The following is a 129,130-nucleotide window of genomic DNA, read 5'->3' on the forward strand; positions in this document are numbered from 1 at the left end:
TTTCTCTCTTAATCCTTCTCCACCCCTTCTTGTTCTCTCATTGCCTGTGTAGCGCTGGACGGGACAATTTGGAGATAGGGTCTTCAGTAAGTTAAAATAAAGTCATTAGGGTGGGCTCTGATCCCATATGTATAGTGTCCTTTATGAAAAAGGAGACAGACTGGCAGAGCAGGAGAATATCATGGAAACATGAAGATGACCACCTACCAGCCAAGGAGAAGCCCAGAAGAGATCCTTTTCTCACAGCGATCGGAAGGAACTGTCCCTGCCAGTACTTTAAGTTCTTTCCTCTAGAACTATCAGATAATCACTTTCTGTTGTTTAAGCCACTGGTTTGTGGTACTTTGTTATGGCAGCCCTAGGAAACTATATATAGACACCAGATGAAATACTGTGTATATCTCCGTGTGGGGGGACTGCAGAAACAAGTCATAAAGATGAGAAACACATAGGCTATGAAGTGAAAGCTTCCACTTGCTTCTCAGTTCTGCTTCTGGCATTTTCTCAGAGCCTGATTGTGATAATAGGTAACAGACACCTTTTCAATGGTGGTCCATGCAGAGAAAAACCATGTTTACAGGTTGACAGCTTGTTTTCAAAATCCAAGTGGAATGCATGAGGCCACACTGTCTCTTTGTATTCAGGATGGACTGGCTCATATAAGACACAATTTCAAGGGATGAATGTAAAGTCGTTTCTTAAGCAAACTGACTGCACAGGTAAAAGATGAAAGATCCGGTGCAAAATACTTCCTGTCAAACAAGGTAGCAAAGGGGTTTTAGTTGTCATGAATTTACTATGAGCCAAGAGGGATACTGCTGCCCGGGAGGCTAAGGAATACCATTCATGTGCAGGAAGCATTAGGCATTGCAGCTCATAGAAGTTAGCAATTCTGTTGTAGGCTGCATTTGCCAGATCATGTCTGACCTGGAATGCAAACATTCAACTTATATATATCCTTAAAGCTCACCAAAAAGGGTTGTGGGTGAGATGGTAAAAAGTCTGGAAAGTATGTTATATAAGTAACAGTTGACAAAAGTTGATTAGTTAGCCAAGAAAAGGAAGGATTTGGGAAGCAGAGAAGGATAAACTATGTATTGTCTATCTTCATATGCATGAAGGGTACCAGGTGAGGAAGGGATTGGCGTTGTTCTAGAGGTCCATGAGAGAAAGAACCAGGACCAATGAAGGTAAAGGTCGATAATTTCAGGCTCAGCTTAGGAAGCTATTTGTAATTATTAGTTTCCTTAAAATAGGCCAGCCTGCTTTGTGGGTTGGTGAGCTTGTTATACTGGAAGACACGAAAAAGGCTGAACACCATCTCTTACAGGAGTGGAAGACAGGTGTACGGTGGGACTTTGAGAGCTGCTATTCAAAGGTGTGGTAAGGATGGCTCATGCAGATTCCAGAAGCCATCCTGACACATGCTGCTAACTTTCGTGGCAGTCTTGGGCTATGTCACTGTCATGCAGGGTGTCATGTGGGGTCTCTGTTCCTGCTCCCCACATAAGAACGCAGGACATGGTGAGGCCAAAAAGGAACACCCACGGAGCCATAAGTAGGGGAGTCATATCACTATATTCTCGCTGGCGGCTGGGTTGGAGACACAGGAAGCAAGAGCCACATGATCCGCAATCTACCGTCCACTTCTCTGCCAACCAACCTAACTTGCTGACTGCAATCCGCCGTGCTCCTCTGGCAACCAATACACCAATCCCTAGCATAGCCATGGCAGTTATATCAGTGGCTAATGGCTAACCGGTAATAGCTGATGGCCAACTAATCACACTGACGGCCATCTACTACTCGAGGCAGCACCTTTCCGCGTGAGGCCGAGAGCCTGGAAACTGCTCTCTGGGACTCTGTCCCCACAGTCACCTTAGTGGTGACTTGTTTTCTCCATCTCAGCAAATAGCATATAGTCTCGTTATCTAATTTAAATGACCATCTGCTAAAATAGTGTTGCTTTGGTTGCTGAAAATGGTCCTGGGAAGCTGTGCTCCTCCATCTGACCTGATAGACACTTGCTCAAAGGCCAGAAAAGATGGGGCTCCCACACACCTGCCCAGTCTTAGACTTGCTCTTCCCAGCTGTGAGATGGAGACTGCATAGCATACTAGTTATAATCAAGGACTTTGAGCCCCATTGCCTCAGTTTAAATCCTAGCTCCATGCCTTACTATCTGAGCAAAACTGTTATTTAACCTCCAGTGCCCCTTTGTTTGTAAATTAGAGAGGATAGTAATCGAACCTATCTCGTAGGTTGTTGTGAGAATTAAATGAGCAGAGGGTTGCTAGTACATACTTTGAACAGAGTCCACTGCTACACATTTTCTATTCCATTTTTAACTTAACTGCCCACGGCTGACACCTGCATTAGCTGCCCACTGATATTTAAACAGGAGAATCCCTAAATGCACAGATTAACTTTCAAAATGTTCTTTTCTTCTAGAATCCACTGGTGTTGATGAGCAGAGGAATCTAGACCACAAGTGTGAGGATTTGGTCAAAATCGTTGATGCTCTTACAGCATGTTCCTGTGGTAAAATGCAATCGTGTGTATCAAGCTAAATCCATGAGGTTAGACCATTGGACCTCTGTGTTTATAATTATTTTATGTTTTACTGGGAGTCATAGATCATATTTAACTGGATATTTGGTAATGTGAAAGTAATATTATCCCACCCAATTCATTGTTTTATTTTAACAAACTGTTTTGAAACTTGGAAAAGAATGCCCTTAACTATGAATGCCGCAATGTATTAATTCTAATAAATTTTGAATTTTAAAAAATGTGAATGTATAGAAACTCAGCCAATTTTTGTATGTTGATTTTTATATCTTGCAACTTTCTTCAATTTCTTCACTAGTTCTAATATTTTTTGGGTGGAGCCTTTATGGTTTTCCATATATACAATCATGTCATCTGCTAACAGAGACAATTTTTCTTCTTCCTTTCCAATACGAATACTTTTCTTTCACTGATCTTTTCCCATTTTTCTGAATAATGTTTTATACTTCTCTACATAGAGGTCTTGTATCTTGCATACTTGTTCAATTCAATCCCATTTGTTTGATATTTTATGTTGCTACTGTAATTTTTATTTTTTACTCTATGGCATGCGCTTATAGATCAGCAGATTAACTTGAGGGACAAGCAATTATAGAATTGTGAATGGTTCTATTTTAGAAAAAGTATTTAATTAGATTTAGTTAAATTGCAAAAGTAAATTTAAATTTCTGTTTTGTTTACAAATATAACACAAAAATCTGCACAAGGATGTTTAGACCAAGAGGGGTTTCTGGTCAAGATGGATGAGTAAATGCTGTGCTCCCCTCCTCCCACAATCACATCAAAATTACAACTAAACTACAGAACAACCATCACTGAGAATTGCCCGAAGTCTAGCTGAACAGAAATCCTGTAATTAAGGATATATAGAAGAAGACACGTCAAGACTGGGAGTAGGGCCAGGACATGGTATAGGCTGGCCCCACACTCTTGTGTGTGTGGTTAAAAACTAGGAGAGATATCTTGGCTTTGGAGGTTCTCTTGAGGAATAATGGGCCCCAGTCACACACCAGGCTCCACAGTCCAGGGTTCAAGTGCTGGGAACGGAAGTCTCCATAACTTCTGGCTGTGAAAACCAGAGGAGATTGTGGCTGAGTGAGACAGAGTTATCTATCATCTGCATCAAGTGTCATCACTTGTACAGAATCCTGATTTTTGGTTCAGGAAAATGTGATCCTTTTACATGTTATTAGTGGAAATGACAAGATAGCAGTGGGTAAGGGGAACGGGAAGGAGCTGAACATAGGAAGCTTTGGGAAAATGGGGCATGAGTGAATTGAGCAGTAAAATAAATACTATGAAGGCCATTTGAGGACTGTACATGTGAATAATCACTTCTTAGCCTTATACCTCAGATCAAGTACCCTAGTGGTCCATAGATAAACTTGAAAACTGTACACAAAATTTGTATGAACATGCATATACACTATTCTAGAGAGTGCATGTTTTTAGATCCTCAGAAGAAATTGTGAGCTCCCATATGATTAAGAAATTCTGCCATACTAAATGAGCAAAGATTTTTGAAAAGATAGAAAGAAAACAAAACCCCAAACCCTGTACTTTAGAAAGATTCTGACAGCACTACACTAATTATGGCAGTGTCTCTCCAATTATATGTCACAACCACCTGCATCACAATCACCTGGGGCTCTTGTTTGAAATTCACATTCATGGGCCCCATCCAGATGCTGTGAATCAGAATCTCTGGGAATAGGGCCTATGACCCTGTATTTTGAGACTTGCAGGTTATTCTTATCAAGACTAAGGTTTGAAAACCATATAATTATTAGATGGGTTAAAGGAAGGAAAATCTGGAGTCCAGAAAACTAGAAGATGATTACAACAGGCCACATGAAACAATCTGAGCATTCTCATCATCTGAATGTGTTATTTATGTAACTATTGATAACTAGGCTACTTACAGGTTTCAAAGCAATTTTATTAGAAGTATTCAAGATTTTTTTTTCCCAACCACATATTAATTAAAGACTACGGAAAACACTGCTTGGGATTTTGAATGTCAAACTTCTCTAGCTGCAAGTTCCAGACAGACCTGTATCTGCCCTTGGGGAAGTTTTCCATTCTAAGAAAGAGAGTGGAGCAAGTTGGAGAATTTTGTTCTGCTCACATCTAGAGAAGCAACAAAAATTAAGTAGTTAAAGGTACCTAACATAAAGTTATAGTTCTTTAAATCTTGCTCTGTTGCATATATGAGTTTCAAAATGAACAAAGGGGTAAACGGTGAAAAGCAAGTCTCTCTTATCCCACTTTCTCTCAGGCACCAACTTTTTCCCTCCTCAGAGGCAAACATATCATTAGCTTCTTATGAATCCTTCCAAGAAGTGTATGTATCTCCTATGCATGTACACATATACAAGAATTCCTCACTTGGGTAGTGTGTAGAAAAGAGTTAATACAACAGTTTTGAGAGAGCCGCCCTTAGAAAGGCCTGCTTCCAAGTTTGGCTCTTGGTTGGCCTTTGGGAAGTTGGATTTTAGTTGGTTCCTATCCTTTCCAGAGTCTCTCACGAGTTTCCATGGTACAGGACACTGCACACGTATTGTCACAATTTGATGCTGGAGTAAGTATGTCCTATGTTACTCCACGGGGAGCGTGTGCTTGGTTTCCTCCAGATTTCACTCCATGTGTCTTTTCCTTTTGCTAATTTTGCTTTGTATCCTTCTGCTGTAATAAATCTTAGCTGTGAGTATAAGTATTTGCTGAGTCCTGTGAGTTCTAGTGAATTATTGAACTTGGAAGAGGTCTTGGAAACCCCCAACACAGGTAGAAATGTGTTTTCTTCTGTATTACAGAATATTCTGATTCTATGAGAATCAGAAAGCTCTTTCCTTGTTTGTTAAAAGATAATTAGATTCAGTGAAACCGTTCATATGAATATACTACTGTATTGGGCTTATCAGTCTTTGCCCTATATATTGTGTATCTCATCAATAAAATGATGTTTTCCCTGACTTTCATCCTGACTATCTGTTCACTCTGGAGAGAAGTTGACTATTGACTAGTAGCTTTGCACATTGTTTACGAATTCTCCGACGTGATCCAATCTGGACTTGATGTTCTCTGATACTCAGCAGTTATTATGGGACTCACAATCTTTCTGTGTGTGTGTGTGGCGGGGGGAGATTTCCATCTTCTCTCTCCTGTTTTAGATCTCATATTTCCTTATCCCTTTTATTCCTCTTTCATTCTTTGTCTTGGTAAAACACATTTTCTAGTAGTTTGAGAAAGAATATATGACACGTAAATACTTTGAAAGTTTGCATGACTTTCCTACTTGATAATTTGGTAGAACTTTAAGTGGAAATCATATTCTTTTAGAATTTCAAATGATTTCCTTCATTGTCTTTGAGCTTCAGGTGTTGCTGTTGAGAACTGTGATATTCTGATTCTCTAACCTCTGTGAATTTTTTTTTCTCTCTGGAAGCTTTTAGGATCTATTCTTTGCTCTTTTATTCTGAAAACTTATGTCCTTCAGTCCTGGAAGATTTTATTGAATTACTTGATTTCTTTCCCTCTGGACTGCTCTTTCAATTTTATCCTTCTTCTTTGAAGAGTATTTTTGCTCTATTTTCCTCAAATATTCTGTAAGTTCCCTTCATTTCTGCTATCTTTTTCTGTAATTTCTGAGAACACTATTTATCCACTCCCCACAAGCCCCCCTCTCCTATTTTATTGCATTTCTGTTGTGGTTTCATCTTCTCTCATCTTTCCGAGAATGTTACTGAGAGTTTTTTGAAGTCTTCACCCTTCACGGTCTGTTTCCCCTATATTCCTTTTTCTGTTGTTTAAGCTTCTTCCTTTTATATTATTGAATTTTCTTGTTTTCTATGATTAAGAAAGGTAAAAAGTAAAAAGGGAGAAAGCTCTGGGTGGGTGGGTCATGCTTTTGACTTTGAATTTCACTACAGAGTGATCTGGGTATATGGTGTGTTGAGAAGAATCCTATGTCCATATCTTTGGTTAGGCGCAAGGTCATGTACTTCCCATTTTAGGTATAGTACCCAAGCACCTATTAGAGCATTTACTTTCTCCAGAGAATTCAACCTCAAAACTTCAGCCTAGGTGGAAAGGGGCAGCTGCCAAGAGTCATAAGGCTAGAGAAAAAAAATCTAGAGCTCTAACTGCTTCGCAAGCAGTTTTCACCTAATCCCCCTTATTTTCAAAATACTCCTATCTCCCCTTCAATCCTAACTCCCGAAGCACCCCTTGCAGTTCCACAAACTTTCAAGGAGTCGATGGTTTAAATTGGGTTGTTTCTCAGCTTTCCCCATTGTTGGGGCTTGGGGCTCTTCCCTCTCATACTTGGTGGTTTCCAGCTTCCGAAATTTTGTTGCTGTCGTCTTCTTGTCCTTGTGGGCTTAGGGTTTTAGAGGTTTAAAGCATGAGAAAAGCGAAATTCGATGATCCTATTACTATCAATGTTAACTCAGAGCTAATATACGTATTTTAAAAATCTTTTGGCCATTCCAACCATGTTGCTCAGTGCCTCTTTCCAAGGCCCCCTACTTCTGCAGTTTGGCTTCACCTTCAGACTCAAGGATTGTACCAACTACCACAATAAATCAAAGACAGGGACAGAGTGTTAGGGAGAAAGCATACGAACGATACAGATTATATTTACTTGAAGCACTGGTCTGTAGGGGGCAGCACGCACAGCGGCCTTTCCACGTTCATCCGCCCACGCGCACGCCGCCCTGGCTACAGCCCAGACCCTCCCCGCCCCGCCCCTGAAGCACCGCCCCTCCCGCCCGTGGAGGGTCAGTCCCCGCCCGCTCTGGCCTGAGGAGCCTGCTCGCACAGCCAGGTGATCCCGCCGCATTTCCAGGCCGGCGCTCTGGCTCCGGCGCCTCCTCGCCGCCCGCGGAGCAGCGCCCCTGGGATGGCCTCGCTGCTGCTACTGCCGCTGCTGCTGATGCTGCCGCTCCCGGCTGGTGCCAACTGCCCGTGCCAGGATCCAGCGCTCTGCCAACCCATCCACCACCGCCACGACTTCGAGGTAAGCGCCTCTTGCCTGCCGCTCCAGCTCTGGTCCTCTAGGCCCCAGAGAAGTTAGAGTAGAACCCAGCCTTAAAAAGAGGTGGTGTGGGTGCTGAAACCAATTTTCACCACTCGTGCGGGCTGTTCTGTTTCCAGATTGCTTCATCTTATAGATGAGGGAACTTGGGCTCAGAGAGGTTGACTAACTCCTCCCACGTCTCACGGTGTCTGCCTGCAAGAGGCAGTCAAGGATTGAAACCTTGACTCCAGAAGTCTGACTCCAGATACAAACTGCTTTCATCACCTGCTGTGTCTTTGCAGTGCATTCTGGTCTTACAAGCAAAGAGCTAGGATAATGAGATAGTCCCTAAGTAGCAAGACCCATCGGTTTCCTTGACAAGGAGGATTCAGTTTGAAAGAATCTCAGCGCTCCAACAGAACACTGGAAGGCAGCATGTTTCGCCTCCCTGGACTTTGCTGTACCCACCAGCTCTTTCCTGTAGGCACCTCAAAACCACCCAAGAAGGTGGTAAAACGGGGTCCATCAGTCCATTTTACTTCTATTCACCTAATGATTTATAAGGCCTCTAGTAACCTCAATTAAACTGTTTTGGAGGCAACATGAAAACTACCTGACTGCCTAGTTTGATGACTGTCACAGGAATTGGACATCAGGGAGGTCAAAAGGCTTAGTTAGTCCAAAGAGCAATTCTTTTGTAGTGACAGGGACAATTGCCAGTTCTCAATCTAGCAGATTAAGTTTCAGGCTGGGGCATTTAAACGCCCAGTAAAAAAAAGTATATATGCATTGCTTAGAAGATGAAATAAAAGTGGTGAAAGTAGTTATGGAGAACCTGCTGTGTGGAAACATAACATCTGTAAGTCTTACTGTAGCACGAATACCTGTTAGTGGGTTAGGCAGTATCTGTAGGCATTTGGAAAACCAATTATGTAATCAAGCAAAATTGTGTTCATTTGTATGTTCCTGGTAAATGGTCTTTTTCTCTACTGACCTTTTCAATACTTTTCAAACACAAAGACGAGACTCCGTAGCTCTTCTCCCTTATATTTTCAATTGGATCATCCAGATATTTTCCAGGATTTCTATTATATGACAAGCTCTCAAAATGTTTTAAAACAAATTTAATTTTAATTATCAGAATTAAAACAGGAGATAAGGTTCATGATGGAAAAGTGAGTCCAAAGACAATGAACAGTTCAATTTCACATTTTGTACTTTTTATTGTGTCAGTGGGCTGTTGCTTAACAGAAATGAGTTATGCAGTAAATTGTGAAAAGAAAAACGAAACAAAAAACCCCCGAGATTGGAAAATTGAGAAGTGTCCAGTTTCACTTTTATAGTTAGCTCTCCCCAGGAACCTTCCCCATCTATTCTACTCAGAGTGGCCCAATGATCGCCCTCCCTGTCTCTCTCCCTCCCCGCCTTCCCTTTCCTATTTCTCAAGGCAAATCTTAGTTTAGGCTCCATTCCTGCTTAAAATACTCTAATGGCTTCCCATTGACCTCAGGGTAAAATATAAAATTCTTGGTTGTCTACAAAGCTTTATTTGACCTTGCACCACCTACCTTACTAGTTTTATCCAAGTCCATGTACTTACAGGATTTTGTGCTCCAGCCACATTGACTTTCTTTTGTTTCCAGAAATTCAGAATTCTCCTGAAGTAATTGAGACCTTTGCCGCTTTTCATTCCCTCTGCTGTGAATGCTCTTTTTTGTCCATAGGTACCCCTCCTCCATTCTGCCCAGGTCAATTCCCCAGATTTCATCCTTCATTCTGTGCAGGTCATTATCTAGATTTCAGTCCTATCCTAAAAGTACGTAGTCCTCAGGGAAGTTTTCCTGCCCAACCTTTATACACTGTCATGGGTCCCCTGCATTCTGATGGTGCCCGGAACACTATTGTAATTAAATAATGAACCTGGTCTCTCTTTTAAACCTCTTTGTCACTAATGCCTAGCAATATACGCTCCCTATACTTTGACAGAATTCAATAAGTATTTGCTGAAAAATTGACTTAACACCTTATTTGGAATAAATAAAAACGATCAGTTAGCCTTCTGTGCTTCGAGGATTTTCTGTGGGGAAAAATACTGAAGAAACAACATCAGCTTCGTTGGAGTTTAACTTGAGTACTATTCTAAGAAGTAAAGTTCACCAAAAATCATTCATAGAAATGTAGAATCTGTGGCTCCACCTGCAGCAGCCAGAATCCTGAGCGTTACCAGCCTCCTTCCTTTCTCTTGTCTCACTCATTCAAATAGTCACAAAGGCCTGTGAAATTTGCTCCCTTGGGTCTTCCAGACCTGTTCATTTATCTCACCTGTCTCCGCTTCGCCCCAGCTTTGGCAGGGTCACCAGCATCTCTTGCCTGGATTCTTCCAACAACATCCATAGTAGATATTCTGCCTCCAGTTTTAGCCTCTCCTGAATCCATTTCTACTTCAGCTGAAGGGATTTGTCTCAAATGTATGTACAAATGCATACCTAAACGCAAACATGCAACTTCTCCTTTAAAACCACTTGCTTCAGGATAAAATTCTTGGTTGTCTACAAAATACTATTTTCAAAAGAGGATTTTCAAGGCCTTTTATGATTTAGCCCTGCCTACCACTGTCTGCCTCATCCCTGCTGTCACAATCCACATTCTAGGCCTCAGCCATACTCAGTATTCAGTTACACAACCACCGTCCTCTCTGCCTCGGGCCTTGGCACTTGCCACTCTTTCCTCCTAGCCTACCTTTCCCTACTTTCCAGGCTGGCTAATGTCCCCTGCTACCAATTATATGGGCCCCCTTCCCAGATGTCCTACTCACTTTGTGCTCTCAGTGCCCACCAGTGCCTGGCATATGGTTGGTGTTTAATCGATGTTATTTTGGGTTTTCGGCATGATATTCTGCTTGGTTTAAGTGATGGTACTTACTCCTGTTGTTCTGGCAGGTCTTTGTGTTTCATGTTGGTGACAAAACTTGGAAATCTTATGACTGGTCACAGATTACTACTGTGGCAGTCTTTGGAAAATATGACCCAGAACTTATGTGCTATGCTCATTCAAAAGGGGCCAGAGTAGTGCTAAAAGGTGAGTGACAGTTTTTACCAGATGTGTCCAGACAATTGGTAAGTTTACTTGAATCATCTGCTATCCTGACGATCCAAAAAATTCCCTTTTCACATCGTCTGGTATATTTTTAACATTCGAAAATTAATGTTGAGGGCTATTTAATTCATTTCACAGATACAGATAGTGTTAAACACTTAAATAAACTAGTGCATAGTTTTGAGGAAAATATGACTCCTAATTACCATAATGACCTTCAGGTTATCCTAATCCACAATATCTGCTTCTAATTAAGAATGATTTTACTAATTATTCATAATGGTTATTTTGGAGATTATAATGACTTTTTATTATTTTGGTATATTACTTCTCCTTTTGAAAACTTCAATTGGCAGCTTACTATTCCAAAATAATGTGATGTTTTACGGACGTTTCGCTCTCCTGGAATGGGTTTGGGAAGTAAATGTTATTAAACTGTGAACATCCTGTATGTACAGAAGATGTCCGTTTCTTCCCCAGGAGATGTGTCGGTAAAGAAGATCGTCGATCCTACTTTCAGAGCATCCTGGATAGCTCAACAAGTGAGCTTGTGCAAAACACAATACATGGATGGAATCAATATAGACATAGAGCAAGAAGTTAATCGTTCATCACCTGAATATGATGCATTAACTGCTTTAGTCAAAGAAACTGCAGATGCTTTCCATCGTGAAATTGAGGGATCACAGGTAAAAATTCATTTGATATTTTTTGGAAAACCTGTAATATCCCTATCAAAATGTATTCATGAAGGTATGATTAATAGAATCTCAGTTTTATAGTAATTGAGTAGAAAAAAATTTCAGCACTTATGTCCTAGAAAAGATTTCTGGAATTTCAGAGGTTATATTAAAAAGTTTTACAGATTTTTAGTGTGATAAGTCTGTTCTCTATGGACATCAAGATACAACGTGGATAACCCCACCTTTTAGACTTACTTCAGGGTTAGGAATATTTGATAGGGAAAGGCATCCACAAGAATCAGGAAGGGCTCAGGTGTCCAGGCCCTGCTTTCATCAATGCAGAGCAGGGATGGCTCTTGCTAAGAGAAGGGGAAGTTCTGGGGAAGTGTCTCAGATGCTCCATAGACTCTGAATTACTTGTAAAGCCCCCAGCCCCTCTAAGGCGCAAAGGACTAACTCCATAGAACTAGTCAGAACTATGACAAGACAGGGTGCTTCCCCACTGCCAGTGGGAGAATGATGAGAGCAGATCACAGCACCAGGCACCATGCCAGGCAGTATATGGGTAACAGTGGATACACTGGCCCCAGGTAAGTGGATATATTATTATTCAGAAGGTTGGGGTAAGCCCAGAGTCCGTATTTTTTTTTTAATTTCATCGGTGATTATGGTTAAGAACTACTAGGCTAAGAGATCCTGGACCAAATGGAGACATAGGAGGCTCCTGAATTTCCCCCCTTCATGGACGCACAGAATGTGCAGCTCCAAATGGAGCAATTTCTTCAGAGTGAAATCCAGAATCCAGCTGACTGACTCCTACACATCAGATGACTAAGAAAATGACCACATCGAAATTAGTGGGAAATGCTTAGACATACTTGCCCAATAAACCCCACGCCTAACACAGCACTATATGATCGTGGCTGCAATTCGAACTCCCAGCTTCTCCTTGAGGGGCACTTTTAGTGCCCCAACTTTTAAGGCTCCCACAGAGGGATGGGCCACCAAAACACCCAGCTCTGAAAGCCAACAGGACTTGCCTTCATGAGTCTCATGGGACTGTGGCAAACAAAGAAGAGGCTCCCAGGGCACTTGAGCACCAGCACTGGATATCCACCCAGGGCTCTGCTCACAAGGTGCAGGCAGAGACACACAGCTCCAAGTCTTTTTCTGGAAGCGTTTGACCTCGTACTTCCCAAGCTGCTGCCTGAGCTGGCTTCTAATTAGCGCAGAGCTAGGTGGTGACTGTGGTCCTCCCCAGACCCCAGAAGAGTCAGCAGTGGGCTGGCTAAGAAAATGACCACATCGAAATCCAGGTAACCAGTATCTCCCTGAAAGGAACATGTCCAGACATATAGCATCCCAACCTTATGGCTGCCATTCAAGGGACAGGCCCCTAAATCACCCTGCTCTCATAGCCAGCAAGCTTTGCCTGCATGAGTCCCACAGGATTACAGCAAACAAAGAAGCAGTTTTTTAATGGGGGTAAGAACCCCCAAGGTTATACACTTAGGATGCACCCAGAGGGAGCAAGAAGAAACATCCATCTCTGGGAAGGGGTTTAACTGCATTCTTTCCCAGCAGCCTAAGGGTTTAGCTGCTAATCAGCTTGCATCTTGGTGCTCACTGTGATTCTCCCTGTGGGACACTGGTGGGTCTTGGAGCCCCCTCACCTACTGGGAGTGAGAAGAGCAAAGAGCAATTGGACCATCACAAAGGTTTGAGAGAGAACGAGGAGCTCACCGCAGGCTGATGACAAGTTTCATCTCTTACATAAGACTAGTTTTTCAAGATTGGAAGAGGTAGTTGTTTATCTAATGCGCAGAAGTAAACACAGAGAGTCAAAGAAAATGAAGAAACAAAGGGATGTGTTCCAAACAAAAGAATAAGATAAACCAGTAGGAAAAAACCTTAATGAAACACAAATAAGTGATTTGCTCAATAGTGATTTCAAAATAAAGACATAAAGTGCCTCACCGAGGTCAGAAGAGCAATGTGTGAACAAAATGAGAACTTCAACAAAGAGTTAGAAAATATTAAAAAGCACTCAACAGAAATCATAAAAATGAAGAATAACAATAACAAAACTGAAAAATTCAACAGAGGGATTCAACACCAGTCTAAATATAGGAGAAGGAAGGATCAGCAAATTCAAAGGCAGTGGATTTCATCTAATCATAGCGGTAAAAACAAAAGGGAATGAAAATGTGAAGGTACCTGAAGTGACATATGAGACACATCACATGGACAAATATGTTTTAAAGGATTCCCAAAAAAGAAGAGAGAGGGAAAGGGGCGGAAAGTTTATTCAAAGAAGTAGGGCTGGAAACTTCCCTAACCTGGGGACAAAAATAAATATCCAGATTCAGAAAGTCCTGAAAGACCCATACCAAAACGCATTATAATTAAATCGTCAAAAGCTAAAGACAAAGAAAGAATCTTAAAATCAGTAAGTGAAAAGCAACTTATGTACAAAGGAACTCCCTCATAAGACAAGCTGTGGATTTTTCAGCATAAACCTTGCAGGCCAGAAGGGAGTGGACTGAGATCTTCCAAGTTCTAAAAGAAAGACATGGCCAAGCAAGAACACTTCTACCTGGTAAAACTGTCTTTCAGTGTTGAAGGAGAATTTTCCAGACAAACAAAAGTGGAATGAGTTCATCACCACTAGACCAGCCTTACAAGTAATGTTAAAGGGACTTCTTCAAGCTGAAACAAAAGGATGCTAATTAGTAACAAAAACATATGAAAGTATACACATCATGGGTAAAGGTAAATATAAAATTAAATATATATTCAGAATATTATAATAGTTGTGGATAAATCACCTATAACTCTAGTATAAAGGTTAAAAGACAAAAGTATTAGAAATAACTAGAACTACAATAACTTGTTAACAGATACATTACTTAAAAAAGATGTATATTGTGACATCAAAACCATAAAATGTGGGAGGATAAATAAATGTAGAGCTTTTGTATGCATTTTAAGTTGTTATCAACTTAAAATAGACTGTATAAGATTTTTTCAAAATTTAAATTTTTTTTAAAGATGCACAATTGACATGTAACATTATATTAGTTATATGTATTAGTTATAATATTGTTTAAGTTATAACATGATTTGATATTTGTATATATTGTGAAATTATCACCAGGTAAGTCTAGTTAATATCCATCACCATATATAGTTACAAAAAAAATTTTTTTTTTTTATGTAAGCCTTATGATAACCACAAAACAAAACCTGTAACAGATACACAAAGGATAAAGGGAAGGAAGTCATGTATGTCATTACAGAAAATCATCAAATCACAAAGGAAGAGAGGAAGAGAACAAAGGAAAAAAGGAATTACAAAACAGCTAAAAAACAATTAGCAAAATGGCCATGGTAAATTGCTATCAAATACTACAATCAATAATTGCTTTATTAATAATTATTTAAATGTGAATCAATGAAATTCTGTAATCAGGAGACATAGAGTGGCTGAATGGATAAATAAAAATAAGATCCAACTATACGCTGCCTGTAAGATTCACTTCAGCTTTAAGGACACATAAAGACTCAAATAAAGGGATTGAAAAACATATTCCATGAAAGTGAAAACTAAAAGGAAGCAGGGGTGGCTGTATTTATATCAGGCAAAATAGACTTCAGGTCAAAAATTGTAACGAGACAAAAAAGTCATTATACAATTATTAAAGGGTCCAGTCATCAAGAGGATATGACAATTATAAACATTTATGCTGCCAACATCAAAGCACCCAAACATATTAAGTAAATGCTAACATAACTGAAGATAGAAATAGATAGAAATACAATAATAGCTGGGGACTTCAATACTCCACTTTCAACTATGGCTAGATCATGCAGACAGATAATAGGAGAGCACGAGTAAGGAAACTGTATGTAGATCAATAGGACCTAACAGACATTCATAAAACATTTCATTCAACAGTAGTAGAATTCAAGCATACATGGCTAATTTTCCAGGATAGAGCGTATGTTAGATTACAAAATAAGTCGTAGTTAATTTAAGAAGACTGAAATCACATCAAGCATCTTTTCTGATTATAGTGGTGTTTAATTAGAAATGAATTATAAGAACGAAATCCTGCCATTTATGACTAGATAGATAACTCGGAGGGCATGAGGCTCTGTGAAGTAATCCAGACAGGTAAAGGCAGATACTGCATGGCATCATCTATGTATGGATTTAAAAAAAAAAAAATTCCAGCTCAAAGAAACAGAGAGTAGGCGGTTACCAGAGGCTGGGGAAAATGGGGAGAGGCTGTTACAGGGTATAAACTTTCTGTTGTAAGATGACTAAGGTCTGAGAATTTATATAACATAGTGATTATAGTTTATAATACCATATTGTATAATTGAAATTTCTTAATAAAGTAAAAAGTGTTATAAAAAATGTAAATATGTGATAGATGTGTTAATTTACTCAATGATGGGAATTCTTTCACAATATGTATACATATCATCATTCACATTGTATACTTGAAATGTATAATAATTTTGTCATTATACCTCAATAAAACTAAATAAACCCTACTAGGCTAGACAGTGCTTTCTGTTTAAGAGAGGCACCAGCTCCTTGATGTCTATAAAGTGTTTAAAAATTGTTTGAAGTGAATGAATGCTACCTGCCTTTCAAATATTTAAAATCTAGTTAAGTAGGAAATACTTATATATGTATATATAAATACATTATATATGTAAAATATATAAATGTATTAACCAGGGAGTGCTTGTAAAAAATATCCCCAGTGATTGATTCAGTAAGTCTGGGATAGAGCCTAGGAACTGAACTTTTGTCAAGTTGTGCTGGCTGATTCTGGTACAGTAAACATGAATTTGAGAATCATTGGAAAAATAATAAATGATAGGATTAATATCTGTGGCTTTATGCAAGTAGGGAAGTTTGTCAGTGTGGAATTCAGCTTTTCAGATGAGTACAATTTAGATCAAGAAAAGCAAATACCTGGTACGCAGGCTACCAAACTCCTCTCCTCACATAGTTTGGTCTCAAAATCTTTTTCCTCATTCTCTAGATTGCTGTTATTAATGGATTAGAATTGGTGTGTGGGAAATAACCTACTCGGATTTGCTAGTACTGATTAAACTATAGTGAAAGGGTAAGGAGGAAGAGATTGAGCAAAGACTCTGCAGTAGGAGTATCTATTTCCATGTTTGAGGGGCAAGCAGACAAATTTGGGTTACTATGTCAAGTTCATGTTATGTAGGTAAATTAGTGGGAAGCACCGTTGCCAAGATAGGCCAGATTGTGGAAGAGCCAGAATACCAGAATGAAGGGTATGCATTTTATTCTGTAAGTAACAAGCTACATGTGTACAAAGTGGAAAGAATATTCTATAGTAGTATGTAAAATAATCTAGAGGAGAAAGGGAGACCAGTAAGAACTAAACTCGTAATATAATACCGGGTTTTGTGATTTGGATTGGGATGATGGCATAACCCTAACACTCAGCAAGTGTTCAGTAAATATTTATTGAATTAATTAGTAGAAAGGAAGGGCCAACCAATTGTGATAAGCCACCCAAAGAAAAATGTGAGATTAGTGATGGTGTGTAGGGAAAAGGATTCAGAAAATGGCCCAAAGGATCTTGAACTGCCTGCCAGAAAATAAATGACTGAAAAAGACTCTGGAAGGAGAAATGTATTTTGGAGAAAAGACAATTTAAGATTACAGAATTGTGGTCAGAGAATTAAAAAGCTAGAAATGCTCTTGAGTTATTTCTACATCCTCATTTTTATAGGTGGGAACACACATTCAGCTGTTTTATGTTACACAGATTTAGTTATAATAGCCAAGATTAGAAACAAAGTCTTGATTTCATGTCTGAAATATTAATATTGCCTTCTCAAAAATAGAGATAAACTATGAAATGAGGTGAAAATAACTCTTAATGCTCAGGAGATAGATAAGGACTAACAAAATGGATTTGAAACTTACCAGCTTGTTAGCTTCTCCTTTATGACAGTATATATGGCTCCATTTTGTAATAGGAGGTTGTGATAAAATGGGGTCCATATGTAAACATTTCATTTTATAACCTACTTTGCTGGAGAACTATTAAGAAAAGCTTATACTTATAAAGCAGAACTTTCTTTAATGCTAATACTCAGAGAATTATAGAGAGAACTTTGAAAAAGTCCTAAAAAGAATAGAATAAACTTGCCAAAGTGTAAAAATTTTAACTAAAGTGTCAATTGTTTGTAATAATTAATCAGCGGGTTTATTGAGAGCTGAATCATGAAAAAAAATTTTTAATGAAGTGTTAGAATATTTACACACATATAAAATAAGGCTGATTAATATTTGGTTAAGGCAATAAATATTTTAAAGGCAAAAAATATTGTGGCAGACTGGCTCACCATTCAAAATGAATTTATCACTCAAATTTTATTGGAATAGTTCCATAAAATAAGACCATGTAAGTGATTTGTTCAACATTTCGAGTTGACTATCTATATGTGTAGCTATAAAACACCACTGTAAGGTTGGACTGAAACTAACATATGATGTAGTTAAAAATCGGGCTCAATCTTCCCACACAGGCCAGTCAGCTTGTGCCAACAAATGTCCACTTTAGCCAGTATAATATTTTAAAAAACTGTTGTATTTGAAGTCTTCTAGTGTGCTTTTACTTCCCAGTTGCTTACACGTCTCATCCTACCCTACTATCATTACACCTGTTTCTTTCCATCAGCTGAGTTACCAGTCAAGCCTCTGAAGATATTTGAGTTTAAAAATCCTCTTCTACACAGCGCTCTGGCTCCTGGTCACTGTATATGTCCCAATATGTTGGGTCCAAATATAGGTCAATTGTCCAAATATATGTCTAAATCATTGTCCAAGTATATGTCTGGGTCAGTCCTGTTGGCAAAAAATATATTTCTTAGAACTGTTCTAGTTTTAGTTCTCTGTGTTCAAATTCTACATTTATATATGTAAGCAGTTCTGTTTTCTTGGGTTGTATGAGGCAAGAGCATATATATTCAATAAAATATCTGATATAATAATGCATATTTGACCATGTCACGTAAAACTGCATGTGTTTCTCCACAGGTAACATTTGATGTAGCTTGGTCTCCAAAGTGCATAGACAGAAGGTGTTATAATTATACTGGAATTGCAGATGCTTGTGACTTTCTCTTTGTCATGTCTTATGATGAACAAAGTCAGGTCTGGTCAGAATGTATTGCAGCAGCCAATGCTCCCTATAATCAGACATTAACTGGTAAGAATATACCAAATGATCATTAGTAATATTAATCCCATAACCTCAGACATTAATATATCTTTTAGTATTTCTAAGTCATTTGTATACCTCTTCCATTTGTAACGCTTTCTTGAAACATACGAAAAGCAATTAACTTAGAGACCTTTAAAGTTTACAAAAAGTTTTGAAGTTTTCACTTATCTTCTAAAAATCATGTGGGACAAGTATGTTATTACCAACCATCTATTTTTGATGAGATGAGTGTGTTAAGTTCTCCTGATTGCACAGCTATTAAATGTTATATAGTTGGGACTCAAGCAGGTGTTTACCCTCAAGTCAACTCTCTTCTCTCAAAATTACAGGAAGATATTTGTTTATCTAGAATTTGACAGGATATTTTTGTTGAAATAACCAATGATAAATAATTTAAAAGCAAAGATAGTTTGATGTATTTTTTATACATGATAGGATGGCTTTACCTTATTTGGCATTTATATTAGTACCCATGCTATATTAAAGTGATATCATGTGATTTGGACTTTGCACTATCCTTTCCACAGTTTGGACTGGTTTGTATCACATCAGCCAATTGAATATAAGGTTGCTTGCTGTCTTTTGCACTCAAGTGAAAGTTTCTGGGGGTAGCTGGCATTGATTTAAGTGTTGATTGGTTAATAAATAAAAAATTTTTTCTTTCTTATATAGAGGTAAAATCATAGGACCTGGACTCATTTTATCATGTCATAATTCTGTCATTTGGACAGAATAGTCTGATCACAGGCACATACTATTAAAAATTTGAAAAAACAATTTAATTCTGTAACAATTAAAAAGTAATTATTTAATATAGTGTTCCCAAATTGTGTTTCATCAAAGAGGTAATAATTGTGTTCTTTCAAGAGAAGGTTCATTATCAAATATATTTCGGAAATGATGCATACGTCACCCCTCTCTTGGATATTTAAGTACACAATGACTTTAAAGGCTCTGAAAAGTAGCATATTTACTTAATTCTAGATTGTCTTGGAACTTCTCTTGGTAGGAAAACATATTTTGTAGCATTGGGCAAGAAAGGAGATGATAGTTCTAGAAATCTGTTCATTTTTTTCTCTGTTTCCTGTAACTACAGATTATGTAGTACAGAGTATCTTATCCATAGGTGTAATTCTTACTTACAGGATATTTGTAAAACATGAAACACTTGTGCTTTCTATAAGAAATTCTGAGGTCATGCCAGACAGAAAGTTTCAAGACTTACAGAACTTTTTTGAAACTTTAAAATCCAGAATATCAAATATATCATGTCTTAGCAGTTAATAGACACAATTAGCATGCCTTTCTGAAATGTGCCATTCGTCCCAGAATTAAATTTTGTAACTTTTTGCATCAGGTTAATCTTAATTGTTTTGAATGCTTTTATTATTCCAAAGAAATGGTTTAGAAAGTGATTTAGAATTTAAAGTTTTTAGAGATGACTTTTATAATCGCATTAGAGAAACACTGTGTTAGTATTTTGCATAAACATACTATGTTTACATACTTAGATTCTCAGTGGTTGCATAGCTTGAATAAACACATTAGTACACATAAGAGAAAAAAAATACGCTTTTTCTGTCTGTCTTTGATTAGCATATGATGACTACATCAAGATGGGCATTAACCCTAAGAAACTTGTAATGGGTGTGCCCTGGTACGGTTATGATTATACCTGCCTGACTTTATCAGAGGTAAGAACAGCTCATTTCTTATGAATTTTTCTCTCTTTCTTTTGCATTTTTAGAACTTGTGTTTTTCATATATATAAACTTCTCTATATAGAATATGTAAACTTTAGAATTTCTGAAATATAGTTTGAGACTAAAACGTAGAGATGTTATTATTAATTGTTTAATCTCATGAAAGTTTCTGAATGTAATATATTTCATTTAATAATAAAATTTAATTTTTATGCTGTATGGTCAGGATATCTGTTTACAGTATATATTACATTTCTAATAAATAGTTTTGACTATATTTTCTGATTTATCTTTTAACATACTCTTAGCTGATAACCTATAACAAGAACATTTTTGCATTTCTAGGATCATGTTTGTACCATTGCAAAAGTCCCTTTCCGGGGGGCTCCTTGTAGTGATGCAGCAGGACGTCAGGTGCCCTATAAAATGATTATGAAGCAAGTAAACAGTTCTATTTCTGGAATCCAGTGGGATGAAGGTCAAAAGGCTCCTTATTATAACTATAAAGTAAGACTTTTCACAAGTTATGAACATTTATTTCTATAAGTTTTCATAATCGAATATTTTCATAATTACATATTAGATATGGAGAATTTCTACTAGTTTTCTTTTAGGGTACAGTATACAAACTTCTGTTTACATGAGTAAACCTGCCTTTCATCTGTGTAATCAGTAATCTTTCTTACTTCCCTGGTGGGCAACTCAAGTTATGCTTATAGTGCTCTGCATAGGCCACTTGTTACTATGACATAATAAAAATTTCACAAACAGGATTTCCTTAATACTTGACAAATACGTATGACTGGGGCTTCTCCTAAAAGAGCTCTAGGCTAAAACTGGTTGCCAGCTCTGACAGCCTCCATTTCAAAGCAGATAAAGACTCTGATGAGGCTCTTATTAGAGAGGAATGAGGCTGAGAACAAGAGATGTGCCATCGTGGATTGTACAATGGAAAATGGCATCATTTCAAAATTATTTCATAATTCGGTCAAACTACGTGACATTAAACAAATTATAAACAATGTTAAAATTGGAGACTGAAACATTACAGAGACTTGAGTAATTGGAGTGAATGAATGATTAGCATTTCTGTCAGTTACTGTTTGATAAATAGGAACTGCCATACCAAAGAGCCAAAGAAAAGTTATATTTTTCATAATTTACCTTTAGCATAATAAAAACTTTTCCACATCTCGAAAACCTAAATACAGACCATCTTTGTATTGACTTTCAATTATGTTACTGTATAAAGATCTCTAAAATAATATGCTGTAAGTTAATTCCAGTGGGAATTTGTATTTTTAACTAATGGTCTAGTACTCTTTTTTTAAAAATGACTCTAAATGTACACATTTAATAAATTATAATTGATATACATCTATATATGCCTGTATATAAATTATATAAGAAGCTTTACTGCAGAGTTTTCTTCTTCACTTTAGAATCTGAAGTATATACTTACTCATTAAGCTAGAGCATACTGTAACCTTATCTTTGCCCCAAAGTATTTATAGAACTCTGTCCTGGGAATTGTTAATATTACACACATACACACACAGAAATATACACACATATACCATGGCCAATATTTTGAAAACGATGCATAGATACTGTATGTCACTCTTAGAGATTTATAATGTACAAAATTATATTAAAGAATTTGAAAAGTGATGTACTACATAAACCATTTAATTATTTAACATAGAACCTTGTTTCCCAGCCCTCTTAGAAACATGAATGAGGAAGAGTGTTCCATGGATATCAGTTTGGTAAAGACTGTATGTAACCAGTTATACTTTAGAAATATTTAATGTTTCTTAATATTTTTTTCCTTAATGAATAAGAAGACACATTCTTTAAGATGTTAGAATTCAGGAAACATTTTGATGGGCCTTCAAGGCCATTCATTCAATGGCACTTTAGACAATAATCTAGTTATAACTCTTTTGTTCCTCTTTTATTCACTGTAAAATTCTTAGCCACTAACATCAAGTTTCTGCTGTGATTGAAGAGAATCATTCTGCCTTCTTATGCTGTCTCGGCAACAGCAACTTCATCCTGAACTTGATACTCTTGAAGGCATTTATGCCTTCCCCGTGTGTGTGTGTGTGTGTGTGTGTGTATCTATTACACTCAGTGATGCCTCCTTTGATCGTTCACTGTTTTGAGCATTTGAAATTTCTTACCAGTATCAAAAGGCTCAAAGTACTTTCTAATAAGATGGTAACATTGAAAAGTATATGTATTTGGGTTTGCTCCCAAATCCTCAAAAATAAATATTTCTATGTTTAGGTACAGGTTCTACCAGTTGCCTTGTAATAGTGAATTACAATTATTACTAGAGCATGCATGGCCTTTTCTAGTTCTAAGTATTATATTAAAGAACAGAATATAAGATACCATATAAGACACGCTTGTATGTAATGAGTCTACTAAAATATGCCACAGCTTATTCATTTACCCAGGGACTACTGTCCTTCAAAGTCATCATTTCAGGAGACTTCTAATTCCAGTGGTGCTACCATACAAACAATGTTACTGGTATTTGTGGAGAATAAAAAATTTCCCAGATGTTTACAAAACGCAGTAATTATTTTTAATTAATTACAGGTCATTCTATTTTTTGCATCCTATTTTTCCCCCCTTCTCTACCTATTTGCCTAGATTTGCTCCTTTCCTCCTTCCTTTCTTCCTTATCTCATAACTTCTATACCTTCTAAGAGAGGCTATGTTGTTACTACTGTGTGTTATTACGAGATGGAGGCAGGTGTTGTTGAGGAAAAGGACTTTATAGGTGGAAGGTGAGCTGAAGACCATTTTCTAGTTCATGGTTCTTCATCAGCTGTGAGCTTAAGGCACCATGGAGTCCATACCTGACAGGCTCTAGAATCAATACTGTAAGACCAAGAAAATGAGTTAATTTCCTTGTCTCTTGCCATTACCTTTTGATTTAACTGTTTAATCATAAACAAAAGCATCTGTTGAGCTCCTAACCAAGCATACTTCCAGGAACTGTCAGGACGACAAAAAAGTGTATAAGCTGGGATCACAGGACCAGAGCAGTGGTCCTCCTTAACCTTGGTGCGTATCAGAATTACCTACGAGAACATAAAACGCAAACCAAACTTGTTCTAGCACTGACACTGGAACGTTTCGTGTGGTATGGGTCCCGGGACTCTGTATTTGTTAAAAGCTCCACAAGTGACTCAGATGTACATCTTGGTTGATAACCATCAGATCAGAGAAGGAAGGAATCTTAGCACATGAGAAGGGCCTTAAATGAAATATATTAGGAGGTTCATTTGTGTAATCTCTGCTGTTGTAAAAGTGCCACAAGTGAAGATATCTAGCAAGCATCACATGTAGAACCATGGAATCCTAGAGCTGGAAAGTATTCTGCCCTAAAATTTTATGATTTCATTGTATCCTTTTTGAATCATTAGATTTAGGAAATGTGTTTCCGTCTTGTTGTACTAAATACTTAAAATTTCCAATTTCATTTATTCGTATAGGATGCTGCTGGCCGTATCCATCAAGTGTGGTATGATAACCCGCAGAGCATTTCTTTAAAGGCAGCATATATACAAACGCATGGCTTACGCGGCATTGGCATGTGGCATGCGAACTGTCTTGACTACTCTGGAGATGCTGTAGCCAAACAGCAATCTGAAGAAATGTGGAAAGCCTTAAAACCAATATAAACATGAACATCTTTTGTTAAATGATTAAGATTTAGAATATTATCTCTATAAACAGATCTAGTTTCAAAGAGATAAAAAAATATACACATTTTTATCATGTTGCTATATATTGTAGTTAGTAGTATACTCAAAAACAAATATATTCTTTGATTTTTTTAAATTTGAAATATATATGTATGTATATTATGTTCAGTGTCCAGAAACATGAAAGAAACACGTCAACTTATTACATTAAATATTCCTCTATGTATTTTCATAGTATATGTATTTTAATATGTATTTTAATAAGGTAGGAACAATTGCTTTGAGAATTTTATTATGCTAAGTTTTTCCTCATGATACTAAAATATATGCTTAAAAATCAATCCTAATTTTTAAAATATGCAAATTTGAAGTAGTATATGTTTGCTTAGAATAGATTTTTAAAAACCTAGTCATTGAGAATCAGTTGTTCTGCAATTTTTTTTGGGGGGGTGTGTAAATCTGAATTTAAAACGTGCCATTTAAGTGTATCCTTTTTAGGTTAATAGAACTCCTGGAATAATTTTATGCTGCTTGATTCTGTGTAGTACTCACATTCTCTTGAATTAAACTCACTTAACCCTGAAGAGAATTAAAAAAAAGAATGTAAGGATTAAAATATTCACAAAATACAAAAAGTGAAATTGGTAATACTTGGAATTAGTAGATTAGAGCTACCTAATATTTTCCAGCTATATTATTTTTCATCAGGTTATATCTGACAATTACTTAAAACAGGAAAAGCTTGCTGCTGTACCTGATTCTATCCATGATCATTTAGTCTTCCATTATTCATATTCCTTTATTTATGAACATCTATGCTTTATTTCTTGGCTAGTTTTTTTCCATAGTTAAATTTTTTTGTATATATCTGCATTTTACTTTTAACTATTTAAAGACATTGGTTTCTCAAGTAGTTGCTTTCTAAAAGAGACATTTTTGTGCAAAGAACTTTTCTAAATGTACAGAGGTCTCTATTTTCTTTCTCAAGGCAATTAAGACACACACTGTGTTGTACTTATATTTTTCCCTATAAATTCTTAGATTAAAAGATTGCATCCTTGAAGTCTGGAGTTGCATAAATCCTGCCTTCCCTGCACATTTTTTCCTATCCAAATTGAAAGAAATGATGATTCAGTCGTTTTTTATGAGAATATTTCATTTCATACTTACACAATTATTTATGGCATTGTAGAACCAACCATTTTCTATACATTTGCTAAATTTCTAATGTCTTTGTATTTCCAAAATAAATTACTAAAAAAATTTAAATTCTTAGACACTAAATTCTATCATAGCTCTAGGTGCAAGTTCAATATCCCTATTGTTTTATATTTCCAGAGTGTTTTAATTAAAGTACAATGAATAAATTAAACTGTCTCTATTTACATGCAATATGTGAATATTTACTAAATGATATGATTTTTAATAATTAAAATTTACAGTCATATTTACAGCTATTTTATAGTCAACTGTACAGTTATTAAATTTTAAGACTATTTCAAAATGAAAAGTATGAAATATAGTACTTTCAATATCTGTAACAGATTTGAAACCATTAAAAATACCAAATACCACTACCATTTTGCTTTTATATATCTAGTATTTCCTGAAACACTTTGTAATACATACATGGAAAGTGAAAAGATGTAAACCTAATGATTTACATAAAACATTGCCAAGGAGAACAAAGGTTAAACAAATCTGTTCAAATAAATATTTAATTTTCAGAGAAATAAAAATTTTAAATTAACATACCTAATTGAGGCTGTAAAGATAAATTCATTTTATTCTGTGCCAGTTCAGCTTTCAATGTGCGTACTTCTGAAATTGCTTGTTTTCTCATCTATAAAAAGAATTACCTTTCAAAAATGAATTTCATTTCACCCCTTTAAAATTAAATAATTGTCATGTAAACAAAGGTTGTGTTTTTTTTTAACTGCTTTTACTGTATTCTCTCATTTACCTTCGGTGCCTTCACTCCCACTGATTATGGTAAATATAAAGGTCTAAAGTCATGTTGCATAAGCATGCTTCTTTACTGCCAGATAAGCTATTAAATAATTTCATTTATTAGTATACAGTCATAATTAAATTGTTGTAAAAAGCCAGAGAGAAAAAAAGAAATCTTTGGCTCAAGCTTCAAAATCTGTTGTTTTCAAGTGTAAAGAAATAGTAAAAAAAAAAAAAAATCTCTTATCCCAAAAAATAAAATTGCAAAAATCCGTAAAAACCCTTAGAAACTGAACAGGTACTCAAGTAATATAACAGTGTTATTCTGAAGGGGAAAAAAATGTTATTTGGCGGCAAGCACTCTTCTAAGTGGATTAACCTCTGATTCTTTCAATATTTCTTTCAATATTTCAATATTTGATTCTTTCAATATATTTTTGAGACAGATACTATTACTTATCTCCATTTTACAGCTGAGGTAACTGAGATGCCTAGAAGTTCAGTAACTCGCTCCCGATATAAAACTAGTAAGTGGCATAACCAGAATTCAAATTCAAATCATCTGGTGCCAGACTCCTTATTATTCCATGTATCGTCTGTGGACCAGAAGCATTTGCAGCACCTGGGAGCTTCTTAGGAATTAAAAATCTCAGGCTTCACCCCAGACCTACTGACTCAGATCCTGCTAACTTCCAAAGAATCCCCACGTGATCTCACATTAAACTTACAGAAGCACTGAAGCACTGCTTATGCTATACTAACTTGAATATGGTTGCAAAAGACTCAGGCTAGGTTTTCTGCCCCCTAGTTCTGAATCTTATATGTAAGTTTTGGGTAAATTATTCAGGAAATCAGTAATACATACTACGTGCCAATTAGGCATTATGATTAAAAGTAGGATTCTTTTCCCCCAGTCTAAAAACTTTCCCCCAAGCTGAAAAGTTGGTTCTCTTTTTCTTACTAGTCTCTCCTGTTTTTGTACTAATTATTCTAATATGGGTCCAAACAATTCATAAGTGATATTTATAAGGTTAAAATGTACAAAGATGGTAAGATGTAATGTGCATGCTTTCCAGAAGAACAGAACATTGCAAGAGTCATAACTGAAGGCGTTGGGAGCATTTCTATTACTACCTTTTTCCCACCCACTATACTTAAGTGCACACATTTCCCATTGGCTTTCTGTTCATTTTTTGTATACACACTTTTCATTCATCAAATGAGTAATTTTTTGAGTGCATACTATATAACAATGCTAAATACTCACATTTTGTTAAAATTTGTTCTTTGCCCTTTTCCTTTTCTGTATTTTAAGCTTATCAGTGCGTAGAATTTAGCCAGGGCTCAGCCTTGAGAATGCTACTAGGGAAAAGAATCTAGAACTGTGCTGTGCAAGAGAGTAGCCAATTGCCACAGGGAGCTATTTAAATTTAAATTAACTACAATTTAAAATTCAGTTCCTTAGTCACCCAGCAAGCTACATTTCAGGTGCTCAATATCCTTATTTGGCTAGTGGTTGCTATATGGGACAGAGCAGGTATGAAACATTTCAGTCATCACTGAAAGTTCACTTGGACAGTGCTGATTCCAGAAAAGGGTCATTATTATGTGTCATAAGGCTATTTCTGATAAAGAGGTGAATTGAGAGCATTCAAATATATATATATGTATATATATACACACACGACATATGTATATATGTATGTATATACACATATATACATGTGTATATATGTATATATATGTATGTATATACATATGTATATACATATGTGTGTATATATATATATATATACATATATATATATGTATGAAAATAATCAGAGAGAATGAGACAATCACCCAAGAGAGGGCAAAAAATTCAGTGGGAGCTCAGAAAGCTCAGTGGTTGTCAGACATATTTACAAATGACTTCAATATGTGAAAACCACTTCTTTAAATACTTTATGGACACTTTATACTGATTCACAGGGTCCTTTTCTTTTAATTCTTACTGGAATTTTCCTAAATTTTATCTTGGACTTGTTGTAACATGCATCTTTTCATGATTTACTTGTTGCTATTGAATTTTTTTTCACTCGTGCTCTTTGTTGGTAAGGGAACAATTTTAAGACAGTCAATCCTTACTACCTTTATGCTATTGACACCCAGAGTTAAAACACCAAAATATTCTATTTCAGGATAAATGTTGTAATCTGATTAGGAGAAATGCAAATTACCTTAGCTTCTATGATGAGATTCATTTTGTCTATATCCAATTTTCTCTTAAGTCGCTCAACTGCATGCTGTACCTCGGTGATCTGGATTATAAGGTAATTCTGTGGGAGATTTATAAAGACATCCTTACTAAGGATAACATCTATACATTTTTATTTTTAACTGCCTTACTAATATAAACTGCAATGTGATAACAAATATCAAAAGAGCAAATCATGAAAATAACCTATTCCATAAAATAAACTTATTGCTTTGGAGTAAATGACTACTGACCAGTTGATTTCTTAAATTTTAGTGGCCACTTTCTCTTCTGTTCTACTCTCATTATTCATGTATTATAAAAATAAACAGATGTTTGTAAAAGTAACCATTAAATTAGGACCATAAAAGCCAATAACTATTACTATAAAAGGAATACGCTGGGTTTAAGATATTAGCAATGCTTTTGAAATTGGCACACTGCTTTATTAGAATAACTTTAAAATACATATTTAATAATGAAATAGTATATTTTATATAAGAAAACTTATTTAATACAAGAGAACCCATTTAACATAAGAAGCCTTTTTGGTTACTTTTGTTCAAAAAGTTTATGAGGTATAATGGTCACCACAGAAATTATTTAAAATTTTAAACTGTGTTTGTGAAAAAACATTGCATATTAAAACTAATAAAATAGTAGGACAAAAAGCATCAGCTATGCTAAAAAAAAAGTATCAGCTATATGGACAAATCATTACATGAGCCTATTAGGATTTTACATTAAATTTATGTAAAATGGTAAACTTTTACTCATAGAAACTGAGAACATTTTGGTGGTTGCCAGGGATGGTGGGTGGAGGAAATAGGTGGAAGAACCTAAAGGTACAATTTCTAGTTATTATATAAGTTTAGAATGTAATGTACAGCACAGAAACGAATTAAAAATACTGTGTTGTATATTTGAAAGTTAACAGACTAGATCTTAAAAGTTCTCTTTACACACACACACAAAGTAACCGTGAGGTGATAGATGGTAACTAGATATATTGTGGTAATCATTTCACAGTATATACTTACATCAAATCATTGTGTTATACACCTTAAATTAACACATTATGTCATTGATATCTCAATAAAACTGCAGAAATATAAAAGAATAAACTTTTAATGATTCAGTATGTCTTAGGTTAAAACCATACTTTTAATGGTAATTACCATAAAATCTTTTTTTTTGGATAAGTGGAATCAAACCAATCAAGTTAAACTGAAAAGTGGCCTCTGGAATTTGTTCTTTAAGTATGTGGTAGAATTATTTGACTAAAAAAATAAACTTAAGGTCTCTGAGTTTTCAACATTGAAGACTATCTCCAAAAATTAATTGATGAAAATTAAACATAATTTAATATTTAGAAAACCAATACCTGATTCCGTGGGTGTTATTAACCCCCACACACACAGAAAAGGAGGAGTGCAGTACCGTGTTCATGCCCCTCTGTATTGCGTCACGTGTTCATCTCCCCCATAAGTAAGAAAACTGACGCTGGCCTCAGGTACAGATTTGATCCTAATTGGTCTAAGTCAGCATATAGCACTCTCTGGTAACTACCAGCAGTCCATGGTGGGCCTGGTTAACGCCCCACCAGGCAAAAGGGAACATTTTATATATTCCATGCATCTGAAAGAGGTTCTCTCTGGGTATGGAGGGAGATAACCCTACTTACCATTGGCAACTCTGTTGCTACCATGAGGGAAAGCCCTCTTATAATGAACCCAACACCTGAAAATAATAGGGAGAAATATCAGAAGCACCTGGGCCCTTAAAGACATCAGTAAGCTGCTGAGTGTATCTCCTTAACATCCATTACATGAGATCATAAATTTTATTTCAACCAGGTTAAATCAAAGTTTTGCTACTTGTGCCCTAGCATCCGAAATATGATAATACTAACAATGGGAAAGCACTTATCTTGACTAGAACTTCTCTAATAGAATGTGAACACTTTTACAGCACCTTAGAGTCTGTGATGTTTGCCAGATTCTTTGGTCTCATTTTGATCTCCCTGGCTTCAAGTTGCATGAGCAATTTTTTATAGTGAAGTTCTAAATCTTCTCGAAGTTTTGTTAAAACCTCCTCCAATGATGCTGTGACTTTCTTTGTTTCAAAGTGCTTTTTCTTCCAACCATCATAAACTATAAAAAAAAAAAAAAAAGCAAAGGCTATAGTTTGAATCTGATTAAAGGATTAAACTTTTCAACCTGGAAAGGACCCGAGAGTTCATTTAAACCCGTCTACTCCCCTCTTCTTTCTTCTGTACATGCTGAGGAAATCAGAGCTAAGAACAAAATGTTTATTGGATAATTAAAGTACTTATCTACAAATACAATGAAATAGTGTAAATCCAGGAACCACAACCAAGTTCTTTAAGCTTGTAATCATTTCTGGAACACCTTTATTTAAAATACCACCAATAGCCAAATGCATATATTTTTATTTTGATTATATTCCATAATATGATTTGATTATGAAAAAGTTATTTATATACATAACTATAATTGTGAAAGAAAGAGGAATAATATACTTTTTTAGGCTTTCCCTTATTTTTTTCAGCTCCCCAAATGACTTATGTTTTATGATGTCGGCTGAATCTGATTAATCATTTATCAAAATTATTCCGAACATATCTGCAAAATTGTGTGGGGCAGAATTTCTCAAATGTGAGATCCTTAATTAGAAATTCATTACTGCCAGCTAGGAATCACTTAGGCACCAGTGAGAATCTTTTTATTACAAACTTAACAGCAACACAAACTACATGCTAGCATTCCAGATTTGTTTATTTTTTAAAGATAATAAAAAAAAATCAAACCCCACGTGAAATTCTATGTGGTGATTTGTTTAAAATTATACAACTACATGGAACTTAACTCAAAATTTGAACGTCTGCCCTGTATCTAATCCTCCTGCACTGTATAGTATGTACGCACTTTTCCTAACTGGTCTCTCTGCTTCCATCTGGCCTCTCTACAAGCTATTCCATATAGCAGTCATTTTGATTTTTCTAAAATATTTTAAGAATCATGTAAATCCTTAGCTTAAAAATCCTCCAGTGACTTACCACCTTACTGAGAATAAAATCCAAACTCCTTGAATTGGCCTCTGTTCCTTGCTGCAGTTTTAATTTTATCTCCCTCTACATTCCTGCTTATTTATCACACACTCCAACCCACTGGCCTTGTTTCAGGTCTAAGACTGCAAACTCATTCCTATCTTAGGACCGTGACATTCAGTGTTCCTTCTGTTCAGCCTGTTTTTCCCTATCTCTTTCCATGCCTACCTCCTTATTAATTAAATGGTAGTGATATCCCCACAGAAATGGTGTCCTTGGAACCAAAGCATCTCTCCTGCCTCATCACTCTGTATTACGCTCTTTTAAATTATGCTCTTCACAGTTCTAATCAGTAGCTGATATTGTCTTACTTTTTTATTGTCTGTCTGTTCCCCTACCCCCATTAGAAGCAAGCTCCCTAAGGGCATGGCCACATTTGTCTTATTTACTGCTGTATCCTAGGCTTTTAAAACAATGCTGGGAATTGAACACATAGTAGGCTCTATAAATACTCGTGTTTGATGGCTGATACATGCCTTTATCTGGAAATATTCCTGTTGAAGTAGAAAGTGACTGATAATTCTCATTTTATAGAAAGAAAGAATGAGGCACAAAGGAGAAATTTCTTGCCTAATAAAAGGCTGATATACTATTAGAATCCTGGTGCTGTGATTTCCAGTCCATTGCTCAAACTTGTTTGATAAAATTGCTTGTTTAACATTACAACAAGCTATCATTGCCACCACTTCCAGGACACTTTAATATTAGGAGGTAGAACCTTCAGAAATATCTCCTGACAGTGTCTGAAATCTATAACAGGCAGTTCTAGTACTGAAACAATAATTTTCTGTAAATTGTGAATCCTAAACCAGTTAATTCCATATAAACCTTTTACCCTTATAATTCTCAAGAACAACCCAAAACGCAGGCCTCTCAAATCATTGAGCACCTTGTAAACCATTATCCTATACTTTCTCTGCACTGGGTCATTTTTTCCATTTCCACCAGTTCCGGTAACAATGTTTCTGACTCTATTCTAAGAAAACTACCTACTTGTCCTACCTAATTCTCTCATTCATTTATTCATTCATTCAGGTCAGCAAAGCAGACAGACATCCCAAGAAATTCAGCACCTGGGGGAGACTAAGGGACTGCAAGAAGGCTTCTAGAGTAAGTGATATCTCACTGAAATAGAATGGTTAGTAGGAAATAGCCAGGTGAACTGGGAAGATGGGGACAGAAGGGGAAGAGAGGACAGGCAGATGCAGATGGCAGAGGGAAACGTGTGCCTGAAGGCCTGCAGCCAAGAGGAGGCACGCTTCAGATTCTAGCACATCTTTTCCTGGAAGCGTTTCTCGATCTCTCCATCTAACCTCGGTGTTCTTCTTCTGTGTTCCTATGCACAGAGTTCTGTGGTGCCTTTGTCATGGTGTCCATCAGGATGTGGCATTACTGCTTAACTGGATTATCATTTCCCCGGGGGGCTGTGAGCTCTTCAAGTACAGTGACCAGATCGTGTCTGTCTATTAGTATCTCCTCACCCCCTGGAACAGCGGTGAAATTCAGTTGGCACTTAAACTTACTCAGTAATGGATGGCACAACAAAGAAATAAATAAATGAATGTCACTTATGATAAATATGTGAAGTTTAGTAAAAAACACCCAATGTGAAACAGTTGAGCAACGATTTCATGTTTTCCGTGTTGAACTTAGTAGTGTACCACTGAAATCACAACAGTAAAATAGTAAACATTAAAAAGCATAAATACTGTCCACGTTAAGTTTTCTTTATAGTGATAAAAGATACGTAATAAACTGTACCATGATATGGCTTCAATTTGTTTTGTCCAGATAGCTTTTCAACTTTTCTCATTAATTCTTCTCTAATTCTTTCCAAATACCTTCTTTCTTCCTTTACTTGTTTTATTTGTTTGATAATCTTCTCTCCTAAAATATAACCCATATTTATCGATGTCTAAAAGCTAAAAGATGGTCATTTCCTAAAAAATGTAGTGTGTAAAACTTCAAAGTGCTTAAAACAGCAAAATTAAATTTTACCTAAATTCTGTTTCTCTTCCCATAATAAATATAGCATTTGCGCCTATGGAAAACACTGAGTAGTCATTTTAGATTCTAAGAGTGAAACATAATTTACATTATTTACATGTATGTAGATAACACAGTATGTCTCATCTGAATTTACATGTATTTGTAAAACTAGATAATGCTCAAGTAGTTATATTTCTTGTTTTAATTCTTTTGATAAATTTATCTTGGGCCTAAGATATTGTACTTAAATCTTACATGGAAAATAAAATTTTAGAATATATTTTTAAAAGAAATATTACTGACTAAACATATGCAGTAATCAACATACAATTCATATACTTTAAAACAACTTACCTTTTTTGTGGTAAAATATACTTAATAAAATTACCGTTTTAAGCATTTTTAAATGTACAGTTCAATGGATTATGTACATTTACAATATAGTGAAACCATCACCACTATCTATCTCTGGAACTTTTTTAACTTCCCAAACTGAAACTCTATTCTCATCAAACAATAATTCCTCATTAGCATCATTTAATTTTACTTCACAGAATCATCTGTTCTTACAGTTTTATCATACTTACTCTCAATCTGTAATAAAGAAATTTCAGTTATTCCTGGAGTTAAAGCAGATTTCCAAGGAACTGAAGGAAAATCAATAAGATCTGGCAGGGTGATGCTGTCTTTTTTCCCTATCTGTAAGAAAACATGAAATGCAATAAGGTTTGGTGGGACGACATATTAGTTCTCATCCACGTGTAAGCACTTGATATGGTACAACAGCGATGCATTTTTTTACTTATATGGTGATGAACTCCCAAATCTCTGTTTATACCTATGGATTCTTTTTTGTGCTCCAGCTTCTCCATTCCACTATTAGATGGACATTAATCACAGGGACTTCAAACTTAAAATAAATAAAAAAAAACATTATTGCTTTCTAAATGATTTTATTCTAGATTTCCGATTTTAGCTACTTCTTTTAGCAACGTTTAAATTCTTCTAAGATGGCTACTTATTTTTTTTTTTTCATCTTGAGCCAATTTTGATCATTTATATTAGCTTAGAAAATTGGGGCATCCTATCTTTCACATTTTCAAATTTTAGCATACGTATTATTTTCATATATTTCATATACTCTATATTTGTGTTTATATAACCTTCATTGGTCCAAATTTTTATATATCTGCTCTTTGTTGATAAACTGCCTCAAGCCTTACCAATATTGATGTTTCTCCCACTACCACTTTATAGATCTTGCATTGTTTCAGTTCTGCTAGGGCTTTTAAATTCGGTAAGTTACTAGTTTCTACATTTATCTTTATTAAGCCCTTACTACTACTTCGCTCTATTATTCCTTTTAAAGTCTATGTTATTTTTTTTAACTTATAAAAGTCAGGTTCTCAAGGATAATGGCAACCACCTAAATTAGAATCCTTCCACACATCATCCCAACTACTATAAAGGAAAGCAAATAAAATCACCCATAATTTATGCCTACAGCATAACTAGGACACAGAATCCTTTAATTGACACACGCTTTAATTTACATGACAGCAATTTACATGTAATTTACATGTAAGTGGGGAAATAAACCCCCTAGACCAGCAGAGTGTGTTCATGAGCTGATGACTGAGCTGTCAGAAGTGACGATACATTAGAGAACTGTGAACACGTAACACAAAAAACCACCACAGTTTAGTCTGGAAGAAGAAGCCCCTCCTATGCAGTGCAGACATACTGAGAGTAAGAATAAGATCTAGTACATCGGAGCACTTTCTATGAGGAATCCAAAGAAAGGGACTTGTGAAACGTAGGGGGCTAGAGACTTGTGAAGCTATGGGAAGACATAGCTTCTGAGAGACTAGAAAATGCTCTGGAAGTGAGAAGTATTCCTTTAGGGCTACGTGGTAAGGAAAAGGAAGAGAGTAGCCATGATAACAGCTCTGTTGAATTAAATTAGCAGAAAACAAACAAACAAAGAAAACAGAGCCCTTTCCCAAAAGGCCACACTTATTTAAAAATAAATAGATAACTGCATTTCACTGTAACAACAAAGAGGAAGAGGGCCCTCCTGATCTAAGAAGCAGAAAAGCCACCAAAACACCACTCCTTGTTCCTCTATAAGAACACCTGTTATTACAGATACAGAAAAATCCACACAAATGAACCTGTACAAACATTACCTACAAAGTAATCTAGCATCTACACAGTTACTTTTTAAAAACCCTCAAAATTGAGAACTAAAACAAAATTAAAAAACAGGAAGCCATAAAGCAGAGAAAAATTTAACAACATTCCTTACCTAGATTAAAAATAATTAAGCAGGCATTTGCAGATATTAACAAAAACCCATAAATCTAAAATCAAATAACTCAGAATGAAAATGGAAAACAGGAAGATGTGAAATGGAAGATGGCCAAACTGAAGAAATAAATTAAAGAAGAACCAAAATTGTCTTAGAAATGAATAAATTAGCAGGTATCCAAGAAGGAAAAGATATGACCAAATATACAATAAGGATAATGGAGAACCGAAATAAAAGGGGCAAAGAAAAGGAAATAAAGAAAATAACAAAATACATCAGAGAAGTAACAGATATAAAAGGTAAAGAAGATCTGAGATAAGACTAATTGTGGTCCCTGAAAAAGAAACCAATGGAATGGATCTGCTGTTTAAAGTGTTTTCTAAAATTATAATTGATTTCTTAAAACAAAAGAAGTCCTGATTTTCATACTTAAAGGGCCCACTGTTTTTCAGAAGAATTGGGCCTAGAATTCTCAACTGAGATACAGTCTGGTAAATTACTACACATTACAGAATCCTCTGGCTTTCCAGACCGAAATACTCAAGCCAGCTTACAGAAAAAAGAAAATCAGGGTGGCATCACACTTTTTAATAGTAACACATAAAACAAGATATCAGTAAAACAAAATTTTAAAGAAACTCTGAGAAAAATGGTATAAGCCAAGGATGTTATAGCCGATCAAACTGTTCAAGTATCCAGGCTCTAGAGCAGGGATTAGCAGGCTTGGTCAAAGGCCAGAGAGTAAATAATTAAGGCTTTGTAGGCCACATATAATCACTGTCCATATTCTTTCCTCAACTATTCAAAAATGTAAAAACATGAGTAGGTGGCAGCCTCACAAAACAGCCCGCAGGCCATAGTTTCCCCACCCCTACTCTACACAAAGTTTATAATGTGGGAGAAGTAAGGGAATATTGTATATAGGAGATCTTTCTATTATAAACTGAGCTTAATCCAAGCAAGAGAATGAAAAATCTTCTGCAAAAGAACTGGCAGTAAGTGTTGGATATGTTTAGTTATAGATCTGAGACTAAAACAGAGGTGACGCGGATAAAACTAGGAGCACAATATATAAATTTTATATTCTTTGACAAAGTAGAAATAACACAACTAAAAATACATGAGAAGAAAGTGGGGAAAGGGGTGATTTTTTGATTGCTCTGAATGTAACAGGTAGGAGTCAGAGAATAATTTTAGAGGTAACAAATCAAAAGGAGAAGCATCAATTAAAAAAAACAAGAGAGAGAGAGAGAGAGAGAGAGAGAGAGAGAGAGAGAGAGAGAGAGAGAGAGAGGACTAAGAATACTAGCACGAATGTATTAGTATAAAGGTAAAAAAAAGAACAAAAATACAATATTATTAAATATCAGAAGGGGGAAAAGTCCAAATAACCCACATAGTAGCATGTACTAACTATAATATTAAAAAAACTGACAAATTTGACATCAAACATATTAGTTCCATCAATAACATAAATGGATATAACTCATCTACTAAATGAAAAAGATTTACAAAGCTCACAAAGCAAAAACCAACTCTAAGCTGTATGTAAATGACATACCTAAAACAAAATAATCAGAAAGGCTGGCAAAAAGTGGGAAAGAAAGACGATGGGCATAACAAAAATGTAAACAAAAAGAAAGCAGAAAGTGATATACAATAAGGAAGAATTTAGGCCAAAAAACAAATAAGTCCAAGAAGGATACTTCATAAAGCAAAAGTGGTATTAATATTCACTTAAGAACAACTTTGTGCCAAATCAAAATTGAATCAGAAACCACAGAAGATGTAAGGATAAAAAGTAACACGCTAACAACAAGAGATTCTACTGTACCATTTTCAGTCTAAGACATAGCAGAATGTGGAAAAAAATAAGGATATGGAATAATTAAACAATGTAGTCAGCAAGATACACTATAGACGTGGCACACAAGAGGGGAAGATATTTGCAACATACATAAGCGCCAAAGGACTCTCATCTTTCAGAGTATATTAAAAATTCACATTAATCTGAAATCTATGATAGACAACCTATAGAAATACTTGAAAAGGTACTTCCAGACAAAGTTATCAAAACGGAGTCCATAAAACAAAATCATGATCCTACTTTATGGGTAATCCAGGAAATCAAAATCCAAACCTCAGTGAAACAGCATTAAGCATCCACCAGACTGAAAATTTTTAAAGCCTGAAGACAGCATGTTTTATTAATCTCCAGCAACAGCAGAGCAATTATTTGCTGAAGACGGCATGCCTTTGCTCCAAAACATATGTACTGACAGCTCTGTGGGGGCTCAGAGCAGTGACCCACCTCCCTGGGTTTGTCTCAGACCCCATGCAGCATTGCAGCCCACCACACATCAAGCATCACTGGATTAGCTGGACATTAAAACCCAAGTGGCAGCACTATTGCAAGGCTGCTTGAATCACCTGGTGAGCCTTCTCTTGCTTTGGGCCCACTCAGTTGGCAGTCTTTTAGATTACTCGATTGAAAAACAAAAAGATTGGAGCAGCACATCCAAATGTGTTAAATCTCTCTCCAAATCCCAGAGGTCCATCAAGTGACACGTTGTCAATGGTAGCTGGGGCAAGATACGAAAACATTGGCTTTCTCCTCAAAGGGCATACATATCTCAGCAGATCCCAGACCATGGAACGCTCAGAAATTTCACCGAATTGGCAGGCTCCTGAACTTTCTTTAGGCTTTTCTCCCACTCTCTAACCAATAATGTTTAAAAATTTAGACATTTTAATCTGCAGTTTCATTTTGAATTTCAGTATAAATATTAGGCTTCAATACCACATTTTAAGAAACATGTTAAAATCATACCTGACTGTCATCTCTTCTAATGATATTAGCTCTATCATCTTCATTTTTCCAAAGAAACTGACTTAAAGGGAACGAGAGATTTTAAAATATTAAAAAATGATCCCATAAATATTAGCTTTTCGTATTTTATATATTTTATTTCATCTTCTGTAAACATAGATATAACATTAATATTTTTTAAAGTCAGCCTGAGGCAATTATATTATCTTTCAATCTCATTAAACATCAACATAAAGTACATTTAATATCAGTAATAAAATCATATTATATTATAGCTAAGTTAATATCATAGTCCAATGTCTATTGCAAGGTAAATAAGTGGAAATTTTGTAAACATTTTATTTGTGGATGTTCTGTGAATAATTATTTATAAAATTCCTTATATTAATTTCAAAAGATGACTATATGTAGAACTGTTGCTTAAGTACTATAATTTTGAATGAAATGATATCAATGTGAAACTCAAGCATACTAATTATTTACCCATAACCAAGAATCTAATGAGAGGTTGAAAAATTAGTTCTAAGAAATGCAAATGAATGCAGAAATTTTTCTGTCATCAGGTTGCCCCTAATAGTAAGTTTTACAACAAAAATAAATTTAATTGATAAACTATCCATCATTTTTTTGGAGAGGAATGCTGGAATATAACAGCAAAGATCAGAATCAAGGTAATTTTAATTTAAAATATCACTGATTTCACTCATATCTTTGTTCTAGTTAGACATCCCTATAACAGTACCCTAGGATATCTTACTCTTCGTATAGTTTAGATTATGACATGTGGGATCAATATTTATACTAATTACCTGTTTTTGTTGCTAACACAATCATTTGAATCTTCCAGTGATCCTGGCAATTCAGAATTTCCGAACTGGTTTTTTCCAGGCTGGTTTTCTTTTGGAATGTCTTTTCCCTCAGCTGATGTTGACGTTTATCGATGGCAAATAGAGTTCATAACGTTAATAAAATACTAAAAAAAAAGTTTGTTTTTATATGTACATGCTATTATCTTGTCCTGTGGTTCAGAATATCCAAGAAGTTTGCCCTACATAGTACAAGGCAACTATTTCCAAAGTGAATTTCATGAGGTATTTCATGAAAGTGAAAGGAGAATTCTTTGGTCAATTCAGTTTGGGAAAAATTGGGTAAGCAACTCTAACAGGAACACAACCCTACACACACACACACACACACACACACACACACACACACACACACTCACCCGTACTTATTGCAAGATTTCTCTGTTTTTATGTATAATATGAATCTGCAAGAGTGGGGGTAAGCTGGGTGTTATTCAAACTTAATTGTCTTCAGGAAGCTTTTGGCTTTTCAAGTAGTATTCTGAGGAACCTTTTCCAGAAATTGCTGATGTAAACACAGAGCATATAATGTCATTTGTATTTCACACACCTTTCCATTTATAACATCTCTTTTCATTTTAACAGAATTTTTCCATATAGGAAAAAACCTCAACCTGTCTTTAAAACACTAATGTTCTGTATGATCTATACGAACAAAAGATCCATGAACCTGGCAGCGATAATGTAGATTTTTTTCCCCGCTTGGGGAAATCAATTTTTTTAATTGAGAAAAAATTAATGAGTCATATTAATACTTGAATAATCATTTTACAAGGATTGCCACAATATTTTACAACCTGAAGGCCATATTGGTTTAATTTTAGTCTGGCCGCTACTATTTATTTCTCAGCTGGCAATGGAATAATCATTTAAGGACAACAAACAGAAATTTTCTAAAAGGTATATTCAATGTAAAATGAACACAAAAAAATGGATGTCAGCTGTTTAAAAGCTAATAATAAAATACCACTTCCCCAATCCACCCCAAAAAAGAAACACTGCAAAACTCAGTTGATTATGACTACATTTTGATAGGAACATAGGACATGTATCTCTTATTCCTAGTAACAGTTTGGAGCATAATGACCTGCAACTTTCAAAAAAAATGGGAGCGATAACTGTGAAACTGTTTTGAATTGTGAGATGTTTGCCTCCCAAAGAAGAAAGAATTTAAACAAAGAAAATGGCATTTGCAGGTCAGAGTGCTAAAGTATGTAGCATTTTTGGCAACAGTGAAAAGTTAAGTATGATTCTAACACAGTGTTATAAAGCATGGGCTTCAGTAAAACCACAGGGTTCAAGTCCTGGCATTGTCACAGCAGGTGTGACCTGAGGTAGGTTATTTCTCTAACTTCAGTTTCCTTATCTCTACAATGGTATAGTACATGTGAAGTACCCAGCACTGCACCCAATCCTTAGAAGTCTCTTCAAATTCTGATTTCTATTCTACTGCACTTTCTAGTTCAGCTCTTAATTACCTCGGTCTGTTCTCCATATAGTCACCTGAGTTGTTTTTCTGGAACTTAAATCCAATCATGCCACTAATGCTAAAAACTTCAGATGGCTTCCCATTGCCTCCACGATTCCTTAGCTTTGCAATCAAGGCTCTTATAGTCCAAGTCCCTACCTACCTCTCCAGCTGTACTTCAAGGTACTTTTTCCTCCTCTTCCAAACCCCAAATTATAATAGTACTACTACTACTGATAGCTAAAAATTATTGAACCAACTATGCTATTAAGCTAATCCTGAAAGCTCCATTCATATCATAATCTACATGAAAGAAGCCTTCTATAGTAGAGCATTGAATAATCTGCATAGCCAAACATTTACAACCCTGGGTTTGAAGTCAGAACATGAAGGGTTCGCTATATCATCTTAAGAAATGTGGGCTTTCAGTAGCAAACAATGAGTCTTTCAAAGGTTTTTAAGCAGGGAGATAAATAATCCAACTTGTAACAAGAATGATGAGGCTGACAGCACTCTAGAGGATCGACTGGAAAGGAGATTATAAGCAAGGAAGCTAGTCACGATGGTTTTTGAGATTCTTTTACCCTCAAAATCTATTATTCTACAATAAGAAAAATTTGAAAGCTTAAAGTCTGAACAAGTGGAAGAATGATGAAAGCAAAGAAAGAAATCAAGAAAGCATACTGATTTGGGGGCAATGATGGAGTTAAGCATTAAACAGGTTAAGATTGAGGCATGTAAAAAATATAGAGATGTGTAGCACAGACCCACGGGAAAGAACAGAAGATGACTAAAGAAAAGGAATACCCATTTTGAGACGTAAAAATGGGGAAAGCAATATTGTACTTCTTTTTTCCTTCATTAAAGGAATTGTGAAACATACTGTGCATACTCTTGGAATTATAACTGATAGTGTAAAGTAAAAATGGTAAATATGTATTATGGAGTTTATAATGTATGTACAAGTAAAATTCATGACAACAACAGCACAAAAGATTTGAGGGAGGAAATAGATGTATACTGCTGTAAGGTTCTTATACTATATATGAAGTTGTACATAATTTGAAAATAAACTTCAAATTAAAGGTGTATAATGTGTAGCCTAGTGCAGAAGTCAGAAAACATTTTCTTAAAGGGCAAAGCAGCAAATATTTCAGGCTCATGGACCATAATGTCTTTGTCACATTACTCAACTCTGTTATTGTAATGGGCATGACTGTGTTTCACTAAAAGTGAATGAGTGGAGAAAGACATACAATGGAAACACTAACCAAAAAAGAGCTAGAACTGTATTAATGTCAGATTAAGTAACCTTCAAAATAACGACTATTACCAGAGATAAAGAGAAACATTAAATAATAATATAGGGGTTAATTCATCAAGAAGACAATAATCCTAAATGTGCATGAATGTAGTAACAGCTTTAAAATACATAAAGCAAAACTGATCGTTGACGATGTCAATACTCTTCTCTCTGTAATTGTTAGAACATGTTTACAAATTTAAGAATTCCTTTTATTCAAAGAATCATAAAAGAATAAAAAGACAAGGCACAAACTAAAATATCTATAATTAATTATACCACACAGGTGTGTGTGTGTGAAGATATGGCAGAAAAATATATATGTATACATAATGAATCAATATTTAAAAGAAAGAGCAGAAAATGGGCAAAACATTTGAATGAAGGCAAATGCAAATGGCCACTAAAGGTAAGAAAAAATGTTCAACTAAAAAGAATTGCTAGAAAAGAAAAATAAAATATTTGGAATTAATAATTCAGTGTAAGCATTTACAGCAGATTAGACACAGCTAAAGAGAGAATCAGTTTAAGAAAGATTTGGAAAAAAGATCTGAAGAAATCATCCAGAATGTAAAGCAGAGAAACAAGGAGAAAGAAAATGTCTGACAGAATTAAAGGGATATGGTTCAATAGGAACTTTCAGATACTGCTGCTGGGCATAACCACTTTGGAAAACACATGAACTTTCTTGAAATGTAAAAGTGAAGCTGACCATGTGCATACAATGTCAATCCTAGCTATATGCCCTTAAAAGGCACATGTACATTTAGAAGTCATGTACAAGAATCTACATAATAGCATATTTATAATAGCCCCAAACCGAAAACAAACCAAATGTCCATGAGCAGAATAGGTAAATATTACAAATTATGACATAGACATATAATGGAATATTTTGCAACAATGAAAAGAAACTGAAGTACATATGACAACATAGTTGAGTCTTACAATTACAATATTGAGTAACAAAAGCAAGTCCAAAATAAAATACTTGCAATATGATGCCATCCAAATAAAGTTAAAAACAGGCAAAACTGAACTACTGTTAAGGAACATATATTCAGGTTGTAAAACTATAAAAAAAGCAAGAAAACAATTATTTCGAAGTAGTAGTTATCTCTACTGGGGAAGGAAGAAGATGTGTGTGATAAGAGAGAGAGACCCAAGATTGGAAAGTTCTTTTTAAAGAAGAAGAAGAAAAAAATTACCTTAGAAACAGCATTTTAACTTCTAAAAGAATTACAGGACAAATGCATGAAGCTATTTTCTGAAAAATCTTGCTTACAGCACTATGGAATTCTATAGTGATGTAGATCTATATTTATTGGTATGAAATATCTACAATACAGTCTAAAATTAACAGGCTTTAAAAGAGTTTGCATGTAGCCTCATTTTTAAAAGTTAAAAAATATTTTATATACAAGAACTTTAAAAACTACCTGAAAGAATACACCAAAATACTAGCAGAAACTATCTTGGATGGTGGAATTATACTGTTAATCTTTATTTTCTTCTTGCACAAGTTTTGTAGGGTTAATTACTCCCGCCACAGACTTTTTTGGGTTTTGTGCAAGTAGCAGTTCAGGAATCTGGCCAGCAGCCCAAAGTATGAAATATGATACTATTCACGACCTTATGTAGGGCAATTGCCCACTTCAGTAGCCACTTGACCTTGTACTTTTCAGAAATAATGGGATCCCACTATGAATTTTTTCCCCCAGGTGTTTTTTTCCCTTGAACCTTTAAGTGAAATCATGACAGGAAAGCAATATTTAAAACAATGCAGAGAAAGGCCTACGTAAAGGAGGTAAAGAACCATCTCATTGGCATCAAGTAATAAAATAGGTAGATATCATTCATATGTCTCATCAGAAGTAACAAATCGCATCAGAACAATAAATGTTAAATGTGCCTAAGATTAAAGATGGTGCTAACTTTAGAAGATCACTGGGAATAAAACAAACTTAGAATATAAGAATTGCTATAACTGAAGATGGAGAACAATGCAACTAGTTAAGAACAGGTATATTTTGTAGCTGTAATGGCTGTTGTCTTTAGTCTGGGATGGGCGATTCAGTTCATTTAAAAATATTTAGTATATTTGCTTTTCCATCACAAAAAGTTTATTTTCTATATGAAATAAGGGAAAATAATTCAAATAATTTTTTTCAGTTAATCCTTAGAGTGTAGTACTAGCTTTACTTATATATTTATAAGTTTGATTTTTAAATTGCCTACCACTTAAGAACTGAATCATCTGGTAAATTGATGGGTATAATCAGATAAAAATTTTTAAAATCTTTGAAATACAAATGTCTACCAACATTAAAGTTGTTTTGCTTTGATTCAATACTGTTGTCCTGGCTAAGATCTTCCTGGACTTAAAATACTAATACCAAGGTTTTATGCACTCATCATTTCCTTTCTTTTCACTTTCAGCCTTAACTTTCTCAGAAACTGTCATAAAAGAAGTAAAGGTGGCAGAGTTTAAGTGCTGTAAGTATTTTGATTTTGTTTTTATTTTAAAATAGTACTAAAATTGTTTTTTATCTCCCACCTAGTGAAACTATTTTTAAAAATACCCAAATTGAATTGTAGCTTTCCTTTTATACTGCCCATATTTGTAAGGCTAGATTTGCCCAGACTTTGCTTACAACCTGACTGCTAAAATACTATAAAAACCTCTTTGGTTTTCCCACTCCAGTAATCACCTTCTTCTTGATTCTTGTTAAGAAGCTCTTTCGAAGTGTTATCTAAAAACATGGCATCTGTTCCAGGTTCTTTTTTTGACAAAGTTACACTGGCTGGTCTGTGGATTATCCCATCAGCCTCAGCAACATTATTATGAGTCTGCTGTTCATCTAAAGAAACGGTTGATGCTGAATAAATATTTCCTAAATGATCCATTATAGGAAGCAAATACAATTCTGGTTGAAGAGCCTAAAATACATAGGAAATTTAAAATAGTTTGTAATTTAAAAAACAGCAAGTTAAAAAATTAGCCAGTAAGTTAAAAAATGAGCATACATTTTAAATATCACATTACATACATATGGAGGAGCAAATGATTTGAGTTTCAGTTCTGATTCTTGCTTTGACTTTACCTAGAAATAAATGAGAAAAAAAATTAAAGCTTTTGTAATGTTTTTCAATTAGTTTTTACCCTACTTTTTTTTTGCAGAAGTCACATATCTGCAACACAAATCAAATCTAAAAGCTGGTAGCTAAGGCTAGATTCTAGAAAATGTAGAATACAATCCTATTTCTATTTGCTGTACTAAGCATAATAGAAATTCTATGTCATTTAATAATAGTTAAGTATGGCTATCAGTTGCGGGAACTCACTATGTGCCAGGCACTATTCTAAGCGATATTTCGTGTGTGTGTGTGTGTGTGTGTGTGTGTGTGTGTGTGTGTGTGTGTGTGTAAAACAGAGGGTACCAAAAATATTTATACATATTTTAAGAAAGGAAAAAACTATTAAAATTGTAATACTCAAATACGAGGTTTGACAATTAGGTTCAAGAACTTGTTGCAACACTGTTGCTAACTTGTTTTTGATATCAGAGGTGTTATTTATTATGAATTTGTATCAACTGGACAAACAGTTAAGCAAGTTTACTATTTGGAAGTGCTGAAAAGCCTGCGTCAAAAAGTTAGGTGACCTGAACTTTTCGCCAACGATTCATGGCTCTTGCATCATGACAATGCACCAGCTCACACGGCACTGTCTATGAGGGAGTTTTTAGCCAGTAAACAAATAACTGTATTGGAACACACTTTTTACTCACCTGATCTGGCCCCCAAAGACTTCTTTCTTTACCCGAAGATAAAGGAAATATTAAAAGAAAGAAGTTTGGATGACATTCAGGACATCAAGGGTAACATAATGACAGTTCTGATGGCCATTCCAGAAAAAGAGTTCCAAAATTGCTTTGAAGGGTGGACTAGGCACTGGCGTGGATGCATAGCTTCCTTAGGGGAGAACTTCAAAGTGACCGTAGCACTTTTTGTAGGATGAGTTTGAGAACTTAATCATCAGACCTTGTATATCGGTAACAAAAGACGAATACAAGTCACGTTCGACTTCTGCAATTACAAAAGGTGCTCAAAGTGGTTACCATCAGTGTCCAGACACTTCTGATTACAGTGAACTATTGCTTGAGCAACACTGACCAAAGTGTCCACTTGTATATATTTTTTGGCACCCCTAGTATATTATCTGAGTTAATCCTCACAATTCCGTGTGATAGGCAATTCCATGTGATACATATTATCTGTAGTTCACAGACAAGATTGAGGCAAAGAGAAGTTAAGTAACTTCCCAAGATTTGATAGCTAGAAAATTTCCAAGTTGAGAATCAAAACCAGGTAATGTGGCTCCAGAGTTCAACCTTGTATACTTTATTTCCTAAACATTCAACACAGAGTTCATTTGTCATTCATTCATTCATTCAACAAATATTGAGGGTATATTATGTGTCATGCAGTGTTCTATATGGTGGGGATACAATGGCAAACAGGCAAAGTTCCAGCTCTCATGCAGCATACATTCTACTTGGGAGTGCAGATCTTAAATAAACATGATTTAGGATAGAGATATGTGATTTATGAAAATAAAACTGAATGATATAATAAAGAGTAACTTAGAGAAAGAATATCTAAAAAGTAGGTGGTCGGAGAAGTCCCCTTTGAAAGATAATACCTTGAGAAAGAAGAACAAAGCTGGAGGTATCACGCTACCTGAAATCAAATTATACTACAACGCTATAGTAATCAAAACAGCATGATACAGGCATAAAAACAGACACATAGATCAATGGGACAGAACAGAGAGTCCAGGAATAAATCCTTGCTTATGTGGTCGTTTATCTATCACAAAGGAAGCAAGAATTTACATTGGGGTAGACAGTCTATTTAATAAATGGTGCTGGGAAAACTGGACAGATACATGCAAAAAAATGAAACTGGATCCATTTTTCTTCAGAACACAAGTACTTGTTTAAAAAGCTTTTAAACACTATCATTTACATTTAAAAATTTACATTACTTATATGATAACATTTTATATTTGTCTTTCTTTTCTTCCCAAGGAAATTCACATGCAAAAATACCATCATTTTAGGGCCTGATAATATGCCAATAAGACCCATGTTTTCTTGATGATCTGTGTGTTTAGTGATATTTCCATTTCATTATGATTGAGATTACATATCTCATAGTATGTTAAGATGCTGAGTTGACAAGCATTTACAAATTATAATTTGTTAAGGTACATTTTTCTTTAATCAAAAGGGAAAAAAAGAAACTTACCACAGCTAGATTATTTCCAATGCATTTCAAAAATAAAAATTTTTCTGCAACAGCATCTTCACCAAGAAACTCACTGAGACGCTCCCTCAGGGCTTGTAAAGTAAGGTGAGGAGATACTCTGAAATATCATGACATTACCTCATAATGTAAAACGAAGGAAGTTTCAGCTATACTAAAGACTGGTAACTTTCCTCAGCTATCTCAGATATAAATACTAACTTAATGTATCACATATAGCTTAACACGTCTTGTTTCTACATTGCATGGCATTTTGTAGGCCTTTGTAACTATTTAAAAATAAATGATTAAAAGTCTGCCTTTTTTTAAATTATGCAAATGAACACTTTATAAAAGCCCTCTTTATACCGAAAAGGAAAACGTTTGTCTACTTTTCTTATCCACATCCAAATTTTATTGTTAAAGCAAAACTTTGCCATGGAATTTATATACTTTTATACATATATTAAAGAATAATTTAGCCACAGATATTTATTTTGGAAGCTTGAGAGGATTAGTTAGTGCTTAAAAATTTCTTTGATGATCAAATGTTGTCAGACTCCACATCTTTGCTTATGAGGGATATTTCATACCTCAACATCCAAAATTTAAAGCCATCACTTATGCTATTGCTCTGAGTTCTTGTTTTTCTAGGATCTCCTGGGAAACATTATATAACATTCATTCAAATGTTCATTCAAATATTTACTGAGCACCTTCTATGTATCAGGCACTGTTCTAATAAATGGGAATAAAACAGTCAACAAAACAGACAGAGGGTAGCTGGAATTTAAAATACAATGATCAGAGAAGATCTAAACAAAAAGTAATATTTGAGTAAACACCTGAAGAAGATGAGATAGTATATGTAAAGGCAGAAAGAGCATTCGAGACAAAAGGAACAAGCACAAGAGGCCTGAGGTAGGGGCACGTCTGATGTGGTCCAAAACAGAAAGGAGGCCACTGTGCTTGAAGAAAGTGATGGGGAAGACTGAGGTATACACAAGAGAAATAACAACAGGTAGGTCACACAGTGTCATGTTTCTGTGAATGTGAAAATACATATATACATACATACATATAAGTGTACATATACATATATTTCGTTTCTATCTTTAAACAGTTCAGTGAAAAAGTCTTCGTTGGTATACTGGCTTAACTACCATTCACATCTCTTCAATAGGTTTCTAATTTCAGATAAATTCTCTCTTAATGCTCTTTGTGTATAACCATACACAAAGATGTAATGTATAGAAGTACCCTGTTTTTTGGGTGGCAGTACTATGGCTAAGTGACACCTGTTCCTACAGCACTTTTTTATTTAACTGTTATATAGCACTATTTATTGATAGTATTCATTAAGCTCAGAACTGGATCCATCACATAACTAGGATATTTTTCACTTATAGTTTTTAAATTTCCAGAAAGCATTTTTCTCTGCAGAAAAAAAGATTGCTTTTTCAGACATGCTATAACATGACTCCAAAAATACTTGCCTTATAAATCCAGCTGAAATGAATTTGTTAACAACTTCTATTGAAATGGTATTTAACTTATAGTTCCACGATCCTTCGGGGACATAAAAAACATGAAGTTCCACCAACTGAATAAATTGAGAAGAACATCAGTGAAAATATTTTTAAAGTGAAATAAACTCAACTGATTTTCTCTAAAATTTTAAGTTTAATAAACATAATTGAAGTAAACATGCAATACATGCATCCTTCTGAACAAACACAAAAAACGAAATGAAGAGACAAAAATTTGTTAAGTTGGCTAGTTGGCACTTGGAGCAGTTTCCTAGACACGGTGTCATAGAGGTGGTCCTAGATTACCCTAACATCTCTGACATACAGTGCTTTTGCTGTGGCTTGCAGTAAGAATACTAGACTACCAAGAACAGTTTTCTCATTACCAACCTTTCCCCCTGCCCCACTCCCTACCTACTCAGTTCCATTTGGGTGACCTTGTGGATTCCTTACCCTTTATGCATTGTCTCCCTAACACAGTTGTGATGATCGCTAGTTCTCAGCACCTGCAAAAGTGTGCATACTGTGGTTTGGGGAATAGTTTTGTTTCTAAGAACCCTAGGAAGAACCTATTCCTGACCAGTGATGAAGAAACGAATGGTTCTTTTTAAATAGGGCATGTCTGTAAGCTTATTTTGTCTTTATATATTCTATCTTTTCTATTAATATTTTGTTATGACCTCAATTAGAATCCTTTTATTTAGAAGAATACTTAGATTACTACAACAGAAACAGAACAATTACAGAAATATAATCTTATTTTTAATCCAATTAAGTTTGATATCCATGGCAGATTACAAGTCAAAACATTTAAATGATTATACTCTAAAATGTTAAATATCTGAAAAAAACTTTCAAATTTTGAAGTAAACATGACCTACAATATTAGTAATTTTTATTGTAGATAAAAATGGCACTTGACCTGGATGCTTTCAAGTTGTTTTCATAGACAAAGTAAATTACTTCTATACTTTTGATGACAGAATATTAACCGATAATTTAAGATATTTGTATAGCTGATAGTGAAGCATGCCATATGCTATATGGTTATTTTGAATACCAGAGCATTTAAAAGAATATTCCCTAGCTATACCATATTACTAATAGCTAATATTATATTGTACTATTAATACCATATATTTAATAGCTACACTATTAACTACTTGTAAAACCATACAGAAATTGGGGGAAAAAAAGAAAAGCTCGGTTGGAGTTGGTTTAAATAGAAAATGGGGAGAAGATATGAAACAGATGCCTAGAATTGTGGAAGAGTGAATGAATGAGTGAAAGACAATCTTTAATACATATCAGCAGAAGGCTCCACTTGAGATTCGTGGTCATGAATTTAAAGTGAGAATAGTCCTTATGCTGGTATATTTTTTTCCAGCCATGTTCTGCTATAGGCATTAAGTGTAAAATAGGTGAAGAATTGGATTAACCAGGGTTTTTGTTTTGCCAAGGATACAATGAATTGAGAGAGGGGGAAAGAGTTGATAGTGTGAGAGAGTGATAAAGACTGTCCTATGGTATGTAAATCAGCTATGGAGGGCATCATGAAGTGAGGAACGAAAAAAAAGTGGTAAGATCAATGCATTAGAGGTCCCAGTTCGATCAGGGTACTTAGAGGAAGTGAGCTAGAGATATAAGAACAATAATCAGACAATGGAATACATGAAGTTGGGTGCAAAGAGAAGTTAACATCTAATATTTTATATAATCCATATTTTTTGCTTTATCAAATCTTTTCAAAAACAATAAGCATGTTTTTCTTATATTTTAGTATAAAAATATTTTCTTACCTCTGATGAGGAAGGTCGACTTGGATTGAGGGACATATTCACCAGTGTCTGAATGGGGTAATTATCAGTTGGAAATTATGTGGGTTTTTTTTTTTAATCTTTCTTCATTTAAATAGTATAACGGTTATAACAGATTTTTGACTTAAGATAGCATTCCACTAATTTCTGGTTCCTGATTCATTCATAAAGTAGAAAAAAAAAAGACACACACACACAAAAGGCTTTATAAGACTCAAAATGACAACATAGGAATATATACAATCTTATTATAATAATTCAAGTAGATATATTACTAGTAAATATGGACAGTAATTGCAATGAAATGAATATATATCCTGTACAAATAATAAACTGAGACCAGGACCTATTTTAAGCAATTTGTTTTCTCTTGGTCAAAAATTAAGATAAAATATATACAAGTAGAGTATTTTACATAAAGTAGAAATATACTTTTGGAAATAAGAAGACTAAATTTATACAAATGGCTGTAGAATGATTAAAAACTCTTTTACTATATTCATTTCTTTCTGGGCTTGGATACCTCAATAATAGTGTGAACGATCATTCCAGATGAAAATGCCAGTCTTTTAGTATATCAGGCTATGTTTGTGTATTATTTCCTGGCATTTTCTTCAGAGGATTTATGGCAGTTTTCAAGAACAGACAATAAAATGTAAGGTATATGTATAACAAAAATTGAAAAATAAGCTAAAAAGGAATTATCAAAGTTGGACAATCCTTAAAGATACACTATCATACCAAGAGCAGAGTAAAAGCTTTTTCAAGATTTCAAAGCATTGCTCCAACTTGATATTTATTAAAATGTGATTTAAATCCAACAAAGCTTAAAAATCCTGTGATTTGATACTATTTACAGCTCTATGAAGTCCTACCAGAGACCACTTATTGTTCTAATGGTATCAAAATTAAAAGATTGTATCCTGGGACATACAACCTTTTAAAGTAGTTTCACATATTGCTTCCTATATAAATTTCTTACAATAATTAAAACTTAAAAAATGTGCTTTCTAATTTTAACCATCTCATACACTATTTTAAATACATTAGTATATTAAGAAAACATTTAGATCTTTCCATTTCTATATCTACCCAAGGCTCTTTCTGCCATTGTACTAATATTAGTGTCAATTATGAACCTAAATGAAGTACAACTCAGATACAGCTATGGTAACTTCCTTATTAGATAAGAATTAGTGGTAATTATAATACAGTACAATCAGTGTTACCCAAATTGGTATGCTAGAATTTTTAATTTCTGTGAAAGTATTTTAAAAAAACTTGACATTTTAATTGAGAACAAATTTTTAATTAAGCAAACTTAACACAGATCAATGAAGACCTGCTTTACTATTGTCTACAGTAAACTGCCCCAGTATGTTATCCCTTCCAAGGAACAGCAAAGAAGCCATTTTGAACTATAACTCCCTTTGTCATTTCTGACTGGATCAAGACTGAAGACGAAACCTTGGCTGGCCAGAGACAAATAAAATAGCCTGGCATGAAAAGATGAGACTTGAGGAATTAGAATTGGGAGAAGAACTCAAGAATCAAGTATGTAGTTAGTAGATACTGAAGCAAAAAGAATGTAGTAAGGGAAGTCATAAAGTATTATCACAGCAATGAAGCAAGCCCATGTTATGAGAAAGCTATAATTATTTGTAAACAAAGATAGAAAAAGAGACAAAGAATAGAGAGAATGACTAACTGGTAGTGAGAAGGAGTCTTCAGAGATACATAGGTGATTCATGTTGATAGCTAAGCACTAGAGAGGAGTCAAAATACTTCCCTGTTGAGGTCCCTACATTGCCTTGCATTCACTCCAAGTCTGGCCTATCAGTGCAACAGTTATTTTCTGGATTTCAATGGGATAACTGTCTCCACTACTGCTCTTGCTGATCTTGACAATAATCTCTTCATTGTTTGAGGAAACTTGAGTAAGTCTTTGCAATGGAAACCAAAAGAGGCTTCATTTAGCATGTTTAAGCATGCTAGAATTTGTAGTTTATCCTAACCAAATCACATTTCATGTACTAACTGCTAACATACAATCTTTGGTAGTTTCAAATTCCTTACGTATTATTAATTACCTGGTGAACAAAGTAACGGCAATATAAACAAAAGAAGATTGATAGCCAAAGATAACAGGATTATAGAGTTCTAGTCTAATCTCTCATTTACTACACAATTTTGCTTCAAGGCCACATCAGGCATCAGTAGGAGAGATCAGAAATAGACTATCAAGTCCACCATGGGTTTGGGAGTAGTTAAGTGTTGGTAGATATATTACCTATCTGCCTTCTCTGATCTACTCTCTATTTTAAAGAGAATTAGCTATCATGATTTCTCTGCACTTTTCCAAAATGATTTTGGGAGTCAGTAGCAGAGCTGAAAATCAAGCTTAAGAATTTCTGTACACTGTTCAGTGCCTAGAAATAAGGACTCTGGTGGTTTTTATTTCCTGCTTGATTTGATAATAGGGCATACAAAGAGATGCTCAGTGGACTTAGAAAATTCTAAATAAAGACTAAAATTTGAAACCTTAAATGGGCTATATTTAAACATACCAACATAGTAGAATCTCACACAAAGTAATTATATGGATTGGGATTCAAAGAAACAGGTTTCTAGTCCTGTATAAGACCATTCATTCACTCTTCAGTTTCTTAGTCTGTAAATGAAGTGGTTTCGACCTTTACAGCTCTAAAATTCTTGACATAATTCCTGATTCTTAAGTCACCAAGGCACGAGGTCTATCTGATCAGGATAAATTCAGTTTACATACATATATGTCTTGAGAGTTCTATCTAGTTCACGGATTAACCTGTAAATAAATAAATCCATTTAAAGGATCACTCCAGAACTCCTAAGAATTTTATAGTCCTTAGACTTGTAGGACCAATATAGAAATGAAGTTTGTTTTTCCATATAGGTTCTAGTGCAGACAAAATGGCATATTTGTCTTGGTTTGGGATATTCTCAGGATATACAGGGGCATTTTAGAGTGGGGTCTGGTCTCCCAGAGAATAACAGAATAATACAGAATTAGACTCTGTTTGAAAAGGAATTATAGGCTATGTTTTTTATTCATATATACATACTTTCAAGGTCTTTTTAAAGGAAGTGTAGTTTTCATAATCATAAAACAACAATAGAACATTTTAAACAATTTTCTGTTCTGTTCAAAAATTACTTCTTAAGTTTTCAAAGAGATAGAGATACCTTCTCGCCCAGAACAAAACTTGATTTAAAATGCACATTACAATATTCCTCTTGGTAAATAGCATTTGAATGTCTGGTTAGGGAGAACTCAGTTTATATTTCAAAAACAAAAATAGAGTTCAAGATTGAAATGACTGGGCTTCAAATATATTTAGAATTGAACATAGAAAACAAAACCTTGTCTCATTCTTCCTGATTGTTAAGTACCAGTCAATATGGTATTAGTAACACAAAATTAAAGCACAGTATGGATTTATAAGAGGGAGAAAGAATACATGCCCCCCTTCTCCTTCTTTCCCTATGAAAGAATATAGCTTCTGAACTATGTACATGTCTAGTTATGAAACAAAGACTGCTCTTTCAGTTCTCCATGTTACTACTGGGAAATTTTCCAAAAGGGGACAAAGCACAGTAATAAAATTATTTGTCATTTTTTTGGACCGAATTATAACTACTGAGATGAAGGGTAACATAAGGTAACAGGAAAGGTAATAGAAAAAAATGTAAAATTGTAAATGAACTGGTATTTAATGGTACCTCCTCACATCCATAGCTGTTGAGTAAATAAAGTACAGTAAAGTCATGACAGTTTTACTGGATACCTTAAGTCTTTTTGTTGTTTCTTATAACCAAATTTCCTTATAGTTCTATACCCAACTAGGAAAACTAATTATTACTGCAATATATGGGCAGCTCCATGGAACACATATATTACCTACATATAATGGTATAAAAGTCAGGGGAGCTAAGTTCTAGTCTTGTCTCTGCCACAAAGTAACTGTATAATGGTGGGCAAGTCACCTATCTCCTGCAAATCTCAATTTGTTTAGAGACTACAAAAACAGAGTAATATAAACTCACTCTTTGAAAAATAAATCAGAATTATGAACCTCCCCTTAAAAATATTCAGCTTTTAAATTACAAAGCAAGGAACTTGAAACAAAGTATTTTATGTATTCAAATACTGAATATAAACCTAGTAAATTAAAGAACTTAGGGTACTAATCCATTAAGGTGAAGATCCCAGGTAAATTTAAATTCACTATATTCTGCTCACAAAACAAAAAAAAACGCGACAGATTTCTTGGTTGTGTTTTCTTATCATTCATTCTTAGCATAATGACTCTCTTGGTGTAAACAGTTTTTACAATAGGGCCTGTGTTTATCTGAAATGCGAATTCGATGTCTGCAAAGTTGGTAAAGTCTTTGTTTTAAATCATTGTGGAAGATGAAAGAACATGGCTTGTTTCCGAGATATTATTGATAGTTCACAAACTGTATTTACTGCTAATTCCGATGCAACCGAATTTCAAATGAACTCAATTTTTTTATCCTTCCTATCTTAAATTGAATCCTTTATTAGATGGACACTACAAAAACTAGGAACAGTATCTTAATTTGAGACAGCAATCCAAACTCTGTGGTTGGTCTCTGAAATAATTTTTAAAAAACCCAAAAAGCTGTTTCTGAGAATTTTTATGTGTATAACAATGAGCTTTACTTATTCCTTAACACTCTTCCTCACAGAAGAGGTGATTGAACTATGTACCCTGTTTCCCCGAAAATAAGACCTCACCAGACCATCAGCTCTAATGCGTCTTTTGGAGCAAAAATTAATATAAGACCTGGTATATTATATTGTATTATATTACATTATATGATAGACCTGGTATTATTTTATTATATTATAAGACCCGGTCTTATATTAAAATATGACCGGGTCTCATATTGATTTTTCCTCCAAAGGATGCATTAAAGCTTATGGTCTGGCTAGGTCTTATTTTTGGGGAAACGGTATTTCCTGAAATCCCTTCTAGCACTACCATTTCACAGTTCTTACCTTCGAATTTAGAGGCATATTCTACAACTACTGAAATTAAACATTCTTTCAGTAACGATATTTTCCAAACCTGCAATGTATGAATGAGATTAGTCAACAAGTCACCAAAGGTGAAATAATTTAAAATACTGCTGGGGAGGAGGGAGGAGTGACATTTACTGAGATACTTATCATATTCCTTACGTATATAATTTCATTTCATTCTCAAAAACAACTATGGGAATTAAGTTTTATTATTTCATTTTGAAATGAGTAAACGTAGGCTGAGCAAAGTTTAAGTGGCTGGCCCAGGGATACCAAGGGCAGATAGAGCCAGAATTCAAACCCTAGTTTGTGCTAGTCATTACATCCACTGTATGAGTTAAATACTGAAGGACACTGTACATTTTTGTGCAATGATTTAAATGGTTTAGTAAATAAATTACGTTGGGTTGCCAGAGCAAATTATACATGGAATTTTTTTTTACTATCCAAACATTTGTAATGTATTGATGACATTGTTCATATTTGTAGAAAATAGATTCGTTAATGGACCATCCTAACAGAATGGGAAACACCTGTCCTAAATGCTGTGACCTACCACAAACGTTTCCATGGGTGAAACATACACGGACGGAGCCTGTGTTGCTTTGTTAGACCTCACTGTCTGCTCCTCTAGAAAACCCCTTTGAAGATCACTTTCAAGCAGAGGTAGTAAGTTACAACTGAAATACAAAAGAGCCAACTTTCCCGAAACAAACACAAAAAGACGTTTTATTTTTTAAAACTGAAGTAAGCGTTCATCTCCCAAATGAAATGGACGAGACAGGTGTAATCTTCGGCCAGCACCTCAGCTTCTTCACAGCCTCTTCCAGAAAACCAAAAGGTACGGGCGACAGAAGCCAAACCTTGAGAAGGTCCTCTTTTCTCCAGCGAACCAGCGCCCCTGCTCCACGCCGCCGGGCTCTCTTGGGTCGGTGACAGCGACCCCCGCGCCCTTTTTCGGCTCCGCGGGTCTGACCGTGAGGAAACGGGCCGCGGAGGGGCCTCCCGTTGCACAAACTCGGGTCACTTAGAGACACGTCTCTATATGGGGATTGGGTGCCACAGACTCGCGCCGGAATCTCAGCCGCCAACCCCGTCAGGAAAACTGCAACCTCCGTGTCACCGCGCCACCAGGCCTGCCATAAACTCCGTCTAGCGGCTGCCTTTCCCTCACCGGTCCTCTACAGACTCCTTCCCGGGTCTCGGCGGGAAAGGACAAGCTCCTTCCTTACCTCTCCCAGATCAGCTTCTCGGGGGAGGGAGGGAGGAGAGGCTGGGCGTCCGGTCGCGCCCGAGTCCGCAGCGGCCGCGCCCACCGCGTGCCCCGCCCCGGCTCGCTCTCCTCCCCCTTCCCTCAGGCTGGTGCTCCCACCCGGGCGAGCGGCTAAAACAGCCGGCGGAGGAAGGCACGCATGCGCGTCGAGGGTGGAGCTACTGGGAAAAGAACCGGAAACTTAGAGACTAAGTTCCGAGCCCCGCCCCTCGCCTCGCTGTCCCGCCGCCCGGCCCCGCGGACCCAGGACCCACCGACCCACAACCGACTAACCTGCCAGGCTCTCGCGTGCGCCATGTCTGGTTCCTCCAGCGTCACCGCTATGAAGAAAGTGGTTCAACAGCTGCGGCTGGAAGCCGGGCTCAACCGCGTGAAGGTGAGCGGGGGCGGGCGGCCGAGGGGGAGGGGAAGGTACCGAGCCGTCGAGCTGGCTGGGGCGGGCGGGACTCGCTTCCCCTGGGCGGCCGCGCGCTGGGCGGCCGCGACCCGGGCGCGGGTCGGCGTTGTGGTTCGGGGGGCCGGTTGGTGCGCCCTCCCGCCGCAGAACTTGCGGAAGCGGGCTGGCCCCTGGCCCGGAGAGCGGCGTTCCGCATTCCGGCCCGCCTCCCTCGCTCTGTCCGCTCGCGGTGACCGCCGCCGGCCTAGCCACCAGCCGCGCGCCGCCCGCTCCCTTCCACCGGCCGCCGCTGTTTCTGGTCACTGGCTAGGGTTTTATCCGACGTTTGATTTACAACACGCGTATTTTCTCTTTTCGTGTCAGAACTTTTCGCACCCGCTCCGTTTAGTAGATTCTTATTTCCAGCTTCTCTCATCCACCGAACACAACATGAGAACGAATTCTTGCATGACTACGACTGTAGGTTAAAGAAGCACGTTTGTTTTGGGAACGGGTGCACAACCTCGAATGAATCGTTCATTTCCTACCTGTTTGGCAGTTTGCCAGGATCTCACCTTGGGGCTTTCCTCCTGGTCCGCATACCCGAGAAAGTGACCAGGGTGGACTAGGCTTATTTATTTTGGCGTCTGGTTGGTATTGACCTTGTCTTTGGTTATTTGGGGAAAAAGCTTTTGTGTGTGTTGATACCACCTGCCATTCAAGTGCTGTTCCAAGTTTCTTGATTTTTTTTTTTTTTAAATCTTAAGTGAATTAATGGACTTCTTTCTGGTGCAGGTCAGCTTACATGGTAAACACTTTTTATAATTAAAAGAAGAAACAGAGTGTAAATCATGTACTCTGTTGAAAGCAGCAGCCAATTTTCAAGATGATGGCAGGACTCATCAGGCCAGTAGTGTCCAGTTCTCTCTGAAATGTTTTGTGGAGATGGTCTCCCGCTTACCTACTTCCTTAAATAGAAATGGGACCTGACTTAGTTGTGTTCACCTCAGGAGGGCAGGAAAATTCCCATCAGTCTTGGTGTGGGTTTCCCCTGTCTTCTGACCTTTAAATGCTGTGGACTCCATTGCTGTTTGAATCCTTTTCTCTAATCTCCGGATTGCTAAGCTCATCTCAGTGGTTGATTGTCAGTCTTGGCTGGATTTAACTTTGAAATTTGAAATCATATATTGCTTTGCCAACCATTACATTATTATTCAAGTGTGCCTTTACCATAGATTGGAGTGTCCCAGGAAAGAGAAAAATGCTGGTTGAAAGCAGTAAGTGTTAAGTAGGGGTACGTAGCTCTAGTCTCCAAGGAAAATGAGATGAAATCCTCAGACTAAAGAACTCTGAGGGCTTTATGAAAACCTTAGACCCTCCAATAACTCCCCAGCATGATGCCTGCCTCTTATACTTAATTTTTCAGGCTTCTGGTCGGGATTATTAAAGCCACCACAAACGACTTGGATTTAGTTCTGAATTTGGCTGTAAGGGGCGGGGCAGAGGGGCACATCCCACCTTGGGACTTGAAATGAGCTTTTCTTTAGATGAGTTGCAAAACGTGGTTAATTCAGTTTCATTTTATGCATCTTTTTTTATCCATCTGTGGTAAATCATCTGTGGTAGATGCTTTTGTGGGGGTGATATTTTTAATCTTGCAGAAGTAAGTTTACTGTTTAAACAAATTTGAGTACAGTTGATAAAAATTATCACAGGTGCTTGACCAATTCTCCCATGTGTATGGTGACATAAACTTTATTGCCAACTCAGGACACTTTTGAGTGAAAGAGGACACTAATAATTATGCCAGGATTATAAGGTTTCAACCTCCTGGCTGGTGATTATTACAGTGCCTTACAGGCTAGCAGCTTAGTTTTAGAGCCTTTGTCTCGGTGTGTTTTCTCACTGCTTGGAATTCTCACTGATGGTTACTTGGCTGGATTTCGTGTCATTGAGATCTCTTTAAATGTCATCTCCTCAGAGACACCTTCCTGTAGGTCACAATGTAACAAACCACTCTTTTCTGCAGAGCACCTTGTCTGTCTTTTCCTCTGAACTGTCAGCTCCATAACAGCAGGGACCTGGCTGCTCTTAAGTATTCTGAGTGCCTAGAAGTGTATTTGGCATATAGTGGCACTTGAGAAGTTTGTGAAAGGGGGTTAAATTGGTGCTTACCTATTACCGTTGGACAGAAAATTAACAGATGCTTTATTCTTAACTGCTGGTTAATAAGAATGAAATCAAGTCATAAGCTTGTGAAAAATGATACCACCCATTCCCCTACTTGACCTCTATACTTTCTGTTTGGGGGGAGCAGAATGGACATTTGTCACAGTACTTGGTACCAGGTATGTTGAAACAACTTCTCTACACAGTTGCTAAATAAACTTATGGGGATCATTACCCTGGGCTGTTGTAAAATAGATTCTGAGAGCAGAATTTAGATTCCTGTCAGGATAATGGCTTCTGTTATTAGGTTAATGTCTGGGGTACAGCTGTAAATCTGCAGGGTTTTTTGGTATAGAGTTTGTGATGTTCTTACCTCCCTTTCAAAGGACAGATACCCACGTGGACTGCACAACTGCCCTCACCCTGCTTGGTGACAGTTAAAACTGAGAATACCTGATTATTTTCCCCATCTTCCTAAACCTCAATTCAAGACTTAGGATATTTTATTCATTTGGGGCATTTTTTAGCCATTCGTGTTCTACATCTGAACCATTCGGTTCATTGTTGTATCCTGCATCACCTTACCAGCATACATACAAATAGAAGATGTTTAAGTGTTTACGGTATATAAACCAAATAACTATAAAGCCATATAAATTCCTTATATCCTATTTGAGTGGCATTGCATACACATATGAAAATTACTGAATCACATTTAAGGCAAATAATACAATTCCTTAAGGCTGCTCAGTGGTTAAATTTAACTGGATTGCTGTCAGCCTTTCAGTCACATGACACTTAGCAGAAAGCTGTCACTGTCCAGCTTGTAACATTAAACAGCTGATGGTACATACCAAAACAATGACCTGAATGGTTCAGGCTTAGAACATTATGTTCATTAACAGTAGCATTTTTCCAATAGTACTGCTTTCAAGACAAATAGTTTACTAAAATTTTAACACTTTTTACTTGACCTCTAATATCCTGTTTACTTTTAGTAAACAAGATGTTGCCTACCCTCAAGGTTGCATTTGAACAGCCTATTAATAAACTAGCAAGATGTGCAGTACTTGACAGATAGAATTGTACTGTTTGCACAGAATCATCTGATGCTTTTAGTAAGAAAACAAATTAGTCTTATTTACATGTAGTTTTAAGAGCCGTGATATGACCGCTGACCCTCAATTAGTATGTATCTTCCTGAGTTAAGAGAAGTGTTGATTGCAGGTATTTTGAGAGATTTGAGAAAACCTTAAAATATTCTCACCAGGTCCTATCTCCCCCTCCCCTTTGTTATTTATAGGTTTCCCAGGCAGCTGCAGATTTGAAACAATTCTGTCTGCAGAATGCTCAACATGACCCCCTGCTGACTGGAGTATCTTCAAGTACAAATCCCTTCAGACCCCAGAAAGTCTGTTCCTTTTTGTAGTGAAACTAATCTTTGGAGGTAAGTTTCTTTAGATTAAAACAACAAACCCCACATAGCAGAAATAACTAGTCAAGTCTTTTACTTTGTAGCACTTAAAAGTTGACAACGATCAATCATCCCATGTACTTTTGTTTGGCACTTCAAGTGTCCAGTCTTTTTGTTTTGTGAAAGTGAGGATTGATGAAATTCACTGATTTGGTAGTCATGAAGGGTAATTGTTTCTGTTTTACCATAAAGAGGTTTAAATAGAGGATTTAATAACCATAAAGAAGATATAGAATTACTGGAAAATTCCACTGCTGTGACAAGCGTGGTATTTTTCTATAGCATTGGCCTAATGGTATATTTTCGGGTCCCTAAATACTAGTTTAATAATTGTGTGCCTGACACATATTTAGACAGTTTTTAAAAATCTGCAGTGTTTAAGAAGATGACTTTTAAAGTACTACCAATTGATTTAGATTAATTCTGATGTTATTGTTCTAATAGAACCCAGCTATAGGGCAGCATAGCAAAGATTTAGGAGTTGTGAATGGACGAGAAAATGAGATAGTTGAATAAACTGACCTGTATGTTTTAATCTGCACCCTCCAAATCAAATGTGTGTGCAAAAACATGTTAGTCCAAAAGAGATGTGACCAGAAACATGCTGTGTATATAATTTAAAATGCAATCCAATGGTGCTACCTTGTAAAATCCATCCTGCTGTAGTCAGAGTGCATACTCACTAGTTTTGACCTGAGAAGCAACCTTAAACAGTGCTTAAAAAAAACAAAACAAACAAAAAAGCCCTCTGTATAGCACACACCCTTTACAAACATTCTACCTCTTCAAAGTCCAGGAAGCTGCTTCCTAAAATACCATGTTACATAGTTGTGCCCTCCCTAATTAAGCCTTGTAGATTTGGGAGTGTCCAGGAAATCGGTATGTTTCCAGTAAATACAATGATTGGTTAAGACTTTGAAATACCAGGGGAAAACAAAAAGACCCTTTAAATAACAGGTTTTCCATAAAGAAGTAATTCTTTTTAACAGTCTATCTCATATTTAATAGTTCCTTGCTTCTGGCAATATTAATACTTCATGGCAGCTTTTGGCAACTTCATATTTTTATGGGTTATTAAAGATCTTTTTTAACCCATGTTCCAGTTGTAGTCACTTTACAAAATGGTTTTTCATTTGAAATAAAATACTGATAAGAAATTTGGCTTCTTAACTGGCTGTTAATAGGAGTCTACATTTCATAGGAGTCTACTGATAAGTGTTTAAATGATTTGCTCAGCGTAATGACTAATAACCTCCCAGATTTTGAAATAAAATAGTGGCTATTAATCCTGGCAGTATAATAAAACAGCTTTGTGGATATTAAGGTTTGAAGCTAGGAAAATATTTTGATGTAGAAGCATTTCTTCTCAAATTTCAGTGTATCTACAAATCACTTAAAAATCTCATTTAGAAGGTCTGGAGTAAGGCCTTATGATCTGCATTTCTTACAAGCTCTCAGGTTATACTGATGCTGGTGGTCCTCGGCCCACAATGAATGGCATGGATGCAGAGAACCTACATTTGAGTCTTTAAACTCATAGTTTTTAAAAACATACGGTTTATAACTTAAAAAAAAAGCATAGGTAATTTAGCAATAACTAGTACAACGAAAATAGAAATTACCATGATCGGCATACCTAAAAATAACTATTGTTGGCAGATGTTTCGTTTTAAGAGAGACATTTTTTTTTTTAAATGAGGATCGATCATAGTATGTAGTTTTTCACTCTGCACAATGAATTTTCTTATTTCATTAAGTATTTGTAAATGAGATGTTCACTGGTTGTACTGGAACTTACTTATACTTCATCGAATATGGAAGTCTCCAAATTTGAGACTACACTGAAGTGAATATCTTGGTACCTATATGTATACTTTATCTATTTAAGCTACATTTTCAGAAGTAAAATTACTCAAGAATGACATTTAAAATTTCATAACACTAGTCTTAAACTTTGCTATTTTACCTAGAGCTTGAAAGTGCTTTTTTGCTGAGCCCTGGTCAAACAGACGTCAGCTTATTTGCTATTTTCTGCCTATCTTGTTTTGTAATTTGCACTGATTCAAATTTGTTAAGTGAGATTAAATATTTTTTTCCCACCATTGATTTGTTTATGCCTCTTAAACATTTTTGTTCATTTTCAAATAAGTGTCAAGGTGAACCCTGTATCTGCTATCCCAAATTAAATGCTTTACCTTAATTTTTAAAAATAAAAGATACTTTTTCTACCTTTCCACATAGGTAACTTATTCTGAAGTTGGTATGCTTGTTTTTACTTTTTACAACATATATTTATTTTTTTGTAGTTTTAAAACAATTTTTATATTTATTTTTTAGTTTTTTTCGATTTCACTGGAGAATACTGTTTGTCCAGGGCCCATGAGCTCCAAGTCATTGTCCTTCACTCTAGTTGTGGAGGGCGCAGCTCAGCTCCAAGTCCAGTTGACGTTTTTAATCTTAGTTGCAGGGGGCACAGCCCACCATCCCATGTGTGAATTGAACCTGCAGCCATGTTGTTGAGAGCTTGTGATCTAACCTAACCAATTGAGCCATCCGGACGCCCCCAAAACAACTCATTTTTTTAAAGGCATAACTATTGCATTACTTTTGAGAGATTTATGTTGATTCGCGTAGATTTAATCATTTTAATAGCTGTATAGTATTCCATCATGTATAATAAACCTTACTTATCCATTCCCCTGTTGAGTTGCATTTAGGCTATTTCCAGTTCTTTGATGTTAACACTACTATAATCAATATCCTATACACATTTCTTTTTGTGCATAGGTTTGTATAGGTAAATAGAAGTAAATAGGTAAATAGTAGTGTATGTATAAGTTTGCATCTTCTACCTTAATAGATATTGCCAAACTATTCTCTTAAATACTCCTGCGCATTTTCTAGGGGTGTTCAGATTTTTCTGAACTTAAACAGATTTTTATATGAACCGTTTTATTAAGATACAGAGTGTATTTTGGCAATGGTATTGGCAAGTTAATCTTTAAATCTATTTATTTATAAACCATGCATGATATATATACTTCAGACTGGTTGTGAAAAATAAGAGAAAGTTATGTTTTACACCATAGTCATTTCCTATCCTCTTTTTCATTTTTTCCTAGAAATGCTGTGATGTCTTTTTTAAATAGGTGTAGCTTAATTGCAAGTACTTTATAAAGTGACATTCAGATGAATGCCCTGACAGTAGTACAAGATGTACTGCTACTCAGAAAAAAACTATTCTTTGACATTACCCTAATTCCCTTTATTTTTCCATTTCAGGTTTTCTAAACCACTTTTCATGAACCAGTGAATATTCACCGGAGAGCTAAGTCTGATGCCTGTACAAAAAGCTTCTGCCTATAACATGTGCCATACTATATACAAACTTCTGCTTTTGTCAGTCCTTAACATCTACCTCTCTGAATTTTCATGAATTTCTATTTCATAAGGGAAATTATTTTATATACACTGGTAGCAGCATACAATAAAATACTTAGTATTAAGTGGATTTTTTTGCTTAATTATTGGTATTAAATACATTATTTGTTTTGAACACCTAAGATAAATGGCAATTTTCCCATTGTCGTATGGGTTAAGTTTTTAGTGTTTATTCTAAAACACTAGTGTTCAACTCTTCTCACACAACTTTATGCCATATACTTGCAAGACTACTAGAGAAATAAAGGTGAGGTGCCAACTTTCATTCTTTTAAGGGTCAGGAGGAGGCTATTAGTTTGTGTTCATGAGTTATTTATAGGCTTAACTTTGTTTTAATAAATATTTATGATAAACTCCTTTGTAGGGGTATTACCATTACACTTTAAAGTTACTTCATAACAGATGGCTCTCCTAATCAAGATAGTAAAGACTAGATGTAAGAATTGCATTAGAAGACTTAAGAATAACTTCAGAGCTTGAGACAATTCCTGAATGGAATATATAGTACAATGTAATGAGGTACACACAAAGGAGCCAGAAAAAAACACCAAAGATTAGCTTCTATAATCTACAACTTTGCTTTAAGTTCTTGGTAAACTATTTTACTTTAAAAATTTGACCCTTCTGAAAGGCTTAAGGGAATGTTAAAACATCCCAGAAACCTCTCCTCCAATCATTCAGGAAATGGAGTTAAAAAAACTAGTGCCAGATCCAAGATTAGTATGGTAGAAAACGAGTGGGTTGGTTCCACCATAATCTACCAAGCACTGTATTTTTCTCTAGCCCATGTGATCCATGAAAGTGCAAATAGGAAAGTTAGTTTGAATTTTGATTCCAACTTAAATTATTCACAATTACCCAAAATAAAAGAACTAAATTTCAGGAAACCTAAATTGCAACTTCTGAACTCTTACCAAAATGACTTTTATTTGTATTTCCTACAGAAATAGAGTGGCAATTCATGGCATTTGGTAATTTGTCCAGACATGAAAGAAGGTTTATGAAATCAGTAAATGCCATTTTAAAAAGGGTCTTCTGTCACAAATTCAAGATAGACCTGTTCAGCAAAATCCAATGCTATTCCCTCAGTCTTTCTTTATAAATGGAATTTTCTTCTACTTGTATCCATTTCCCGGGGCTGAAAGGGGAAAAAAAGTTAGTAAACAATCTTGGTAACTGCAAAAGATTGGGTTTGTTTAAAGACTGAATACTCAGTCTTCATGTCTAATATAAAAGGTATTAGAAGTTACGGTTCAAATATGTGTATGTGTGAATATATATATATATATATATACATATATATAATTTTAAAATAAAAATCACACTTAAGTGAGTAACTGTTTACTAGGTAGAAAAGAGAATATATTTTAAAATACTGACGTTTTCATTTATGACTTATGATCATCTCCCAACTTCTATAATAACTTGATAGCAATAGTTTTCCAGCATGCACCAGAATCAGGGTAACACAGGCTTATAAACAGATTGCTGGGTCCCACTCCTTAAGTTTCAGATTCAGTAGGTCTGTGTCCCAGCAATTTTCCATTTTAAATCCTTGGTGATGCTGCTGATCCCACTTTGATACCACTGATTTTTAGGATACTTCAAACGAACCAGGATTAATCACCAGACCAAACACCACATCAGCGAATGATTCTTTCTACCATGTTTTCCCGAAAATAAGACCTAGCCAGACAATCAGCTCTAATGCATCTTTTGGAGCAAAAATTAATATAATAGTTGGTCTTATTTAACTACACTGTAAGACCCGGTCTTAATACCTTAATTTTTGCTCCAAAAGATTCATTAGAGCTGATTGTCTGGCTAGGTCTTATTTTCGGGGAAATATGGTTAGTTCATGGGTGAAGAAATTCAGAAGCCTAACTTAAGACATAAACACCCAAAGCTTAGGTTTCCTTCTGATTACATACTTTTAAAATCATCTAAATGCCTTCTCAAAGAGTCAGCACATACCTTATGGACCCATTCATATTCTCCATATTTAGAATCAAAGGTTCCTTTCTGAAGAGATCTTAATTTTAAGGTAAAACGTGGTCCAAGTTCCTGAATTCCCACTTTCTTTTCACTCTTGAATATGTATCTTCAAAGACAAAAAAAGTTATGGAAATTAGTCTGCATAAACCCAAATGTTACTTCTTTAACATTATGACAGGGTTCAAACGATAATTTATTTCTCATCTACAATACCTGTCACAATACATTAGAAAACAGGTTATGTTAAAAATGTATTTCATGATTGATGTCAAAGTCCAGGGGGTTAAAAGTACCTTCCTCACCTGTGAAATCTGAAGAAGATGTAATCTCGCTGATTGTGAAATGTGGCAACCTGCCTTCCAATAAACTGAGGATTATGGGGAAAGAGAGAGGCAAACATTCGTCCAATAGAATGACCCAGCCGTGTTGTAAAATTATTCAGAATTATTTCAGGTATGTGTTCTGTAGGATCTTTGCCTCTTCTCTACAAAAATGATGAAAAATCACAATAGTGAATTAAGTTAATGGGCAAAACTATATCATTGCAATTTTAAGTTTTATAATTTATGTGACAAATTTGAAAAATTTAAAATTAATGACAACAGATGGCTTACCAATCCCATAAGATGTATCTAAAAGTATTTTAATATGCTGTGGATGGACCAAAGAAGGCTTACTAGAAAAGTAACATTTCATACTAATGAAGGCTATTACTGCCTGTCTACACATAATTCCATTATGACAGTCTCAGAAAACTGTCAGTAGATAAAACTGCTTTAATCAGGATATTAAAATTAATCAGTTACAATATCTAATTAAGCAAATACTATGAGACTGATGCCAATCAAGGAATGCATAAAACTTACCTTCATTTCTTTACGCAGACGAACACTGCTCATTTTAAAATGAGCAGTTGGTCCACTTGGCAAGTGACTCAGTATTAATCCATCTGTTCATAAAGCTAAGAACATACTAAACTGTAATCTATATCTTAAATTGTTTAAATAATTGGTCCTCCATATGCCCTCAGGCTCCTAAAATCTGTACTTAGGTGAATACGTGGTTGCATGTATCCCTCTGGGTTAATGGACATTTTCCTACCATACGCCAAACTCGAGACACAAAAGGCAACCCAAATCTTTTGTCCCTAACCCAAAACCTATTGTCCCTTTTCTCTTTTCACAATGTGAACAGCTCATGATCACTCTCACTAGGGTATTTGAGCATTCAACTAAAGTGAGTGAACTATCTAATGTCCACTATAGCAGGAATCGTTAAGACAGAACAGGGTTCTAGAGTAACTGTAGCATTGTGAACAATATAAGTTTACCTCCATGTTAGAGACCTTATAAACACTGAAAATGCACACTTTCATGTTTGTACATGTATTTGTAAGGTTAGGATATTCTGTCAACTTTGCATATCATCCCACAAAACCAGAGACTTCTAAACTCTTCTTAAAATTAAAGTTTTTAGTATTTCTCAAGAGAAGCTCTTACTTTTGGAACCACTGTACCACAAATTAAAATCAACTAATCAGTAACGATTTACTGAATGTCTACCATAAACCGAATAGTGCCACACAGTCTAAACTACAAATAAAATATAAGACACCTACCTACCTACCCAGCAGGGTTAGTAGCAGTCCAGGGCTTTAAAAATCCTGGATGCAACAAACTAAGATTTACTACCTATACAACATACCTGAAGTCTTTGTAGTTCAACTTGACTCAAATATTGAACCTTAAAAGGAGATCAGAATTGGACTGTTTTCAAGTATATCTGCATACACTAAGAGTTTTACAAAACATAGCGCCATCTTTACAATGGGATCAACACACTCCCATTCATCCAGAGTAGAAGCTATGGTTATTTTCAATTTCCTCCTACCCACTAAATCCTATTCATTGCTTTTCATAAGTTCCTCACTTTTATATCTCCTTTCCTTTACTGTTACTGTCTTAGTTGAGGGCTTTGAGATTTTTCTATCTAGGTTATTGAAACAGTATCCTGGTTGGTTTGACCTCTTCACCGTTTCAAGGACATCTAATACAGACTGGATTCTGGCCTTGGTTCTCTAAGTAATAATAAGCTATAGGACTTAGCTGTGTCATTATATCTGTACCAGTTTCTCATGTGCTAAGTGAAAAACTAGATATCTAGTTTTTGAGTCTTAACAGCCACTCTTAAACCACAGACTCACCTACAGAATAGACATCAGTATGGCACTCATGTAGCTCCAAACTACCATTTCTAACCTGTATTCCCTAAATAACTGATGGGCACTGACCACCATCTCTCATACACCACACACGTTAATCTTATCATGTATTTTTTGCCTGAGCTATTTCAAATACCTGCAATATTTTACTCATCCATTAAGGCCCACTTCAAATGTTACCTCTTTTTACAGTCAATATTAAGCTCTAAATCTCAAATCTTACTGTTACTATAGCACTTCTCATTTATTTGAGTTACAGTCGTGTAAATTCTTCCCAATTAATCTTAGCTCGTATAAGACAAATCTGTTTCTGACAGATATTAGTGCCGTCCACATAGCAGATCAGCAGTAAACATTAAAATTCTTTGCTTTATTTCCCAAAGACTCACCACAAGTTCAATTTCATGAGGCACAGCTAGAAGTATTTCTGCATCATTTACACATTGAGAAATAAAATCTTAAGGGGGTTAAGAGAGGTAAAGGTCATTTCTTACAAACTAAATCAAGGCTTGAATCCCTTCTAAAACATTCCCACTAAATTATGATTTGTGTCAAAAGCAAACTACAAAATCCAAACATTAATTCCTAAATACCTGCACTGTACAAAAAGGCTTATGTTATTGCTAATCTTTTAAACCATGCAAAATAGGAGTCCTTTAAAAAGCAAAGGATACTTGGTGTTTTACGATCTTCATTAATAACGATCAGATCTGTGAAATCTCTTGCGATGCACTGTGGAATTATTTTTTTCAGAGCCAGTCCCCTTCTGTAATAAACATGTGAGTTTGGTATGACTGTGGAGAGCTGTTCACAGAGTCGTACTGTTCTCTGTAAAACAAAATAAAAACCCTCAAAGTGAAAATAAAAATCTCACGTGATACATATTTATAAGGAAAGGAGTAATGATTATTATAAGATAATGTTAACAGAGAGCAAGGCTAGTGAAAGAATGAAATTTGAATAGTGTTTCATCCTTTACCAAAGGATGATACTCCTAAAAGCAGTGGTTCTCAACTGGGGGTGATTCTGCTCCACCAGGAGACCTTTGGCAATGTCTGGAAACATTTTTGGTGATTATGACGGGGCAGGGGATGGCTGGTACTGATATCTAGTGGACAGAGGCTAGGGATACTCACTAAACATTTTATATTGACAACCCCATAACAAAAAATTATCAGCCTGAAATGTTAATAGTATTGAGGTTGAGAAACCCTATTCTGAAGAATCATATGCACTATGTAGTGAACCTACATTGCATCACCATTATTATATTTTACTTAGCTTATTTACAGGCATCATCTAAGGCAATTAGTAATAATTTAACTCTTCTGAATAGAGTTCCTTTAAACAGTATAAGAAATGAAAGAAAATTAAGAATTCAAGAACTATACTAATTAATATATTTATTACCCCATGAGGTCTATCTGATGTTGTGATGAGAATCTTGGGAGAAGTTTGTCTGTTGAAGTAAGAAGCAAATTCATCTGTAGCTTCATCATAAGCAACCTGAGAACAGAAAGAGATAATTTTACATCAAATATGCTACTGCGCCAGGATTTTTAAAGTAGTTCTAGAAGGATTCTATGATCTACCAGCTACTGATTACCTAGCTGGTTGGAGATTTAAAGAAGGCTTAGGAGGGACTTAAGTTAATGGCACCATGAAGAAGTTGGTTGATTTCCTGTATATGGAATACAGGAATAAAACTGGAAAAAATTGTCAAAAACAATTTCAGGACATAAAATGAAATGCATTTATTCTTGAAAAATGGCTGTAGCTCTAGCCAAGAGTATCAGGAATCTTGGCTAGAGCTATTCCATTTCCCCCATCAACTTGGTTGGTGAAAATAGTAACTTTACCTGCTTCAGATCTGATGGTAGGCAAGAACCAGCAATCTTGACTCCAGAGGTGGTGGACTCAATTCGGGGGGAGTGGAGAGGGGTATTAGGGTGCGTGTGTGAAAACCCTAGCTTGGCCTGTCCAAGGTTACAGGCCCAGTTCAGGGTAGGTGTGGAAATCTAAAGGAGCCAGAAATTTAAAGGAGAGCTCTGGAAGGGAAAGAGCCATGGAGAGGCTTACATAATCTCTCCACAAATCCTTGGCTGACAGCTGCAAGAGACCTGGGAGGGAATCCGGCACGTATGAAAGGCAAGGGAGACATAAAAACTGGTTGTAACTTTGAATACATTCCTTAACCCACACACAGCTTAGCTGGCAGAAGCTATGTATGTCTTAGTGGCTCAAGGTATCTTAACCTCTATTCTAATCACTGGCAGGCCAATAAGCCACACAAACAGGAGAAATCCCTAGGGGAGAGAGTTTTTAAAAAACACAAAAAACTGGGTAGAGACATAGTGCTACTATCAGGAAGACAGATTACAGTTCTAGGCAAGTTGCTAGCACAACAACAAAAAATACCAATAACCCTTAAAAATAAAACAATCCAAAGTTACTGCAATATGTTGTCTATTATGTCCAGTTTTCAACCAAAAAACCAGGTGTGTAAAAAAAACAGGAAAATACGACCTATAATAAGGAAAAAAAGCAGTCTATAAAAATTGACTTTGGGCCCAGAGGTTGAAATTTAGTGAAAATTTCAAAGTAACTATAATAAAAATATTCAAGGAGTTGAAAATACGGACTAACAGATCGGAGATGGCAGAAAAATCAATGAACTATAAAAAATAATATCCAATCTGAATAACAGAAGTCAATCACAGAAAAAGGAGCAAAGCTGGAGAAATTTGTAGGATGATGTTAATTATTTCAGCAATGGGTGAAAGGGGAGTCCCATAAAGGGAGGTGAGAATGGGGCAAAAAAACCGTATTTGAAGAAATATGGCCGAAAACTCCCCAAATTTGATGAAAAACTCTTAACTTGGTTCTCCAAGCCCAAGAAACACCAAGTAGGATAAAAAGAAAAAATGATACTTAAACATATCAGAGAGTTTAACTTTTAGCAGTTTAAGCTAAAAGCCAAAATCGGAGAAAATTTTGAAAAAAGAGAAAAATGAATCATGTACAGCGTAACAGTAATGATTAATGGCTACTTTCTGATATACATGTTCAAATACTAAAAAAAACCCACGAATTTTATATCAGCTAAGAATTCGATATCCTACAAAACTGCCATAAATGAAGGCAAAATAAGCACATATTTTTCAGATAAACAAAAACTGAGATAATGAGCTATTAGACCTACTATAAAAAGAAAGACTTAAGGAAATCCTACAAGTTGAAAGAAAATGATACTACATAGTAACTTGAATCTAGAAGAAGGAAAGAAATGGTAAATATGAAGGTAAACACGTAAGACTGTGTGTATGTGTGTGAGTGTGCACTCTTAATTTCTTTAAAAAATAAGACTGTTTAAAGCAGTTATTACAACACTAGATTTACAACATAAACAGAAGTAGCACATACGACAATAACAGCACGAACAATAGTGGAGGAAATGAAGCTACACTAGTACAAACTTACTGTATTTCACCAGAATTGTGTTATTTTCTTGAAGCAGACTGATAAAAATGCATGTTGTAATTCCTAGAACAACCACTAAAAAAATAACTAGCTCAGAAGATCAACAATTAAAATAGCATATTAAAAAATTGTTTAATAAAAAAGGAAGCAGTCAAGGAGGAACAATAAAAATAAAGGTATAAAGTATGTTATGAAAAAAAGCAAAATGGCAGATGTTAAATCTACATAAAAATTAATAAATTTTGTCAGACTGAATAAAAAAGCAATATCCAACCGTACACTCTCTGTGACACTTTAAATTCAAAGACACAAATTGAAAGTGAAAGCATGGAAAAAAATTATACCAGGAAGATATAATCATAAATGTATATGCACATAAAAACCCCCAAAATGACATGAAGCGAAACTAAAAGAAATGGAAGAAAGGAACGATTCAACAATTATAGCTGGAGATTTCAATACTCCTCTCTCAGTAACCGATACTACACAGGCATTCAGCAAGAATAAAAGATACAAACAACAGCCAACTTGAAACAACTCTTATAACCACCTTAAAATAGCAGAATGTATATGACAGAGCATTCTCCAGAACAGATCATCGGCTAGGACATAAAACAGTCTCTTTAATTGAAAAGGACTGAAACTATGTTCCACAACCACAATGAAAATTAAATTAGAAATCAACAGCAGAAAGAAATCTGAAATCCTCAAATATTTGGAAATTACACATTTTAAAAATCAACAAGCCAAAGAAGAAATCAAGAGAAATTAGAACATATATTTTGAACAGAATGGAAATGAAAAAAAATATTAAAATTTATGGAATGTGGCTAAAGCAGTGGTCGGGAAAAACCAGAGCTTTATATGCTTATAATAGAAATAAGTATAAAATCAATAATCTAAGCTTTCATTTTTAGAAGCTATAAAAGAAGAGCATATGAAACCCTAAGTAAGCAGGGGGAAAACTAATTAAATAAAAGTACATCAAGCAAAAGACTAATGAAATTACAAGAATAAAGCAACAAATCTATTAAGAGAGATGCTAAGATTTGAACAATAATGAAAGTAAACATCTTTTTAACACTTGTGGGATATACCAAAAGTGGTACTTAGAGGGAATTTTGTGGCCTTAACTGCTCATATATTAGAAGATGAAAAATCAAATAAATAAAAACAGAATACACTCAGTGTATAAAGAAACAATAAAGGGAGATATAAATGAATTAGAAAACAAAGATTCAATAGAGAAGATCGAAGAAAAACAAGTAGTTTGAAAAGAATATCAAAATAGATATGCCATTGGTGAAAAGCCCAAATAAATAATATTAGGAATGAAAAGGGGACACTGCTGCAGTCTCACTCATGAATATAGATGTGTACCTCTTAGCAAAAGTATTAGCAAACAAAAACCATGTATAAAAAATGATAAAACATCATACCTAAACTGGACTTATCCCAAGAATGCAAAGAGGTTTAATATTAGAAAATCTATTTCATTTACTGTGCTAATGCAATAAAGGAGAAAATCTGTACACTCATCCCGTCATTGGTGGAAAAAGCATCTGATAAAGTTCTATATTCATTCATGATAAAACAAACAAAACCCAGCAAAAAATATAAATTGAATTTCCTTAAGGTATAAGAAGAATATGCCACTAATGACACAAATATTAGTGATGACACATTAGAGGCATTCTCTTTAAAATCAGGATGGCACTATTGCTTTTTCTATTTGACATTATGCTGTACATTCTAGTCAGCACAAAGTGAGAATAAAAACAAACAATGGATTGGAAGAAAAAAAACTTGCAGAAATGATTTATCTAAACATGAAAACAATATTCAGACAAATTATTAGAAATGAATGAATTTGGTAAAGTGGTTAGAAGATCACTATCCAAAAATCAACTGCATTTTTATAAATCAAATAAAACAATTTTCAGAGAGTTGTGATTTACACTAATAATAAAAAAACCTAAGATAACCAGGAATAGAGCTAACAAATTTATGTGTAAAATTTATATGAAATTATGAAATTCACTGAAATACATTTTCAGCATTTTCAGCATTTAAATAAAACAATATATACAGAGACCGCTAAACTGATTTGGGGATGCAATTTATATAAATCTATATGGAAGACCAAAAGTGCAGGAAAAGAACACTTCTAAAGATAGGCATTTGAGGATGGGGGTTGGGAGGGGCATCTTGCTCTAACAGATATCAAAACTTATCATGAAGCTAAATAATTAAAATAAAGTGTTACAGTGACAAACTGACCAATCAAGTAGAAATGCCCAGAAAAAGCCAAGCATTTATGGATATTTGATATACGACACAGCATTACAATTCACTTTGGGGAAAGGTTGCACTACTCCATAAATGGTGCTGGGCAAACTGGTTACAACAGGGATGCCAAAAAAATGTATACACATTTTAAGAGATGTTATCTATGCATTACTTTTTGAAGTTGAATTGAATTACGGCAACAATGTGTAGTATGACGTTTGCTCAAAAGATGGCATTAATCAAATGAATGCTAGCGTCACCATGTGACAGGCAGGACACTCAAAGAAAATGATGGAAGCACGGTTGTCGTTTGAGGAGCGCAACACCATTTTGAAGTGGTATTTGAAACTCGAGAACATTCTCCTGACTTAACACCCCTTGACCTCTACCTATGGGGGCCTTAAAGGATGTGGTATACCATAGAAAACCAGCTACACTGGCAGCACTTCAGGAAGAAATTGAAATGATATGCATAGCGATACAAGTGGACACTGGTCAACGTCAGTCAAGCAGTAGTTCGCTGTAATCAGAGGTGTGTGGACGCTGGTGGTAACCACTTTGAGCACCTCCTGTAATTGCAGAAGTCAGACGTGACTTGTATTCATCTTTTGTTATCGGTATATATTGTATTGAATATTACAATTTTAATAGTTTTTTCCTTTCTTAAAATGTGTATACATTTTTTTTGCACCCTCTTTATACAGTGTGGAAAGAAGACAGGGGAAGAAAGAAATTGGTTTCCTTTCTCACACCAAACAGAAAAATCAACTCCTGATGATTATGTAAATGTGAAGGGCAACACTTCAATTCTTTTAGAAAAAAAAATGAGAATATATGATCAAAGGATAAAGATTTCTCAAATATGACAAAAAGCATTAAATATTAAAAAATTTAAAAACCCAACTATATTAAGGACTTTTGTTCATCAAAAGGCATACAGAGGAAGTGCAAAGAGGATCTACAAATTGGAAAATACTTGTAACACATATAAAGGATTAGTATCCAAATTACGAAGGGAAGTTCTACAAATCAGTAAAATAATCTACAGGATAGAAACTTGGGCAAAAGACATAAGATGGCATATCTCTATTGAAAACACAACACATATATGAAAAGATGCTCAACCACATTAAGAATCAGGGAAATGCAAACTCAAACCACAATGAGTTAGCCCTTTATCACTAGTCTGAATATACCAAGCATTGGTCAGAATGTGGATGACCAAGAACAGTTCTTATGAGCGTGCAAAATGATACCACACTATTTTGCAAAACATTTGACACTATCATGTAAAGTTGAACATTTACACACCCCATGACCCAACAAATTCTCCCCTAGGTAAATATTTAGGGAATCTTTTACATATATGTAGCCTCTATATGCCTATGATCCCCAGTTTATCTCCAGTCAAGACCTTTTCCATATCTCCTCAATGACAATTCCATCCTTCTAATTGCTGAGGCTAAAAAACTCAATATCATCTTCAGATCCTCTGTCACACCCCACATTCAATCTATCAAGAAATTCTAGTAGCTTTAATTTCAAAATATATCCAGAAAAAGAAACAAAAACCAACTCAGAATCCCATCAATTCTCAACTCATTGTAACCGTCTTTGTCCAAGTCATCAGCATCATGTCTTTCCTGTATTACTTCAGTAACTTCCTAATTAGTTTGTTAACTTCCTTAATAACACTCAGTACAGCAATCAATTACTTTAGAAAATTAAGTCCAATCACATCATTCCTCTGTTCAAAACCATCAATGGCTCATTTCACTAAGTGGAAACACCAATGTCCTCACAATAGCCAACAAAGTCACTGATCTGGCCTCTCCCCTTTTCCACACCTTCCTGGCACCTCTTCTACAATTCTCCCCCCTTTCTCATTTTATTTCAGCATGCTGATTTTCTGCTTTTCCTCAAAAACATGCTGAGCATGCTCCTGCCCTAGAGCTTTTGCCCCGGCTGTTGCCCCATCCTAGAGCACATTTTACCTAAAGATGGCTAATTTTTTTTATCATCCTTCAAGTCTTTGCTAAAAATTCTTCTCAATGAAGACTACCCTGACCACTGTATATGAAATTGCAACCCTAACCAACAAAAATGGGCATGAACTAATAATTGGTGAAAAAGAAAGATGTTCAATCCCATTCGTAACAAGAGAACTGCAAATTAAAACTATACTGACATATAATTTCTCACCTATCAGACTAAAAAAATTATTTGTAATTGCAAAATCTTGAGTGAAAGTTTGAAAAGTAACAAATACCTATTTACATAATCTCAAAGTATCCCCCCAATACTTATTAATTAGTTACAAAGGGAAAAATATAGTTATAATGCAGAAACCTGGCAGATACTTTAATCAAGTGATGAAAGTTAACATAACCAATAACAGGAAAATCAACAAATCTGACTCCTAATAAGAGGCGCTGTAAAAAACAACAGTCAAAAGTACATAAATTGAATATAATCATGAGCAAACATCCAACTCATATTTAGTGAAATTCTATAAAAATATCTAGTGGGTACTCTTCAAAAATGTCAATGTCATTAAAAGTAAAGGACATCTGAGGAGCTGTTCCAAATTAAAGGAGGTTCAAGAGTCATTATAATGGAACAAAATGCATGAGCTTGGATTTTTCTTTTGCTAAAAATGACATCATTGGAATAACTGATGACAACGAATAAGCTGTAAAGATAATATTGTATGTCAATGTTAATTGTCTGATTTTGATAACTATACTGTATTTATTTAAAAAACACACATGTTTATAGGTAAAAGGGGCTTCCTTCATATTTGCCACTTACTCTCAAGCCTTTCAGACAGAATACAAATGAAAGGCAAGTGTAGCACAGTTTAACATTTAGGAAATCTGGGTGAAAGGTATATATGAATTCCTATTTTTCTATGAAGTCTGAAATTACGTCAAAATAAATAGAATGTATACACACACACAAGCTCCTATATATAAAACTGCAAACTCTACTCCAGGTAGTCCTGAATCTCCTTTACCTATTTGTTAACTCTAGTAACCCATCATCTGCTAACATATAATAAATTATTTATTTTATTATGTTCATTGTTTGTCTCTCTTCCTAGAATGTAAGCACTGGGTGGGCAGAAATTTTGTGTGTATATTTTGAGAGTGTTTTGTACACTGATGGATCCCAAGCTCCTAAAAAAGATCTCAATACATAATACACAATCAATAAACATTTTGTGGAAGACAGAATGAATGAATGACTATACCAGGGGAGACATGAAAGAATGTTGATAGCAGCATTGTTTGAAAGTAAACGTAACAAAACCAAGTTTCCTGTATAAAAATTTAAAAAGCATATACAAAATTTTTAAAACCTTGATTCTCTCATTATACGGTTGCAAAGTACTTAAAGGGAAAATGTGAAAATTAGATTATTTTGAAGTCCAGTTTTAAGAGGACACAAAAAAATAACATCAAATATTGTCCCTAGGCATCAAAATGTCTTAACAAATACTACAAAATTCTATATGAGAAGTACCAAATTTATTTAAGACTTCTATTACCTCTTCATCATTAGGGTCTACTGTGGTTTCATCATACACTCGCTGGTTGTCAATGGTCTTGGGTATAGGTTTTGGTGGAGCCTAAATTAAAAAAAAAAGGTTAAGTTGTAGAAGCATTTTACATAAATAATTTTGCATTATATTTAGGGAAGAACAACAGAAATCTGCAAACAATCTCAAAAGTCAATCTGTTCCTCATTTCAATCCACTGCTCCATAAATCCTAACACTACTGAGGAAAAGGCTTTTTTTTTTTAACACTCTAAGCAGAAACATACACATACTGAAAGAATTGCCAACATTTGATAAAATGGCTTAAAACTGGACAGATGTAACCGAGAGAAGAAACTGAGATCAAAATAACTATCCACTAAGGAAAATATCAAACAAAATGGAAAAAATTATGTAAGTACAAATACATGTAGCTTTGTTCCAATACTTCCAGAAAGCTATTCAGAAATATTTAACGATAGCTACAAATCTGTTTCTGTCTGCTGAACTAGTAATTCTAGTTTGGGAAATCTACAGTAAGGAAGAAAAGGGGGGAGCAATTTACATAAAGAAATATGTAGTATCACTATTGTTAGTAGAAATGAACAGCAAACAGGGCAAATGTCCAACAGTGTAGTGACTATGGCACGTCAACCTAATGGGATACTGTGAGAACCAGCAATCGCGCATACTCAGCTTCGACCCAAAAACTGTGTGAATGAAATGGAGCAGGAACAGAACTGTAAGCATACACTAAAATGAATTCAAAATATGTGTACTCTAGCAGAGATGACAAAATATGAGCTGATGAGCTATTCAGGATTTATTTTTCATTCCTCTATGAAATAAATATTAAGTTATAAATATTTTTTTGAAGGAGTTAGTTCTAGGAAGTCATCTTTCAGTCCAAAACCAAGAATGGTGATATTTTCAAATGATGATCAGCTATTTGCTGATCAAAATATCTATTTGCTGTAATTGACTGATTATTGAGTTAAAAAGAGACTAATATTGCTTGATAGAATTTTACAGGTCAAAATAGTCTACCATTAACAATTTCATGTTATTTAACCTAATACTAGTAAAAGAATGCATGAAAAAGCAGAGTGTTTCATTTGTATACAGTCTTTATATTTTTCCGTTCTTCAAAGACACTTAGTTGGTATCTCATCTTAAGAGACAGGAGTGGGGAAGAGTTGTTTTCAAAATTTTGCAAGTATAAATAATAACTCAGAACTACAAATAAAGTGAAATGAAATGAAAATAACTTAGCTGTGCAATAATGTGGAAGTATTTAGTACTTCTTTTCAAATTTTTCAATAGAAAGATTTTACTTCTGATCAATACAGAAAAATAGCCAAATCTTGTTTTGATGCATTTTCTCTGCTCTCTTTTTTGCCATAACAGGTATCTCACCTTCCTTCCACCCCCCATTCTCACTCTTCAGATTCACATGCTCTGTGTCAGTTCTCATACTTACATACCCAACCCTACTACATAAGAGGCTCTGTCCTGCCTTTTCTCAGCCTGGCCTGACAAAGAGCCTTTGCTTCAAGTCCTAAGAACTCCAGCTACAGGCCTATCCTAGGGAGCTTGCCCATTCCCAAAGACAGGGAGATGTGTCTCTGCCTCTTGAATACATAAAGTAAAATAAGCAAGTTGAAGTACACATCCATTTATGTGAAATTTTAAAAACATGCAAAACATCACCATTGTGTTTACAGTTAAGGGACACAAACATGCATGTTAAAGGTAATAAAGAAGTACATGGGAACAATAAAGGATAATTTCATGAGTGGTTATCTTTGGAGAGAAAAGCAATCTGGAAGCACACGAGGGGCTTTGAACATTATTTGCTAATGCATTTTTTCTTAGGCTGGATAAAGGGGAGGAAAGGAGTTTGTTATGCTATTTTTATACATCTGAAATATTTCATAATAAATTTTAAGAGAAAGTCATTCAACATAAGTATCAGGGAGCATTCCTGAATATTAGAAAGCAGATGATTACATTTCATTTACCTTATCACCAAGGGCCTCTCTTTCTTTTTTAAGTTTTTTCTTAGCTGCCAACTTTTCCTAAAGGGTTTAAAAAAAAAAGAACAATATTGAGAAACCACTAGTTATATCACACATACTGAAACCACAAATTGCCAATACTATGAATATTTACACTGAGCAACCTTTGTAATGTATTAAAATAAATATGTTGACATAGGTTTTCATACTTAAATTATTATAAAACAAATGAACTGGCCAATCACTAAGATTTCAACAAAGATCTTGCTCTTTCAAAAAAAATCAAAATTGTCAAATCTGAATATTTAAAATATCAACTTTATCTTTTACTGTAAAACCTCAAATTAAGTGAAATGTGCAAAATGTACATCTAAACGAGTTTTTGTTGTATTGTTTTACATTCCTAACAAGTTGTGTCCTAAAGAAAACCATAGCTGTGTTGGTTGCTTCTCTTGGAAAGTACTAAAAATAAATGGGAATGGGAGATGGGTTTTCAGGTTGCTTCCAAAAAACCATCACTAGTTATCCATTTATTTTATAATCAAAATATGCTTTTACAATTAAGAACTTGCAAGGTGAGTTAGGAGTGTTTGTATTGTAAATGTGTATCTTCTGGAGACTTCTGAACAGAATGCTTGATTGATCAAAGAGAAAATATTTCCCCCAGCGCTTATAAAACTCATAATCCTCAGGTCTCAGATGAGAAATTATAGTCTCAAGAAGTCTTCTAGGACACCCTTCCCCCATGCTCACACACCACAAATGGTTGGATGCTCCATGTACTCCAATAGCACTTTGGCACTTAGGATGAATAACTCCGTCTAGGGCCTCAAAAAGACTAGTAAGAGGCAGGGATGTAAGAGTATTTATTATGTGTGTGAACTTTTACGATGGTTAAGAATAAGCAAATGCTTACTTCCAACTGCAATTTAACCACAAACAAGCGCTGTGACCGTGTGTGTGTGTGTGTGTGTGTGTGTGAGTGTGTGTGTCTTCTGGTTTACCTCCCAGAACAGTACGGGGATAACGCTGTAAGGAGAAAATACACTTACTAGTAACTTTACAGGACTAATTTCGGTGAGACCTGCTGCAGGAATCATAGAAGCATCATTTTGGATTTATACATTGCCTGTATTACAGATTCTAGGTATCAATCCATGCTAGGTGGACCCGCCTAAGTGGAGAGGGAGTAATTTTCACTACTAGAAAAGCACGACTTCTTGCTTTCATTCTCAGCCGAGGACCGCCAGCTAAGAGCTTGGTAAGGAAGGGAGTCCTTGAGGCTTAGGCAAAAAGCAAGGAGAGTGGATCAAGATAAATGAGCCTCCGCCTCAATCCTTCCGGATTAATCACCACCGCCCGGGACCCCAGGCAGCGGTGACCACGCATGCGCACCCCCCCCACCTCCCACGAGCCAAGCACAGTGCGCATGCACCCTGCCGCTCCCGCCCCTCTCATACCTTCCGCCGCTGCTGCTTCCATCGCGTGAACATTAAGTGGCGCCGCTGTTTGTTCTTAATCTCCGACGTGCTGAAGCCTGGAGGAAAGGCAGCCACTTTCCGGGGTTGGACTCCGCTTTCCGTCGCCCCATCCTCAATGACTGCAGCCTCCTGAAGTTCTTCAGTAGCGGCTTTGCGTTTCAGGCCTTTCTTTCTGCTGCCGCCGCTCTTAGCCCCGGCCTCCTCCATGGGGTTTGCTCCTTCGCATCTGTACGGAAACGGAAATGGCTTGCTTTTCTGACCGTCTCTCTTAGGCTTTTACTTCCGGGGCGGGAGGGTCTTAAAGAAAAACGTGGAGAGCCAGGTGCGCTGTAGTCGTTGAAGAAGGTGCTGAAACTTAACTTTGAGGAAAGTTAAGGGGGTTGCCCAGCGGCACGGGCAGTGCAATGTTGAATTCGTGGAATCCTTTATTGAGCGTTTTCTATGTGCCGAGCCCTCAAAACATGGGAACAAAACAATCTTTGTGGTGTAGAGTTTACATTCTACTAGAAAGACCTTACATGAGCTCACAAGTAAATAGTGTGGTGAGCTGTAAAGTAATACACGGTATGGAAAAACATGAAACAGGATAAAAGTAGAGAGGGTAGAGGGGCATGTTGTGGCTTTTAAATAGACAATCAGAGTAGGCTTCGTTGAAAAGTTACATTGGGCAAAGATTTGAAGGCGGTAATGGGGTAAACTGTGCAGTTATCTGGGGGAGGAGCTGCTAATCTGAGGAAAACTCCGGGCAAAGGAACCGTACAGCTCCGAAGCTCCTAGGCAATAGCGAGCCTGGCATGGTGGGGACACACTAACGGTCAGGAGTCAGATGAGAAAGGAGAGTAAGAGGGAATGGGTTAGGGTTTTGTAAGGACTTTGGTGTTCGTTTTATGTGAGATGCAGATCTATGGGAGGATTTGAGAAAAGGAATAACATGACCTGACGTACATTTTCAAGGGATTACTCGGACTCTTCTTTTGAGAACAGACTATAGGGAGGCAAAGTGAAAGGAGGGGAGGAATGACAGTGTGTTGAACCAGGGTGATTCTAGTGGAGCTGGCGAGAAGTGATCAGATTCTTTTGAACGTTCCTGACGATTGAATGAAGGGCATGAGAGAAAGAGAAGAGTCAAAGATGACTCCAAGACGGGAACTGAGTGGGAGGATGCAGTTGCCATTGATTGAGCTGGCACAGACTTCAGGTGGAACACATTTGAAGGGTAGGATCAAGATTTCAGTTCTGGAAATGTTAGGTTTGAGACACTTATTAGTCATCTGATCGTTGATTTCAAGTAGTCAATTGGGATGTATGATTCTGCAACGGGAGAGAGAGGTGTGGGTTAGAGATCAAAACTTGGGAGTCATCAGCATGTAGATAGTATTTCAAACCACTATAGGAGTGTAGAAGGAGCAGCCCCACATGGAGAGCTGGAGAGAAAAGGAGGATCTAGTAAAGGTGCATGAGAAGGGGAAATAGAGACAAGAGTGTCATGGAAGCCAAGTGAAGAAAGTGTTTCCCCAGTGGTTAAATTGTGTTATATTTCTCATTTTAATTTTATGAAAATACCCTCCAAACAGAGACAAAAGACTTCCTTTTGGTTTACTATTAGGAGCTAATTTTCCAGAAGTTGCCTTAATTTCAAATTGCATGTTTCAGTATCGACACTGAGTGTTTTGATAATCTAATATTTTGGTGTTCATACTGCATTTCTCACCTGTTCAAGTTCTTTTAAACAGAATATTAAAAACATTAATACTAGGTATTAATTAAAACATTAATACAATATAATAAAGCCCCATAAAAACCTGTTATCAAGCCCCTAGTCCAAAATTTTGATTAGAAAACTGAAACCATTATGTTTAGAACCAAAACTAGATTTGAATTTTACAATATAATAGAAAGGGAAAAATAGTGTTGAGCTTAAAAACCACTGACATATGGGTTTGACTACAATAAATCATAAAATCTTATATAGTTTATTTAAAGAGGAATAATCAGATCAAAAGCAGCGAGGAGGAGGAGGAGGGTAAAGGGAGGAAGAAGGGAAGCAGGAGGAGACAAACTAACTTTTATCTAAAAAATATAGGCTGAAAAAATATTTTGGAAGTCTCTTCTAGACTTAATATTTTATCTCCCTACACGTAATACATTGTTTCCTCACAAGAACTCAAATTAATGCTGAAGTGGATTTAGATAGTTGTCTTAAATTTATTCAGAAGTGCTATATAAATGAGACCATAAGCTGTTTAACATAGAGACTTCCTTTTTTTTCTTTATGGCTTATTTGTAATAACAGTTGTGTGAGTTGAATGAAAGGATTTCTATGATCCAAATAAAGTCCTTTTCTGAAGAAGTCACAAAAGCATTGATCAATTCAGCAAATTTATGGTACTCAATAAATGAATAGGGTGAATGAATATGATGGGAACAGTGGGCTCTGTGTTCAAATCTTGACTCAGTCCTTTAGATGCTATAAAATCTCAATTAGATCACATAATCTCTGTGAGCCTCAATTTCTTCATCTGTTAACTGGAGCTAATTACACTGCCACATAAGTTGTTGAGATAATATATATTAAAGAAACACACACCCAGCAAATACTAACTAGCTGTTTTTATTACTTGTAAGTATAAAAGACTATGCTAAACTATAGGAAAAAAAGACATCATGTTAGCCCTCAAGTAGCTTACAGTTTCGAAGATGGAACAATCTAGTGTAAGGATTGAATAGTAAGTGGTCAGTGTAGAGTGCTCCTTCACTTATGGTCTATTTCATCCATTTGCTTTTTCTCACTAATTGTTTCATTGGTATTTTCAGTCCCATTCATAAAATAAAACACTTATTTTTAATACTTAATAAACATTTTTTGCTTATTTGTTTTAGTTCTGACATTTGGAAGACCCTGTAATCCAACTTTGGGACATTAGATGAGTTCAATGAACCAAAAAATATGACCAAGATTCTGTTCAGAAAATTTGGTCTATTAATTTACAGTATGACTTAAGCTCTTTACATTACTGAAATAATTCCAAAGGTAAAGATATTAATCCACTGCATGAGAATAAGGGACACCAGTTTTGGTCTTGGAAGATTTTTTATTTGCAATGTGATATAACCCTTTGACAAACACAAAGCAAAGGAATGCTTCCTGAGCTTGAATTATGTCATACAGTAAGGACAGGTAAGAACTATTAAAGGCAAACCAAAATGGAGAACACAGTTTGAATATATACATAGACCAAACCTTATTATAGTCATGTGACCAAAACTTAAACTGTTTTGTTTTCCCCAAATGCTGACTCTGACCTTAAACAAAACTTAAGCTTTCTTCATGTTATTGTGAGCCTATAGCTTCCTAGCCAATCAGCTATCCACAACTAAGCTTAAACAGTAAAAAGACTGTAAGTTTCTACTGACTAGTCACAATAATGAAAACAATGTACTCTTTTATTAATGCTTTATAACTGAGCTACAGCTGCTAAAAGCTGAGCTTCTAACTGCGTTCAGCTTTAAGTCTCCCTGTTTGTGAGCATTTTGTTTCTTGTTCAATAAAAGATTCATATCAAGTAAAGCTCTCTGAATTTTCTTTTGACAGAACAACAGAACTATTACATAACTAGCCTCTCATCAATGGACATAGCTGTTTTTGACACTTAGACTACTTATCTCACGGAATTTTGAAATTCTTCTTTTTTGTTTATTCTGTACTTTAAGTTATCCTAATGATCAATGAGGTTTGTTTCCAGGCTATACCGAGGAAGTTGGTTGAAAAGTTATCACAGGGATTTATAGTGTCAGTAGTAATTCTCACAGTGTCAATTTTCCTTCAAAAGAACTTGAAGTCAAAAAGAATAGAATTAATGCAATTTTGTGAAGAGATATTAGAGCCACACACCCTTCTACCCCAAAATGAATTAGAGTGACTGAAATATGAAGACTTCAGATATTGAAAACCTGAAGAGTCATTGTGTGGTGAATACCATCATCTCTATGTACCCCACACTGAAATAGACATAATGCATGGGATGGCCTTTCCAGAAACCAGAAATACATTAGGAAACGCGATGTTTGCTTCCAGAAATGTCTTCAGATTGTGTTTTTGGAATAATTTCTAATCATTTTTTTGAGGCATTTAACTTTTTTTTAAGTACACTCTAAACTTGGCCATGATGGTATAAGATGCAAGAACAGACTTCACTGTATTTTCCAAGTAGCTTAACCCCTAGCAATAGGTGAGCTGTTTGGGTAAACAGGATTTTTTTCTGCCTGCTAATATTTGCAGAAAGTGTAGTGCCACATGTTTCGTCTCCATTGATACACATTTCTGATCCTTACTTGACCAGGGAAAGCAATACCACAATCAAATTTGTTTCACTAAGGCAGGTACCATCTTCTGAAATGATTTCTGGTTGAGTTCATCAAAGGAACTTTTACTTACATCTTTGGAAGGTGTATGCTGCTTCTGGCTGGTGTTTCTGACTGTGAAGGAACCATAAATACTATAAATAGTATGGAATGACTTTTGTGTGTCTAAGTATTTCTTTTGTTGATACATTCATTCAACTGATATTTATTAAGTCATACTTTGTACCAGATCCTCTGGCTCTAGCAGTTAAAAATAACCATTCTGTGCCCCCAAAGAACTCCAATGGGAAGAGACTAACAAGTACCAAAGCAAATCTGAAAATTGTGAGAGGTTCTATTGCTATCACCTGGTTGTTTAAACAAGACCAAATTTAAAATTATACTTCGTGTCTTCTTCAAAGAGCCAGAGTAGCTATATTTGTAAGTCACCTGTCGGTAGCTCAGAATATATTTTCCATAGAAATTAACCCATGTGTAGTGATTATACCACCAATGCCAGAGACACAAATATTTATTTATTTGTTTTCACCCAATACTGTTTACTTTTTCCTCATATTTATGTTTTAATTTTCCAGAATCAAAGAATTACTATATGAAATAAAACATACTATATCATCTCACAAACGTTCTGTACAATTATCAGAGACACAATATTTTAAATGAAAAGTAATGAAGCATAATCCTTAGCTTAGACTAGTAGTTCTCAAACTATTTTCTTAGAACCCCATACACTCTTAAAACCCTGAAGAACTTTTGTTTATGTGAGTTATACCTATCAGTATTACTATATATGAATTAAAATTGAGGACAAATTAGGTATGTATTTATTTTAAATTAATAACAATAAACCTATTAAATGATAAGATACATACTTTATGAAGATGACTATATCTTCCAAAACAAAAAAAATTAATGAGCAGAGTGACATTATTTTACATGGTTTGCAAATCTATGTCTGGCTTAATAGAAGATTGCTGGATTTATATCTACCTCTTCATTTAACCTGTGACATACCGTTTTGGTTGAAGTACATGAAGAAAATCTGGCGTCAGATAGGTATGTACTTGAAAAAGGGAGGAGTACTTTAAAAGCTTTTTAGGTAACTGGCTATTCTTTGATATTACACCAAAATTTGAGAAGTTGTAAGTTTCCTAAAGGTTAGTTGCAATGTGTAATGTGAAATCATATCAATGAGCTCTTCATACTCATTACATTAAAATCTATTGGCCTGTCTTGCATTTTGAATGGATCTTTTACTCACAGGTATCATACATTCTTTGGTTATTTGGAAAATAATGGTTCACTGGCTAATGCATATCTTCCAAAATTGATTCATTTCATTATATAATATCAAAAATCACATTTCTTAAAATCATTGCTAATCTCATCATGAAAGTCTTCAAGTACTGGTAAGCTGTCAAGCTTACCATGGTGGATATGAGTACAAGTTTTCTGAAATTCTGATTTTCGCTTTTAATAGAGGCTTCCTTGGCTTTGGGTCACTGATGGCAGTGTCCACAATGCAATGCAGGAGGTGGAGGCACGGGTTTAGGAGAGTGAGGAATTGTGGGTGATGAGGGTTCTTATTGATGTACTCTTCCCAGGGCTATTTCTCAGGCCAAGCCATCTCCCTGTTCACTTTTCGGTTGTAGACCCTTGATTATTGGCTTACTTTTCCACTGCCACCATTAGTTAGCAAGAGCAACTTTATAGTAAAGCCAGAATGTATTCTGGGAGTCTGCTTATAGAGGCAATTTGAGGGGTGCATTGTGGGGGTCCTTCTCCCCTACTCACTTGTGCAGGGTGTAAGCCACCACCCACCATGTGATGGATCCTACAGCAGCATCTTGGGAAGTAAAAGTTACACTATTTGGTGATTCTGATTAAGGATTTTCTTCTTTTCCAACCCACTATAGAAAAGAATGCATTCTTACAGCCTCTCCTCCTTGAAGCAATCAAGAAACCTTTTTAATTTTTTTGGTTTCTTTTTTCCCCCTATGGCAACCAGATGAAATACAGATAAAAGATTCCTTTTATCCCTTTACACTCTAATGGAGATTATAAGGTCTTACTTATATGATAATGTTGATTTTGGCTCCACAAAAAAATGAAATAAAGCTAAGCTACTTTTAGGGGGAATAACAAGTCAGTAGATTTCTTGGAATTTCCATCATGAGCCCAGGGGATCTCTAGGAGAGAGAAAGAAAAGTAAGAAGGTGGAAGAACAGTCTGCAGAATTGAAGATGTGTTTGTGAGATAAGCATTAACAGTAGTGATATAGGCAGAAGTTAAGAATTAGATTACACTCTTATCCTCCATATTTTGTCCCTATGAGATTAGGGATAAAATATTCCTAGTAAGTGATCAGGTTCCAAGTTTCCACCATGTTCCAGTAGACTCCAGGAAGATTTTGTTGATTTTGGTTCCCTACAATTATTCCTTCTGTATTCTAAAGCCAAGAGTTCAGGATATAGATTAGTATATTCCAAAATTTGCCTTAGTTAAAGACATTGTTTCTATGATGGAGACATGTTAGGAAGTTCCAGTGTTCTCTAGGGATCACTAAATGCTAGAACATCTTGTATTTGCTAAAACCTTCAAAAGGCCTATAGAGCTACTTGAAATATGATCAATGGACCAGCAACAATGACATCATCTGGAAGCTTGATAGAAATGAAGAGTTTTGGGGTCCATCCCGAGACCAACTGAAAGATGCTAGGTGATTCATAAACACATAGGCAATCTGACAATTAAGTTCTCGAACTTGTTGCAATGATATTGCTAACCTTTTTTTGATATCAGAGGGATTATTCATTATATTTGTACCAACTGAACAACCAGTTAACTAAATTTACTAATTGAAAGTGCTGAAAAGGCTGTGTGAAAAAGTTAAACGACCTGAACTTTTCATGAACAATTCATGGCTCGTGCATCACAACAATGCACCAGCTCACATGGCACTGTCTGTGAGGGAGATTTTAGCCAGTAAACAGATAATTCTATTGGAATACTCACCCTACCTACCTGATCTGGCCCCTAATTACTTCTTTCTTTACCGAAGATAAAGGAAATATTGAAAGGAAGACTTTTTGATGACGTTCAGGACATCAAGGGTAATACGATGACAGTTCTGATGGCTATTCCAGAAAAAGAGTTCCAAAATTGATTTGAAGGGTGGAATAGGTGCTGGCATTGGTGCATAGCTTCCCAAAGGGAGTACTTCGAAAGTGACCATAGTGATATTCAGCAATGAGGTATGTAGCACTTTTTCTAGGATGAGTTCATGAACTTAATTGTCAATCCTTTGTAAAAAGTTTAAGAAAGACTTCTGAAGAAGATGTATTATATCCCTCATCCCTATTAATTTCGATTGATCGATCAGAGGCCTTGTTTCAAGCCAAAAATTATGGTTGTTTATAACAATGTTTTTTAAAATAGCATTTTACTATTTTAAAAATGGTTGCATTGCTTGAAGACAGATTAGCGAGAATTATTGTGGAAAACTAATGTGTTTGTTTTATTTTCTAACTTAGAACTTCCACAGACTTGGAATGAGGTTTAATAGATTCTTTATCTGACTGGTAAGCAACATATAAATCCAGAGACCTATGATTATACCTTGAGAGAACAAAATGGCTTTACTTTTCTTTCAAGCAATATCAATGAAAGTGATTCCTAAAGTGTAGTACCAGGTCCAGCAGCATCCACATCCCCTAGGAACTTGTGAGAAGAACAGATGTCTGATTCAGAGTGTCTGCATCAGAGGCTCTGGGGATGGGACTCAGAAATCTATTTTAACAAGCCCTCCAGCTGATCTAATGCACACCCAAGTTGGAGACCTACTGGTCTTGATCCATTATTTTCTGATACATACAAGCAGACTACTTAAGGTTTTTGTTTTTCTAGAGTCTATGGTAAGCTTCCTGAACTGGCAACCAAATCAGCCTCTTTCCATGTCTACATATAGGAAAATTTAGGTGGCCTACACTAGGTGATACCAAAAGAACTGTTTTATCAAAGTGTTCTCATAAAAAAATACTCTAGCAATGATGGTAGAGTTTGTATTGATATAATCATCATCTTTAGGTAAATAAAAGATTAATAACTGGCTACAGATGATGTTCACTTTTTGCTAAAAGTTAGTTAAGAATCTGACAAGGTGGCTCTTGGAGACTCAATTAATTTTTATTACTGCTCACATTATTATTATTTTATTTTTATTTTTATTTTTTGCACCGTTCTCGGAAGTACTGCAATACCGGGTCGATGCGCGGAGTGGACGGAGCAAGCTCCTATTCCATCTCCCAGCTCCAAAAATCCATTTAATATATTGTCCTCGGATAGAGGATGTATCAGATATTAAACTGATAAGAACAAATACTACACTTGATCTTAGCCAAAAGGCTGAGAAGTGATCACACGTTATTATTTTGACAGTGATTCTTTTTATTGCCCAGACATGGCTGAATTTTGAATATCAGCAGTAAAACAGTAAAGTCTCTTCCTGCTAAGTGTGATGTGGCATATGGATTGAATCCTGGAACAGAAAAAAGACATTAGTGGAAAACAAATGAAATATGAATAATGTTCAACATTTAGTTAATGGTAATATAGCAATGTTGGTTCTTAGTTTTGAAAAATGTACTATGCAATGTCAAATGTTACCATTAAGGGACATTGGGTGAGGGTACATAGGAACTCTGCATTATTTTTGCAACATTTCCATAAATTTAAAATTATTCCAAAATAAAAATTTCTTTTAAAAAAATCTCTCCTTGACCCGTCACTTAACAAAGGTTTTGAAATATTACCGAGTAAAAGAAATTAACTGCTCTACACCTGCCTATTTGTAGGTAGACCGAAATTGTTTAATTTGTTGGGATGCCAACAGATCTATTAATTGTCACAAAACACATTTACTAAATATCTAGGACAGACAATTAAAGCAGGAAAGGTGCTTCCTTTACTCTCCATTCCTTGAACTTTTATATATAGTTTCCACTCAGTACTTTGCACTCGGTGATATGTTGTTTTAATAATAATCCTCAAATCATTTCATGGATGACTGTTCCCATCCACCCCCGCCCTCCTCCAGAGCACTTGATGCAGGAAGTAGGCATTCAGAGCTCAGATTTCTCTGACTAACCAACTGACTCAATATGCTACCTGTAATTATAGTTTAAAATTTAATCAGGGTAGCTCTGGGAACTCAAGGGGATAAAGTCAAAATCAACTATTCAAGTTAGGTTTGCATAAATTTCCTAGATTGAATAGACTTCATCAAAACTTGTCAAAATGCAGAATTTGTCAGTGGAAACCAGAATATAAAAAATTTTAATCATCCATATGAGATACACTCAAGATTGGAGGTGAATAGTTCGTGGTGAAGTTAACATTTCTAAAATAAATTTAGGGCTGAACAGAAAGTTACCAGTCTTCTTTCATGCTTTTTGTTTTATTGTATTTTGTTTCTTAATGTAATCAAGGATCACAAATATTATCTTGCTCTGGCTGTTGACATGTGTGGAGAAATTCTGATAGAAGTAACCTAATAGGAGAAACAATTTATCTCTGATCTTCCTCGGTAGTATCTATGTAAACTGAAACCAAAGATACTTAAAAATGACAAGAATTATGATACATCTAATAGAGATTCTCAAAGTGTTTCCAACGTATCATCTCAATCCTTCTAAAATTCCTATAAATAGATGCAAGGCAGAAATTATCACCATTTTTCCAGTAGGAAAATGGAAATTCAAAGAGATTAAAAACAGCACCCAGAGGAAACTACAGATTGTAATTCTTAGGCCATTTCTTTTTCAACTAATCCTGTGTCATGATCCATATTACATAGAGCAAATTGTTAAATGAGTCAACCCCATACATCTACATATATGGTCTGACAATTAAGTTTGCAAACTCATCCTAGAAAAAGTGCTACATACCTCATTGCTGAATATCATGATAGTCACCTTTGAAGTACTCCCCTTGGGAAGCTATGCACCCATGCCAGGGCCTAGTTCATCCTTCAAAACAATTTTGGAACTCTTTTTCTGGAATGGCCATCAGAGCTGTTGTATTACCGTTGATGTCCTGAATGTCATCAAAATGTCTTCCTTTCAATATTTCCTTTATCTTTGGGTAAAGAAAGAAGTCACTAGGGGCCAGATCAGGTGAGTAGGGAGGGTGTTCCAATACAGTTATGTGTTTACTGGCTGAAAACTCCCTCACAGACAGTGCCGTGTGAGCTGGTGCATTGTCGTGATGCAGGAGCCATGAATTGTCGGCAAAAAGTTCAGGTTGTTTTCATCCAACTTTTTCACACAGCCTTTTCAGCAATTCCAAATAGTAAACTTGGTTAACTGGTTGTTCAGTTGGTACACATTCATAATGAATAATGCCTCTGATATCAAAAAAGGTTAGCAACATTGTTTTGACTCCTGATTTAGACTGACGGAAATTTTTTTGGTCATGGAGAATTGTCTGACTTCCATTGCACACTTTGACACTTTGTTTCAGGGTCATATTGGTAAACCCATGTTTCATTACCAGTGATAACACGGCCTAAAACATCGTCTTGCCTCTCCCAAACCTCTTGGCAAACTTCAATTCTCCTTTGCCTTTGTTTATCTGTGAGTTCCCTTCGGGACCATTGTTGCACACACCTATCTCATGCCAAGATTTTCAGTTAAGATTTTCCTGTTTCTTCGTTGATGTTTACTTGGTCTGCTATGCTTCTCACAGTCAGCTGATGATTTTTACTCACAATTCGATGAATTTTTGCAATATTTTCATCAGTTTTGCTCATTACTGGCCACCCTGACCTCTCTTCAACATTGATGTGTTCTCTCCCCTCAGAAAAAACGTTTAATCCATTTGTACACTGCTGTTTTCTTCATGGCATTATCCCCATAAACTTGGACTGACAGGTCCTTAGTTTCACTTCTACTCTTGCCAGGTTTAACAAAGAATTTAATGTTTGTCCATTGCTCTGATTCAAGCTTAGACATTCTCGCGATGGCACACAAAAACATGCAGTAACAATAGTGAACAATACTCAGCAAGACACCGCCACGTGTTGACATGAACACAGCTGTGAGACACTGATATATCAAGGTTATGAAACCTTACTGAACTGTTTGTATAATGTTTCCATTGTAAGCGCACGGTGACAAGTTCATGAACTTAATTGTCAGACCTCATATACTCATTTTCTTTTCTTGATTCTACAGTGTATGTTCAGGAACAAAGCACTTGAAGTATAATGCAGATCCTTTAATAGAGGCAGATGCATAAAATTTGGTGCAGTAAATGTAACAGCAATATTTGCTTTTCATTTAGCTATTTTAATCCATGCTTGATTTTGCTGTTGTTTTTTTTTTTTGCAGAGGTGGTAGAGGTTGATACAATTTTGGACAAATGAGTTTAGGCAAAAAATATATTTGTTTGCCGTAACTATGTACTAGGGAGACTTACCTCAGGGGCTCCCAATTATAGGAAGTAAGGGAGAATTATCTTTATGATTTCTTGAGGTGAGGTAATAAATTGAAAATTATTTGGTTGCCACAATTAAAAGTTGTTGGTCAGAGGCCAGGAGAATTATTGATTTTTCTTCCAGATTTCTTTCTCAGGAATAAAATAGTTTTCAAATACCTGAGTTAGAGTTCACATTGAAACCATTCATAGGGAGGTTTAATATTTGAACTGCTAATAAGAAAGAGGTTTACCTTTTGAACTGCTAGGAGACTGTGCCTTATACAAAATGAAAATACACCTAATCTACTTTACCTAGCTGATAAAAGATACTACCTATTTCATATTTTATCTCAAATTAGCATAAACATTTCGGCATTTGTTGTGAAACTAACATTTAACATAGCATGGTCAGGGTTTCATGTCCTAGATAAGGAAAAATAGTGTGTTATCTTTTCCAGAAGAATGTTATCTTGTCACAGCACACACTTAAATAGGAGTCATGGTATTGATCCATAGGCATTTTCATTAAAAATAGAAGTCTTCCTAAACTTGGAATTGTATTTAATGAATATACCCCATTTTGTCCTTATAAGCTGTTAAGTAAGATGATTCAAGTACTTATTTATTCATTCATCTATAAATACTTGTTAACCATCACAACAAAGCATGGCCTTGGGAGGAAGCTAGAGAAGCAAAACACAACATAAGGCCCATCTCTGCAAGGAAGTTAAAATACAACGAAGAATCAAAACATACAACATGAAACCTTATACCTCAATCCAGGTATTAAATAACACTGGAAAAGAACAGTATTATAGAAGTTAGAAGGTTATATCTATCAGTAATTGCTATGATGTTAAATAGAGAGCCCTGTGTTTTTGAAGCAATTTGTTATAATGGTTAGGAACACAGGTTTTATTTTTAATTTTTATAGTGCAATATTATTGTCTGTGCTCATTATACTGTGCTTAGATCTCCGTGGCTTGTTTAGTCCTCATTGCAAGTTTGTCCCCTTAAACACCATCACTCTATCTCCTCTCCCCACACCCTATTCCACTGGTAACCACAATTTTAGTAGTTTTTACAGGTGAAGAGGCACATTTTCCAAGGTAACACGTCTCTTTCTCCCTCCAAAACATCTTCACTTGTTATCCCAAACATGCTGAAATAGCACAGTTATCCTTCCATAGCCAGAAATCTCATTTTACTCATTAATACACACCCCAACAAAAGCTAAACCCAAAGAGATTAGGGAGGAGGCAAATATACAGAGGGTGCCAAAACAATGTATACACATTTTAAGAAAGGCGAAAACTATATTAAAATTGTAATACTCAATATATTCCAATAACAAAAGATGAATACAAGTCATGTATGTACATTGTCAATTTTGGCACCCCTGGCATTTCAGTTATTTCACTAGTCTAGGCTTGATTATCACTAAGATCACATGGCTTTGACATTGGACTTCAAGGCCAGTACTTACTATCATGACTACCAAAAACACAATGTCCTTCATCAATTTCTAATAAAAACTACATGAATAAGTTTGGATTTTCAAGCAGGTTACCATATAAACAAGGTGACAATTTGTAGACTTTTCAATAGGATAATAACATAAGTCATTATGTAACTTACTGAGTGATCAGCATGCTTAGAAAACCAAGAAAACCAGTTTTATATGGCACCAACTTCAACTGGACTTACAGACTTAAGTGAGTGGGTAAATTATTTAAATGTTCTTTAACAAAAGTCAGTTTCAGAGTAAGTGGCTAAGGGTTCTGATACATGACTGACTGGTAAACCTTGCAGCTCTGATCCCAGGAAATAAGACTGACTTAAAAATACAAATACTAACTCATGAATTAACTGGATTCATTCATTCATTCTAGAACTTCATGCTAAGTGGGGCAAAATTGTTTTTCACAAAGTTCAAGTTTAACTCCTGCCTTCTTACCAAACTGAAAGGCAGTCCCCTTCCTCTCTTGGCCACCTCAAATTAAGTAAACCCTTTGGACTCATATTTGATTATTTCCCAGCCTCTTAGATCTTGTTTGAGAAAGTATATTCAACTACCCCTGGGTGCATGTGGATTTGTGCTTATCTTGTTTTCCCTATTCATTGATCAGTTCCCTAAGGGTCATTCTCTGTTGCAGTGGTTTTGAATAGTTTTTTTATGTCCTGATACTTATGTCACCAAAGAAACCGAATCCTGGAAACAAATAAACTCATGTTTACTTGCATTCTGTTATAATATTATACTTCTCATTCACTGTATTATTTTAATGAACAAAAATTGTGGTAATGTGGTGGGGAGTAAATTTTATTGCAATGATAGTAGTGACTTCACATTTATTTAGCACTTGTTACATTCCAAGCAATGTTTTGAGTGCCTTACAACAGGACTTATTTAATCGCCTCACCAGTCCCTGCATTGGGTATGATTAAGGGCCTCAGTTTTATAGATTAGGTATCTGAGGCACAGAGAGATTATCAAGGTTGCCCAGAGTCACCCCACCAGAGCCAGGATCCACATGCTGGCAACCTGCCTCCTACACCCTGATTCTTAGGGGCTATGCGGTAAAGTGATCCACCATGTAAAGCCACGTGTTTCATTAGTAATTAAAAATATGATACTATTTTGGAGTATAAACGTTACCATTGCAGATCAGAAAGTAAGAAATAAAAATTTGCAAAAGTAATATCAGCAAATAAAATGGGCAGAAAATGTGCGTTATGCTTGCAAGGGGACATGGGGAGTGACTGACTATTTGGAAATTCTAGTGAAAACCTTATGTCCTAGACTGCTCCTTCCTGTCCACTGATAATCTGCATATTCCCCCAGGAGGGAATGACTGCTTTAGTAAACATTCTGCATGACTCCCTACTATGCCTTCTATAGATGTGTCTAAGCAGAGTGGGCCCTTGGTGAATATTGGAAAGTTTGTTAGCTCATTCAACAACCATTTATTCAGAACCTACCCAAAAAGCTCATAGATCTGTAGGGGAGACCAACATATAAACAAATTATAACAATACAGTAAAATAAATTTACCAAGAGGCATGTGCAAGATGTACAGTAGTGATACCGAGATGAAGAAGAGAAGTAGTGGAAGAAACAATGATAGGGAGAAGTGTATCTGAGAGGCACCCCTAAAGAGGAAGTGTGAATTGGTTGCGTGAGTTCTCTGGGCAGACAAGGAATAAAGAAGTCCATTCCACACAAATTGTGGCATGTGTGAAGACGCATGATATGTACTAGGATAATGTGTTCAAAGAACTGTACATCTCATGGGATTATGGGTACGTGAGATGCAGAGAAGGAAGGGAATTATAGATTAAGCTGGAGGGATGGGCAAGGACTAGAAGAATATGAAGGAATTTGGAACTTCATTGGAAAGAATGGTGAGTCAATGAATAGTAAGCCAGGGAATGCCACTGTGAATTTAATGCTCTGACAAATTGAACTTCAACTTCTTCTAATTGATTATCACACATGATGTATTAAAAAGTAATCAAGCATGTGAGATTTATATATATATATATATATATATATATATATATATATATATATATATATATATATATAAAGGGGGCATATATTTATGTCTGCCCAGCATCCATTCTTGCTTTCTTTCATTTTTTGTAATAGCACCTTGGTTTTCCTTTAGAGATTAACCCTCCCACAATGCCTGCAATTTCCTAAAACTTTCAAACAAGTTATCCTATTCTCCTTCACTGAAAGTTGAGTGAAGGATCTGAGCAAGGTTCCTCCAACTCCTCTAGGAATTTAAATTTTGTGAGGAATGATTCAAGAATGGGAAAAGATTATAGTTGATCCAGTTGGTGTCAGATCCCTGAAGGAAGCCCATATTTCCTGTTACTCAGATGACCAAAATGCCCAGAATTACCTCAGTCTACTCTTTTCTGAAGCTGGTGTTCCCAGATTGCTTCTGATTCCTTGAACTTTCCCATAACCTTCCAATAAATTCCATTTTTGGTTGAGGTACTACATTCCTTTTTGTTCAGTTTTCTTCCAAGCTAAGAACGTTAATCTATATATCACTGTGAGGACAGAGTCCCAGAGAGCAGTTTCCAGGCTCTCAGCCTCACGTGGAAAGGTGCTGGCTCGGTTATTAAATGGCCATCAGCTGTAATTGGATGGCCATCCGCTGTGGCTGAATGGCCATCAGCTGTTACCGGTTAGTCTTTAGCTAGTAATATAACTGCCACGGCTATGCTAGCAAGCAGATGGTGGATTGCAGCTAGCAAGTGGGGTTGGTGGGTTGGTTGGCAGAGAAGGGGATGGCAGATTGTGAAACACGTGTCTCCAACTCAGCCACCAGCGAGTTTGGTGGTGTGACTCCCCTATCTATGACTCCATTGGTGTTCCTTTTTGGCCTCACCTTATTCTGTGTTCAACCGCTGAGAGCGGGAACTGAGACCCGGCATTACAATCACCTGTGGGGATGGTCTGCTTACCTTTACCTACTGAAAGTAGCTGGAAATTTGGTCCTAAGTTGTTGTACTGTCCCAGTCTAGACACAGCAGTCAGCCCTCTACTCCTTGGATCTCGCTGCTGCACTAGTGTCCTGGCAACAAGTGGGCTCAGATTTGCTTTGCTCTCAAAACCTGAAGACCTCCCTCCCTCTCCTTCTCTTCTCCCCTCAGCCACCAACCTGGAACAGGGAGAACCTCTACTTATGAATATCCTCTTCCGTTTATATTTTTGGCCAAGATCATTTTCCTATGTTTAGCATAGAAACTTTCATCCCCTTCAGAAAATCACAATGTTCACCTAAGGTCCTAGAAGAGTAATAAAAGACTTGTAGGCATCTTCTACTTTCCACCTTGCCCCAAAGATACTTGGAGTCAATAAACACATAATTTTCTATGTGCTTGAATTGGGAAGCACATTGGAGGAAGAAGAAAAATGAAAAGACACAAAAGAGGAAAAAAAAAGACGCTAGCTCTTCAAAATACTCCAGTAGTTTATAATAAAAACAATACCTTTCAGATATCTTCATTATTATTCTTTATTGTATTGTTTGTATATTTTGTGTTATTTTATATTTTACTCAAGGATGGAGAATGAACATATTTCACTAGATGTATTGGGTTGTTTTCCTGGGTACATAGTGGCTTTTTTTAGTCACTGTAATGCCAGCAATGATTATGCCTCTGCCTAAGGACAAACAGCCTTCATGCATTTTCCAAATCATCTGAAAGGACTCTCAGAAACCCACTTTCCATCAAAATGCTTGGGCCACAGCCTGTCTACCTTAAATACTGGGTCACTGGCAAGATGCAGTCCTTAGTCCTCTTTTTCATGTACACCTTCCTGTATGGTTTTATATAATATCAAATCCAGGTGGTGGAATGTATGGGGGTGCAATAAGTGAATGTGAGTGTTTTGACATGTTTCATAACTGGAATTTACAATGGTAGACTTGCCTACTTTCCTAACTCTCCAACTCGGCCATATTCTGCGATAATTTTCACCAGGTTATTTAGATATTCTCATAGAACCGGGGCTCAAGGGAGATAAAAGTTTCTTCCTTTAATCCTGATCTTACTCTCATTTCATTTTTTTTTTTTTTTTGCTGCAGCAACTTGGAGGTTTTCTGTATAGAGAAGATGGAGGCAAAGAGGAAGAGAAAAGGCAACAACAGGAGAAAAAGCTGGTAAAGGAAGCTGGAGAGAAAAATGAAAATTTGAAAGAAAAGTAGGAATCAATACTCATAAGATATTTTGAAAGTATTCAAAAGCAAAAGAGTAGAATTAGTAAAAAAACAAACAAACAAAAACCAAAAAACAGAATAATAAATAAGTGTTACTTATCCCTCCTTTCTTTATTTTACATCTACATCCACACTACCATCCATCTCTCCCTTCTCAAGCCTGCCTTTTTTTTTTATTTTAATCAATGTAGTTTTTTTTATTATTAGTTTCAGGTGTACAAAACAATTCACTAGTTAGACATTTCACCCCTCAAAAAATGATAACCCTCCTTCCCCAATCTATTGCTCTTCTGACATCATATATATTACAATTCCATTGTCTCTATTCTCTATGCTGTACTCCATATCCCATGACTATATATATATATGTATATATATATATATATATATACATATATATATATATTAAATTATAGTTGACATACAATATTATTCAGTTTCAGCTTCAGGGGTACAACACAGTGTTCAGGCATCTACACCATCCATGAAATGGTCTCCCTAATAAGACATGTGCCCATCTGACACCCTACAAAATCTTTACAACATTATTGATTGTATTCCCCACACTATCTGTCATCTCCCCATGGCAATATTGTAGTTACCAATTTGTGCTTTCTAATCCCCTCCCCTTCTCCTTCGTCCTCACCCCCCTTCCATCGAGCAAAGCCTTTCTGATACTGGACATGTCACGAAAGTCACAGTGGTTTTGAACATGTTTTTTCAATACATGTTTAGAGCCATTGCTCATCATTACTTGGGTTCTTCTAATTAAATGAAGAAGTGCCTCTAACTGCTTTAGTAGTGAAGTTATCCTTCTTGGAAGGGACTGCCTGAGAGGGTGATCCAAAAGGGAATCAGGGTTTCATCCCACCTCTTACTACTTCCTCAGAATGGAGTGAGCTTGTGCTCTGGATCTCATAAAGTCATTTTCTATTCTTCATGTTTATATTTTATTTTTTATGATTTCTTTTTACCTCCATATTGTTGGTATTATTTGAAAACTTTTATTTGGCTTCACCTGTTTTCTTGAATATGAATGTAGCTGATAATAATACAAATGGTACTTTCCTCAAGAGTGACGGCAAGAAAGCCTAGTTCATTTCTTTTATTATAGGTTTGCCTTCTAAGGAGAGGCCACACTGAGAAGAAGGTAGTATTATTTAGGCTAGCAAATATTATGTGCTTGTGGTGTCCTGGTGTTTATTTCCTTCCTTCCTTCTTTCCTTCCTTTTTCCCTCTTTCTTTCCTTCCTAACAATAAATCTTTCTTGTTTCACCCAGTCAGCTTAGAAAGGGAGCGTGCGAGGTGGCTTCATCAATGATTGACCTCTTTCTTTAGAGATTTATTTTAGTAACTCCCCAGGCTTTGATGTCTTTGTTTGCGTATTTGTTGCCATTCCTTCATGCTAGAGGTGATTTTCCTCCTAACCCTTATCCTCATAACTTTACTTCCCAGAGACAAAGGACATGTTCTGTGCCTGACAGCATTATGAAACACCTGGGTTTGACCCATCCCTCCACAGACTGCACCACCCAGGACACTATGAAAATGAAGTTCCACTGACTGGAGGTCATTAGTACTCCGCTGGGTTCAGATGAACTTAGACTAACATGGAACCCCAAAGGCCAGGCTGTGGAAGGTCCTCTCTGAACATCCTTAAAGTAAGTTTTCAGCAAGATTATTACTTATTTTAGTGTTGGTTTTTGAGATGCCAGTTCATTGGTTCTGTGCTTGGCATGGAAGCATGAGGTCTCTAAATGTAGGGCTTCACTAAATGTGGGTGAATATTTACCGACTTTCCCTCCTTTTCTGTTTGTAAAAGATTCTTTTTCTTTGTTGGTATTTTATGCTCAGTGCCTTGGGAAAAACACTAGAAATTGCCTCTATTTTATTTTGTAGCAGTCTAGTCAAAAAGAAAAAGGAGAGTTGAAGAGGAATGGAGATGAAATTCGATATATACATTGATTTATAAAATATACATATATACATACAAATATATATAAATACAAATATAAGTATATATATATATATATATATAGTCTTAGTTTTTACATGGCTCACACCCATCTTTATACTATAATTTGTCTGATTCTCACACATGACCTCAAATATTATTTGTCGTTTATTCATTCAACAAACATCTATTGAATTGGGCCCTTTGAAAATAAAGGAGAGATTTCGACCAGCAAATAAGTTCTACGAGCACAGGATATTAGTCTACTTCATTTACTGCTATATCTCTAGCACCCAACACAGTGCCTGGCACATAGGAGGCACTCAATAAATATTTGTTGGAAAAATGAATGAATGTTAGTGTGATTTAAAAAAAGTCATTTTAGAGTAAGAAATATGCTAAGTACATTGGACATGGAATTGTGACTACCATGAAGCCTATCATTCAGAAAACGACCCTGAGGAAGACTTGTAGGACCCACGTGTCAGAGGACGTATGCTCCTTCATGATCAGAGTGGGCAGCTATTTTATGTTCCAGGTCTTTTGTTTTGTTTTTTGTTTTTGCTTGGAAGAAGGTGTGTGGTTAACTTCATCTTTTCATTGTTACTCTTCTTTAGAAGGTAAAAGATTCTGATATATAAAAACAATGACTTGGTTTTATTTATTAGTCTTTTCGGTGTTCACTTAGTGCTGATGTCGTAGGAATTCTAAAGTATCCTTCGGCTGGTTATGTTAAACCTCAGAGCTCAGCACAGAGGTTGTGAGCAGAGCACACAGCTCCTTAGGGTCAAGACGATCTCACTAGAGTGTTTATTTTTATATTTTTTATTTGCTGTTCCTCTATTTCTGTATCCTTCTTAAGACCAGCAGTAAAGAAAAAGAGGAATTGAAGATGGAGACCTGGGATTTTGGTGGAGGACTTACCTATTTTGGTGAAGGACCAGAGGGCTGGTCCCCTCTGTCACCCACTTTCTTCCTATCCACCTAGCTTAGAACATCTTGTTTTCTTCCTTGCTCCTCCAACAGTAAAGTCAAAATGGGAACCAAATGCGAACTTGGCCGAGGGCACTCCCTAACTAGGAAGGCACCATCACCTTCCTTTTGTGGTCTTGGGAGCTGAGAATTCAGAGTGACTTGTGTCTGCAGTGGTAAGACCAGAAGTTCTGTCTGAGGCTTTAGCTATTATGCAGTGCTATAAAAAGCACATAACACAGTCAAAGATTTTGATGTGGCAGTTGAAGTGTTATGGGATTTTATTTTATAAGAACCTTCAGTCGGACACATAAATGTCGCTCAGGTAAGTGAGGCTTTGTGTGTGTGTGTTTTTCTTTTTCTTACAATTCACTCTGAGTTCATCCAAAGCAAACGTTTCCAAACAAGCTGATTAGAAAAAACACTGGGTTATTGTGGGAGAAGCACAAGATTGAGAATCAGGATCTCAGTTCAAGATTGGACTTTATTGTAACCAGCAGAAACCTGAGATTTTTTTCAATCATGATTTTTTTTCTCAGAAAAATTTCCCTTATTATCTTTTGGTTGTGATTGGGGGAAGAGGTGATAGGTGTAGAAGAAACAGAAGTTTTCACAGAACAGTGGAACTACTATTTCTGCTAAGATGGCACTGCCTATTATGATATTCCCTGTACATCTCATTTCAAAATATCAGTGGCTGTTATGCAGAGGCATGTGTTGGTTGCTTTAGGATTAAACACAGACCAGAAACTCCTGGAGAAAAATATCATCCTGTTCTTTAAAAACCTCACACCTGTCTTTAATTTTTCCTTCTGACTTCACTTTTAAAATCATGCTCGTTGTTCAAATATTAACAGTAAATTATGTCAGAAAAAATGTCTTCAGACAGGCAAGTACCAGGAGTCTAGCCTGGCCTTTTCATGGGTTTTGGAGAATGTGATGGAGGAGAAATATCCGCTAATATGTAAATGGTAACCCTGTTTCACACACTATTTTCCTGCTCGGGAGTGAGTGTTGTCTACGTATGAACTCATCGTGTTCTCAGAGACAGGCTCTTCCTGACTCCTCTGTCTCTTTGAACAGTGTCGCTATTCTCCACATTTTCGCCACTTCAAACTGTAGTCATCTTTGACTCCTCCCCTTTCTTTGATGTATTGAAACAATTGCTAAACTCCATGGATTCCTTCTTTTTAGTATGTATTACATCAGTTTTATTTCTTCATTCCTATTATTTTTCACAAATGTCAAATAAAGTCATATTTTGTGAACAGCAAAGAACACAGGTTTGGTGTCAGGCAGAACAGAGTTTGAGTCCTAGCTCTGCCACTTAGTACCTACATGTCATTGCTTAATCTCCCTGACTCTTAGATACCTAATCTTTAAAATGAGGATCACTGTTGTACCGGCCTCAAAGAGTTGTGAGAATTAAATGTCAGAATGTATGTAAAATACTCAGTAGAGTGCTGAGCACATAATCAGTGTTCAACAAATAATGGTCCTCCTTTATCCTCAGTTTTACTCTCCGTGGTTTCAGTTACCCACAGTCAACCGAGGCCCCCAAAAATTAAATGGAAAATTCCAGAAATAAACAATTCACATATCGCCATGCTGCTCCATCCTGCCCAGGATGTGACTCATCCCTTTGCCCAGCATACCCATGCTGTATTCACTACCCACCCATTAGTCACTTACCCTGTTTCCCCGAAAATAAGACCTAGCCGGACAATCAGCTCTCATATGTCTTTTGGAGCAAAAATTAATATAAGACCTGGTATTATATTGTATTATATTATATTATATTATATTATATCATATCATATCATATCACACCCAGTCTTATAGTAAAATAAGACCAGGTCTTATATTGATTTTTGCTCCAAAAGACGCATTAGAGCTGATTGTCTGGCTAAGTCTTATTTTCAGGGAAACACAGTAGTAGCCGTCTGGATTATCAGATTGACTGTCACAGTATCTCAGTACTTGTGTTCAAGTAATCCTTATTTTACCTAATAATGGTCCCAAAATGCAAGGGTAGTGATACTTGCAATTCAGATATGCCAAAAACAAGCCATTTCTTTTAAATGAAAACGTGAAATTTTTTGACTTAAGAAGGAAAGAAAAAAATAATTGTATGCTGAGGTTGCTAAGATCTATGGTAAGAACAAATCTTCAATCCATAAAATTGTGAAGAAGAAAAAAGAAACCCATGCTAGTTTTGCTGTCGTACCTCAAACAGCGAAGTTAACAGCCACAGTGAGTGATAAGTAAAGATGGAAAGGCATTAAATTTGTGGGTGGAAGATGATTGATGTGATTGATGGCAACATGTACCCCAAAACATTGAGCCTATATGAACACTAAGCAAAGGATCCCCTAAATAGTGACACCAAACCTTTCACTGCAAGTAAGGGATGGTTACACAGATTCAGGAATAGGTTTGGACTGAAAAAATATAAAAATTACTGTGGAGAGAGAAAGAGAGAGAGAGAGAAAGAGAGACAGAAAGAGAGAGAGACCACATTCACATAACTTTTATTGTAATATACTATTATAATTGTTCTATTTTATTATTAGTTATTGTTACTGTGCCTAGTTTATAAGTTTGACTTTATCATAGGTATGTATATATAGGAAAAAATATAGTATACGAGGTCTGACAATTAAGTTCGCGAACTCATCCTAGAAAAAGTACTACATACCTCATTGCTGAATATCACTACATTCATCTTCAAAGTACTCCCCTTGGAACTGTGGGCACCGATGCAAGTGCCTAGTCCACCTTTCAAAGCAGTTTTGGAACTCTTTCTCTGGAATGGCCTTCGGAGCTGTCGTTGTATTATCCTTGATGTCCTGAAGTCATCAAAGTGTCTTCTTTTCAATATTTGCTTTATCTTCAGGTAAAGAAAGAAATCATTGGGGGCCAGATCAGGTGAGTAGGGAGGGTGTTTCAATACAGTTATTTGTTTACTGTATTGAAAGGGGCTAAAACCTCTCTCACAGACAGCGCTGTGTGAGCTGGTGCATTGTTGTGATGTAAGAGCCATGAATTGTTGGCGAAAAGTTCAGGTCGTCTAACTTTTTCATGCAGCCTTTTCAGCATTTCCAAACAGTAAACTTGGTTAACTGTTTGTCCAGTTGGTACAAAGTCATAATGAATAATACCGCTTATAATCAAAAAAGGTTAGCCACATCATTGCAACAAGTTCATGAACTTAATTGTCTGACCTTGTATATAGGGTTCAGTACTACTGGTGGTTTTAGTAATCTATGTATTCCTTGCAGATAAGGGGAGACTACTGTATTACTGTATTTCTATTCACCCCTCCTTGCCCGTCCTACTTCCTGCAAGCAGGTTAATCCTCTTAAAGCCCAGCTGTGACATTTTCTCTTCCATATTCCCAAAGATACACCTCATTGCAGGGTGGTTAAAAACTGTCTTCTGCAACAGGATGGTTTGGGTTACCATTTACTAGTTGTGTGATCCTGAGCATGTTTCTTAACTTCTGTCAATTTCTTTATCTCTAAAATAGGGATAATTCTATCTACCTCAAAGGGTTATTATGAAGTTTATATTGTGTAATATTATTAGTTAATATTTTATAGTGCCTGGCACACAATAAGTCAATATTAGTCTTTGATAAATAAAGGCCTATGTTGGCTTCTTATATTTGCTCTTTCATAAACATGCTCTGTACTTGCTCCTTTGGTCTTGCTGTTTCTTTCACGGGGAATGCAAGGTAGTTTAGTGGAAAGAGCACTTGCATCCCAGGGAGAGTAGTAGATTTTACTTACATGCCAGTTGCAACTTAGTAGTTAGGAGCTACCCAGATTATTTGCAAAACATTCTGAGACTTTGTATGGTTTTAGTGGGAGAGCCTCTAGTCATGCCGCCAGTGAGCCTTGGAGGTAGAAGACACATCCTTGTATTTTGCCACAATAAAGCCGAAGTCATAGTCATTTGTGAGAATCATAGTGTTTTCATAATAAAAATATACAATTTTGGATGAGAGATAAATTTTCTTAATACTGAGGGCTAAAGAAAAGAATCTCCACGGCTCTTCTTAAGTAGCATTCTTCTAATTGCTTTATATACTTGAATTCATCTATTCTTCACAGCATTCTCTGAGGTAGATGCTATTATTATTCTCATCTCATTTTTACAAATGAGGAAGCAAAGGCACAGGCAGTCAAGTAACTTGCATGAGATAATGCCATTAATAAAATGGTAGGACTGGGGTTTGAAACCTGGGCAGTCTAGCTCTAAAGTCTATAGTTTTGGCTACCATGTTAAACGTAACTCTTGGTCCTTGGCTTACTTTTTAAGTCAGTCTAATTTAATTTAAAAGCAAGGAACATCAATTCAATTTGAGTAAATTTGCTTCACTACTTCCAGACACTTAATTCTATAAAGGTCCAAATCCCTGTTCAAATGCATATCTTTATGATGATTTGTTTTGATCCAGCAATAATAGTAAGAATGTCAACCAGTGGGTTTAAACCCCTCCCTGGACAGCTCCAGGAGTGCACAGAAGTTTTACTGGGTTCTGAGGGCTGGTAGTAATAGGTGTGAAAAGGGTTCAGAGCCTACACTCCCATCTTAATCAGAGTAACCTTGTTTTACCTATTTAAAAATTGTGATTTTAAATAGGTTTTCTTTTTAAGAAAATGATCTTTGCCTTTAAAAAGTGAAGCATCACTGATCTAGAGAAATAAATGGACAGCATATTTTAGGGGTAACTCTTATTAAATATTATTTCTGGTCAGTGAGCTGCCAATGTGAGTTTGGCAGCAGCATGTGAAAAACTATATTTCCAGGAAGAACCAGGAGAACAAATAATGTTATACTTATGGTCAGATACATACTCATTGGTGCAAAGGGCAATGGAAATATTCTTTAACAAAAATGAGGCACCCAACCTGGACTTACATAGTAGTCACGAGGATATTCCTATACTCGGTGGCTCAATGCTTGAGTTTTAGGAATTTATATGTTGAAACAAAGTATTGGGTCTGGCACGCAGGGTGTCATGAGGGGTCTCTGGTCCCGCTCCCACACAAGAACACAGGACATGGCCAGGCCAAAAAGGAACACCCATGGAGCCGTAGATGGGGGTGTCATACCACTATATTCTTGCTGGCAGCATCCGCCTCTCTGCAATTCGCAATCCCTTGCCAGCCCCCATTTGCTGCTAGCGTAGCCACAGCAGTTATATTAGTGGCCAATGGCTCATTAGTTACAGCTGACGGCCATCCAATCACAGTTGACGGCAATTAACTACTTGAGTCACCACCTTTCCACGTGAGGCGGAGAGCCTGGAAACTGCACTCCTGGCTCAGTCCCCACAGGTCTCCAGTTTCCCTGTCTTTGTTGTTAGTCAAGAGAACATGTTTAAGTTCTCTTATTGAGGCATAATAGAAAAAAAATATTATATCTGTCCTCAGTGGATTTTGTAGTATCTTGAGTTGTGGGGACAGGGTCCCAGAGAGCAGTTTCCAGGCTCTTGGCCTCATGTGGAAAGGTGCTGGCTCAGGTAGTAGATGGCCATCAGCTGTGGCTAGTTGGCCACCAGCTGTAACCAGTTAGCGAATTAGTCACTGATATAACTGCCGTGCCTGCGTTGGTTGGTTGCTTGGTTGGTTGGCAGGCAGAGAAGTGGACAGCAGGTTGCAGGTCATGTGGATCCAGCCTCCAGTGAGACTATAGTGGTATGAGTCCCCTATCTATGGCTCCATGGGTGTTCCATTTTGGCCTAGCCATATCCTGCATTCTTATGTGGGGAGTGGGACCAGACACCCCGCAGGCCTCCTCGCACGACAAATAGCCCAGTGTGCAGGGTCTCCCGCACAACATGAGTGTTCAATTTTTTAAAAAATAAATCTGCTTTTTAATAGCAAGGCTATCCTGAGATTTAATATCCAGGTTATTCTGAGATTGGAAAAGTTTCATGAAAGCTACTTTTCACCACATTAAACCACATCAACCTTGATTTGTAATAAAGGGGAGAACTGAAAAGGAGATAAGCAACAATTGGAAGAGTGCTCCTAGGGCTTGTGTTCTAAGACACTTGGGTAAGTGTTCTAAGAATGCAGGGAGAGCTCTAAATATACCCTGTTTTTCTTCAGAACTGACTTGTCAAAATGCAAATTATTGGGTCACCTAGGGAGGTCTTTAGGTGTATGCCTAAAAAAATCATCTGTCTTCAAAACATGGTATGGTTCTATTAGTAACCAGTTTTTCAGTATCATAGGAAACAGGACTGTGGTGCTAATTATTTAAAACTTGGAGTGAATAACTTGTTTGGCTTTGGGATGCATTACTTTATTGTCCTGTAGTGGATTTCCCCTCCGAGTTATAATTTGCTTCAGGCCGATGGCATTTAAAATGACTACTTTGAGAAGCACCCACCACTAGGGATGGGCCAAGAGGCTTTGGGAGAATGCTGATAAACAGGAGAAAGCCAGCCTGATTTATCATTCCATGTGGAAAATCTACCAAATAGTAATCCACACAGGGAATAACTGAGAGCTGATTTTACAAGAAAAACCCATTATTCAAGTTGATTTGTGACTCTGTTCAGCTGTAACTCTAATCTCCAAGGCATACCTCCTCAATACCTTTATCTCTTAAGAGTGAATTAATAAAATACTGAGGGCACAGAAGGAAAATCCTCAGTCCTCAGCATTGGCACAGGCAACAAAGCCCTGGACACCTGCAGACTTAATTTAAATGAAGTAAGCCTTGAATTCCTCCTAAAACAGTTTTGAAGTTGAATACTTCAAAACCTGCATAATTTGAATGTCCGCTTTTCTCAGGTAAAGGTATGTTTTTAAATGCGTTCCTGAAAGAAAATCCTAAAGACGGTTATGGAAGACAAAATCCTGATCTGAAACATGGTGAATATTCAAACAGCACCTTCCAGTGGGGCTTTAGAAATGCGTTTGTGTGTGTATGTGTGTGTGTGTTTTTCAACAGCAATTCTCATTCAGAGGGTAATGAGTTTTGGAGAAGTTGAACCAGCAGTCATATGGAAAATTATGCTGGTTCTTTCTGTAGTGGTTTTGGGTATATGATGATGACTCATAGTTATTACTTAGGTAAGGAAGTAGAAGCTTTAGTTTTTCTGAGCAACACTGCCTCCTTGTGTAATGAGAATTACCATCTAGTCCATTAATCTACATAATTTTTTAAAAAGTATTTTCATTTAAATTTAGTGTGTTAAACAACCCAAACCTCACTGAAGAAAATTCCTTTGTGCTCATGTTTGATAATTTTTATCAAAAGGCCTTCCATCTTTTTTTTCAGTGACTGTTTTCCCAATTTGACATTATCTATAATTTTTGGCTCATATTCCTAATCCCTTTCATTGTGCCTTTAAAGTAGTGGAAAGGAATAGAGAAAAATGGATGAAAGACAAAGCAATATTTTTGCTGCAATATTTTTGTTACATCAGTTTTGGAAGTTTTTCTGGGAAAGACAATAGAAACCTTTGGGTCAATGAAAAAAAATCCACTACTCCAAAGATTGAAAGTATATAGTTTTAACTTTGTCAAAAGCAGTTGATCCAAAGTAGTAAAGCCTGATGAATATAACTTATATATTTCCTCTTCTTTATCCTACTTATTCAGAAGATTGGTTCTGTCCAGCATCATGCAAATAATTCAACAAGTATCTATGTGTATCTGTAGGTACCAGGCACTCTTTTGGATGCTGGAGAAACCGCAGGTATCAAAATAGAGAAACATCCCACCCCTCATAAAGTTTATATTCTAGGTAGGGGACAAATCACAAAGATTCTAAAGTAAAAATATATATTATTTTAGTAGGTGGTGAGTCCTAAGTAGAAAAAACGAAACAGAGAAAGGGGTTAGAGAATGTCCAGAATGAAGAATAATATTGCAATGTTAGATAGGGTGGCAGGAAAGGCCTTACTGAGGAAGTGATATGTAGGTGAAGCTGTGGAAAAGCAGAGAGAACAAACCACAAGGATATTTGCAAGAAAAATGTTCCATGCACAGGTAACAACAAGTGCAAAACTCTTGAGCAGGAAGTGTGTGCCTGGACTATCTGAGTGACAGCAAGAAGGCCGGTGTGGCTGAAGCAGAGTGGTCAAGAGGTGGATCATAGAGGATGAGGCCAGACAGGATCTTATCAACTTTGTAAGGATTTGGGATTTTAGGCCATTGTGGAATTTTGAGCAGAGGGGTGAGATGTTCTGACTTCTTTAATAAAATAGAATGAAAGCAAGTAAAGGTGAAAATAGAGTGCATGGCTAGAAGACTAAATTTTGATTTTAATCATCCCATCATTTATTCTGGAATATGCATACCCTCATGAATCAAGAATTTATTAGTAACGTATAGAGGTACTTGTTATGATTAAGGTTTGTTATTAATAATGAGTTACCATATAATAAAAAATGTTGAACACTAAGCAGGGAATAATTTCTTAGAATATTTAACAGTAACCATCAAGGAGATTTTTACTAAAACAAATGATTAGATTTGGGAATTAGAAATGCTAATATGATTCTAATTCATATTCCATGTTTGTAGAGACTTACCCCATTTTATAAAATTGTGACTTCTACAGAAAGAAATTTACTGCACTTAGGAATGTCCATCCTCTAAGAGATGAGCCCCTTCCTGACTGTGTTAATTGAACCTAAAAATTTCAACCCGGAAGATCTTTTTACAACAAACAGAATAAAACTTGCTTTCTTTTATACATAGAAACTGAGCCATTGTACTGGCTCTACTACAGCAGTCTTTCCTTGCATTGCAACTTTCTGTGCTTTTCTAGAATTGCTTTAAATGTACTGCGTTGCCATTGTACTCAATTCGTGTTAGTTTTGTAATTAATGTTTAAAAAACTGAAACGTTATTATTACCTCAAAAGCTAGTCCCTGAAAGCAAACTGTGGTTTCTGTATACACTGCTAGTAAGGAGGTTAGCGCATTTTTAGATCCCCCGGGATCCTTTCCATCACCCTTCCACGCAGGTGTTGACTTGAGTATTAAAGTCTAGAATAGTGTTGACAGTGTTCCGCTGACACTGATGGGGGGACTCTCAAGGACCTACCTCATGCCCCCAGAAGAATCTGTAAGTGACTCAAGGTAAGAAAAGCCTCCAATACTCGTTGGCTTAATACTCACAAAAAGCATACATTATTTGTTCATTCAACATATATTTATTGAATACCTACTATGTGCAAGCTGCTGAACGAGGCTACAGATATTCAAGAATCAAAAGAAATGGTCTAATAAATACATGGATTATCTACCTTCAGTTGATACTGCTTTATTAATAACAACTTTACCCCATGTCCTTAGGCATTTACTATTCGTAAACTAAAACTGAATCCTACCTAGTTACATAAAACGTTACAGATAGAGAACATTGTCATTTCTATATTGACCCTCAATTTGAGAATCACTGTATTCTCTCCTTCTCAGGCTTAGAATAGACACGGATATATTATCCCTTATCCTTCCACTTCCCATCCATGCCCAAAGTTCTTAAACATTTATTTCATCATCTCTGATCATAGCTGCTGATTTCCTCTGATTAGCCAAGCTTGTTTGTTTGACACAAATCCAGAATTCAAGCCTATAAAGAATTTCTCCATCAATTCTAGGAGGAATTACCACCCGTGTCCCCTTAATTATGTTTCCTTGGAAACCAGAAAAAAAAAGTCAAGCTTTTCGCCTAAGCTGGGTTTAGGGTCAGTCTTAGCTGAAGCGTGGAATTTTCCTAGGTGCTCATAGCCTTTTTCAAGGTCCTTCTCCCTTGCAAGCCCCCAGGGACCCCATGATGCCCCTAGGCTCTTTGTAGTCCCCTCAGGATCACTTGATATAGCCCCTTCCTTCCCAGTACAAATTGAATCTCTCCTCGCTACCTTTTCTCCTTTAATGCTCTGTCTAGATTTTTATAGGATGGATTTTTGAGCGAACAAATCTTTGTGGGTCTCCTCAAACCACAGCAAATAACAGCATTCCACTCTCGGGATAGCTGCTCCATAGATTTATAATCGTAGCATATTTTAGAACCAGAAAGAACCTCAGAGCTTTTCTGTTTTTTATTTCTTGTTTGTTTTAATTAGCATTATCTTCGCTTAAAGAGACTTATTTGGAAATCCAGTATATAAAATGAGCAGAGCTGTGCTAGATGGCGGGGCAACGAGTCCCCATTGTCCTCCAACTTCTCACCCTTCACATTCCCCACTGCAGCCCAGAGATACCACAGAAACACTCTCCCACAGAGACCTCTGAAAACTGCCTTATTTTCTAGATGAGGATTGCCCAAGAGCTTCATTTTGTACTTCCTCTTGCCTTGTAGAGGTCTGATCTCTGTTCCCATGAACCTGAACTTGCTATTTCCCTGCCCCCAACCTACTTGGAGGGTGAGGTGCCAGTTCCCTGACAGGCTTAACCACACTTTGCCATAGTGAGTGTCATGAGGCTAGGGCTGATGGAGAAAGGTCCTTTAGACTATTCCAAGAGTCTTCACACACGTGCTAAATTTTCTCTTATTACAACATTACACTCTTAAAAATATTTATCAGAAATAGAGACTTGTGAAAATGTTCTTTCCAGTGACTGTGGTGAGAGCAGTTCCCTGTGAGTTGGCAGAGACACAAAACATTTCCCATTCTCACTTCAGCTCTCTACCCGCAAAATCTAGTTGAATTTCTCTTCATAGCAATTGTCTCTATCCTCAGAGGAATCTGAGCCCATTTTCATTACTTTAATGGAAGTGGAGGGAGGATTGGCACAAAGCTGATAATGGTGATCATTTTTGGAAAGGTCCGTGTTAGAGAAGAACAGCTTGTTTTATTTATGTGGCCCACATGACAATTTAGGACAGATAGAAGATAATCAGGAAGGCTTGATGTAGGAAATTTAATTTAGTTTAGGCTCTGATTTAAAAACAAAATTCCATGTTTAATGGTGAGGGAAGAGGAGGGGAGCAATGGGAGGGCAGGGACACTCTTGGGGCGACCAGGCACCTCTTGAGTAACAAGGCCAATGGATTATGTCGTTCTTCTAGGCTTCTCTTTGGTTTTTGACACTACTTATTTCTTCTTTCTTTAAATTTTCTTCTCCTTTGGTTAATCTGGTAATTTCTCTTCGTTTTCTTCAAAATCTCTGAGGTTTCTGTCTCAGTTCCCACTAGTGGTTCCTCTCTGCCCATTCTTTAAATATTGGTAATGTTCCTGAAGTTTCTATGCTTAGCCCTCTTCATTTTCTTTGTTTTCGTTTTGGATGATTTCACCCATACCTGTGATTCAAGTCTGCTATATCGTTTGATGATGTTTAAATCTATAACTCCATTTCCCAAGCCCTCTCCTAAACTCTACTCCCTTTGGTAATAGCTCACTGGATAGATTGCAGGTGCTTCAAATTCAGTGGGGCTGTAATCTGACCACCCCATCCTTACCACATCTCAGTCTTAATGTTAGATTAAGTAGTAGTTTCTATGGTGAAAGAAACTAAGACCTTTGTAGAATTTTCTTTCTCCCTCCCCTCTATGACAAGTAACTAGTGATTAGCAAAAATCACTAGTTAATATTATAAGCATTTTTTTATTTTTGCCTGGGCCTTTTAAAAAATTTAAATGGTACCCAAAGAACTTGATGATTTATTTTAAGGTGAAAATAGTCTTCATCGGTAGGCTCACCCTGTGGTAAAAGAGAGGAAACAAAGAAATAGCCCCAAGAAGGGAGAAACCTGTCACTTGGTCAGAAATTGCCGTATGTCTCATCATATGTAGCAGAAAATAAAATTTCCAAAGTCATTTAAATAACTTTCTAATGTCCTTGGGACATAATTTCGCAGGTAAAGTCCAAAGCTATATACTAAAGACATCTAATTGCCTAATATTTTTGTTTTAAATTGAAAAAACAAAACAAAAAACCTGGGCTTCTTGGTCAGCAGGGGGAGCACTACTGCTTTTCTCTGGGAAGATTTTCACCAAGGCAACAACTATCTTTAATATAGACCATATCCTAGCAACAAGGAGGAAAAAAACAATGATACAATCGATACATTTGCTCCCTCGTGGTTGCAATTTTTAAAAATAGCTTTTTTCGCCTTTGTAATTCAATAGTGTTTGCTTGGGAAGGGGTGGTCTGCTGTCTTTTCCTCTTCTCTGTCCAGCCTTTCAGTCATATTCTAATTAGAGAGAGAGGTGTTTATTTAATCTAGGAGACTGGGGTTTAAAATGGGTCACAGAGGCTAGTGTTACAGCACCTGGTCAGTGTTTAGGCTGTGTATGTGACACAGAAACAAAGACACCGATTTGCTCATTTTATTTAAACTGAGCAATACAGTGAAAGAAATCAGTCAAACCAGATTTCTGTCTAAAATGACCTTTTGTTTGAGTAAATCGACTCAAGATCAAATTGGGGACATGGTGTCCTTCCCAGCCTTAGCTGGAATGAAGCCTATCAAGCAAGGGTGGCAGCATCATGGAAAAGAAGAGAAAGGAGACCAGGCTCTCATCTGGATTCTGCTCTGTGATTATGGACAAAACATTTAACTTAACTCTTTGTACCATGATTTCTTTTTTTATTAGCATAACATACTTGTATGAAGAAGAAATGCTATCCAGAGGGTGCCAAAAAAAATGTATACACATTTTAAGAAAGGTAAAAAACTGTATTAAAATTACTCTGATGGTAACCACTCTGAGCACCTCTTGTAATTGCAGAAGTCAAATGTGACTGTATTCATCTTTTGTTATTGGTATATATGGAGTATAACAATTTTAATACAGTTTTTTCCTTTCCTAAAATTTGTATACATTTTTTTGGCACCCTCTGCATATGACATCTATACACATATAGGAGGCAAACAGGTAAAGACAATTCTTTCTGAAAGTATTACACTGTTTATAATAATCATTCCACTTACTCACTTAGAATAATAATAGCTTGCAAGCAGAAATAATAAAGAATCCAGAGCTCTATTTGTATCATTTACTTCTTAAAATTATTTGGTGAGGAAAAGTTTGTGTCTCTTATTTTCCACACACATTTCATAAGGAAAAAATCAGAGATGATGCTTTAACTAAAGCTTATAACGTACACCTATCCTTATCTAATAATATACCTCATAAACACTTTGCCAGTTCACTTTTCTCTTTTCTCATTTGTACCCTGAATGAAAGCATGGCATCAAAATATTTTTGTAAGAATTTTAAGAGAAATGATAAAATATACAATTCTGAATAAAGACAAAGCTAGTTACACATGATAAAAAATGTGCATTTTATTCACTTAATTTCTAAAATGGTTGATTTTTTTCAGTCAATTTTCTTCCTTTTTTCAAATGACAACAAATAGTTTAACATGTAACATTACAATTGTTGTTTTTTAGTGAATTTTAAAGAAACAAATGAAATAGCTTTTGTTTTTATCAACATAAAATGCTATTTGATCTATTTGATCTGTGGCTAATTAACTCAGAAGTTCAAGGTGAGGTGCTAATGAAGTCAAAGTAATAAATTTAATTCCCATGATGTGTAGGTTTACTCATTACAATGGCCAGAGACACATCCATAATCCTGTTTAATCATTTGTCCTACAAATTATTATTGCTGTCCAGATCTGAGACCACACAATGAAATGTCATCTAAATAAGGCAAAACTATCTCCATCAGTAAAAGGCAACTAACTCAAGTCCCTTACCTTACTTCTAAGTATGTTCAGTATTGTCTTGGGACATCTCATTTATAACTATATTTTTATGCCTAAGGTCGGGCATATAATATAAAATGAGTAGACTTGGGATGAGGCAATCAAATGTGGCTAATCAAAAGAAATGGCAGATAAGTAAAGCAATTCCACTGATTATCTAAATATTGAAATCAGCAGTCAAGAATTATCAAATAATTCAGAGCATAAAGTGGAGGCCAACAAAGGGACCAACGATTCCAAAACAGACTAATAATTACTTATGATTGCGCTGTGGCTTGTGGGGCATGTACTCAATCAGGAGAAAGTGTCCTGCTTTTCTCCCTCTTGTGGGGGGTAGTGGTAAGAGTATGGGAAGAATGGTCTTTGGGGTGTACACCAGGACCAAGGCCTCATGTCCTGGATTATGAATGAGAATAAGTCCAGATGACCAAATCCAAAATTCCAAAGGAGCCAAGGAGTACAGGCAAAAACAACAAGAATCAAGAACTGAAGTGTGAAGGTGAGGAGTGAAGACATACCACGATCCAACGGGGAGGCAAGGCAGCACACAGGAAGCAGGCAGGAGGGGACGGATTTGAGAGATTATTAAGGAAACAGAATCAAGAGTGGTTGCAATTTTTTGGGTGAGAGAGTGTAGGAAAGGGAACACTCTATGGTGTCCACAAAGTTGGGTTACTGGATAAGGGGTTCTCAAACAGGGAAAAATGAAGGAGGAACAGATCTGATGAGCAGGAAGGAGGCTTGATTATGGGACATTTTAAGTGACATGCAGGTGGAGATGTTCACTATATTGTTTTACACATTCATGTGCACATATACATACACAGTGAGAACTTTGTCAGAAATATAGATATGGGTGTCATCAAAGCATTAGGGGAGAAGATTGCCCAGGGAGAATGTTTCAAGTGAGAAGAGACCCAGAGATAGAATCCTGAGAAGTACTGACATTGAGCGTTCAGAGGTGGGAAAGCGAAACTTGAAAGGAGATCCTGGCAGGACAGAAGTAGGAAGAAAACAAAGCAGAGCAGTAGTATCAAAGGAACCTGGAGGAAAGCATGACTTAAGAGGGGCACAGTCATGGGGGGAGGGAGATGAGGGTAAGGGGGATCAAATATATGGTGATGGAAGAAGGAGAACTGACTCTGGGTGGTGAACACACAATGGGATTTATGGATGATGTAATACAGAATTGTACACCTGAAATCTATGTAATTTCACTAACAATTGTCACCCCAATAAATTAAAAAAAGAGGGGCACAGTCAAATGTGCAAATGCAAACAGTAATATTAACACTTAAAAAAAAGAAAGCATTGGAAATTAGCAAGAGAAGATTCATTGGAGAACTGGTTATAAGACTTGGAGTTTTTCCTAAAAGTTTAATTGTGAAGTAAAGGAAAGGCATAGGTTAGTGCTGGGAGAGGGTGAGGTTCTGAGGGACCTAGGGAGGTCTTTGTTTACTTTGTTTTCAAGGTGGGGAGACCTGAACATATGCTGTAAAGAAAGATTTAACATATGTGTGAAGCAGGTAGCTGAAGATGTGCGAGGAAATAAATAATGGCCTCAGGTCCTGGAAGAAGTAGAAAGATATAGAATTTGATTTAAAAATAGGTATATATGTGTGTATATACATTTATCTATCAGTAAGACTACATAGATAAAAATCAATTCTCACTGGGTAGGATTTTTAAGATGGTAATATGGACTATACCTAATATTTTAAGTGGAAGTACTATTGATAGCCAACATAACTCAAACTTGAGTGCCAATTTTAAAATTTTACTTTGGAAAGTGTTTTTTTCAAATGCTTTACTTGGCCTTCTTAAACAAAATGTTCTGAACATAACTTGACCTTTCCTTGATGACTCACACTGAGCATCAATCAGTGTCCGGTGCTCTAACACCCCCATGCCCTCAAGAGCATTTGAGGTCCACAGGGCTGATAGCCCAGTGCTAAATGGCTCCAGACAGCTGTACATTTAGGGTTCTTGTCGTGCCGGGTGTCCGGCGGGGCAGCCTGCGGGGTCTCTGTTCCCGCTCCCCACATAAGAACACAGGACATGGTGAGGCCAAAAAGGAACACCCACGGAGCCATAGGTAGGGAAGTCATACCACTATGGTCTCACTGGAGGCTGGGTTTACACGACGTGCGATCTGCTGTCCGCTTTGCTGCCAACCGACCAACTCTCCTCGACTCTCCTTACTCTCCTTCAGTCTCCTCTTTCACTCTCCTCGGCTCCCCTCCGTAGCTGCAGCAGTTATATCAGTGACCAATGGCTTAATGGCTACAGCTGATGGCCAACCAGCCACAGCTGACGGCCATCCACTATCTGAGCCAGCACCTCTCCACATGAGGCCGAGAGCCTGGAAACTGCTTTCTGGGGCTCTGTCCCCACAGTTCTTCTGTCTTCCTACCCACCTGCTGAGGGCCTGAGAGTGGCTGCAGCCATCCCCAAAGAGCAGATGTGGACACAGGGACAGCTTGTTTAGCCACTCAGCTGCCTTCATGCAGAGCCCTGGCCTAAAGGAATGCAGGCCTTCGTGCCTCCAGGTCTCCATTTTGGCTTCAGGAGGGAGTTGAGGGAGCTGCAAGTCTGACTTCTTAGATGTGGAGACAAAAGTAGCAGGCCCTGCAGCTTAGCACAGGCTCTCCTCGGTCTCCAGGCACTCTTTCTTCTCCTGCAGGTATGCAGACCTGAGTCATTAGGTGGCAGTGATTAAACCCTCATCTGTATGTGGTCCCAAGCTACTACTGGGCACTGCTGTAAATGAGTCATGAAATCTGATCAGTGTTTTATTTTTGTCTTGTTTTTCTGTCAATGGGGCCAAATTATTTTGTCCCTGGTAAAAGTGGATGGATATTTATGGTTCCCCTTCCTGATCTCTAGGAACAAGCTACCACAGGGGCAGATTACCCCATAGTCAGCACCTTTGTCTAACTCCCCAGTAGGAGGTAGACCTTTCTCTTTGGCTGAATAGCCCACCTGCACACACATGAACACAACCCACAAGAGCAGAGGCAGACGTTAGGTGGTAACTGGTGCTGCTTCCCCTGATATTGGGCCTTTATGCCAACATCCATATTAACTGCAGGAATGGTTTTGACTTTATATCTTCTGGCTCCTTCCTTACTACTAAGTTTTGCATAGACAAGAGAGAGCTGTTCTCAGGGGTTCAGAAGTATAAAGGAAACCAGAATATGTGACCCCAAAACATGTCACTTTGGCATAAGGATTATTTTGAGCTAAAGGCGCTTGAAAAACAGCAGGTACAAGAAGAATGCGCTGACCTCCCCTTTTCTTCTTAAAACAGAAGATAAAAACCCCATGTGAAAGATGTCCTCCTTATACCAGGAGGAAAGAAACATTCTTGGGGAGTTGAGGCCCAGAGACTTCTGTAGAAACAGACCTTGTTAAAATAGCTCTTTTCTTCCTGTAGTCTCCCCATATATTTTAGCTACTTTTCCACAAATGCCTCTCCTTTTAATTTAGCATAAAAGCATTTTGGTTTTGATACTATGAGTCTTCGTTTCCTTATGAAGCCTCCATGTCACATAAAACCAGTGTATAAATAAAGCTCCTATTAACGTGTCTTACATCAGTTTAATGCTTAGACCCAGCTGGAGACTCTAAGTGGGTAGAGGTAAAGTGTTGCCTCCCTTACAGAAACTTCTGGAAAATGATAGTTTTGCTTCTGGAAGAAGGGGCCAGCGTTTTCTGTTGTCCTCTCCTTTAAAATGTTTAGTAAAGTTCTAGGTGCAAAAAGTTCTATAGTTGTACATCAGGCACAAACATACAGGTAGAATCACATTTTCAGAGACAGAGGTGACGTAGTCAAGGGTATTGGCAGCCGCTGCCAGTGGATTTCTCAGCAGTCACTTACCATTAAATTTTGATGGCAAATGTTGGTATCCAACGTTTATATAGCAAGATCCTACCTAATAAGTGTGCAATGATTGTTAAATTGTCAATAATGAGATTCTAGAGGCTGTAAAAATCAAAATAAAACAAACAAACAAACAAAAAACAAACAAACAAACAAAAAAATCAAAATAACTTCCTGTTTCTCTCTCCTCAAAGCAATGTTGTTCTTTGGGTGTTATGTAATAAGCTTTGTGGGAGCAGTTGGTTATGGTGGTAAAATCTACTTCCAGATGGGAGAGTGGAAAGTAGAAATCAATATAAACCAGTTATATCTGATCAAAAATGATGCCTTTTTGTGTGTGTGTAAACAAACACATTTGTGTATATATCAATACACAGAAAATCATTTGGAAAAATGTACATAAGGGCATTAACAGTAGTTTTGTTTGGACAATGACAGAAGTACTTTGAAAAGTATTAATTGGCTTTAAAAAGGTATAATTTATATACAATGAAATACTGTACACCCATTTAAGTATACAGTTCAATGAATTCTGATAATGTATACATATTTTTAATCATCCCCACCAAGACAAAATACTTACATCTCCTCCCAAAAGTTTCTTCATGTCCCTTTTAATCAATTCTGCCTCTCCCAACCTCCAGCTCTGGGCAGCCACTGATCTGCTCTTTTGCAGAAGTACTCTGAATTTTCTTCCTTTTGCTTATATGTATGTTGTAATATTCTCCTGTGAACACATATTTCTTTTTTAATAAGGAAAACTCTACTTTAAAAAACAATTTAAAAACTATATTAAAAATAGGAAAGAAATGCAAAATATTAATCTATGAGATAAAGTTACTTCAAAATTGATTTATCTATTTCTACCCCATAACATATGCACCAAAGGGTGAGATTTCTATTTTCTTGCCTTGCCCCCTGACTCTAAAGGACCACCCCCACCAACCATCCACCCACACTCCAGTCATTTGACCCGAAGTCTTTCCGACCAACCCTATCCCCAAAATTGCCAGCTCCCCATCCCTCATGAATCAGTGACCTCTAGGGGTTATAACAATCTTCTTACACAAAATGGAAAAAAGGGAGACAGCCCTGTTTTTAGAAGGGTATGGATATTTGACATTGATATCATTTACGGTTTAGAACAATCATTTAAATTACTCCTCTTCCTTTGGTCCTGTTTGAAATACCTCCTGGCCATAGAGTGATAATTAAACATAGTGGAAACTTAACACAGTACAAATATATCGAAAAGATTGCCTTCCATGGACAGCTGTCCTGCAAACTGCTGGAAACTTTCTGAGACTGTAGGAAATGAAGGGAAACAGTGGTGAATGACAGAGACAGGATCTTGGGATTAGGTTAGGATTCTGCAGACCTAGGAAGCTCGTAGCTTCCCTACCTACAAAGGTAATGAAGGAGATCCTAGTCTAGGTGTTGGGTACACAACGTACTTCCATTAAAGCCAAAACAAATGATCAAATATTTATTGAACACCTGCCTACCTACAATTCAGATACAAAGTCCTCCTTTGTACCACAGCACCAAGTACACTTTCCATGATGCAGCCTAGAAACCCTGATCAGAATGCACAATTTTATTCAGGTAACATTGCCTTAAGGGAGTAGGGATACAGTACACATTGCCTGTTCGCCATGTAAGAACTTTACTTATATTATTTTTCTTAATTTTCTTCATTTTAAAATGAGGACATCAAGGATTTGAGGGTTTGGGTAAATTGCCTGAGGCCTCATGGAAAGTAGTAGAACTGGAATTTAAACCTCCAAAGCCCTGCTCTCGTGAAGGGCCTCACGCCTGTTTGCTCTGCAAATAATGGCAGCAGCACCCTTTAGTCGGCTTGTTGATGTTATACTGGAAGCATTTGCAAAGAACTCCCACTGATGTTTGCAAGGCTTATTCCTGTACCTTCCTCTTCTCTTGAGAATATTTCTTTCATTCACTTCCTCTTGATTCTTCATTATGAGATAAAGGAAAAAATGACTGGCTTTCATTTATTTGTCTGTTTGTTATTGAGGAAGCACTATCACCATGGAGAAAGGGAACAATTCAAAGAAATAGTACTCTGGGTGACTTCACCTTTACACCAGTTTGTGAGGCTGATTTCTTCACAGAATTGAATAGTTTGTTAGAATGTGATGCAGATAGAGGATTTACTTTTCCCTTGACCTCTGAATTAATATTAATTAATATAGTTAATATTCATTATTTTTCTGGTAGTTTAAAATAGAAAACAAGGGAACATTTTTATGTGCTAGGCACTAAGTGTTTTACATAGATTATCTTATTCTTATTATTAACATTCTTATTTTTCAGTTTAGAAAGTGGTTTAGAGAGGTTAAATAATTTGTTCAAGGTCATACAGCTTGTAATTTGCTCAAGGTCGACAGAGACAGGTTTCAAACCCAGGATGTGTGATTACAGAGCAGTTAGACTGTACTATGCTCCTTCCAGAATCCAGCTGGTCCCTCATGGGTTGACATACTAACTTCATTCAAATAACACTGATACACTGATATAGTAAGCATTTCCTTTAAAGAGCTTTGAAAAAAAATATGTGAGGAGACAACAAAAATCAAACAATATTAGAAATAAATAAGTCAAGTGGCAAGAGAAGACAAGAGAGGCCAGTTAACAAGGAAGAAGGAGTGAAATGTGGTTAGGAGTAACCTGGGTCTAGATCTCTAACCATCACTGCCTAATGTGGGAGTTGTGCTGATACTTTAAAGGGGATTTGGCCGAACTGCATGGCATGGGCCACTGCCTACAATGATGAGACGTTTTTAATTGTTTGGCTGGTGTGTGGTTTCTGAAAGTCTTTTTTAAAAGAGAAGTGCCAGGGTGGGAAGAATAATACTATAGGATAGGCTTTTAAAGTGATTATTTAAAAAAGATTACACTCATTGAATGTGTTAAGTGCTGGAAAGATGGATAAGAAATAATTTTAAACCTCTTTATGGTGCTGCCTCATATAGGTCTGGTCACATAAGGTTACAACAACTGGTCTGGATGGAGCATGATTCTAATAAAGTCACAGTCATACAGATGACAGAGGTCATCTGTTTACAATAGAGGACATTGTTCCCAACTAACCATAATCAGCCAGCGACCTGCAGGACAGTGGTGACAAAGAAATCTGAGTGACAGAATATGTGTGAATCCATTGCCATTCTTACACAAAGGCTTGTAGATATTTTGCCAGTGTTCAATAATAGGATCTTTTTGTAGTACGTAAGCAAACATTTATTAAACGCCTACTGTATACCATGTTTCCCCGAAAATAAGACCTATCTGGACAATCAGCTCTAATGCGTCTTTTGGAGTAAAAATTAATATAAGACCTGGTCTTAGTTTACTATAAGACTGGGTCTATATAATATAATATAATATAATATAATATAATATAATATAATATAATGTAATGTAATATAATATAATACAATACTGGGTTTTATATTAATTTTTGCTCCAAAAGACGCATTAGAGCTGATTGTTGGCTAGGTCTTATTTTCGGAGAAACATGGTATATCAGGTTCCCATTACGGAAATAACTATAGTTATTATTAATTTAGGCATGAAATCCTGACAGCTTTTTTTTTTTTTAAAATGTTTCTCCCATTTATCTTTTCCTGTTTCACTTGTGGCTTTAAGGTCCCACCTTACATTGTGGTCTATTCTAACTGTCCAGTCTCATTTTCTTACGTTCTCAAAGCACATCCTCCCCTGTAGTCAAGCCTCATTCCTTACAGTTGTCTCCTTCTCAGATGATACTCAGGTCTGTCTCAGAGACTGCTCATGATATGCTTTCTCCCATTCCAACTGTCTAAACTCCACCTATCGTTGAAGAGCACTCGATTTCCACTTCTTCAATGAAATCTTCTTGACTGTTCCAGTCTTCATTAGCCACTCCTGTCTGAAGTGATAGTGTAATCACAAAGCATCCCACGATTTAGTGCTTAATTATAGAATATCAGTATTGAAAAGGACTTCAAGATCACCCAGTTCTACCTCTCAATCTACGTGTGAATCCTCTCTACCACAGCCCTCCCAATGAGTTTTGCTCTTCACTCAAACATGTATCTAGGCAAATCTTACCATCGTTTACCTTCATTCATTTATTCAGGCTATATATACTAAGTACCTCACATTCCAGCCATTCCACTAGGGACTGGGAATTTGACAGTGAACAGAACACAGCAATTCACATTGTATCATGAAGAAACTGTCATATAGTGAGTGGTAAGTGCTAAAAGAACATAAAATAGGGTATTGTGTTAGAGAGCGACTGGAGATGCTAATGTAGATAGGGTGACCCAGAAAGGCCTCTCCTAAGAAATTAATGCCGAGGGCTTTAATGATAAGAAGAGTCCAGTCATGTGCATACCTGGGAGAAAAGTTTTTCAGACAGCAGGAACAGCAAGTGCATGACTTTGAGGTGGGGGTGGGTGTAGTGAGTTTGAAGAATTGGAAGAAGGCAGTGGGCGAAGTGTAGTAGGGGTGGGAGAGACCTGGGAGCACAGCTGGAGAAGCCAGTGGTACATCCTGTACAGCTCACAGGTCGTGGTGAGGTTTGGACAAAACAATTTGCAGTTAGTTTAAACTCAATAGAGATCATTCTATTTTCCTTCTTTTGTCCTGGTTCTGCCTCTAGATGTCATGTAGAACAAGTGTAGACCCTCCTCCACAGAATAGTCTTTTACATATTTGAAGATATCTATTCTGTCCCCAGTGAACCTTTTCAGAAATAGACATTTTCATTTCTTTCTACTATTCCTTCTACTGTCTCAGGAGCCATCACTATTCTAGTCAATTTCTTCTACGTATCCTCCACTCTCTCTGTATTCCTCATAAAGGTGGTACCTAGGCCACTAACACAGGACAGAGTATGTCTATTTCCTTACTTTCTAATATATGTTCTATTCATACATCTCAAGATTGTATTAAATTCTTTTTTTTTCTTTTTTCAGTGAATCACACTGTTTAGTCATATTGAGTTTTCTGCCAAAACCCCTGGATCATTTTCTACATTGTCTGCTGCTAAACTGTGTTTCCCTTCAATCTATACTTCTATGAAAGCCATTGTAGGTTTTTGTTGTTGTTGTTTTAGATTCAAGGGCAGAGTCTTAGACTTATCCTTATTATATTATTTGGTTTAACTCATGACACTAGCCTTTCAAATTTCCTTGGAATGCAAATTCATCATCTGCTGGGTCTGCTATTCCTCTTATCTGCTTGTCATTATATAACCTTAATAAGTATATTTTTCTGAATATTCACAAAAGTCATCTAAAATGTATATGGAATAGAATTAGAGACAGAATCAAAGATAAAATCTATAAGGGCTGAGACCGTCTGTCTTACTTATTGTTGTTCCTTTGCTCACCACAGTGCGTAGTACAGAGCATGTTTGATGGGTTGAATTGGAAAAAATACTTGGGCTCTTTGACACAGATCCTTTCAAATTGACACAGATCCACTATTACTTACTATCTACCCTCTAAATAGTGCATACATTCATTGGACTATAGTCAAATTCACCCCATGTTATCATCCTGACCATAGGACATCAAGAGAGACCTTCATTTTGCTGTAGCCCAAGGCTACTATAGCTACTACAATTTTGTGGTCCCCCAGTTTTGTAACTCTTGTCCAAAAAGGAAGTGCGCTGGTCAGAGATGCCTGCCTCCTACAGAACCTGGTTCATGCTGACACCTGCAAATTGTCCTGTTGATCATTTTCTAAGTGTTTACAACCTGAAGAATCATGCTGGCGTGGCATTTAAGACCACACTTTCCATTCAGTTTTGAAAATTAAAATGATATTTGTCTGTCTTCCATGTTTCCTCAAAGATCTCTGGTTTGTCAATAGTTTTTACTGTCATTGATTAGGTCTAGAAACATGAACTCATTGTAGGGAATTGTGTGCTCTTTTAAAATTGCATGGCAATGGGCTTGATTTAGTTGTCTCTGATCATGTTTTTCTACCTTTTTAATTTGAATACTATTCTTCTTTATTGAAAAGACAGAAATAAAAGAGACAAAGGTTTTTTATTTTTTTTATTCACATGCTATTAGTTCTAATGTGATCCTTATTCAAAAATAGATAAAAAAATCATTTTTTGTCACCTTCACATTTTTCGTAACAAGTAACCATTGTGGTTTCATATAATTCTCTATATAGATTGGTGCCATTCTTTTACTCTCTTTGTTCATTGACCTTTTTCTCTCATGCTTTGTATGCACCTAAGTTATGTATGAGCTTGTGAGAAAGCAGGCTGTGTAGTTACATTGCTTTCTCTAGATCCTTCTTTCCTCAGGGAGAAATCACATAGTTAGAATTTCCTTTTTGATAACTTTTTAACCACTTGAGCTGCATTCCCTTTAAGTGTCTTCTGCCACTGAACCATATTTTCTTCTGTATCCCAGTCTCAGACTTTCTAAACTTGGTCTGTATTCAACTGTTCTTTCCCTAATGATCAGCCAGGGGTACTTTTCTTTTGAGTCGCCATCGCTTTATTTTCGCCAACAAACTCCTCCTTGTTTGCAAGTCTGAGGTTCTAGTCATTTCATCTACTCTTTGGAAGATGAAATTGTGTGTTAAGTCAAAAGTTAATCCAGAATTACTTTAGTTGAATGAAACCCTTAGTAAATGTCTGAATATTTGAATCTCTATCATTACTCTTCCTTATTCCATCCCACCAAATCCTTCCTATTGCTTCCTCTGAAGCATATTTATTATGTCATTCTACAATCTCAAGTTTATTTCGTTTATCATCCATATTCTATGTTGGCATGTAAAATGCCTGAGATTGAGAAACTGAGAATTGTTTATGACCTGTTTCTCAATTATTATTCCGATTGATATGATTTGGCACCATACTCATACTGTCATTGTTATTTCTAAATGATTTAGACAGGAATCGTTTGCTTGCCGGTGGCAGATACCTGATACCTGCTCAAGCTAACTTAAGCTAAAAATGGGGCAATTAATGAAAGAATTCTATGACTTAATGTCATAGAATATGTGACCAGGGAGAATAGCTGGGCTCCACGAGGAACTCAACTGACATTTGGAAAGTTAAGAATTGATACCACAGTATGCTCCTTTGATCTCCTGGTGTGTTTGCACCATTCTCCAGCTCCAGCAGCCCAGCATTCTCTGCTTCATCACGCACAGGGCATAAAATGATGATGTTATTTCCAATAGGCATGACCCTCCAGATCAAGTGCCCTAGTCCCAAAACTCAGTCTTGGTATCTCTGCTTTGAATGGTCTCCCAAATATGATTGTCTTGGTTTGACCTATGGCTTATTTCGTTTGGTGTCACAAAGTCTACTGTTGATCCAGTTGTTTGGAGCTGCAAAGGAAAGGGTCATTTTATACCAACAGATTGTGGAAAATAGCTTTTCCAAGAATGATGTGAGGGCACAACAGAAATCATTTGGAATTTGCATGTCAGAACCACCATCTTCCACTCTAATTAGTGCTATAACTTTATTTTTGTTTTAAATTTCCTTTCTCGCAATCACATTAAGTAGTTTCCAGACAAACACATTTTATACTTCTTTATAAGATACACTCCCATATTAGATACGAGTCTTTCATTCCAGTTCTTATTTTAAACTATGGTTTAGGACTTAAATTTCATTCTATGATCTCTGCCATATCCTTGCCTTTCACCCAAAAAGAATCAATAAAAACATCTCTTATATTTACAACTGTTTCCGTTTCCTTCCAATGATGTCATTTCCCTAAAGATATAGGTCAGTCTCTGTATCGGAGTCAGCATCACCGGATAGCATTCCTGGGCTTATGCTTGGGAAAGATGGCAGTACTAGCTCTCTTTGCTGCCTCTGAGCTCCACCCCAGGGAACTTCCAATATCAACATAGATTCCTTCCTCCCAGGGTCGGTATTTAGTGTCCTTGAGCTACCAGGGCTATTCTGTTCTTTTTTTTTCAGCATTTTTTCCTTCCTCAAGACGGGTCTAGCCACTTCCTGTCTCCACCTTCTGCAGGAACTACATCCTTAATATGCATCTCTACTGGGCCAATACCTTCTTTATCTTCTCTCTGTCACACTTCTCTACTCTTTATTCTATCGGTTCTGGTTTTGATTCTCTTCTCTTTCAGACTGTTCTGTTGAGCACTTTTCTAGAAGTTATGGATTTGCCTTTGTGGGGAGGAGCTCATACCTGTTGTATATTTTTAGTTCAGTAGAATTCCTTCGCTTTTACTTTCTCTTTTACCTTTTCATTTATTCCTCTCTATACTATTGGATCAAGTTTTGAACCTCTTCAACTTTAAAGTCAGGCTCTTATGTTTTTTAGTTTTGCTTTTTAAATTCTATTTTATTGGAATTGTTTATGCTTAGATGCTCTTTGAGAAGCCAAAACACATTTTTCAAGCCTTTTCATATTTTCAAGCATGTAAGCTCGCTAGTTAGTGTTCCACATACCCATAGCTTATGCTTGCTTCTGACAGGAAGATAAACTTAGCTTTTTCTCTACTTGTCATTAAACCAGTGCCATGAGGTCTCATGAGTTTTGGTTGGTATTGAGATATCAAGATAAATATTATCCTATATTGCATCATTTTCTTGTTTCTTGGGATAGAAGTTAAGAGCATAGCCTTAGAGGTAAGATAGACCTTTGTAACACAGGGCGTTTCTGAAACTCTGTAGGCCTCAGTTTCTTTGTCAGTAAAATGTGGATAACAACAGTTCCTACTGTGTAGCATTGTCATAAAGATTAAATAAAATGTGGTTCAGTGTTTACTACATAATAAATACTCAATAAGTCCTAGTTCTAGTTATTGTTGTAATTACTTTTGCTAGATTGTAAGCTTCTTGAAATTGGGAATCATATCTCAAACTTTGTTAAGTAATTAGTACTTAATACAAATTTATTATTATTCGCTTATATAATAATTAATTTTAGTGATAAGAATTACAGAAAATGAAACATATTGGAATTAAGATTATTAGATCTGATTCTGGTTTCTTTATATTATACTTCTTTATTTCACCTAAATAGATGGTTTGTACTTAGATGCTGTTTTATTTTCTTCTCCTAATCTGTCTTAAAAAATTTTTTGGAAACATATTACTCATTTTTAAACTTTTTTTCCTCTTTTCTTACTGGGTGGGGATGGGAGGATTCAGATTCAAATTCAACTAGTATTTTTAAGTGTTAGTTCTGTGTCAGGCTCTGTGCTGAGTGCTCAAACATACCCAGATGTTATCTCCATTTCATAGATAAGAAAACCCAAGACTCAGAGAGTTCAAGTGAATGGCTCAAGATATACAGTTAGTAAGTAGCAGCTACAAGTATGACATTACTTAACCGTAAATCAGCGAGAAGGAAC

At 36.3% G+C, this 129,130-nt stretch overlaps 4 protein-coding genes across 7 annotated transcripts; 2 read left to right on the forward strand and 2 right to left on the reverse strand.

Moving 5' to 3' along the window:
• The first annotated feature begins 7,351 nt into the window (after positions 1–7,351).
• On the forward strand, positions 7,352–44,623 carry LOC308501231 (di-N-acetylchitobiase-like). Of its 3 annotated transcripts, none has more exons than XR_013993854.1 (9): positions 7,352–7,588; positions 10,528–10,666; positions 11,165–11,373; positions 18,470–18,641; positions 20,253–20,350; positions 20,705–20,866; positions 23,872–28,346; positions 32,436–32,510; positions 44,607–44,623. XR_013993854.1 is itself a non-coding variant. In XM_081057240.1 (7 exons), exons 1-7 carry the CDS (start codon positions 7,472–7,474, stop codon positions 24,058–24,060), a joined length of 1,086 nt encoding a protein of 361 aa, XP_080913366.1. In that variant the 5' UTR covers positions 7,352–7,471; the 3' UTR covers positions 24,061–28,465. The 3 variants fall into 3 exon arrangements, 1 of the variants encoding a protein (XP_080913366.1); XR_013993855.1 differs by lacking the exon at positions 44,607–44,623 and adding an exon at positions 32,747–32,982; XM_081057240.1 differs by lacking the exons at positions 32,436–32,510; positions 44,607–44,623 and having other exon boundaries at positions 23,872–28,465.
• Positions 16,138–50,871, reverse strand: SPATA1 (spermatogenesis associated 1). The gene is made up of 13 exons (XM_081057246.1): positions 50,806–50,871; positions 48,974–49,080; positions 47,481–47,598; positions 45,218–45,271; positions 44,879–45,107; positions 39,340–39,451; positions 38,531–38,591; positions 33,977–34,088; positions 33,162–33,287; positions 30,245–30,423; positions 28,254–28,352; positions 25,840–25,927; positions 16,138–18,277 (listed from the first exon to the last, which is right to left on the reverse strand). Exons 1-13 carry the CDS (start codon positions 50,839–50,841, stop codon positions 18,243–18,245), a joined length of 1,356 nt encoding a protein of 451 aa, XP_080913372.1. The 5' UTR covers positions 50,842–50,871; the 3' UTR covers positions 16,138–18,242.
• A 3,256-nt stretch (positions 50,872–54,127) lies between these two features.
• Positions 54,128–64,711, forward strand: GNG5 (G protein subunit gamma 5). Its single transcript, XM_081057245.1, has 3 exons — positions 54,128–57,558; positions 61,031–61,174; positions 64,484–64,711. The coding sequence occupies exons 1-2, from the start codon at positions 57,322–57,324 to the stop codon at positions 61,154–61,156; spliced, it is 363 nt and encodes a 120-aa protein (XP_080913371.1). The 5' UTR covers positions 54,128–57,321; the 3' UTR covers positions 61,157–61,174; positions 64,484–64,711.
• Positions 64,712–64,719: 8 nt separating this feature from the next.
• RPF1 (ribosome production factor 1 homolog) lies at positions 64,720–81,900 on the reverse strand. 2 transcript variants are annotated; one of them, XM_081057242.1, is made up of 9 exons: positions 81,646–81,900; positions 80,189–80,245; positions 78,178–78,258; positions 70,269–70,364; positions 69,533–69,686; positions 67,504–67,586; positions 66,940–67,121; positions 66,617–66,743; positions 64,720–65,780 (listed from the first exon to the last, which is right to left on the reverse strand). In XM_081057242.1, the coding sequence occupies exons 1-9, from the start codon at positions 81,871–81,873 to the stop codon at positions 65,739–65,741; spliced, it is 1,050 nt and encodes a 349-aa protein (XP_080913368.1). In that variant the 5' UTR covers positions 81,874–81,900; the 3' UTR covers positions 64,720–65,738. The 2 variants fall into 2 exon arrangements, with proteins under 2 accessions (XP_080913368.1, XP_080913369.1); XM_081057243.1 differs by having other exon boundaries at positions 64,958–65,780; positions 66,940–67,004.
• Positions 81,901–129,130: the final 47,230 nt, after the last annotated feature.

This window comes from Rhinolophus hipposideros (genome assembly GCF_964194185.1).
Source record: "Rhinolophus hipposideros genome assembly, chromosome: 8".
Classification (NCBI taxonomy): Eukaryota; Metazoa; Chordata; class Mammalia; order Chiroptera; family Rhinolophidae; genus Rhinolophus; species Rhinolophus hipposideros.

Coding starts and splice junctions, on each gene's coding strand:
- RPF1 (XM_081057242.1), bottom strand. CDS start 81,873: ATGGAGGAGGCCGGGGCTAAGAGCGGCGGCAGCAGAAAGAAAGGCCTG. Junction 70,365..78,177: donor TAGACCCTAATGATGAAGAG/GTAATAGAAGTC, acceptor TTCTGTTCTCAG/GTTGCTTATGATGAAGCTAC. Junction 69,687..70,268: donor CATCAGATAGACCTCATGGG/GTAATAAATATA, acceptor TTTGTTTTACAG/AGAACAGTACGACTCTGTGA.
- LOC308501231 (XM_081057240.1), top strand. CDS start 7,472: ATGGCCTCGCTGCTGCTACTGCCGCTGCTGCTGATGCTGCCGCTCCCG. Junction 7,589..10,527: donor ACCACCGCCACGACTTCGAG/GTAAGCGCCTCT, acceptor TTGTTCTGGCAG/GTCTTTGTGTTTCATGTTGG. Junction 10,667..11,164: donor GGCCAGAGTAGTGCTAAAAG/GTGAGTGACAGT, acceptor TTTCTTCCCCAG/GAGATGTGTCGGTAAAGAAG.
- GNG5 (XM_081057245.1), top strand. CDS start 57,322: ATGCGCGTCGAGGGTGGAGCTACTGGGAAAAGAACCGGAAACTTAGAG. Junction 57,559..61,030: donor CCGGGCTCAACCGCGTGAAG/GTGAGCGGGGGC, acceptor TGTTATTTATAG/GTTTCCCAGGCAGCTGCAGA.
- SPATA1 (XM_081057246.1), bottom strand. CDS start 50,841: ATGTCCCTCAATCCAAGTCGACCTTCCTCATCAGAG. Junction 33,288..33,976: donor TTCTTTATTACAGATTGAGA/GTAAGTATGATA, acceptor GTTATATTTTAG/GAGAGAAGATTATCAAACAA. Junction 30,424..33,161: donor CAAATTGAAGCCATATCATG/GTACAGTTTATT, acceptor TTTTTTTTATAG/TTTATGATGGTTGGAAGAAA.